Source organism: Fringilla coelebs (assembly GCF_963513975.1).
Source record: "Fringilla coelebs genome assembly, chromosome: 4".
NCBI classification, from domain to species: domain Eukaryota; kingdom Metazoa; phylum Chordata; class Aves; order Passeriformes; family Fringillidae; genus Fringilla; species Fringilla coelebs.
In genome coordinates this window covers 49,736,675-49,879,849 of record NC_140032.1, presented here as the reverse complement: position 1 = coordinate 49,879,849, position 143,175 = coordinate 49,736,675, and the positions used below count along the sequence as shown (strand labels likewise).

At 44.0% G+C, this 143,175-nt stretch overlaps 7 protein-coding genes across 9 annotated transcripts in view; 2 read left to right on the top strand and 5 right to left on the bottom strand.

The window, feature by feature from the left end:
- The window catches only part of TRMT10A (tRNA methyltransferase 10A), an 8,432-nt gene extending 4,782 nt beyond the window's left edge, over window positions 1–3,650 (bottom strand). For both annotated transcript variants that reach the window (XM_084204765.1, XM_084204766.1), the window contains exons 1-5: window positions 3,571–3,650; window positions 2,223–2,526; window positions 1,044–1,206; window positions 544–615; window positions 45–119 (exon numbers count right to left, since the gene is read on the bottom strand). In XM_084204765.1, the coding sequence (XP_084060891.1) occupies window positions 45–119; window positions 544–615; window positions 1,044–1,206; window positions 2,223–2,497 (585 nt within the window). In that variant the 5' untranslated portion in view covers window positions 2,498–2,526; window positions 3,571–3,650. The remainder of the gene's footprint in view (window positions 1–44; window positions 120–543; window positions 616–1,043; window positions 1,207–2,222; window positions 2,527–3,570) is intronic.
- Window positions 3,651–7,567: 3,917 nt separating this feature from the next.
- Window positions 7,568–34,241, top strand: MTTP (microsomal triglyceride transfer protein; the record flags this gene model as incomplete). Its single annotated transcript, XM_084204958.1, has 18 exons — window positions 7,568–7,628; window positions 11,902–12,089; window positions 12,655–12,798; window positions 14,805–14,912; window positions 15,678–15,794; window positions 16,822–16,961; window positions 17,820–17,970; window positions 21,282–21,439; window positions 22,309–22,477; window positions 23,057–23,164; window positions 24,050–24,262; window positions 25,279–25,490; window positions 26,099–26,196; window positions 26,298–26,419; window positions 27,182–27,409; window positions 31,174–31,298; window positions 31,652–31,822; window positions 32,709–34,241. 18 exons carry the CDS (start codon window positions 7,568–7,570, stop codon window positions 32,875–32,877), a joined length of 2,682 nt encoding a protein of 893 aa, XP_084061084.1. The 3' UTR covers window positions 32,878–34,241.
- Window positions 34,242–45,090: 10,849 nt separating this feature from the next.
- LOC311152821 (uncharacterized protein C4orf54 homolog) lies at window positions 45,091–49,527 on the bottom strand (the record flags this gene model as incomplete). The annotated part of the gene is made up of 1 exon (XM_084204226.1): window positions 45,091–49,527. One exon carries the CDS (start codon window positions 49,525–49,527, stop codon window positions 45,091–45,093), a length of 4,437 nt encoding a protein of 1,478 aa, XP_084060352.1.
- Window positions 49,528–82,015: 32,488 nt separating this feature from the next.
- On the top strand, window positions 82,016–101,929 carry DAPP1 (dual adaptor of phosphotyrosine and 3-phosphoinositides 1; the record flags this gene model as incomplete). Its single annotated transcript, XM_084204367.1, has 9 exons — window positions 82,016–82,077; window positions 90,366–90,488; window positions 93,655–93,788; window positions 96,481–96,611; window positions 97,894–97,941; window positions 98,175–98,237; window positions 100,121–100,206; window positions 100,741–100,828; window positions 101,790–101,929. The coding sequence occupies 9 exons, from the start codon at window positions 82,016–82,018 to the stop codon at window positions 101,838–101,840; spliced, it is 786 nt and encodes a 261-aa protein (XP_084060493.1). The 3' UTR covers window positions 101,841–101,929.
- A 1,994-nt stretch (window positions 101,930–103,923) lies between these two features.
- On the bottom strand, window positions 103,924–108,832 carry LAMTOR3 (late endosomal/lysosomal adaptor, MAPK and MTOR activator 3). Its single transcript, XM_084204214.1, has 7 exons — window positions 108,730–108,832; window positions 108,448–108,501; window positions 108,257–108,291; window positions 107,562–107,620; window positions 106,608–106,741; window positions 105,470–105,533; window positions 103,924–104,778 (listed from the first exon to the last, which is right to left on the bottom strand). Exons 2-7 carry the CDS (start codon window positions 108,454–108,456, stop codon window positions 104,705–104,707), a joined length of 375 nt encoding a protein of 124 aa, XP_084060340.1. The 5' UTR covers window positions 108,457–108,501; window positions 108,730–108,832; the 3' UTR covers window positions 103,924–104,704.
- Window positions 108,833–110,493: 1,661 nt separating this feature from the next.
- DNAJB14 (DnaJ heat shock protein family (Hsp40) member B14) lies at window positions 110,494–137,793 on the bottom strand. Its single transcript, XM_084204807.1, has 8 exons — window positions 137,463–137,793; window positions 131,732–131,906; window positions 122,600–122,745; window positions 119,410–119,595; window positions 118,966–119,060; window positions 118,205–118,314; window positions 116,856–117,028; window positions 110,494–115,180 (listed from the first exon to the last, which is right to left on the bottom strand). Exons 1-8 carry the CDS (start codon window positions 137,593–137,595, stop codon window positions 115,056–115,058), a joined length of 1,143 nt encoding a protein of 380 aa, XP_084060933.1. The 5' UTR covers window positions 137,596–137,793; the 3' UTR covers window positions 110,494–115,055.
- A 1,216-nt stretch (window positions 137,794–139,009) lies between these two features.
- On the bottom strand, window positions 139,010–141,183 carry H2AZ1 (H2A.Z variant histone 1; the record flags this gene model as incomplete). Of its 2 annotated transcripts, XM_084203988.1 has the most annotated exons (5): window positions 139,010–139,370; window positions 139,522–139,651; window positions 140,106–140,219; window positions 140,612–140,689; window positions 141,025–141,183. In XM_084203988.1, the coding sequence occupies 5 exons, from the start codon at window positions 141,025–141,027 to the stop codon at window positions 139,309–139,311; spliced, it is 387 nt and encodes a 128-aa protein (XP_084060114.1). In that variant the 3' UTR covers window positions 139,010–139,308. The 2 variants fall into 2 exon arrangements, with proteins under 2 accessions (XP_084060114.1, XP_084060113.1); XM_084203987.1 differs by lacking the exon at window positions 141,025–141,183 and having other exon boundaries at window positions 140,612–140,737.
- Window positions 141,184–143,175: the final 1,992 nt, after the last annotated feature.

Genomic DNA, 143,175 nt, shown 5'->3' with positions numbered 1-143,175 from the left:
ACAATCAAGACTTTAACTTTTTACAGAAATACTCAATTATTCACCTTCCAATTCACCCATCCTTTGTCATTTTCATTCATGTTGGTCTTCAACTGTCCCCCATGGCTGGTCAAGTAAAACTTCAAACAGAACAAACAAGAGGTGCAAAATACAGAAATGTCAATTTGCCTCAATCTGTTTCATCTCTTTCCATCCTTAACTGTTAGCTAAAACTCTTAATATTTTTTTTAGATGGAAGTGGTACTAGGACCATATTCATATAGTTAGTGATACGTTTTAAAGACAAATTCAGATTTATAGTGACTTTTAAAAAAATCTGCCACAGCTAAAACCCAGAGTATCAACAGCCTCTTACTGGCAGACCTCGATCTGGCACTTTTTATCTGCATGCACATACTGTTCCATATATAGGTGTATCCTTATAACATGTTACAATAGAAGTAATTTTCTTATGAAAGAGGCAGCTTAAATATTTTCCTTTCCTACTACAATTCTCATGTTTGGCACTTGGCAACAATCAGTGTTCAGTTTGTTCAGACTTACCTGCACAGGATGAAATGCCTTGCGGTTTTCTGCATAACATCTCTGAATCTGCTTGTGAAGCTTCTTAACATCCTGTACACAACACAGTTTGTTTTTATTTAATCCTTCATACAGACCATCACAAAATGCTTTATCATGAGCCAGTCAGAAGCTAAAGAGAGAAAAAGGAAGCTTTTAACTGGCTAAAGTGACTATTCAGAGAGTATGGGCATCAGATCCTGAGAGAAAAAAGGCCCATTGTGAGGGGATTATGCTGACAAGGAGACCCACAGATCTTCCACACAGGTGTACTTAGACACCTCTATGCACGTGCTTGATTTACATTATTCTAGGGAAAAAAAAATCACAGGGATTTAGTGAATATGCAGAATTCATCTGAGGAATTAAACAGGTTATCACTGTGACAACACTTGGTCTGTAACCCATGCAAAAATCCTGAGAACATGCAGTCTGTATTTAAGAAAATTAAATATACCTAGTTAATCTGAAGTTCCTTTTACCTTTAACACCATCAGGTCATCAAAGCTGCAGTCCACGATGAGGCGAAGTGTGCTAGGAACAACTTCCCTGCGCATGCACTTTCTGCCATTCCCCTCGCTACTGGAATCCAATTTTGACTGACGTTCTAGTTTTCTCTTCTGGCGTTTTTCTTTTCGTTTCTGCCTAAGTAAACAAACAAATCAATCCTCAAAAAGTGCTGCCAACTCTGCTGAGGTACTGTGTTACGCACACAAATGCAGACTTCTAGGACCAAAGCAGTAGCCTGTGACTGTGATAGTTTAAACTCGGCCTGTTGCCTACATTTGTGCCACACCTTGACCAGCACTAAACACTCCTCCCCCCACCCCGCCTTTGTGAAGTTCTGTAAATACCTAGAAAGACAGACGTCTTACACAAATTCAATTTACTCAATTAACTCAATACTGGGAGTCTCCTGGATTTAAAGGTGCTCTGAGTCAAGTCTTGTAATGGAACTAGCCAGAAAGTGGTTAATTTACACATGAACAGCAATCACAGTATCAGGATCAGAATAAGGAAGACAATTTACATCCAGTGTCACTGAACAGTTTTTCAAAAGGCTTCTGAAGAAATTGTTCCATCCTCCCTTCCTGACAGGAGCAGGCAGTTGGGAGATGAAATTTCAGAGACAGCAATAACCACTGTCTTGGGAAGGAGCACCTGGCAGTCAGTGGGATAAGAATAAACCACCATCAGTGCATTTGCAGATACACTTTCTCTCAACACAACAAAACAGAAGCTCTACATAAGTCAGCGTAACTTGCAGCACAGCACTTCACGTGTCAAATGTAGCTGCTTTTATTCAGCGTCTTTGTAAGAATTTCAAGTCTGACAGCACCAGGAAAAGAGGGACAAGGCCACACTTTCTGTCTCCCTCCTGACAAATGAACAACATGCACGTTTGAATCCCTCCTCACATCCTCTTGAAGCCGAGGAACAATTCTAGTATTGAGGAGGGGATGCTTACCTCTACAGCCTCTTCAAGTGCAGACGCCAAGTGCAGTAGCCTGGGGCTACTGCTTTAAACCTGGTGTGGGAGAAAACTGGTTCAACTGCCTTGATTTGATGAAGCAATTCACAAGCACATTCTGCTGACACATCGTTATTATTAGCACTAAATATTACATGGGAACCATGGGAAGCTGCTTTGCAAACCATACCTCCGCAGATCTTTCTGTTCTTCCCACTGCTTCTGCTTCAACAGCTTCTTCCTTTGCCTCTTGGACATGGACTCAAGGCATTCTTCCTTGCCTGAGCCTGCCTCCAGTCTCTCTACTGGATTGTCATTTGACTTCGCCTTTCCTTCCACATCAGGAACTTCGGGGAATGGGGTATTTTCCATTGGCACCTCTGGACTGTCTGTGGGTGTTTCAGACGACATTAGCTTTTGGCTGGGCTTTCTGACTTGATTCTCAGCACATGATGGATATTTCATTAAAAACAAATCTTCTGCTCACCAGTTCTCTAGGAAACAAAGTGATATAAGCATCATTAACAAGATGCTCAACTAGAACAAACACCACTCAACAGCTACTATAAGCCTGAATAAAGAGAAGGCCTTTTTTGTTTGTTTAAAGCCTCTGCAAATAGTAACACAGAACATTCTAGAAAGATTATAACCTATAATCTGAGAGTCCAAAATTTTGCCTGCTAGATCTGCAGGTAGTGAATAGTTTCTGATTAAAAACTTTGTAAAAGAACAACAGCATAAAATTAGGGAATCATACTGAATCAAACGTAATAGAAAAAATAGCAACAACAGCATGTTAGACAAATGTAATCTCAAAGTGACTAAAGCCATTTGGAGGGAAAAAAAAGAAGTGTGAACGAGCTGTACTCCTTCAAACTTAATTTTTATTTCTCCTGAAAACAGAAGACACTGGACAGTAACAAACACCGGGCACTGTCAGAAGACAAACACAGTAAGTAAAAGGATGAAGAATTGTTATTAAGCAAAACACTCTCGGTTCAAACCAATTACAATTATAACCACTCCTTTCCCATGGCTAGCACGATTTTTCCGCACTAGCAGCTCCTCTGTGCTAGACACCCACACAACTTCACCGGAGAACGCTGCATCCCCAGCAGGCAGGAAACAGCAACCCCCTGCTTCCTGCAGCGGCAGCAGAGACAGGAAACACACAGGACAGCAGAAATCCAGCGGAGGTTTTGCTGGCACATCCCGATTTCCCTGTCTGAGGGTGTTCACACACCGCGCCTTGCGCGCACACCTGCGTGCGTGCATACAGGCGCACAGACACACACACACACACACACATATATATATATATATATATATATATATATATATATATATATATACACATATACACACACGCAAGCACACGTGTATCCATACACGGACAGGCCCTACGCCCCTCATGACTGCAGAGGGCCGTGTCCTGCCCCGGCGGCTGGGCCGTGCCGGGCCGGGCGCGGTGCGGGGCCGCGCCGAGGGCCCCTGCGGGCCGCCATGCTCCCCCCCGCCCCCGAGGGGCCGCAACGTACCCTCGAGCCGCCCCGCGCGCGCCCGGCGTGGGAAGGGGCGGAGCCGCGCACGCGCAGGCGCGCGGGGGGAAAGCGGAGCGGCGGTCACGTGAGGCCGCCGGGCAGGGCGCCCCCCAGCGGCGGGTGGTGTCAGGGCGCGCGCCGCCCCACACACCCCCAGCCGTGGCTTTGGGGGCTCCGTGAGGGTAAAGGGCAGCGAAAAGGAAGAGAAAAGCTTATTTTTATCTGATGGTTTGATGGCCCCGCTGAGTTCACGCAGGGGCCAGCGAAGTATTTTTAGCCGGTGGCATTCCTCAGGGCAGATCTGTAGCTGCAGAGGTCCCCGGCGGTGCCGTGCTCCCTCCGCCCCCGCGAGAGAGGGACGCGCCTTCGTGCTTCCTATTTTTAAAGGGCACCGACAATCAGCTTTTTAAACGCCGGTGTCAATGCCCAGCGAAGGGCAGCGTTCTTTCGCCGCCAGATAACTTCACGGAAGAATGCTGCCCTGTTACAGGAGTCGGTTCTGGAGCCTGGGATGATATTCTATGGGAGCGATGTATTTTGGGCAGCCTGAGTATGCAGATGTCTGTTTGCCCCTGGCTAACGAGGCGCACGAAGTTAGCAAACACACGGGCGTGCGCTGCCATAATCCCCTTTCCGTGTGCACCAGTGTTTGTCTCGGCTTTCATGGGTGCCACATATACACACTCGGACGGTTTTAGTGCTGGTTTCAAGTTCACCACAGCTGTGTTGCACTCACAAAACTGCGTGGTGTCACTATAGTGAGACACTGACCTTTCAACTGCTGCTGGAATTTAATATTTGCTGTAGTATTTGATCTAATTTCTGATTCCTGTTCAGTGCATTACTTTAAAAATAGCTAGATTTGCATTTGCTGGGGTCTATTTAAAACCCCACTCATGTTACTATTAATATCTAGCTTGACATGCCAGCATCATAAAAGCCCAAATGCCCCAGTCTCCCTGTGGAGAATCCTTTGGTGTTTTTGAAAGGGAGCAGCCAAGTTATCAATAGGAGCCGTTTTTCTGAAAAAAGCAAAAGACATCTGACAAAGTCATGTAATACTCAGATGTGCTTTTTCCTAGAATGAAGAAACTGCTGACGCAGTTTGTTTTTCTCACAGTGCCCTCTGCAAAGCGTGAGTATTGCTCATCCAGCCCCCTGTGTCCTCAGACACCAACAGAGCGCCGTGCAACGTTTTCTAAAGTCTGCCAAGTGGTGACAAAGTGAAATGAATAACTGAGTGGTTGCAAATATTGAGAAAGAGCTGTCTATCTAAATTTAATTATTTTTATAGGGTCTTAACCTGACCTTTTCAAGATGCTGATCCCAATGGTGAGTCACCCTCCCCCCATCCCCAGCAACAGAAAGAACTAAATATTCCAGGGCTTAAAGCTGCAGCTCAAGAGGCAGACTATGGAGAAGAAAAAAGATACTCAGGGGTGGCTCAGGTGTGGACAACGTCATTACTCCCTGTGGGCTGGGTCTGACTGCAGCGCTCTTGAGGAAGGCTCAGGGTACAAACTGGCTTTGGCCAGTGACTTGGATGGGTATCTCTGACCCCTGTGGCAGAAACTGGGGGTCTTACTCACACAAAGCCTGGGAGCTGGGGGTACATGGGCAGCAGCTGATGGGCAAAGATGCACTGATACTTTGGTGCTCACACCTGAAGGTTTGAGTTGAAAAGTAAGATCTTTGTGCTGTTGCTTCAGAAGAGAAGGCAGAAAGAAACATTTTGTTGACCTCAGAACATGGGAGGAAATCTCATTAGTTTTATTAGGCTGTATAAAGATATAAGCCCTATTTGGACTCTGGAAAGTGTGCAACACAGGAATACTTTGACCCCAGTCCGGATGCCAGCATGGCGTGAGGCATCCATGAGGGGCTGAGCCCACAGCCTGTACGTGGTGTGGACTTTGGTGGGCACTGTTTTCACAGGTGTAATCTGACTGAAAGGAAGTCACTGCTGATTAACTCTGGCCATGACTGAGGTGAGGCTCAGGCCTCCTCTTTCTGAAGAGCACCCCAGCTCTGTGTTACAGGTATGCCTATGGGTGTATAAATGTGTGTGCACGTGGAAATGTATGTTCAAAATATCTCTACGTGGCAGTTACGCCCTTAGCTCTGTCATTGGCACAGCTACAGTGGAGTCCAAAGAGAGATGTGGATTTACATCAGCAGGGGATCTGGCCAGGGATATTCTAACAGAGGCCTTTAAGAAAAGATATTTTATTTGAAAAAAGAATTAAATTTCTGGTGTAAAACACAATTAGCATAGTGTTTTACCTTTTCAAGAGCATAGAAAGAGGACAATTTCTCTTCAGATTTCAGACCAACATCACCTCCTCCTTCTAAGTAAAATGTCAGTGCTGCTTTTCTAAAGCAAGATCCATATCTCTGGTCTTTCTCTAGATGGAGTTGGTTTTGCACCAAGATAGTGTCCTTATTTTTTTCAAAACAGCACAGAAAGCCTGGCAAGCTCCTTGTTTACTAAATGCAGCTAAAGGAGTCCTCTGCCTGAGCCCCTTGAATTTGGGAGCATGTCACAACCTGTGCTGACAAAGCAGCATAACCAACCACAAATGGGGAAGAAGCAACAGCAGACCCCTGAGGTTTCCTGATCCCCTCCCTCCCATGTGTGCACACAAACAAAGTACAGGAAGAGGCCCAGGGGGAACTTCCACAAGGTGCAGATGAGCATGGGGCAGAAGCAGTGTCATGGACCTCGTTTCCCACTGCTGGGCAATGATTGACATCCACAGTGTTTGCTCGACTTCTCTTTACCACAAAAAAAACAGAGGAGGCACTTACACCACTCAAGGTGAAGGCTGCTCTCACTTTACCATCCCTAACAGGGGATGGGACCCTTTGGGAGCATCTTATTGCAGCCTGGGGTGGCACTTGCTGGTTGGGGTGTGTGTAGATCTCAGTCACATGAAAGCAACCTGTGGAAGTCAGTGTTGATGGCTCACTTGTGTGTTTCCTTTGCTGGCAGGAGCAGATCCTGCCTCCTCACAGAGCTGGGAAGGCTTTGTGCGCTGAGGGAGAGGCATGCAGCCTCGCAGGGCATGCCAAGAAACACGGGGGGTTGGCCTGCTGCCCCACTGACACCTGACGGACAGCTGAAGGACATCCTTTAACCAGCCCTGTGGCCATGAGGTTAGCGTGAGAGGGCCTGGGATTTACTGTCTGAGGAAAAGAGAATCAGGTAGGTTAGTCAGGCAGGGCCTTTTCAAGGGAGGCGGTGAAGGAAGCACAAGAAAAAGGGAAAGGGCTTGGTTTGCCCTGCTCCCAGGCCTTGCCAAGCCGGTATCCTTCATGGAGATGGGACAAAATGTCTTGTTTTATCTCATCTTTCAGGCTCCAGCCTTTGTCACTACAATGATGTAAGATGGGGGCTGGGGATGCTGAAAGAAAGAACATTGATTTAGTATGCACTGTACAATGTACAGGCACTGACATCACATCTGAGTCTGTAATGAAGTAGGATCGGGTTTTGGGATGGCACTGATAAATCCCATGTACTTCTGCTTCCTGGAAGAAGTTAAAAAATCTCTGCTTCTGTGGTTGCTCAGAGATGATGACAGATGATGCAAGACAGTGGAAACAGTGGTCAGGATCTAGCCCCTGGCAGCAACAGACCAGATGGTCCTTTTGTTCAGAGAGAGGAGTGGTGGCAAGATCTCCTGGTTCTTCCAGCACTGGAGGTGGGCTCTGCAACTCAGAAATGGGTCTGTGAGGCCTCAGTATTCAAAAATGAAAGCCGAGGTGATGATAAAGTGGGGTAGAAACTGCCAGTTACCTTAGTTCTTAATAATTAACTGGAAGTCCTTTAATGAACTTAGTACCTGAGTGTGGAATTTGGAATCTGACCTTTACTACATCTAGATAAACAGTGTGGCCAAGCCTGTGGCTCTCTCTGCAAGCTCCACTCTCAGCTCACTTCTTGGAGGTTCTCACACTTCATGCTGCAGTCCGGAGCTCGGCAGAGTCCAGCATGATTCTTCTTACCGTGCTGTTCCTTTGCATCATTTCCACCTACTCAGCCTCTGTGAAAGGTAGGTCTGTAGTGGGCTTGGTTCAGCTTCTGCCTCAGCAGAGGCAAAGCCAGTGTGTGTATGCAGATCTCTGTTTTGCCTGAAAAATTATCAGCTTTACTCAGACATGCTTGAGTAATACAAGATGCATTTACTAGCTAGGTTTAAGTGCTTGTGGCATTCCTCTCAGCAGAGGTGATGGGGGAGATGATGTTTTCAAGTGCACAGGGCCAGTGGTGTGACCAGGAGATCAGAGATCTTGAACTTGCTTAATCAGGACGTACTGTGGGGGCACTGACTTCAAAGGGACTTTTCACACACTCAGAAGTTAAACACATGGAGTGCCCTGTGGAGCAGAGCCAGGAAGTGCTCAGGGCTGCCCAGGTTTCAGCTTCTGAGCAGTTGACTCAGCTACCACTGAAGTCAGTAAGAAGCATCCTGTTAATTTCATGAGAACATTGCTCTGTAGTAAGTCTTGAAAATCTGAATGTCTGCAGAAACCCTATGAGCAGAGCTTTACTCAGGTTTCCTGACAAAGTCAAGGGTATGAAGTCTTGGAGACTGTCTGCTTCAGCAGTGCTAATGTATGAAGCAATGAAAGGTGTCTGTACTAGTGACTCTTCATGTACTTCACATTAAATTTAGAGGAGCAGCAACCTTCTAACATAAGCTGAATTTTTAGTTTAATGAGGATGTCTTCATCATGAGGGGAAGCAGGGGGAACACGCCATCCTGGGCTAAGCTGTTAAAAAGGCTGTAGAGATGCTCTCATGGGTGCCACCTCCTGCTTCCTGCAGGGAATCCAGGACACTGTAAGCACAGAGCAGCAACCTTCCTTCTTCCCTGCCTCTATACACCCTCATGACAAGAGTTATAAAGGAGAGAAATTTGCAAGCAGTACCTTTACCTGTGAATTTATTTCATGAGACTGCCATATTCATTTTTTGGCTAGGTACCAATGTGCCATATGTCTGATCTTCCCAGCTTCCCCTTAATATCAATGAAGCAAAGCTTCTTGATGTGAAATAATATTTGTTTGTCACATTCCCCAGGATACTGAGCAAGCATTTTCCCTTTAATTAGTCATCCCTTCAGCTCTGCCAGATTTCCTCTCTCTCTTGTGCAGAGAAATTGAGAGCTAAAATACTGGCCCAAAGGCCACTTAGGGCCTCAGTGTGAGAACTGGGATTAGGATTAGTGTTTTACCTTTTCATCAGGCCATGCTGCCTTTTGGAAATATCAAAACATTAGTCTGTTCATAATTCAGGTAGGTCAGCACACGTAAAACTTTCCTACTGCAGTTCCACTTGAAAAATGTTTTCAAATAGGCGGATGGGTTTTGCTTTTTAAAGCTATCTGGTGTCAGAGATAGTGGCAAATATGATTTATGAAGGTAGAGCTAGCAAGTAGTTAGAGACACACATGCTGTGCATGCCATATGTATTAATAAAAGGCACAGGACTTGACAGCTGTCTCTACTCATGCAGTGTAACCTTCTGTATTATACAGTATCATGATTTAATTATAGACTTGGCATGTTACCCTTAATGACAGACACTTAACATTACTAGTCAAACTATGTGTTATGCACTCCACCTTGGAAGCAGCACTTCTGACCCCCAGAGAGTTTGGCTGGGCTGGTGGCAGTCTGTGTGTCCGTGTCTCCTCCCTTCTCAGGCAGTGGGACACTTGCCATCAGCTGAAATGTCAATGGCTGCACAGGCAGCAAGGATTCCAGTGCTGTGCTGAATACAAAGGAAGGAGCTTCTAAAAGAGTGACTTTCTATTAGGAAAAGTTTCTATCAGAAAGGTGTTGCCATATTCCTTTCAGAATAGTACTGGTGTTTTCTTCATGGAAGTTGGCATGAAAATTTAGTTGGGTTGTTTTGAGTACTGGTTCTGGTCAGTGACCCTGTGCCTCTGTCTGTCATCTGTCAAGATCCCCCTGTCTCTCAGCCTGACCACACTATTCAGTTGTCTCTCGGGTTCCCCATTTCCACAGGGATAAGTGCTAACTCTTTGGGACTGCTTTCAGTAGTGCCTCATCCCCGCTGGTTCTCTTATCATCATCCACTCTTGGCCTACCCTTTGCCAGTCTGGCAACTAAAGGTGTCTTCTGCCCTGGCTCCTGCAGTGTTTTCTATGTGTGAATTGGTGAAAGTTTTCAAAACCTCATGTTCTTCTACCTCCCAGGAATACTTTGCAATTATTCATTTCTTCCATGACTCTTGCAAGAAGCTGCTGCATCATTTGCTCATCTGTTTCCTTTAGGATGGAACAGCTCTATTGTATGTGGGGATAAGCAAATGCTAAAGGGAGGAGAAGGGAAGGAGCTCTTACAGAAGAAGAATAAAACCATGTATGTGTTCAGCTGTGGGGAAAGGAAGAGGGTAGGTGAAAGGTGCTTTTAACTGAGAATAGGGAGGGAGCAAAACCACAGCATGCACCTTAACTAATAAGAGACTTGTTTCTGAGCACCCAAATAATTTCTCTTGGATGTGCTATTCCCCTACTTTTTTCCTTTAGATGGGACTGTGTTTAGAATGCACCTTGTGGATGGTATTCCTAAAATCTCAGCCAATACTAGGTCCTTTGCACTGCAGTTTCTGCTGCAAATGAAGGACATTTTGAACCAGGAAGCAACGGGCTCCAAGGGATTGCAGGGAACTTGGGGTGTCCTGAAAGGCATAGCCACCTCTGAGCAGGCACTGAGCACCCTCTGCTCTCCAGGGTAAGGTAGCTTCGAAGCAGGGAACTGGGGAAGGAAATTGGCTAGGAGATTCACAATAAACCTCCAGGAAGGGTTGCATGCCTCTTGGTGACTTTGTTTTGAAACAGACGCATGCAAAATCACACGGGCCCCATTCTGCCAACACGAATCCTTCAACCTCCCTGGGAAAAAATCAATAGTTACAGCTTTGGCCTCTCACATGTGAACAGGCAGGGTCCACTGGGATCACCAGACTTGCTGCACCACATCCCCAGCTGGCATAAAGTCTGTTTAGTTCTGTAACTTTGCCAGTTTACACAATTTGCAGACTAAACTTGCTGGAGTGTCCATTTTGCTCAGGGAAAGTTTCTTTGATGCTCGCCTTAATCCACTGCCGTGGTATCTGAGTAATAGGGAAACAATGTGAGCAAAATCTTAATGAAGAAGGGGTTTTAGTCTCTTTAAGAAGTGCAGAATGTATCCATCCAGCCATGATGGAACTACCCTGTGCACCCACCTAAACGGGCTTTAAAATATTAAAGTGGAATAAGACTGATTTTCCTTTCCATCAATGCAGTGATTTGAAGTTTATTTAAGTGAGTCAGATAAAACAGAGGGGTATAACATAAATCAGGATGGCCTGATGAATCTCTGCAGGGGACTTTGAAGACACTGATTCCATTACAGCGTGCTTAAGAATTTTTCTGAGATGTTGTGAGAGATTTTTCTTCTTTCCTCTGCCCTTCCCTGCACTTGTCATAAGACTGATACACATCTCCCTGAGGACAGCACTTTGTGTTTCTTAGATTAACTCTGTTGTGAACTTGTTTCTGCTCTGTACCTCCTGAACTCCATGAAGAAATTTCCAGTGCATTCAGTGGTGCAGCATTTGGGCGTGTGAGGCTGGTGCTATGCTGCTTACAGATAGCACCTAAGGTCACTCTGTGTGTGTTTCCTTTGAGAATGTTAAGAGCACTTAGTGTACAGCCAGCTTATTTTCCCTTCTCTTCCCTTTAACATTCCTTAAAATATGTAAATTAACAGCAGAGACACAGCTATGGGAATAATTATGTAGTTAAAAGAACAAGAGCTTAATTATTTTATCTAAAAAATACATTCTTAATGTTTTCATCACATTCATGTCACCCTTGGGCAAGACTCTCCTTGGAAAGATTCCCAATAAATGTGCAAGAGATGCAGAGGATGATTTATGTTGGCGCCAACAAATCACATCAGTGCATTTCACATTGCTAAACACACAAATCGTGTGATTATTAACAGTATTTTGAGTTGCAAATGATTTTGGATTAATTTGCAATGCTAACAGAGCTGAAGAAAAGAATCTGACAGTCTTAAAGTAAAGACCTAGAAAAAAGGATTTTGTCACCATTCTTAAATATGTATGATCACAAAAAACCCAGCTGCTTCAGTGAGACAGCCTCTGTAATCGAGTAGCAGGATCAGTCCCATAAATATTTTGCTTATAATTAAATTGTTAATTTTTCTAAAGGTTTCTTAGAGAAAATGGTAGATTATGAGAGTTAGTAAATTCTAAAATGCTGTTTGTTTCTGCTTTCCAAACAGGGCACACTACTGGGCCAAGCCTAAATAATGACAAGCTATATAAGTTTGCTTACTCAGCTGAAGTCTATGTAGATCGGGTGAAAGCATCCCTGCAGAAAAGTGCAGGATATCGGATTTCTTCTGGTGTGGATGTCAACCTCTTATGGAGAAATCCTGACAATGATGATGACCAGCTGGTCAAAATCACGGTAATTATTGCCATCAGACAACTTAAAACATACCCAATCTTTTCTGCACTTGTCTAGCTGCTAATCTAATCTCAGAGAACTCACTTTCAGAACAAGACCTAAACCTTTTATTCTCCAGTCTCATCAACTAAACCCAGCTGCTTTGATGATCTACTTCCTATTGAATTAGATTTCACAAGTACCTATCTAACATCATAAGCCAGCACTTCAGAATATCTGATGTATTTAGAAATTGCTTCATACAGCACCTTTAGCTGCAAGCAACTGCTGTGCAAGCCCTTACCTGAGGGGCAATATGTTGTCCTCAGCTGTAGCTGCAAATATTTCTAAATAGAAACTGGGTTTGGTACTTAGCTTCCTGATGACATTTTCTGGGACTTATTTCCCCAGTGGAGAGCACTGGCTTCTTTTGTAAACTTTGACGTAGTAATCATGGAAGATTAATAATCAGAACCAGATATGCAGAAATGAAGAACATTTAATATGTGATTTAGTCTATCTAGTATAGTCTAGGCCAATTCTACACTACTCTCTACATTAATTTTCTCTGCTTTTGCTTTGCTAGATGAAAGATGTTCAGGTTGAAAATGTGAATGAACGTCCAGCTGATAAAAACATCTTCAAAGGAAAAAGCACAGAGAAGATCATCGGGAAAGAGTATCTGGAGGCTTTACAGAGGCCCGTAATTATTGAGCTAGTCCGTGGAAAGGTAAGAGCCTGTCTTTTAAAATTCAGTCCCTAAGGAAACAGGACACATACCTTTTGTAACAGACTTGAAGAATTTACCAGTTCACTATTCACTCAGTGTTTTTAACAAGCCATTGTGTCCTATCATTCTGTGTGAAATGCAGTAGTTTCGAACAGACTGTAATTTATCTTTTAGCCCAAGCCTAGAAGAACACCACACAATGGGGAAGTAAAGAGTAGATTGTCCACAAAGATAGGTACACAGGTGGATATATGCACAATTGCTGTGTGGGATTTGTGCTATTGACTTCAGTGAGGGCAGGATTTTGTCCAAGATCTGAAGGCAGAAAAGGAGATACAATTTGTCGTGAGAGATGTTCTACTGAGTCTGTGAGGAACAGTGTTAATCACTTTAAACCCTTATCAAGTATTTTACCAGGATTGCTTTTCCCAGCTCTTTGATTTTCTTATTTACTTCTGTGTCGCCTGCATTTTCAATGGTGCCAAGTTAATGAGCTTGATGCTGAAAGAGCTACAGCCTTACATGTTTTTCCCCTACTGTGAGACAGTCTCCAAAAATCAGAAGAGAAGGGTCAGAGAGCAGATGTGTCTCAACACGTGCCTGGGTTTTATACCCTGCCCTGAGAGAACACCAAAGCACTGTCACAGCACAGGAGCACCCATGTCCATTTGTAGCTCTCAGTGTCCCCATTTCTCTGACACACTTTCTCTGAGAAGGGGATTCAAGTACATCCATCCCACTCTCTTTTCCCCTGCAGAGCTGCTTATGAGAGCTGCCCTTGTACTCAGCCTACTCTTGTAGCCAGGGAGTGCTGAGGCCCAAGCCATGGCTGCTCCTGCCCCTGGTCCTTCACCCTCCTGTTGCTTGTGGCATTAGTCCAAGAGCCCCATTTTCCCCTCTGCAGCCCAAGCAACGCTCAGCAGGTGGGGCAGGAGGGGCTGTGAGAAAGGAGGAAGGTTGAAGGTCACACTCCCTTTTCCCGTCTGCAGAGCGCAGTGAGAGCTGTGACACTCTATCCCAGTGGGATCTTTACCTCCTGCTGTAAATAGGCACTGAGCACATACCCTGGCCACCAGCTCAGCCTGCTGAATTGCAGCTGCTATCAGACCTGCTCAGTAACTTTCAGACTCAGCCTTGTCATCAGTTTTACACAACATAAAAAGAAATAGGACAGCGCTGGCTGTGAACTGCACACATCCCTACATGAGAACAGAGGTACCAGAAGCACACAGTCAGAATGCATCTGCTCCTCATACATTGCACACTTTCCCATGCTAAGGCCAAGATGTAGTATTAAAAACTTGGGCTTTTTCTCAGGTAGTAGGGTCTATATGCTCCTTTTATGATTTCTTTGTGGTATGACAATTTCATCCCTGGCACAGTAATTTCACTTTTCAGGGTTACCCCAAGATAACACACTGATTGTACTCACAGTTCCAGATAAAGGGGCACTTTTAAAGCACCTTGAATGCAAAGTGGAGGTGCAAAGTCTTGTTACCAGAGGAGAGGCTCAAGCACAATAGTTGACCCATGAAGTACAAAGGTTGTGATATGTTTGACACGTCATTGAAGTCATTCTATCTGTGATTTATCTATGATTCATCCTGAGTTTTTGTAACCTGTGATTAAAGTGCAACAGATATTATGCCCCTGTGGGGAGCAATTACCTGAGGATTATGCAGAAAAATGAGTCTCCTGTGAAAGTATGAAAAGTTTCCCATTTCCCATCTAAATTCTCTCTAATTCCAGGAGGAGAGATGCTCACTGCACTGGAACTGTACTTAGGTTCAGCTGAAGGCCAAAATGTATTTGTACTGTTATTGTCAGGCCCTGCAGCCTCTGCAGGTTGCTCAAAATAAGCAAATAACAGATCCAAATTCAAAGTTAAGGTAGTTTTCCTGGAGTGGATCCTCACTATTCCTTTCTAATTTAACCAGATTTGTTATACACTTTTACACTTTTGAATGCTTTTTATATGTGTTTTTAAAATTTTTTTATTCCTACAGATCAAAACCTTCTACTCATATCAAAATGAACCTGGTTTTACTCAGAACATTAAGAGAGGTCTGGCTAGTCTTTTCCAGCTACAGCTGCACTCTGGCTCTTCCCATGAGGTATGGTGCTCTATCAGGCAAGATTATCATTGCCTGAGGAACAGGCAGAGCCTGATCTGCTCTGGAAGGCAGACCTGTGGCTCCTGCTGACTTCAGAAAGAGTGAACTGTGATAGAAATCAGTGCTTGGATAACATATGAGGTTAGGGACATAAAGACAGTCTTCTGAATATTTGGTGACACAAATCAAATTGCTGCAATTAGCACAAAGAAGTAGCACAATCCATTTGATTTAAAATGCCTTTATAAATTTAGCACAATTTGGTAATAAACCACCTTAAACCAGGTCACTATAAAAGTGATTATACTGCTGTTTAGAGTTGGTTGATTCCTAAATTCAATCAGTGGAGCCCCAGGTACCCACTAAAATTCTAAATCTGGGTACCCACACAAAGACAGCCCTGATTTAGCTGCATCCATTTAAGTTGCCTTCCATTGTTAAATTTCTAAACCTGTCCCATTGGACAAAGCTCAAATTTAACTCAAATTTGTGAGTATAGTGTGAGCTGCCTGGTATTTCCTAATTATTTTGTTTAAACAGCCATTGTTACTTTTCTTCCTAGCCATCTAATGAACAGTACCTCTGCCAACTCAAAGCAGGTAGTTAGAACCACTGACATCCTCAAAACTGTTAAATAAACCCAAGCAGTGCAGCATCTCAGGTACAGGATTCCAACAGTGGAGAAAATGCTTCATCTTTGGAAGGTGCTGGGAGGTCCCAAAAATAAATTCAAGAAATTGTTCTCATCTAACTCTCTTTTCCAAGGTGGACATATCTGGGAAATGTGATACTACTTACCACGTGCGGCAAGATCAAGTGACTAAAATAAAAGACCTGGACTCCTGTGAAATAGAAAAGAAAAGACTTACCAGCCATAACCGGGTATGGTTTCTTTAACAAAATAAAATCTATTCTTCCTATTTAAAATATATTCTTAGCAGCTACTACTCTTCTTCTCAGAAGTCCTTCTAGCATTAGAGGAAGCAAATTCTATATGTAAATTTTGGTAGTTTTACTAGCCCAAATGTCATATGTAGTTCCCAAGGAGAGAACAGGGAATGGATTCTCCTGTGGTGTAAACCACTTTTGCTCAGGTGATACAGATGCAGTCATAGTGATAATAGTAACCTTTTCCCCATCTGCTGTAAATGCCAGGCAAGGTGCTCACTTCTGAATGGACCCTGGTCAGGCTTGCCTGGAAGGTCAAAGGCTTCCCTAATGCACAGGTGTAATACAGGAGATGTGCCATAGAGGTAACTGAAGCCCTACTACAGCCCTAGTGGTGTTCCACTGTTAGTAAATGTCTTTCTAAGTTGTCACTGCTGAGAGCAGGCTGGACACCTGCTGAAAGCACTGGGATTCTCCACATCAGAAACTGACTTTTCTCAGCTCAGAGAAGTACAAAGACACCACACACTCCCTTAATAAACTGCCTTAACACTATGACTGGGTTCTCCATTTTCACACTTACCACAAAGACATCATCTTGTTTACAAAACAAGAAGCAAAGACAGCCACCTTTTTTGATATGAGTGTGAGCATGACAATCTCATTTACAAGACATTTCTCTGGAAAAGATTCTTGTCTTATTTAAAGCATATCTTAAACTAAATGTAGTACTGGGTCTTTTCTCCTGCTCCATAGCTTCCTGCCCTGCTCCTACTGTCTTTTACCCTGGTACATTTTGAATTTGAAGCACATGGTGTAGAAGTGAGTGGCTACTTACTGCAGAGGGAATACTTGAAAACCTGGTTAATAGGCTTAATTTGAGATGCCAGCCTATATGTACCTTCCTCATATGGCTCTACTTCATTACAAGTCTTGCCCTCATTTGGAACAGAGAGCTCTTTTCCTATTTTGTTGTTTGTTGAATAACCCCCTTTCTGTTTTATTTTTTAATTATTTTCAGATCTTGGATGTCAGTACAAAATCCACATCTGCTACAGTTTATGTGTTGGAAGACAGTTTCATTAAATCCGTTAAGGCAGAAGAAAATTTTGTTTTTGCTCTGAATTACCGACGAAAAACAGGTGCCAAAATAGTTTCAAAGTAAGTTGGGCAACTGGCCTGTCATTGATGGTAGCAGGACTAGTGGTTCAAGTCAGGTTACATGTGTAGGTCCTATAGAATTGAGATCTAAGGCTGTCAACTCTCCAGGTAAGGATTTATGTCTCTTTTTTAGCCTTATACAGGTCCAACTGCCAGGTACCAGGTCCAACTTTGATTAAGGGTTCTACCACACTGCAAATAATAAATAATGGCATTCATAAGAAGTTAACGGGAAACAGCAGGAATTGGCCAAACCCTTTTAATCTACCCCATTAGTGCTATAAGTGTTCTGTCTTCTCATTTCTCAAGAAATACTTCTGATGGATTTCCATTTCTAGCAAATTTTAGAAAATAAAATCTACTGCAGAGAAAGGAAACAACTGTGAAACCTAGATCTGTGTTAGAGTCCAGACTCCAAAGCACTGAAAGTGTGGAGATACTCATACAGGATAAATTATTCAGGCATCTCAGTAATAGTAAATATTTAAAAGAAAAAGTACATTCAAAAATTTAACTTTCCAGATCTATTCAGAAGAAATATACGAAGCATTTCAGAATGTATGTGAATACTGAAGGCTGTTTATCAAGTGTTACAAATCTGTGCTTTAGAAAGTCTCTCATACGGGTATTTTATTGCACATAACATAAACAGTAATTTTGCTGGTATCAGATAGTTCTGTTACCTTAAAAACCCCACAGGCTTGCCATGTTCTGAACATTTTAAAATAAGAGTTCAGTCAGTCTGTATTCTATACTTTTTTGTCTGTGGAGGGGTTTTTTGTTTCCTCTTGGTGTGATTTCTGCATCTGTGTGCTGATGGTTGGGCTCTAATGGTGTCCTCACTGTGTGGATGTACAGGCAGAGGCTGGAACTGAAGTCAGTCCAAGCTGGGATGGGACTGATTGCTGCAAAGCAAGTCGCTGGTGTGATCAAGACCTTGGACCCCAATTATGTTGCCATGCCCCTGGAAGCAGAGCCAGTGAAATCCGAATGCAAAAAGTGCCCTTCAGTAAGTAAACACAGGTTCATTGGACATCAGGCTGCTTAGCTGAGCAGGACAAGTGTGAAAGCAAATTTTCTGTCCGGGCAGAACTAGGTCAGGTCCAGCATAGCAATATAAAATGCACCCTGGAGTAGGGAGTACAGACGTGTTGCAATGGTGCTCACCCCACAAGAGTGTCATAAGATCTACCACTAAAAGTACCAACCTTTCTGCTCTCCTTTAAAGGCTGCAATATTTCTCAAGATCACTAGAAAATACAACACCCTGTTGTTTTATCTCACCTTGCCAGCCTTGAGCTGGCTTCACCTTATTTCCTCTGGGTGGAAAATTAATTTTAAGATTGCTGACTGGTGTTTGTAAACAGTTTTGTTGTGGAGGAGCTGAACTGCTCCTAGGAATTCAAGTTCATTAGCCATTCCTCGGGCAGGCTAAGCATTTGTTGCAGTATATTTAACCTCTTCTCACTACCTGACCCCGAGGAAGTCTTTTGTTTAAAGGATTTTATAGGTATTTTATAAGTATAGAATGGGGTTTTAGTATTCTTGGGAAGTCCACTAATGTTCTCATTTTTCCCTGGGAAAAGCATTGCCTTGTTTTTTTATATTTAAGACATGTGGAGGCTAAGATCATGGCACTGTAAATGCATCATCTTTTGTTTTACTAATGATGTTCATCATAAACTAAATAGATTACTACAGTGACTGTTAGCAAACAGTATTAATGCTATTACCATTGAGGAATGAATGGGAACATTAATTTAAGGATCATTATTCTCTTGTGTTGATAAGCAAGATATATTTTCTATTCAGCACACATAATTTTAGTCCTCCAGAGGTACTCCTTATGAGCACAAATATGTTCCTGTATTGGAACTTTTGCTACTTATTTGGAAGTAGCATTACACTGTTATAATTTTTCTTGTCTAATGCTTGTTGAGCCACGGGGAAGACCAAAACCATATATTTGGGGAATATAGAAATGATGCTGCACATGTGCTGGGGCAGTTCTGAGCAGGGAATATCAAGGCATCCTAAACAGAGTAGGGACAGGTGGTTTTTCCCTGACTCTGCCTGTCAGGGTTTGTGCTGACCAATTTGTCACTTGGGACTGAGTTTGTCATAACAGTTATAATTTTCAGCCCAAGATAACAAACACAGGGTATAATTCCAGAGCACTGCCTGGGACTAAGCTATGTCATTATAAACCTAGTGGCATGAGGAGAATGAAGTTTTGCTTTCTCACTGTATTTTTCAGTAACTGCTATGAAAAGATGGGCTCTATAAACAGAACACTGTATCCAAAGCAGCAACATAGCATATGGTACTTATATTTCATAGTATACATTAAAGCCTTGCTGACATGCTATGCCTTAGAGTTTTACATTCGCAAAGCCTTTTTTAAATTGTAACAGGTCTTATCTCCATTTTATGAATTTGATAAAATAATCATTGCTACCCTCATTTCCCAGATGGCAGCACTCACTTTTTTAAGGTTATGGCAAATGTTTGCACTTAAAATCAGGTCTAGATTTCTGTGTTTAGACAACATAAAGCATGAGCTTTTCAGAAAAGCTCATGTATCGTACACTCGTTTATGCTCATGGTTCCTATGGGGAAGGATTCTTGCCCCTTCTAAAGGTGAGGTGGGTTTGTTGTGTCTTGTGCAGCCACCCTTTATACATTGGTAAACAGCTGTCATGCACAGACATTCAAAACCAACTCCTGCTCAGTTTAGAACCTCTTGATTTGGCTGGAGTTTTCCTAGTTTGCCCACAAGACCTCTGTTCTGATCTCTCTGTCAGAGAAACACAGGTCCGTGTCCACGCTGAATTGCCGTGTGGAAGTGTGTGCATTTTGTGCCTGAATGTTTGGGTTATTAAATCCAAACTGCCTGACATTCACATCAGGAGAATGAGGGCCCTCAGAAAAGTCAACTCTGAATGGTGTTTTTAATCCATGGTCACTGCAGGAGATGGCAGCTGCTCCTGAGCACCCCCCCAAAAGGAAGGCTTGATCTCCACTCCCTTTTTCTTGATGCAAGCTCCAGCTTGCATCTCCCACCTTGCTTGTCTCTTAGGGTATGGGCCAAACTGACTAAGAGCAGCACACACAGCTGGGCTCTGCACAGGAGAAAATGTAGGAGTAATGAGGTTAGAGGTTTTTTTTTGCTGGACTGTGGTGCAACTTCAACAGGGGGAATAAAAAGTGACCTATATATTTATCCAATTTCAGTTATTAATAGCAACAGTGGCCTTGGTGCTAAGCACTAATTGCCAGTTGAGGTTAAAAGACCCATCTGTGCCTCAGAACATGAGCTCCTCCCAGCTGGTCATTAATCCTCAGGAAATATCCTATGTCTCAATCATTGTTGCCTAATTATTGTTTGTTACAGTCAATAGAAGTTGCACTCTGTACTGATGAATGATACTTCTAATTGCCAGCAGGTTCAAGTGCTATTGCCCAACACAAAATCCACAGAGGGGAACTCTTTTAGTGAAGGTCAAATGGGTACTACTGTTATTTCCCACTCAGGAAAACTGCAGTAAAGACTGCTGCAAAGAACAGCTGAGTTTTCACCAAGGAATGTTCTCGATAACTTGAGATAACAGAGGCAAAGGCAAGGGAGAGAAGAAAGGTCAAAATACTGGCACCAGTTTCTTATGGGAGTGTATCTGGAAGGACAGATATGGGTGCTTTGCTCCCATGTTGGCTTGTTCAGGTAAAAAATGTGATGTGGGAATAAATATAGCTGCCATCATCTTACATTTCATTTGTACAATAGCTACAAATCCCTTTGTATGAAACTTTATGAAAAAAAAAGGTAATAATTTCTTGGGCATTTAATCCTGTTCTATACTAACCCAAAATTACCATCTTCTCAAAAAACTTGATTAATTGATGAGTTGGGGATTGTGCATCTCCCTTTAAAAAAAAAAAATCTACTTAGGAGAAAATGGGAACATAAGGCAAACACCATTTTCACCAGAAAGCACAGTAAATTTGCAGGAGAAGAGAATTCACTTTATTCCAGTTACAGTACAAATAAATTTTATTGTTCCAAAAGAGATTGCAGTGAAGGTCATGTACAACATCAGGAAAATAATAAAGAGTTGGAAGAGAGACAGCTATAGAAAGATTTCTAAGCTATTTGTGCTGGGATATCCTAAATTACCTAATACTGAGCTAAAGGATCATCAGTCTGTTGGATTTCAGCTACTCTGGGCAACAGCTGGCCTACATATCAGCATTTATTTAGTCTGATTTTGAGAACTGAAGCTATAATCTGAAAGATTTGACATAATATGAATTGTTTTGCAGCTTTCTGAGCACTGGAAGAGCATCAGAGAACAAATGCATCCTGACAAACTTTCCAAACCTGCTGCAGCAAAAAGCTTTTTGTCCTTCATTCAGAACATCAGAAAAGCTACAAAGGAGGAGATACTGAAAATTCTTAAAAGTGAAAATAAAGAATTTCTGTAAGTTACCATGAACAAGCTTTTAAAAGATTTCAGTTACTGAAAAATGCAGAAGGGCAAATTGCATACAAAGAGATTGAGCTCTACTGGTGATGTCCTAGCAATGTAAACCTAGTGTTCAGTACTGTCTACAGGAAAAGGATTTTTTTTAAGTTATGTTCATTCTTGTATTATAATAAAGTTTCAACACACCCTTCAGCCACCAGGCTTGTATCTACAGTGCAAGTCCAACATGGTTTGTAGTTTAGCCAGAGGTTCTCAGACCAAATGGTTGTTCTGAAACAGCCTATAACTTGTTCTTGAATTCCCATTGGTTTCCTTCAATAGGAAATACAACAAAGAAGTATTCCCAGGCAACACTGATGCCTGGGAATTGTCCTAGTATTAGAGTTTGGTTGTGAATAGCATGCACACTGAAACTTGAGAGTAGAAAAGCATTTCTGAATCATATGGTTGGGATCTTTCAAATAAATTGTAGCAGTTGTTAGCAATGGAGATAAACCTGAGAGCCACTCAGGCAGCATAGAAGCCTTTTCTCTACGTGTCATTGCACATGCAGTACTAAAACACTTCTTTATAACTACAAATTTTTCCTGTAAACTTTAGTACACTTGTGATAGTTGGGTTGTTAAACATTTTTGGTCCCCTATTTGCATAAATTCTAATACCATCCATGGATATGAGCCTGTGTACTATTTTGAGGTGAAAGTTCAGGGACACTTTTTCCAATGAGAGTAAAAGATTCTCTTACTTGCAATGAAGACCTGTTTCAGTATATTAGCTTCTTTCTCTCAATATGCAACCAAGTCTTTTCAGTATTGACTTGCTCATTGCAAGGATCTGTTCATTTAATTTGCACTTCTTTGTAGTCCACAGGTAGTGGATGCTGTAACCTCGGCTCAGACCCCAGAATCACTGGAGGCTGTACTGGAGTTTCTTGACTTTAAGGATGCAAGCACTTTTATCCTGCAGGAGCGGTTCCTGTATGCCTGTGGATTTGCTTCTCACCCCACTGAAACGCTCCTGAAATCATTAACTGTAAGTCCAAGGACAAAACAAATACAACAGAGCTAATACTCTTATGCCTTGTCCCAGTCAAAGGGGAAGAGAAGAAGAAACAACTGTTGCTGTTTCTAATTTTCCTTTCTTTATGCCCTCCAGGTTTCCTATATGTGTGCTATTAATATAGAGCCTGCAAACAACAAACATTTCTATGTCCAGACTGAAAGTCTATTTACTTTGTAAAATATTACCAAAATCCATTACTTGAAAAAGAAACATAATACTGAATGTTAGCAAAATAATTTGAGGATTGTTTGATTGTTGCCTTATGAAAGTCCTGTAGTCAGAACTGTAAATCCCTTTTTTCCCCCCCAAATGAATCTACTTGAGACACTGAATGTAACTGAAGGTGAAAATGGCACTGAGTTATTCTGTGTAATATATATGTAATGATAGAGCAGTGCTGTGCTTTGCCTGAGCCCAGGCCATTGTGGTAATCACTGCCCTTGCATTGCATTCATGTTCACAGAGAATGAGGGAACCTGTTGAACCCACAGCAGTGTGGCTTGTCATGTTTACACTGAGACACTAAACAGTTTTGCTTTTACATGACAGGAGAAGTTCAAGGGGGATGTCGCCAGTCAAGAAATCAGAGAAACTCTTGTCATTGTCATGGGAGCACTCATTAGAAAGCTGTGTGACAAGGACGGCTGCAAGCTGCCAGTGAGTATCTGATGGTCACTGCTGCCCAAATTCTGGTCTGCAGCACACAGGACTGATCCCTGGTGACATTACTGGGGGAGCATGACAGACATGGGAAGCAGATTCTCCCGCTTAAAATAAGTCCATGAACTCCTGTGTTTGATAGAGGATTGTATTATTTTTTTTAATAATGACCTCTATTTTGTCAGATTTAGGCTTTAGTCTTGTCTTCCCATTTCTGTGACTGAACCTGTCAGCAGAAGCAGTACTTGTGCTGCCTTGTCCAAAAGCTTTGCATATCCTCAGAGAAACACTGGCAAACTCCGGATATGTTTATTATTTGCAATCACTTTAGATTATTTCACCTCTGTGAAGAAAATTCATTGATTCAAGTATTCAGCTGTACCCCAAACATGCATAGAAGGAGGAAGACCTTTGCTCTGTTCATGAACTGAGTAGATGCTGGTGTTAGAGGATGAGAATGATCAGACAAGGTTGCTGGATCTGTGTTGTTCAGCACTGCAGCACACTGCTGAAAAGATACAGAGCCCTTTTAACTACCTGAACAGGCCCTTTTAACCTCCCTTGCTAATTGCCAAGTAGTTTTATAACATTATGTTATGAGGCACAGAAGAATACTTCCCTTGCCTTTTTTGTGGGGACTTGTTGGTCCCACGAGGCAGACCTGTGAAGTCCCTGAATCAGGTCAGGAGCAGTTGGCAAGTGATAAAACTTTGGATCAGGTGTCCCTGTAGCTGCAGTCACTTTGGTTATGCTTGAAGGAAGCCATCAACGTACAAATGAAACTTTTGCTAACCCTGTGCCACCAGGCCTGCCCCTTCTATTCCTGCAAGGGGAAAAAGGGGGGTTTATGATCACCATTTAATGTGCTGTTGATTTTCTTAGGCTGTTGTAGAAGCCAAAAGGATGATTCTGAATAGACTGGAGAAGGCCAACAAAGGCGACAACGTGCAGATGTACCTGCTGGCACTGAAGAACGCGCTCCTTCCCGAAGCAATTCCAGTGCTCCTGAAGTATGCTGAGTCAGGAGAAGGGCCCATCAGCAGCCTTGCTGCCACTGCCTTGCAGAGATATGATCCTTCTTTTCTCACCAAAGAGGTAAGAAAATATACTGCCCAAGAAAAGAAGTGTAGGAGACTGTATTAAAGACAGAGGGTAAATTAACAGAGCTCATTTCTTGTCATCACCAACACGGACAGGGAGGTTGAGTACAATCTCAGTAAGTTTGCTGATGGCACCGAGCTGTGTGGTGCAGTCAGCATGCTGAAGGCAAGGAATGGACTGGTGAATACGTGCTAGTCAGCCCTCGGCTCCGGGGTCACACACAGCCACCGAAGGTGGCCTGCAGTCTGCGGGGAAAACCGGGCTCTGCTCGCCAGAGGGAGCACTTGGGCACCTGTGCAGTCCCTGTTCTCTCTCGTGCTTTCACACAGGGAGAGTGCACAAAGTAAGAGAAGGGTAAAAGAGCTGCATTTTACCCTGCAGCCTCTAAGAATAGGAAAAGACATAGAAAACAGTGGAACAAGAGGTCCTGCCTCTGCTGCATTACCTTGCATTCCATTTCATACCTGCTGCTGGCCATCAGGATTGAGGCTGTCAGGGTGCTACTCTGCAGTGAGCATGCGGGAGGCCATTCAGTGGGATTACATGGCTTTCCACGGATTCCCCTGCAACAAAGATGTGTCACAATCTTCTCAGGGACACACCACCACAGGCACTATCTAGAAAATTGAAATAATAAGATTCTTGGTTTTTAAAGTACACGTTTCCTTAACAGTCAAGAAAATCTCCGTCTTACCACTGCCACAGTTGTTCTTAGTGCTGCTACTTATTTACAGCCCTGCTTTGAAAACCAGTGTGTAAGGCTGTATTTGGTCTGTGGCTGAGAGAACATAACAGATGTCCCACTTGTCCTTGTGGTCACTGAGCTATACATGTCTCAACATTCCAAAAGGACCATGAAAAACATGATGCTGAAAATATATCCTTATGTATTAGCCTTAGCTATGGAGCTAACTAAGCTAACTTAAGCTGATATTATAAACGAGATTCCAACCTGTACTTTGCCCAGTCATCTGTATGAGCACTGAGTGAATAATGTGTTTCCTGACCAGGTGAAGGAAACAATGAACAGGATATACCACCAGACTCGCAAAATCCACGAAAAGACAGTGAGAACCACAGCAGCTGCCATCATCTTAAACAGTAACCCATCCCACATGGAAGTGAAAAACATCCTGCTCTCCATTGGGGAACTGCCAATGGAAATGAACAAGTACATGCTCTCCATGATCCAAGATATACTGCGCTTTGAAATGCCTTCAAGGTACATTAAGTTCAATGTAAATAAATACAGCCCTTCCTTACAGAGAACACGCAGGTTCTCTTGAATTACTAAAACCTAAGGAGAGTATAAAAGAATATCTTATTTTTATGGCCCTTGTATTGTTATTTCAGAATAAATCCCTTAATTTCAATGTAGTTATTGTAATAGCTATTCACATTTTCACAGGTACAAAAAATAATTGGGCATCTGACTTGCATTACTGTGAAAAATGTCTTCTGTTGATCTTACTTCTCTCAAATGGTCCCTTGCTTTTATATTTTTAAAACCAGTGATGTGGAAAAATTTTAAACATCACAGTATGAGAATGAAAATAATCAATATATATCTTCTTCTTAAAATCATTAATTTTCAAGCAAGATCTTTGCTTGCCTTTCTTCCTATGACTGCAGGGAGTACCTGAAATTGAAAGAGAGACTCTGGGTTAGGCAGATTTTTAGTGGGAAAAGGTAAGGGTTTTGAAGGCCCTCTTTCCTACTGGGAAATTCACCCTCTCTCAAATTTGATCTTTCTACCAAAAAGTAATACATTTGGTACTGTAGCATTTTTGTATCTCAGTGGTTTTGTTTGTTTGTTTTGAAATCCCACAGCAAAACAGTTCGGCAAGTTCTGAAGGACATGCGTGCCCATAACTACGATCGCTTCTCCAAGACGGGCTCTTCCTCTGCCTACACCGGATATATCACACGTATGTAACCATGAAACTGCCTTTGAACCCTCTTTGTATTCCCAAACATTTCATTAACCCACTAGTGCAGTCACAGGGACATTCTTTCTTTTTTAACTAAGGTGGTCCTGATGTGTCATCCACATACAGCCTCGACATCCTCTACTCCGGCTCTGGCATTTTACGGAGAAGTAATGTGAACATCCATGTTTTCGACAGAAGCACTGACCTTCATGCCATCCAGGTAACTGACACATTGTGCATAATAACTTAGCCAGTACGTGGTCCTTTTCTTACAGCTTCTAATCAATTCAGCAAATGCTTAAGACCATAAGGTTTGCTGCACTGGGCAGAGAACAAGCCAATAACAGGGGAAAACTCCATGTGGCATATGTTTGCCATAAACAAAGCAACAAGTGTTTTGTCCTTCATCATACATCGTGGTCTGTGTCTGTGTAAAGCCTATGCTGTTTATCTGATGCAATCAATAAAAGCTTTATGAGTTTGTAAAATCAGGTCCCAGTTCAGGTTGTGTTGCAGAATGGAAATTCAAGGAGTAGATCAAATGTACAAATCAAAGTGATTTTAATGTCTGTGTTTTAGACTTTTCTTGATATTGGCAAGAATCTTCAGTATTATAATTCTAAATTTATGCAGGAGATTGTGCAGTGGAACATCTCTGGGTTTTCCTCCCAACTGCCCCTGAAAAATAGTTATATGAATAAAAGAAATTGTGTTTGAAAGAAAACTAGTCTCAGGATAGTGATCTGCATGTGGGTAAATCCTGCTCAGCACCTGAAGGGCAAAAACATGGCATGAGATTATTTTATCTTCCATTTTTCTAAGTGCTCTTCCTAGTTGCATTAAGTCTTAACCTCATACCTTTTCCTCTACAACTACATAAATTAGAATTATGCATTTAGACATAAAGAAAATGTGTGGTGTTGTTAATAGTCTGAGTCAGGCAGGATTTTTTCAGTGATTCTGTATCACTATTCTTTTGTAGGTGGTCCTCGAAGCTCAGGGGCTGGAGTCCATAATAGCTGCAACTCCTGATGAAGGCGAGGAAAACCTGGACTCCTTTGCTGGCATGTCAGCCATTCTGTTTGGTTTCCAGCTCAGGCCAGTGACATTTTTCCAGGGGTATGGTGATTTAATGTCTAAAATGCTCTCGGCAACTGGAGAGCCCATGAATGTGGTGAAAGGACTTGTCCTCCTCACAGATTTCTTACAGGTACTAACAGCACACTGTTTGCTTCTTTTTCTGTCTCTTAAGCACAGATGTTCCTCCCCCACATTGCTACTGTAGGACACCTTATTTTCTTTATTCTCAATGCTGATAAACTTGACCTGTATTACACAGGTTGCCTTTACTAGGAGAGTAATAGAAAAGTCATGGGTATTAAAAACCATAATGAAATTACATGAAAAGCAACCTAGAACAAAGGTGAGAACAGATATTCTAGAAAATTAACCAGAAACTTAACAAAAGCAAATCCAACTGAGTTTCCTGTTGAAAAACTCATATTGCTGTCAGCTATGACCTCCCCTCCCACAGTTTCTTGTAATACAGTATTGTCCCATGTGACCACCTAAGTTTTCCTCTTCACAAGTTGTCCAGGGACCTTGTGTCCAGTTAGGCAATAATTGTCAGGTGAATGAATCAGATAACTATCCTTCAAAGAACAGTGCTAAGAGGTCCAAATTTCAACTGTTTATTTCTAGGCAAAACAAGGAATTAAAATGAGGATTACACAGTTTTTATGCAACTGTCAGTCCAAATGATTTTGTGCTTAAATAGATTCACATACAACTGGCTACATAATGTGTTATTGGAGGACTAAGAATCTAGACATCTCTCTCAAAGTGCAGGGTCTGCACTTGGTTTGATAGCTTTGCTCTTCCCAAGCTGGGATCTCCTTAGAACCTGTGGATTTAACAGCTGTACTCAGCTCACAAAACATCTGCAGTCTCAAACTTTACTTTTGGCTTTTCCCATGTAATTCTTGGCCAAAGAAAATGCCAGAAGTAGATGATGAGACAATCCACTCTGCTCAAAATTACACAGAAATACCCTCTGCATATGACAGTTTTCCCATCCAGAACCCAGCTCAGCTCCTTCTAATGGTATTTTAAGTCCGGAGGGCTTCCCAAGCAGTGCCCAAATTGGCTAACTAAAGCTCATTCCAGCAGTGCTTTACAGTTCACACGCAGATTATGGGCAAAAACTTTGCTGTGACCTATTTAACAAACAGACCGCAGAGGTGAGAAAGATAATCATGTCTAGTCCTGAGCACAGGGAGCATTTAGAGAACTAAATATTTCCAACTGCTGTGCATGCACGAAGCTCCAGACATACTCTGGCTGAATCAGCTGGCTGGGCACCCCTAGAGCTCTGTCCGCCAGCAAATTCTCCACTCCTTGCCTTTGGAGAGCCTCTCAAAAGTCTGGGGCAGCCAGGGCTGGGACTGTGTGCCATTTTTAACGATACCAGGGTGCAGGGTTTTCAGTCAGTCGTTGCCTTTTTGGAAGCCTTGGCAGCAGCGTCTTAACTCCACACCCCACAAGGGCAGGAATGGTTTAAAGCACTGTTGAACACAGCTTCAGGTGGAGCTGCCTTTTAAGCACAGCCCATCTTTCTAAGAATGGTCTTATAGCTACACTTCAGCTCAACAGGACACCAACGTGGTTTTGGCACTTCCACGTGGCCACAGTGTTGTTTCAGGGCTAAGAATAACCAGAAGTTATATTCCTGCTATGAAATAAACAGCTCTCATAAAACTGTTTTTGAGACTCCTAAGTCACCTGCATTAAAGTTCAGCAGTGTTAATAGTTCTCCTAGGCAACACACCTGCCAGAAGCCCAGAGAAATGAAATACTGTATTGATAGGTCAGAGAAGCCACTTGAAAGCCAGACCCCAGTGGAAGGTAGCCAGTTCCCAGAGAAGTGTTTGTTGCAGCCATCTCTGTGTTGCATTACAGTAAGATTGCATTACAGTGCAATACATAAAGACACTTTCTTATTGAAGCATAGCACATTTCAGCATTTTAAGCAGTAAAAAATGGCTGATTCTGATCTTTTGGGTCACATTTTCCACTGCAAATGAGACACAAAGCTTAAAATAGGAAAGCAAAGGAAAATACTTCTCCTTAGGAGGCTGGGTCCCTGTGATTTACACCTCCCATCAGCCTGGATTGGATTTGCACATGAGACGAGGGACAGGGCTGAGCTATAAATAAGGAAATAGATGAGCTAGTAAAACACAAGACAAGTGCTCTTTAACTTTTCTGCTGGTTTCAGTGACAAATACAGCTTAATTCTAGGTAGCATTTAAGTCTTGAACCATGCAGCCTTTGCAAATCCAGCCTACTTTAATATTCTTGGGTGCAATTTGACAATACATCTAAAAATATCTGCTCCTCTGGTTGTGTGTACATATCTCTGCCAGCATGTATACTGTTATCTCCTCACTAATTAGCAGCTACCCACCAATCCAGTACCAATTAAAAGCAAAGTAAAATGAAGTAAAACAAGCTTTATGTCCACACCTAAACAGATCAACAAGGGAAGTATTTTATGCCCCATATCAGTCAGTATAAAAACTCCCTTTGATTTCAGAAAGGTTTCAATTTCAATCCATGATTTTAACTTGGGTGAAAATAAGAAATCAGAGCATCATATGACCACACTTGCTGGGGTCATGCTGGATTTATAAGCCACAGCCAGCCCACTGCATTCTTTAAATCTCAAGCCCACTTTAGCAGCAACTGACTGCCAAGATGGCTCTGCCAAGCTGGTTCTGTCAAGGAAATAATTTCAAGGATAATTAACTTACCCTAAAAGGTGAAGTAACCATGTACAGCTACCATAATTATCCGAGTCTTCGATTACAGCCGGATAACTTTAATGTTCTGAACAAAAACCTTCCCTGATGTTGCTCCTTGCTATAGGGATTAGGAAACTAGACTGACTCTCTGCTTGCTTCTTTCTTAAATCTTGGGACAGCATTAGTTGAAGCCACTGGACTACTGAATAGATAAGAAGAGAATAGAGACTTCTAGGGTGCCCGGACATCAAAAAGGGGCAGGAAATTCATATTCCCACATGTCCTGCAACATTAAAGGTGCTGAGAATACCACAGGCACAGAAACCTAAGAGAAGGGAGAAACCATCTTTGAGACTGGAGGTGTCCTGTATGTGAGGCACATGATCAAAAAAGGCTTTTCCAAAATTAATATTTCTTTGAAAATGATGAATTAGTCCACTTGTTCTTAGGGAAACAGTACAGCTATCTAAAGAGAGATAGATTGCCAGGCTGGGTGAACCTTGAAATCTTGGCTGTGTGTCAAACCTTAAAAGGAATGAACTGCCATGACCCTGAGCTATATTACCACTTCCGAAATTGACTTTATGGATGTGTTTCCAGTCCAGCCTCACAGGTCTCATGAAGCCATGAGCACATTTGATATTTAATAGAAAATGCATTTAATGCGAATTAAGGGGCATTAGCTGATGGGTTTGGCCACCCAGCCACTGAAGACATAATTCCTGTCATATGGTGGGTTTGGAGCCACTGCACAAGTGGCAGCATCCTACTGCCAGTACAGGTCTGCTCAGGGGTGCTGGTCACACTGCACTGCACCTGTGCTGGGCTACCAGCAAGGAGTTTAATCTGATTTAGCTGGATGCTGTCACAATCTCCGTGGGGCTTGTGTGGTAGCTCTTGGAGACATGATGTTCCGTGCAGTGACACTCTGTGCAGAAATGATGCCAGCTGGCACACAGCGGAGAGGAGAAGGATGCAAGGTGCCTTGCTGTAGCTTCATCCCATTTCTGAGGGAAGGGGGTGCATCAGGATGTTTTGTCCATCCTTTCAGGAAATCCCCCAATTCCTTTTTGTTGCTGCAAAATGGCAAGTAGTGTGAGTGCAGGAGCAAAGGGAATAAGGAAACCTCTAAGGTCTGCAGTCAGTAACCTGTGCTTTGCCATGGCTCCAGGAAATCCAGCTGCAGTCTGGGCCCACAGCCAGTGCAGAGTTCCTGGGAGGGATGGCCATCGACATCTCCGGAGGGATGGAGTTCAGCCTGTGGTACCGGGAATCCAAAACCAACGTCAAGAACCGGTGAGATACCCCCAGCACACGCTGTAGCTGTAGACAGCTCAGGCTTCTGAGCCATGGTAGCACCAGTGACACAAATTTAAATATAAAAGGCCTTGCAGATGAGTTAGAATTAGAAAATAAATAAATATAATTAAATAGTTACGTGCATGGGAGAATGTCTGTACTTCTCTTTTCCTTTTTACATGGATAATACCAGTTCCCACTGGTCTCATGTGAATTTATGTACCTTTACGTGAAGAACAGGCTCTTTTGAGGGCAGTTTTTATGTATGTGTGGTAGGACTGTTTGTAATTCAATTTCCTCTTTTTAAATGTGTTTTGAAACAATTGTAATGCCTAATTTTTTTTTTGTAGGGTAGCCGTATTTGTAGCTGGTAACACTGAGGTGGATTCCTTCTTTGTAAAAACTGGTATGGATACCACTTTGGAAATGGAAACAGCTTTTGACTTCATCTCCACAGTGCAGTTTTCACAGTACCCATTTTTGGTCTGTATGCAGATGGATGGAGTGGACTCTCCATTCAGGTAAGAGCTAAGAGCACACACTTTCTGAAGGGTCTTTCCAGCCAGCTGCTGGAACTTTTGGTTTTCACAGACATGAGATTAACCACTGAGGCCAAATTCCAGCCTAACACGATGAGGTACAGTGCAGGCTGTTACACACACTGACCTCTCTGATAACCCATTCCTCCCTGTCCCTCACCCCTGAGATTCAGAAATAACCTTTCTGAAGATCACAACTGATCAGCTCTGAATGTGCACTTAAGTCCAATTATTAAATTTGATTTTGTAAGTGAACTAGCTTAAGTGGCAGGACAGTAGTGGCCTCGTGTGCAATCAGTTCTGATGGTGACCTCAGGCTTTGCCAGCAGTTCTCCATTACACTGTTGAGAAAGGAAGTGCAAAGCCATACATGAGCTGAAGTGGAAAGCTCTCTTCATCATCTGCTATTGACTCATGTCAACAAAAGTACCTGGTCTGGTGGTACTCCTGCAGCCATTGTGTTCTATCATACTTTATTAAGGCACCAGTTTTCCTGAAAACTAAGCAACTGCGCAATAAGGTTCAAAAGCTGCTCTTCAGTAGCCAAAGAATAGTAATTAAATTGGCTTTATTGGGTATACTGCTCTCTCCTAATCCCTCTTTGCTAAGACCTAAGGAAGACAACATTTGTAGAGCCTGTGCCAGATTTCCATTCAGGCTTTTCTTATCCAAAAGATGGTTAAAAACCTGAGAGGATTTAAAGACTTTGAGAATCTTCAGGAAATCCTAAGAAAACAGTGTCTGCTATTCTGCAGCTTCTAGAACACCTGCTGCTGATGTCTGCTCACTGTGCAAGGTGTTGGTGGCAGGGTGAATGCTGTGCACAGACCTGCTGACGGCAGAGCCCGCTGTGTGTCTTTCTTTGCAGGGCTGACATGACCAAGTACGAGAGCCTGCGCTCCGGCCGGCGCTACACGGCCCGCAGGGGGAAGGCAGCCACGCTGGCAGGGAATGAATACCCCCTGCACCAGGAGAACTCCAACATGTGCAAGAAGGTGTTCGGCACAAAGTCGGACTCTGCCGGCAGCTGGTTTTGAAGGCAGCACCCGGGCTCCTGCTTTCCTGCATCCCGCAATGACTTAGGCCTGCACACACCTTACCAGCGTGCAGCTTGACCCTGCACTGCTGCATTAATGGGAAATTTGCCATTGATTTCAACGGGCCAGGATCAAACTCTCAGTGTGTGCACAGTGTTTACATATTAACCTATATTTAAAACTTTTGTAAAAAAAAAACGCCCTAAGGCAAATAAAGACCAATTTGGTAGCGTTTCATGCACTCCCGTAAGGGTGGTGCTTGTTCTTCATTTTTACTTTTTTGTGCCAAAAGCAAAAGTAGTCCTTCATTTTTTTTTCTTGGGGAATACAGAAGTCTCTGTTTTTGATGTGTGGAAAGAACAACTATGATGTATAAAGAATGATTATTTATAAATGTATTTTAAAGTATTTTGGTGTTTTAGGCCTATGACCAATCCCCGTTCAAATATTCAAGTACAATTAACATCCAGATAGGACCAGGAGTTCCTGATTACTCAGTATTGCCTGTTTACAAAAAAAGCAGGTTTTATTTTACATGATTTTAAAGGATTTTGTGGTTTTTTTTAAAGCAGGCAGAACTTGATTATTATTATTTATCTTTTGTTTTTTTTTTTTTTTTATTAACTGCTGTAGTTAAATACAATTGATTAACAGTGTGGGGTTATGTTTCCAGAAGGAACTTACAGTTGCCTTAATTCTGTTCATATTGAAATCAATGGTGTAATTTCTGTAGCTACCAGAAGCAGGAGCAGAGTTAAGCCAATACTGGCAGCTCATCAAAGTTGCCTCCTAAAAATTTGTCTCCCTGTGTGTAATCAAGGCAGGTGCCTTTCAAAAAATGAGCATGCACTAAGGCAATTCTGAATTATGAAGAAGGAAAGGATCTTGAAAGAAATAGATTTTGGATGCACAGTCTAGCAAAGCCTGAACATTTTATTCTAGGTAAGTTAGGCTCGTATTTCAATGCAAAAAATAATCACTACTCAGACAAGTCCTCTGATTATAATTGCTTAGACACTTCAAGCAGTGTCTTCATAGGATCTGTGAAAAAATTTTTAAAAAGTTTTACTTTTACATCAGCATTGCAGATTAAGAAAGAATATACCTCATCCCAGCTCAGCTGATCTCTGATCCATCTGATTTAATTTTTATAGGACAAGGTGGGCAAGTGCTGTTCATAAAAAAAGTAAAATAAAAAGCCAAGAAGAATTGTTTATTTTTTAAAAACCCAAACCCAAAAGCACACAGGAAAAACTCATAAATTGTCATGAAAAAAAATATTATTACAAGATTAAGAAAAAAATCCAAACTCTTTTGTGTTGTAAAAAACCAAGAGTGGAAAAATCTGCAAAAATCAAACTGTCACTGGGATGAAATGGTCTGCTTGTTGTCTTTTCTGAAAATACTGGCACATTTCTAGTTAAAGCCTAAATAAAACAGGTAAAAATACAGTGTGAAGAAGTTTCCAGTCTTATTGTCTGTTTCCAGTCTTATTGTCTGTTCCTTTCTGGGTAGGGAGGGCCTCTCACTGGGGAAGGAATGCTGTTGATTGGGGTAAGAGGAACCATTTTACCCACCTTCACAATATGAAGCAGTAACTTAAACTGGCACTCACGTCCTGGGCTCCCTCTCTAATCAGGAGCCCTGATTAGATAAGGATGCACCATGGACTGGAGATGCCTGCCCAGACCCTCTGCCCAGAGGAGAGCTAAGACCCAGGTGCTCCTCCTCAGTGTCAATACAGCCCTCAGCATCCACTCACAGTCTGCTCCCTGTTGCAGACACTCTGACACCTCCACTGCCGTTTCAGGAACAAACCAAATGCAAGCTTTTGCATTTGTTATTATACTTGCTCTTTGTGTCACACAAAACAAAAATAAGAGCAGAGCTGCTTACTCACTCACCTGGCAAGAGCCAGTCTCCTCCTGCAGTGAGCTGACACCCTAAATACAGAAAGTGGACAATGAAATAGCTGCCATCACTCTTTTACTTGGAAAGAGTCGAGATACCAACAGATGACACCTCAGCCTCACTCTGCCAGGCTTGCCTATCAATTTACAACCCAAAATCAGAATAAAAAGGTTCTAGATAATGCAATTTGTATCTGTAAGATCTTTGTCTGATACCAACAATTCTTGCCCCTTACCAGCAAGGCTTACCCCTTCTCAATTGTGTCAAATTGGAGAGCCAGCCAGTGAAGGGCAGCTGTGGACCTCCCAGAGCTTTGACACTTAGAGCCCCTGGGACCCCCACTGCTCCTTCAGAAGGGATACATGTCTTCGTGGATACCCCCTGGCATGGCAGCAGATGCTTCTGAAGCTATCTGACCCCAACAGCTGGACATAATGGGGATTCCAGGAGAGGTTTAGTCCAGCAGCTGGGTAATGGAAGGCCATGGCTTCCTTACTTGGGCTCCATAGCTACGGAAACAACAAAAGTAACAAACTTCTAAAAATAAGGTGAAATGAATACATTGCTCGAGCCTGCATTTGAAGGGAAAACACATTTAGGGTTACAAACAAAGCAAATGCTCTGTTTATCCAATCAGTGGGGTTAATCAAGATGTAAAATACGTATTTAATAGTGGTATTACACGTACTTTTAGGTAATCAGCAGTGGTAGCAATTAAACAATAATTCATACATGAAGTTCAGAGAAGCAAACAAATGCTCAGTCTTTTCTAATTGGAAGCCACAGAAGAAACAGTGCAATGATAACCCAGCTAAGTCCAAAATGCAGCCCACTTGCAATTGAGACTTGGAAACTTTCCCCTTCCAGGAGTACTAATTTTTGAAGAGTGTTTTTCATCTACTCTTAAAAAAATATTCATATATATAGGGATGCAGTTTGGGTTTGGCAGGCAGATTACATGTTCTCAATAGCAACAAGCCTGGGGGTCAGCAATTCTAATACAGGTGCTTTTTTTTGGTTGGTTTTTTAAAATTTTTTTTTAGTGTTATGTTCTATGTTTGGATAACTTGTTTAGATCTGACATCAGATCTAAACAAGCTATCTGCTTCTCATTTTACTTTGTTTCTACTCCTTTTCACAATAGAGTTGCACTTTTACCATCATTCCTACCAGTGACTATGTAGAAACTTACAAGATTTTCTCCAACAAACCTTGAAAATCCCAGTCATGTTCCACCTTTCAGTTTATTTAAGGCATTGTAAGAAATCCTCATACTTTAATTTCAGTAGATTCATGTGGTGTGAGGCACTTTGTGTCTGGACAAACACTGGTTGCATTACTGGGCTTCTTAAGGAAAGGTTAAAGTTCATGTCTCTCAGTTTATTTACTTTTGACCTCTCTTTTGTGGAGGTTTCAGCTTCATTTTTCCATCTATTGTGAGAAACCAGCAGTGCTGTGAAAATCCCTGAAATCAGGCTCCAGGAGCTCTCCTTCAAGAAAAGCAGTGTTCCCAAATTTTCCAGTTGACAAGCCCAGGTCCCTTTGCAATTTCAGACTTCTCTGATTTTAATAAAGTGATCCAAGGCCTTTCTCTCTTCTCTATACACCCACTATTATTTTGTGTCTGTTTTGGTCACCCTTTATCTCCTGGTAACCCAACTTGCTTCTGTCTTCCTTTAAGCAAAAATGTTCTTTTAAACTGCAAAAGTAATATTTCAGTTTTCAAGTCTATTTTGGAATTTTCTGGTGTTTGGCTCATGCTTTTTTAAACACTTGGACTTAACAATAGAAACCTTTTCAGTCTCCATGAAGATAGAAGGAACACACTAAAGCAGCAAAAGATTTTTCCTAGTAATAGTTCAAGCAGTAATGCTATCCACTAATAAACTCATCTTATTTTGCTTGTATTGCAATATTAGGCAATGAAGATAACTTACACAGTGAGAAGAAAAAAGTTATTTACCCCACCAACTGCTCTCTCTGAACACATTGAAACAGTTCTTTGGATACCCAAACCCATTCACAGGTCAAAGTTAGTTCACTGAAACTGGGGAGTTCTTTCTTAAATTATACTTGGGTAAAAAAAACAAGCAATGCCAACTTCCCTTTGTAAGAGGAAAGAATAAAGAGAAATCAGGTCAGAGAGAGACTTTCAATACTGGGACAAACTCAGGGAGAATCTGAGTGCGGGGTTTTTGATCTGCTCTCTGGTATAATCCCTTCTTCTGTTGCTGTTTACATGTTGGACCAAGCAATGCCTCTGTTTTCGCTTGTTCTGCACAACAGCCAACGTAACTTTGCAAATATACAACCAAGCAGGACTGCAGGCTTACTTGCGGTGTGTCTTTTACTGAAAAATACATTTTATTTATCATAACATTCAAGAGAAAAAACAAAAACAAAAACAAACCCCAACATAATACAAATGCCAACTCATTCAATTACAAACTTTGGTACTTGGCAGTTTCAGACACTCTGTTCTCACATGGCTGTGGCGCTCCGAAGTGTTCCTGCTGTGCAATTCCCAGAGCGACGCTGCCGTCCTTCAATCCCAGGGCAGCCTGCAGTGGGATCACTCTGGGTTTCAGCTACAGGCTTGCCACAGTGTTGTCTCCATTGAGAGCAGCTCAAAGAGTCCATTTCTCTCCAGTTATACATCTTCTGTTTCTTAATTCTTCCTCCACAGGCAACAGTCATCAACACGATGCGTTCGCGGCGTTTTCCCCTTTGCCTTACAGCCCACCCCTCTCTCATCAGACATACCACCCACATCCTCTTAACAATCATTATCCTTACTTCACATTTGCACTTTTAAATATCTTTACACCAATAACTAACTCACCCCTTTAAAAGTGAGAGGAAAAAGAAAGAGGCGGGGGGGGGGGTGAGAAAAAAAAGAAGAAATAAAAAAAAAAGAAATAGGTGAAAAAAAGCACAAGCATTTTTGAAGTATGTGTTCTCAGGTAGCCACAAGTTAATGGCAATATATAAGCATAAGGAATGACACTTTGGCCATCAACACTAAAGAATAAAGGTAGCACTGAATACAGAATACAGACAAGGGGGAAAAACACCCCACACAACCCATAAATACATTTCAAATCATTCACCAGTTGATTCACCAAGGGCTAAATTTGATACTGAGTGAAACCAACCCTGTTGCAAAAGACCAGAACAACATTCTGATGCATCACTCCAGTCCCGCTCAAACTTTTAATTGGATCCTGACCTAAAATGCATGGACAGTTGGCTGGTGCAGCCCTCCAAACCCTGACAGCAGGGCTGGGAGGCAACTTGAGTGGTGCACAGGATTTTGCCCTGCTTTGCACATGGGGTGAATTTCAGCTGTAACATACTATGACTGCACCGTGAAACATATAATACTAGCAGCTTGTGAGCCCTGACATGGAGGGCTTGACTCTAATCCAAGATATGTGGTTACACATCACCCCATCCACTGGAGAAATTCACCACTGGGTATACATGGAAGAGCACCATATTACCAGAGCTTTTTTCTGGTGACCTTTTGTGGCATTATCTGCTGGGTTCGGCTTGACTCAAGCCCAGAGATCGGGTTCTGTAAAGTGAAGAACCTGGTGCTCAGGTCTGCAAGGCATTCAGCACTCTGGGATGAGTTCAGCAAAGCTTTGCATAGATGGGTGAAGGAAAAAATCCTTCCACTGAAGTCCCCAGGAATCTGCTTAAGTATCTGAAGTTGGAGATGTACGTGAAGGCTTTGCTGGGTTAGCAAAGCGAAGCACCTTGCAAAACTGACCCCTTGATGCAAACAAGAAGTCTTTTTAGTAATAGACAAAATCAAGTAAACACTGTTTGACAATAGGATTGACACATTCCACTGAAGTAAACTCCCCTGAGAAAACAAATAGCTGCTGGTATTCCCTCATTTCATTGCTTTCATCTCCACAGGCAGTGAAAGAAAAAAACCCTGCAAAATTTACCTCCAACAAATACAAGTTAAAATCCTGGGCAGTTGTTTTCCATGCATTTTTTTTTTTCCTTTCAAGTACACCGGGTGAAACTGTAAACCTGAGGCTGTGTGTGCAAACCTATATCTTGTAAACTGCAACGGGAAACTCCGCTCCGAGCACCGATACAGGAAAAGGTAGGACAGGACCATTGTGGAACAGGGATGCTAGTATTATACTGAACATTCTGCACATGTGTATGTCACAGGGAGCCAGCCACTCTGGTACCTGCACTGTCCTGCAGTCCCAAGTACTGTTCTGTTTAACACTGATGCTCTAATCACAACACCTATGGACCTATCAGTCATGAGAAAGGGGGAGAAGCATTCATCTCCTTTAAGAGGCAGTCAGCCCCAGTCCCAGAGGGAAGTTAAAGCTTGTCATGCAGACTGCACAGCTGAAGAGCACAGGGATTAGCCTTACACTATCTGTGCTCTTTAAAAAGGGTTAGAATATCCACTGGATTTCCACAATGATGAAAATGACTGAGAAGGCACATGAGAAATCACTCGCTATCTGCACCCTTGTGGTGCATTTCATCCTGAGAGCAATTACAATTTGTGCCTGTAAACAAATAAATTGCATTGAAATACAGTCTCACACATATGGTTAAAGACAGCTCTACCTGAGTTTTCTGTACCGCGTGACTTACTCAGGAAAATGAAAACCCAGGGCTTATTTTAAAAATGGGAAACACTCAAACTTTCCTGGCTGCAGGAAGCCTTGAGAACAGGTGGAGAAAAATCCTGCCTGTGGGCAAATGCTTAAATAAAGACTTTTGGGATTTGCATTTAGACTTTAAAATTCTAATCTGATACCTCAAGAAAGCTTTATGTTATATAATTTAGGTTTGGTCTTACATTTATTTGCTTCCCAAAGTGCTTCACTTAGCCAAGATTTTGTGCAGAGAACAGATTATTGAATTTATTTTTGGTGTCATAATAAAAATTCTCTTTTGCTAAGACAAACTAGTTGCTGGTAACGAAACAATCAGTTTGAGCAGAGTTGGACATATAAATCGCTGCACTGTCAGTAATCTTATTGCATATTTTTTTGATCAAAAGGTAAATATTTTCTTAGCAAATTGTAATTGTAGCCCTCAGATAAACCTGTCAAACAGCTAAAGAAAGAACTGCATAGTAATTTAAAAATTATTCTCACAGGGCAGTGATTGGATTGTGTTTTCAACAATAGACTGCAGTCTTAAAGGAAAATAAATGATGTTCTCTCCTTTAGAACAAGGATTTTAAAATATTACATTCAGTTTCTGGTTTCCCAGTATTTAACTGCTGTCCCAATTAAGGCAACTTGTGATATTCAACACAGTACAGAGGAGCAAACAAAAAATGAAAGCAATCAAATGTGTTTTCTGACAGTTTGTTTTGAACCATGGCAAAAAATAAACACTAAAGATAAATTTAACACTACAGCCCTCTTTGCAATTCCAAGTGAGAAGTAGAGAGTACAAAAAACCATCTGATTGCAAATTGTGATTAAAACCTATATGGAAGACCCTCATTTCCAGCAATAGGAGAGAGCTGAGGGCTTTGTTTCGTTTCTGAAGAGCTGCAGGGCTGCACTGGATCATCACAACACATTCCAGGGACCTGAATGAAGCTGTGTGGTGATCCACACTGAAACACTGCTGCATTTACACCCTGCAATTTACAAACAGCTGCAGTGGCATCACTGCCATTAGCTACCAGCACAGAGGCAATACCTAAAGCCTGCAGATCAGCTTCAGTACAAAAAGAACTTTGCACAAACTAATGCAGTAATTTAGTGCTGCTCACATAATTAAATGTAGGCATACTCCAAAACAGGGGGGCATTTAAGAGAAAACAAGAAACTTACATGCTTGTTTTGTATGATGAAGCAAAAAAATTGAGAAAACCGTAGAAGCAGTTTTTAGGATTAATGTTGAGGAGTTACCAAGTGTATTTCAAATTAAAGTAGCATAATTCTTCTTCCTTATCCCTGTGGAAAAACAAACAAACAAAACCAGAAAAGCATCATTAATATAGATTGTTAGAGAGCTGCCACAACAATCTGAACAACCTTTACTCCTCTAGAGAAGTGCATAAATTCCTCCTTTGTCACCACACTGCTCTTGCTCCTTATTTCCTAAGCCGCTGCCAAGAATCAGCCAAGGGCACCCAGGTTTTCAGACTGAGTCTGTTTTGGGCAGCCCTGGTGTTTTGAGCAGAACCCATCCTTGCTGCCCAAGGTGTGGAACGTGCTGTGCCTTCCCCACAGCTCCCAGCAGACAGGTCCTGGGGAGCCCCATGGACATAGATGGAAAGAGGCCAATGTGACCTGTGTGGGATTTCAGTGATCCATCTGCTCAGTTAAAGACTTGGGAGCTTTCCTTACCAACACAGCATCCAGCATGGAACACATCAGGAAAAGGGAAACCACCCACACCCAGTGCTCTAAGATTTGTGCAGTGAACACTTAAATACTGGCTCAGAAAATCATCCTGGGCAGGAGGAGTCATTAAGGCCACCATGAACTCTGACTGGTACCAAGGCTCAGCACTATTGAAAAGTTTCCTAAGTAGCCACAGTTTTGAACACAAGGTCACACTTATTTCCATTTGTTGACTGATTTACTTGATCAAATGTTAGAGCCTGTTTGGTTCTTGGAATATTCCAGTATTTCCCACTAAAATAATAAATTCTTTACTAAATTCTCAGCAAAGGCATCAGTGTAAGTCCTATGTACTGCATACTACACTGCAAGCTGACTTCTTAGTAATGTAGAACATACATCCTGCTGAACAGGGAACAACTAAAACAAAGTTGGTAAAAACACCAGTTTATGAGTCTTTAAAATCATTTTTATATACTATCCCCACAAAATTAATTTTTAAAGGAAAGCATATATTATGTGATAGAAGTTAGGAAGAAAACACAACTGATAAGTCTATTTGCATATGCATATGCAATTCCTGTACCTGTAAGGTGTTTATGCTCATGGTTTAAACAGAACAACGAAAAATACCCTTCTAATATTGGCAGTGCAATTTACTACAGTTACTTTCTACTTTGCCACCTGTTCTTTTCTCATTTATTTGCCAAACACAAGGCAGCAACTCCAGAGAGTAAAATATGGGACTAGATACAAAAGTTAAAAACACATTTTCATTTACTCATTCTGGGAATGAGCTCCTGTCAGGCAGTTCACCCTCTACAGGTTGGTTCTGTCGAGGTTTGGATGCAAGTTTATTTGAACTGAAAATTAGCATCAAGGAAGAAGTGCAGCGGGCAAGGATGATGTTGCTAAAGCTCCTCATTTATTGTGAGTGAAGAAGAGGAGGGAGAGAAGCAACCATAAGATATCACTCAGAAATATGCATATATTTTCCACTATTTTCTGCATATCAAAAATTTAGGAATAGTTCAGAAACGGCAGCTTGGATTTTGTCAGAACACAAACGGATGGGATCCATTTTACCCCAATGATTATTCAGGAAAAAGCACCAGATACAAAGAGAAGTGCTGGAAGAGCAGCAGATGTGCAGGGGATTTGATGTCAATCCACCACAGGCATCACACCATTAGCAAAACTTCAAGTCCCACTGACCTCCTACAGGTGACAGAGACCAAGATGGAGCAGTCCTTAACACAGTGATACAGTTTGTGAATGAAGATGTGAAAGAAATAGAGCAAAGGAAGGAAGAAGAGAGCATGTGCAGTGCAGAAAGGAATTCAGGGGTGGAGAAAAAGAGCATCCATTCAGCTCATTTTGCCTAGTAAAAAAAAAGGGACCTGAAAGGACAATACTTTATTCAAATCTTGCACTCACAGGATGAAATGGTTTCAAATCCATTTTAGGATCTGCACAGCATTGCTGCAATCAAAAAACCCTGGTCTGGTGGGAAGGCAACTAACTGGAATTAAAAAAGTTAACAACAGTTCACCCTTGGATTCGCATGAAACTATACTGATGTTCTTGTTAGGGGAAAAACACCACACTGAGCAAACAAAGGCTTTTCATTAGGAATGGAATGACAAAAGATAAAAGAAAATAATGGAAAACAAAATAGACATCAAAAGAGAGAAGAAGAGGAAAAATTATCCACAGGGGCATGAAAGTTATGTAGGTGAATGAAAATAACAGGAAGAAGAAGGCTACAGATGTGATTCCCCAGGGGCATATACCTAATTTTCCACTGAGAGATAAGACACAGGAATAACCAAAGTCTAATGACAAGTTAAACTCATCCTGCAGCATGCAGTTAAAATTATTTATTTTATGACTGTCAGAACAGGTCAAGAGAAAAAACTGCATCCATTGTCCAGCAGCAGGACACCTCCCTCAGCAGGTCTGAGACAGCCCAGAGGGGGCACCCCCGTCTGTATTAGACAACAAATGCCTTGGCATGATCAAAGATTGAAAGGATGGTAAAATGAAACTCAGGTCTGCACACTGCTGGATGACCTTCTGTACTGAGCATGCACCACCAGGGTTTTGGGGCAGCTTTCACACAGTTCTGCAGTGGTGGAGCTCTGCCACAGCACAGCAAAGCAGGGCTGCTGTTTTAACTTCACCAGGGAGAAAGAAAGAGCAATTTGGTGAGAGCATCACCTGCCTCACCAGGCACTGAAGGCAAGCTAAATACATGATAACAGGATAATCCTTTGGGAACTGAGGGGCAGGGCACACCAGGAAATATGATGTTTTTCACTTTTAAAGAGTGAAAAAGACAGAAGAAAAGCTGGAGGGTTTTATTTAGTTACTGTTACAAATACATCTACTATATACCCTACCTTTTCAAAAACATCACATTTCTAATCCGAAATCTTAACAAATTCCTTCTGCTAGCCATCTCAATTCAGCCTCCAGACCAAAGGGAAAATAATAAACTACTTTTTGCCATTTCATCTAGGTTCTATATTTCTCTGGCAAGATGAACTCAAGCAGCACAGCAGAGCTCAAGTTAAACTGGCATGTTGCCTGTCCTGAGTGACCCATAAGGGCCAATGAAAACAACTTCATCCACAGCCAGGATAAAAGAATGGAACATTCAAGATAATTACAAGCAGAGAAGTAAGTGTACAAATGACATTGATAAGGTTTCATTCAACAAATAATCCACTATGTAGTAGATGATGCAAACTAAAAAGAAAAAAAAATAAAGCAAAATAAATAACCCAAGTGCTGGAAGACAAAATTTACCCTCAAGCATGCAACTGGGCAAAGCTCAGCCCAAACTGGTGACAAACCCAAACTTCTGGCTGCTGCCACTCTTCCACTCTTTCTCTTTGCCTTTTCATATACACCAAAAAATTCTTGGTAAGCCACAGAAGATTTGGCAGTTCTGCCTAATATTGCACGTGATAAAGATGAGCCATGCATTCCAATGCAAGAGGCAGAAGGAGCAGTGACACCAGTCCTGAAGGCATTCTGTAATATTTCAGGTCATTTAACATGAAATGCCATCATTCCTTGGTTATTTTGCACAGGACATACTGCACCACACTGGTTTCAGTGCAGCCCAGTCCTGTGCCCTCCTCCGTGCTCCAGGACAGGTGCTCAGTGTCCCTGCATGTGCATCCCTGAATTTGGAGGCTGGCCCTGGGTTACAGCCCCAGGTAGCTGGGCACTGTCAGGACTCTGGCACTACAAACTCAGAGCTGCTGTGTCAAACTGCTTTTTTTTTTTGGAGCTCTCCTGCAGCACAGGCAGCTGTGGGCACCTCTGCCCCTGCCAGCAGCCCCATGGCTCCAGGAGAGCACACCTGGGACTGCTCCATGCATCCTGCTCCCTCACCCCACTAACAAGAAGGCCCCAAAATAAGGGTTTGCTTCCATTAGACCCCCTCTCCCACTCCTCTTGAGGTTGGGGAGAAACAGGCACAGGGGAAGGAGAGAGGTCTTCACCTCCCCTTGGGAGGAAGAGGTGAGAGGTGACACAAGAGGAGGATGTGGTTCCAAGGTGAAGGGGCTCTTTCATGGCTTGCAAGATGGGTCCAGATGATGGATCCAGAGATGCCCAACCACACTGTCATCCCCGGGAGCAATGGAAGGTGCCCCAGCCATGGAGCTGCACAAATACAGGTTGTGTGATGAGTGGCTGCGGTGTGCTTCTCTGAAACTGCCACAAAAAAAGAAGCTCCAAGTTATACCGAACTGCACCACGGGGTGTGCCTAACCTTTCTGTATTTCACACCCTAGTGAAGGCCCCTTTGTGGACCCTGTCTCCCCTGAGGAGAAGCTGTGGCACCGCTGTCATTCGGCCATTAACCCGCTCTGCCCTGACCATCACCGGTGACTGCCGCGCCCGACAGGCAGCACCCACTCACCCGCGCTCTTCACCGGTGCTCCACCACGAAGCGCATGGTGGTGCCGTCGAAGGAGGGCGGCGCGACGATCCGCGGGCCGGTGGCCGGCGCCGTGATGCTGATGACCGGCTTCGACTCGGCCGCCCCGTGCCGCGGCGGCGGCGGGCCCTTGCTGGTGGCCACGTAGTAGGGGCTCTCGGCAAAAGCTGCCTCTGGCGCGGCGGGGCTGGCAGGCTCTGCGGCGGCGCTGCCATCGCTGCCCGAGTGGGACAGCGGGCGCTGCAGGGCGCCGGCGGGCAGCACGGTGGCGGCGGGCAGGAGCCCGGGGTAGAGCATGTACGTGGCGCCATAGGCACCGGCGTTGAGGGCAAGGGGCGAGAGAGGCAACGGGACGGGAGCCACGGCGGGCTGCTGGGGCACCGGCACCTCCACGTACTGCCCGGTCTCGGGGTCGAAGAGGCGCCGCTTGAGGGGCTGCTGCACGGGCGTGTCCACCAGGTAGTACTGCCCGGTGCTCACGTCCAGCAGCACCTTGCGCTGCGTCTGCGGGAAGGGCTCGGCCGCTGTGGCCGCGGCGGGCACGGAGGGCGAGAAGCAGAGCAGCGGCGGCGGCGCGGCGCCGGGCAGGGCGGCGAAGGGAAGCGGCGGGCGGTACAGGGCGGCGGGCGGACCCTCTGCGGGCGGCGGGGCGGCGGCGGGGGGCTCCTCGGCGGGCGGTGGTCCGGGCGGCGGTCTGGGGCTGCCGGGGCGCTTGGCAGCGCTGAAGGGCTGCAGGCCGCACAGCGCCGCCGCCGCCGCTGACGCCGACACCGGGCTGGGGCGGACGCCGCCGCCCTCCGTGGCCCCCGCAGACGGGGGGGAGCCGGGCTCGGCGGCCGCCTTCAGCGGCAGCGACAGGTAATTCCCGCAGTCGGGGCCGCGCTCCGCATCGCCGCCGCCGCCGCCCGCGGGCAGCCGGGGGGAGCGCGGCGGTGCCGGGCCCCGCGGGCCGCCCTCGGGGGGGAGCTTGGCCGGCGCGGGGGCTGCGGCCCCGCCCGCTCCGCGCAGCGTGAGGAGGGCGCGGGGGGCGGCCGAGGGCTCGGCGCGGGGCGGCGGCGGGCCGCGCTGCCGCTGCCGGGCCAGGCTCTCGAAGGCGGCCGCCTTGGCCGAGACCTTGTCGGCGGCGCTGTTGGAGGGGCGACGGGGTAGCCGCTCGCTGCTCGGCCCCTTGCCCGACGGCTCCTCCGGCTTGTCCGCTGGCGGCGGTGGGGGCGGAGCGGCAGCGGCGGCGGGTCGGGACCCGGCGCCCCGCTCTTGGCTGGCGATAAGAGAAAGGACGTGGCTGTCGGTGATGGGCAGAGGGTCGCTCTTGCGCTTCCACTCGCGCTTGTTGAAGCTGTAGAGCTCCTCCATGCTCCGCACCGCCGCCGTCAGCTTCTCCAGAGCGTTCTGCACCGGCGCTGCCTTGCTCTCCTCCCGCGGGTCCTCCTCCGGTCCTCGGCCCCTGTCGGGGGGCGGCGGTGGCGGCGGCGGCTGGTGCCGCCAGGGCGCGGAGGATTTGGAAACGATCTTGAGCACAGCCGGCTGGCGAGCATCGCTCTTGTTGGGGGCGATGGTGGCCACTGGCAGCCTGCCCGAGGTGCGGTGCACCAGCACGGTGCCCTCCGGGGGGCAGGCGGGCGCCCTGCCCGCCGCCTTGGCTCCCGCCTCGGTGGGCTTGGTGCCGGTGTGGCCGACCGCCTGGCAGGTGATGACCACGGGGGAGAGCGACCGGGGCACACCGGCGATGACCAGCTGCTGCCGGGGCTTCTGCTCTGGGCCGCCTTGCTCGGAGGCGCCGCTGCCCTTGTCGCTGCTGTTATCTCCCGAGTCAGCGCTGTAGGAGCTTTTGATGAGCTTCCGCACGTCCCGCACCTGGTGGAGGATCCCCTGGGCTCTGTACTTGCTGTCCCTCACGTCGCGCACCAGGAACTGCGGCACTTTGTCGGTGCCGTCGCCGGCCTTGAGAGGCTTGAGCGCCTGCCCCCTGCCCTCCTCCGGCGGCCGGCCTGCGATCTGCGGCGTCAGCAGCTGGGCGATGCTGAAAGCGGCGTCCCGGGGCTGCTGCACGCTGCCCAGGCTGATCTTGATCTCGGGGGCTTTGGGCTTGGCGGCGGGGGGCGAGGTGGCGGCGGCGCCGGCCGAGGACACGGCGGCGGCCGCGGCGGAGCACTTGGTCGCCCTCTTGCCAGGATCCTTCTCCCGAGGGGTGTGCTGAATGGCGGGGACGAACAGGCGGGACATTTTGGTGGACTTGCCGGCAGAGATCTCACCCAGGTCGGCTCGCCAGTCGTTCTTGGGAGAAAGTTTCAGCTTGCCGACGGGCGCCCTCTCCTCCTTCTTTTCCGCCTCCCGCTCCTTCCAGGACCTGAAGGCGCTGTTCTGGCTGCGGAGGAAGGTGGCCTTGATGGCCTCCGAGGCGCTGCGCTTCACCTCGCACAGCTCCTCCGACAGCGCCCGGTCCAGGCTGCGGTTCCCCTCGCGGGGCGTTGACGCCTTGGAGGCCGGAGAGCGGCCCCCGCCGCCCTCGCCCGCATCCTCCGCCGGCGCCGCGGTGCAGTCCGAGCCGCCCTCCGAGTGCCGGGAGTTCTGCCGCTGCACGCCACCCTCCCGATGCCGCTCCCGGCCGGCGCTGCCACCGGTGGATTCAGACTCCCGGCCCGCGCCCGGCCCGGTGTAGGAGGTGTCGGTGATCTCGCCCCGCTCCATCTTGAACTCGTGCTCCAGCTGCATCTTCTTGGAGATGACGTTTTTGAGGAGGCTGGAAGCGAACCTGGACTTCTTGCTGGAGCCCTTCCCGCCGCCCTCCGCCGCCGGCGGCTCCCCGGCCTCGGCGGCATCGCCGAGGTCCAGCAGGGTTACTACCCGGGAGCCCGCCCGCAGCCGCCGCGGCGTTTCGACGTGGGCGATCTCCCCGTCGAGCTTGCTGACCACGAACTCCAGGGCTTTGGTCTGCGTGCGGCCGGAGCGCAGCAGGCTGGGCTCGGCTCTCGGCCCCAGACTGCCGCACTTGAGGTCCAGGTATGTGGACCAGCGGTTGATGCCCAGGGCATTGTCGGACAGGGAGGCGGAGGAGGCGCAGGAGCCGGGGCGCAGGGTGTCGAAATAGGGGTACGCCAGGCTGCGGAAAGCCCTGGCCGTAAGGTTTCGCACCTCTTTGTCGGCATCGTCCAGCTCGCTGACGGCGCTGGAAGCGCCGCTCGAGTGCTCCCCTGCCCTGGCGGCCCCGCACCGCGTCTGCAGCCGCGCGGGCACCGCGATGAACTTTTTCGCGTGGTCGCGGACCGCATCCTGTTTTAAACTCGCATTGCGGTCGGGAGCCGCGGCGACACGGAGACTCATGTCGCCTTCATGCTTGGCAGCGTAAACAGTGTTTTGCTTTCCGTGCACGTTGCTAGACTCATTTATAGCCCGGGAAGCGGCTTTGATTGATAGGAGAAGCTGGGCGCCCGGGCTCCCGCCGGGGCGGCCGGGCTGCTTGGACCGGCTTTCCCCCGAGCTGGCGCGCTTGTCCGCGCCGGGGGTGTCGTGTTCGGAGGTAAGGCTGACGATCTCGGTGCTGCTGGTGTTGTCGATGCTGTCCGTCTGGTTGTTGGGGTCGCTGGTGGTCGTGCTAAGGTAGCAGCTATTCTCCTCCTCCTCCGTCAGCGTGTCCCCCGGGGTCTCGTCGCTCCCGAAGGAGGCGTAGTCAACGAAGGAGTAGATCACGTTGTTATCCTCGAAGTCCCAGCGGGCGGCCAGCCCCGCGTCGAAGTCCATGTCGTGGTCCACCTCGCTGAGCTGGATCTCCTGCGTGCTGATATAGTGCGCCTCGTCGCGGCCGCCGCCGGGAGGGGAGCCCGGGGGGGCGCCGGGGGGAGTCGCCTTGCGCCCCGCGACCTCATCCTCCACTTCGCTTTCGTAGCCGAAGGACGACGAGGAGGTTTTGCCCTCCGTCGACACCGGGTCGCCCATTGCGGGAAAGTCGTCCGCCTTGGTCACGGGCGAAGGGCAGGAGGAAGAGGAGGAGGACTCCGGGCAGACCCCCGCCTCCGGCGTCCCGCCGCTCCCCGCCGCTTCCACGGAGCCGGGGCCGGTGTCAGCGCCGCATTCCGCCGCCGCCGGGGAAGGAGGGCGATCCCGCCCGTGGTCCAAGGATGCTGGCCCCGCTTCCTCCCCCGGGGGTCCGCCTCTCGCCGAGTCGCCATCCCCGGTTCCACCGGCTCCGCTGTCCGGTGCGGGAGCGGACGCTCCCTCCGCGCCGCCGGCCGGGGCCAGTTCGGGCTCCTGGCGGCTCTCCTCCGGCCCCTGCGGCGAGCGGCGGATCTCTACGTACGCCGCCTCCCTCTCCTCCTGGGTGGGCGCCTCCGGGCCGGGGTTCGGGCTCGGGTTTGTGCTCGGGTCCCGTTCCGCCGCCGCGCCCTCCGGGCCGGCTCGGGGGCTGGCGGGCCGCTGGCCGGGCGCGTCCATGCCGGGGCCGTCGGGGCGCGGCAGTGGCCCGCGGGGGCGGGCAGGCACGTGCCGGCGGGGACGGGGGGGCAGCGGCCGCCCACGCCCTGCCCTCCCCTCCCCTTCTTGCCCTCCCCTCCTCTCTCGTCCCCTCCTCCGCCCGGCGCGCCGGCTCCCGGCCCGGGCGGGCATCGCCGCCGGGGGGCGGAGGGGTCGGGTCGGGCCGGGCTCGGCTCCCCCCGCAGCCCCCCGCGGCACAGGGCAGCCGGTCCGGCCACCGCGGGGGAGCTGGCCCTGCACATCCCGGGACGGACCCATGTCCTACGGGTTTTCCGAGATGGTCTTCACTTGGACGGCCCCAGGCGCGGACTATACATAGAGCCGGCGTCACTTAGGCCGTCTGAAATCCTATTTTAAACATCTGTGTTTGCCGGAATAAAGGCGCCCGGACACCCCTTGGAAGCGGATAGCTGCCCATGCCTACAAAGATGCTGCCACTGCCCAGCGCCCCAGGGAGCCGGCGGCACCGACTGCAGGAGACAACTCCCAGGGCACTCGCTGAGCACGCAGCATGTCAACAGCAAGTGCACCCTCGTTTTACATGCAGCAGTGGCTAAACAGCTATTTTCTTCCCTAAACTATCCCCCTGCACCCTTTGTCCCCAATCGCAGGAGGCGTCGTTGCATAGGGACCCCCAATGGATGGCAGTCTGGCCCTGCACCTTTACAGCAGTCCAGATAGCCACCCGTCTCCAAGAAATATTTCTCTTTCCAAGCAATGCTGGTTTAGACACAACCAGCACCTAAGACCTATTAATAGGCATTTCTGTAGCATGCCTGACCTTTGGCAGCTGAGAGCTTCACTGAGCGGTCCCCAAGATGACAAACCAAAAATCAGTCCAGCACCGTGGAAGTTTTGAAAAGGCAAGGTGTTAAACACTAAAGAGGAGAAACAAAGGAAAGCAAGCAATATTAAGGAGCAGCCCACAGGCACACAATCCAGATAACATCCTAAATTTGCAGCTTAAAAAACAACATCACAAATTTACGGTACTTGAACACTAAGGTGAGCAAGCTGGCATTGGGCTGGTAACACTGAACTGAGGTGCAGGAGAGTTGTGGAAATCCCTACAGTGATTACCAGGATCCAGGACCTTCCAGCTGCATGCACTGGAATGGTGTGCAGCTCTGCCAGGGATGCCACAGGAGTAGAGGAGCCAAGATGCAAAGCTGATGCCATCCATGTCAAAACAAGGGTTTCCCGGTGCTCCCAGCTCCTCATCCCACCTCACAGCCAGGAGGCCCTGCTGCCATCCTCCCACTCTTCTGCTGCCTCCAGGAAAAATGACCTGCCTTCTTTACTGAACCCAAGTGGAGTCTTGCGAGGCTCCCTGCAGCAAGGGCTTGTTCATAGCCTGTTTTAGATAAGGGCCTCTGCTGCCTGGAGGAAAACAAGTGAGGTGGCTCCAGCTTTTAGTACTCTACACAGAGACATGATCATTTCTTAGGCTGTAGATTGACAGGATGGAAAATATTACTGGAGCACCACATGATATTTTAACAGAAAGACACATCCTCCAAACCTGGAGGTTTGGAGCAAGTCACGTGCAGTGAGGCTCTCCCCAGGCAGCAAGGATAACTGATTCCCATCCTTACAGAGTCTGTCCTGCCCACAGTGTGCTGTTAATGAGAAGCTGGACACCAGCTTTTATGGGCACTAGGCTTCCTCAGCCTCAATCTTAGCCTGGGTTTATGTAGCTTTAACTCCCCTGGTGCACACAGTGACTGCAGTTCTCCACAGAGCCGTGGTAAGTGGCATCCTCATCTCATCCCCAAACAACTTCACTGGGTTTGTGTCCCATCCATACATATTACAGGCTTGCCCCTCTGTCTCAAGCAGCACAATGACATAACTAGAGAAAGACAATATTTTAGCACATTATTAAGAGACATCTTAGTTCCAATTGATGATGGGCTAAGAGTAGATCCTCAAATACAGTCCTTTCCAAATGCCTGGGATGCCAAGGAATGCATTTCAAACCCTGATCATTCATTGTACTTGGGTGACTGCTGGCAGCTGTAGCAGCCTGGCCTTCTGCTCTGCCTTCTGCCAGATGCCTCCTCTCAAGCAAGGTCTCCACCCCAAGTTCTCAGTGCCCCACACTCTGATCTCCCTAACCAGGGTCTCAGGTGTCAGTCTCTCACACTTCACTCTCCTCTCTACTGTTTGGTTTTCCTGCATTAAGAGTACACAATGAATCAGATCTTTGCTCCCCAAACCTGCACAACTGAGAGTGGTGGTATTTTTTTTGATTAACAGTTGTTCATATGTTCCTACCAAAAGGAGCATCGAAACTTGACTCTTTATTTATCTATTTTCACAGTCCAGTTTCTAGCTATGGTCCTGAGATGGTTTTCTCTGACCTTTTCCTTTGGTGGTATCTTGAACTTAATCTACTCAATCTTACAAACCGGGGCAATGACTCTCCCAGCTGAGGCAGAAACCACAATGGAGCACTCATACATGTATGTTTATAACATACTGATGTCTCCAGCACAGGGAATTTATGCCCCTGGTGACAAAAATACATACTTAAATCCACACCTGTTCCTCTCCACTTTCAGTTCGGGCTAGTCCTGGAGGCCTGCATGCCTTAGGCTGTCAGATCAGGGTATTTCCCATGGCACTAAGACATTGCTACAGGGTATAGATCCACACAAATCCTAATGTCATTTGTAAAAAGTGAGTTTCTGACACCCAGCTTAAGTGCTCTAATCACTGTATTGTGTTAGGAGAGTGGGGGAAAATGAGAAGGATTTCCTCCTCTCTTTTTTGTATCACAGATTTCTGCTCTGATGCGGTGCCAGCTCCTCAGAGATGTTTTGCTGCAAGTCTGGCCTCGAGCAAAGCGTAAAATTCCATGGGGTTTAGGCTTAATGCCTTCTCCCCAGCCTTTCCTCTTAGCTACCATAGTGTCAGCTTTTGTAAAGCCTGTTTTGGAGGTGTCTAATAACCTCCATGCATCGCATCCAAAGCTTGGGTGCACAGCTTGGACCCAGTGCTGGCTCCCCAGGACTGCTCCCCTGTGGCACTGCCTCACAAGGGATCAGAGTGCTTCAACAGCTTTGCAAAGGGGTAGATGATTTTGAGTTTATGTTTTTTTCTGTATCTATTACAGTTGTCAGAAAAACTCTCCAGCAAGCAAAGTGTTAGACCTGTTTGGTCACAGTCAAAAGTGCACAGGAAAACTGCAGCTCCATCCCGTCTTCTCGCAAATAGCAATTTCTTGCTTTGTGCTGGCATGACATCTCCACTGATTAACAATCAGATCAATGTGATTTGGTTAATAATGTGGGATATAAGTAACTAAAATATCATCCTTATGATTCTAGCAATACTCAGCTGAGGCATGCATCAGCATCAATTATTCCCTTGTGGTTTCCACCTTTAAATATCTCTTGATCACTAAAGGTACCAAAGCCTAAGATTTCTGCATCCAAATCTGCCATGAAGAGTTACTGGACCTGTCCTCACAATCACAGAAAACCTGTGTGTTTAGTGCCTTTTGTAACACAGTAGGTGCTCCACTTTTAAACTTTCTGGTAAAAACAACAACATACACTCTTTAACCACGTTCTGTCTTTTGCTCATAGAGGTTAGGTCAGACAGGTAAAGGTGGTGGGGAAAATGTAGAGAGGCTGAATGAGCTCTGCACCTTAAAATACATTACTCATGGAAGTAGCAGGGAAGTGGGATTTAAAAGGGATTTGAGAAGAGGCACTTAAAAGCAGAATCAAGAGGTGAAGAATGAGGGAGACTGTAACTATACAGTTACATAGGAGACCATACAGAGGAAGCCATAGGGTTTTTTCCACTTTTACTGAGACAGACAGGGAAGTGAACAACTGGTGGGGGAGTATTTAGTTGAGCTTTCTCTGACTAGGGAAAGGTAAAATATTAATTTGTTAATTTAACCTTAGGAAACTTTAATACTGCTTTACATATATTAGTTATGATGGTGTTAAGTCATCACAAAGGAGTTATAAAAATCAGACTCATACAGAAGAAAAATCAAAATATTATTTTCATGGAGAAAACAAACACTGTTCCAGTAACTAAGATGGTCTGCAGGACAAGTTATGCATCTTGCATGGAAAGCGATGTCTTTCACAAAAAAATAAGGAAACAGCACAAGGATTCTGTTGAATTCTGTGCACACAGCAAAAAACAGCTCGCTATAGGTTCAGAGAGGTGAAGAATGATAGAGTCATAGGGAGAAGCTTTAATTTTTGGCTGATTATTCTCTTGGATTAGTATTTGAATACTGCTGGATTAAATTTTTCTCTCAGTAGTTTTCTGGTAACGTTGCACATTGTCAGGGTGAGCTCTGTGGTAATCTTTGAAATCAAAGCAAAAAAAAATACATTAGTGGAATTTAGATGTATTTTTCTGTGTGTGTGTTAAGGAGTGAAAACAGCACCCTGATTTTCTCTCAGGACTAGTACCAAGAAGGAGGGAGCAAACTCCCCTTTGGAATGGGAGAGGTGGATTTGTGGCTTAGCAATAAACAGTGCAGCCCAGCACACATTATACATCTCCAAGTGCTACCAGATATACTGAGAGGAAATACAATACCCGCACATGTGTGTTGGTATGGAAGCTTTCTAGCAAAACCAAGTAGAAATAAAATGAGATTTTTGTAGCTTGCACTAAAATGGTATTTCTTACAGCATTTAGCAAGGATCTGACTGAAAACGTACTAAGCAAAAACTAAGTGAAAACCAACACCTGGATGGCTCAGTCCTTCCTCTCACAGAGACTATGCTAGTCAAGGGGATCTTTCTTTCCTTTTCTATCCGAGCCTGTAGAAGAGATTGAGGGGCTCTTCTTAGCACTCAACCTGCAAATGGAAACCAAATGTGCACTTCTTCCTGGCAGACCTCTCCCTCTCAGTGAGTGTCAGACCTTTCTAAAGAAACTCCAGAGCTGGGTGGATTTCAAGAGCCTAACCCTGAGTGCTTGAGCTTGTGTGATGCAAAGACCTTGGCGCGGCTCTCCGCATGGGAGGCCGCTTTTCCTCCTAGGATGGGACAGGATGGAGTTCCGGGCGCTGCCCTGCGCTGTGCCTGCATTCCCGTGTGACTGAGCCCTGCCAGCCGGTGGAGCCGCAGCCCCCGCCCTGCCCGCAGCTCCCTCCGGCCCCTGCTATCAGCAGCTCCTGCCGGGTGCCTTACAAGGGCTGCAGCAGATATATTTGCTTTTAAACCAGATCCTCCCCCTTGCTACCCATCCCTCTCTTCCAGACCCCAAAATCTCATGCCAAAACAAACAGGCAGGAACATAATCCCAGCACGAGTTTAGATTTCAGCCGTACTTTTCAGTAGTGCTGCAAATACAGTCTAAATATGTGTTCATGTATTTATATGGGGTGTCTGCCCCTCAGACAAAATAAATCAAATACTTGCTGAATTTTGTGCATGACAGATTAAACTGCGTCTACAATGTCAGTGACACAAGAGAATGTTCTGGTGGCTATTACATGTAGACAGTAATAGCACATGCAAACTGTGGGAATCTGTTGAATAAGACTAATTATAAACACTTTATTGCTTTCACAAACATCCTGGCAGGTGCCTGCCAAGCCTGCACTGACAAACTTCTGCTTGCAGACGCTTCATGGCTTCCCCAGGCCGATTCCCTGGTACCTGATTGTCCATATACCATCAGAAAAATGGTCTTCAGGTCCATCTGGCTTCTCCTTGCTATCATTCCATTATTTCTGCCATGGGTGGAGGAAGAAGATGCTTCCCACTCTGTGCTACAGGGTTTTTCATAACTAATGGTGACCAGTGTGCTTTCTTCAATCTCCAGCTTTCCCCAGGCCTGGGTTCCCTTTATCTTTACCCATGGGACATACCAGCTGCATCTCCCATCCCTGCTCTTCAGGTGTCCTTTAGCCCATCTGTAGGGGCAGTCAGAAGTGGTGCCTACAAGATACCAGGTGGAGCCTCCCCCACAGTGAGAAGAATACTTTTGTGTCCTGCTCACCCATCCCTGAGCAACATCCGTTGTTTTCATGTTGGCATGACTGTGTCCTTCAGCCTGGGCCCTATCCTGAGCATGCTTTCCATTCTTCTGCCAGGTACTAATGAAAATACTGAACAAACACAATGATGTTGACCCCCCTAAGTTCACTATTAACACAAATGATGCAGTATTTGTAATTTATCTTCAAGCACAATCAAAACAGGCTTTTCTCACCTCATAATTTCACCATCACAGTGCTTCCCTACCTGGCTAACAAAGAGAATCACGCCCTGGGAAAGGCAAACACCATTTCTACTCTCTCTGAAAAGCCCATTGCCCCATTTTAGAGGAACTTACCAAGAACAAATCCCATCAAACTCGCATTATTTATCTGTTCTTTACGTTTCTCTCTCTTTGCCTACAGAGAGTGCAGGATTAAGCCAACACTTCTCCAGGAACTGAAGTGACACTGACTGATTTCAACTTTGCTGCTCCTTCCCCCAGGTCTCTCAAAGTCCCTTTCCACAGGAGCAACTCTCCCAGGTGGCTGGGTCTGTTCAAATTTCCAGTCATGGACCTGCTTTGGAAATGAACTTTCCTCAATGACCCTATTCTTTGTACAGTATTATTGGGTAACCTGAGAACCGCAGATGTATCTGATTATTGGAACTGTGGAGATGATTGCCAAAAAACCTGAAACCATGACCTTTCCTTGAGTTGTTATCAGCCAAGCTGGTGGGGGGAAAGAGAGATGATTTATGACCATTCATTAAAACTACACAAAACTGATTATAGAAATAGATTTCAGCTGTAAAGTTCAGGCTAAAAACCAGCCTGCAAAGTTCAGGGTATGTGGACATGAGAAAACAAGGCATTATCTCTTGAAGCAATGTGGATTATATTTTTATGATGTTTTGTGTTATACTTTAAAATACATCTTATTTATATTCAAGGTATCTTTCTAATTTTCTCATGGTTTGTTAATTTCTTGTTTTTATGACTAGATTTTGTTAAATCTAGTTTTATTGTTTTAATCTTTTAAAAAGTCCATCTTTTAACTGGCCAGGGGCCATCGCACGAAAACATAAAGCGGTACCAATTTTTTTCCCACTTACTTTAGAATTAAAAATGCAAGCACTCAGTCTGGCTTTTATATGGGATCATACCATTGCTTGATGCAACCAACTGCTTTGCAGAGGGGTTCTGAACTCTGGCAACAATTTGTTGACAAAGAAGAGCTCCCACAGAGGAATGTGCGCTCCAGCAGTCAATTGCCAATCTGCTCCGAGACTGTAACATGAAATTGCCATGCTTTGGAGAGCAGCCAGCGTGGGGTTGGGATTGATTTGCTCCCAGTGTTCAATAAATAATGTCGGGAGGGCCCGTGGAAAGCGATCCCTGCTGGTTTTGCACAGCTCCTGCCACGGGGCTATGTTTGGTCACCGGCTGGCTGCGTGCAGCCGCTGTGCCCAGGCATTTCTCACTGGGCTTACAGCAGAGGGCAGCTGAAGTGCCTCCCACCCCTGGCACTGACAAGGGGGATCAAGCAGCCCCCAGGGCAAAGCTCCCTCGGGATGGAGGGGCTAAATATAGGGCAGCTCAATAAACACCATTATGATCCGCCTGCCCGGAATTAAGGTCACATCCACGCTTTTGTGTGCGCTTCTCCCCTGGCTCCCTTGGCTTACAAATTAAAGAACTGCAGGTGAGGAGCTGGCTGCCTAATGGGGACTTATAAATCCAGCCAGTTTTCATCTGACAAAACCTTTTAGTCAGTACATGAGGCAACTGCCGAGCACAGCAAGAATAAGATTTTTAAATCCATGTGTAAAATCCATTGTAAAGGTCAGGTTTATAAGGAGACCATCCCAAAATGCTAATGACATGACAGTTTTATGAGACTGGAAAATGATAGCTTGGCAGAAGCTGAGTAATACTAGAGCTAGGGATTTATTTAAATTGGACTACTTCTTTAAATTTTTTTTTAAATTTTTTCCTTGATCCTTCCAGATCTCACAGGGATGAAAAATGTGTAAATAGCTCCCTACATTCAGCTGACAAGTGAGGTAAGAAAAGGTTATTTATGTGAGGCATTATTCTGTAATTTTACTCTCCAAAGGTTTTGTGTATTCTTCTGCAGAATATGTTATTGAAAGTTACACAAATTTTAATGCCTATGCTTTGCAAAAAATACATAAAACATCAACTCTTAGTAGCTAGCCTCAGAAAACAAAAATAGTAAGAGTTTCTACAGGAACTTCAACACAGTTTTAACTTAGAGAAACTGCATTTCTCCATAGAACAGGAGAACAACCTATCCAGAAGAGCTTGTAGTCAAATATATACATTTAACAGAGGTGCATGTGCATCCTAAGAGTAAAGAGTAAGCCTTTGTGTATCTAACCAGAGCAAAAGTACTTTTTAATTTGCAGTACAAAAATCTCTCATCTTAATACTGTTTCTCCTAAAAGCAGTATCAATGCCTAGTGTGGATTTGTTGGCTTTTTTTTAACCTTGTGCAATGAGTTAATTCACCATCTAGAAGACTGCAAGCACCTGAACACATCCTTCATCAACTGAGCAGTTCTTGTCATGCTGAAGCTTAATGCAATTTTCATTAAACTGCAGTTTCAAGTTTTGCCTCAACACATACAATATCTCTCAAACAAAACATAGCTATAGATATGCTATAGCATATTATCTATAGTCACACAAAACAGACCTTATCTATCTATAGCTGTGCTAGATATTTTCTTATCCACCACAGTGTTTCCCACAATTCCTTTAATCAACAATAAAAAATAGGAATATTTTTTAAAAATAGGAAAAATAGGAATACTTTAAGCACAAAAATGGTGCACTCTCTATTCTGCAAGGAGGCTGAGGCTCTCTCTCCAGGTCTGCTACTTTCCTTTGCCATAGCATTTTGAGAACACAGATGGTGTCTCGGCACCCAGGGCTGTGGGGTTTAGTAGGGTGCTCTGCACAGAGCGTGCAGGCCTGATCCTGGGAGGTGTTGAGTGCTTCCCAGGAAGCGATGAGCCCTCTGAAATCCTTGTGACTTACATCCCCAGGCTGGGCAGACACTGAGCGCATCTACCCCGACAGCCTCCTGGGAATTCTCCTCTCCGCAGCAGCACCAACCTCCTCCTCAAGTGTCGCCTCTGTGGAGGCTCTCCATTAATCAATTGATTATCCTGCTAATGAGGCAGGGTGAATCTTGGGCAAATACTGGCTGCTGTGGAGTTCATTCTGCCAAAATACAGAAGAATTTGTCCACTTTGTGACTCAAGTCTGTAGCTGCTCAGCAATGAGGGCTGGTGTGCAAACCCTCTGGGGCGATGGGCTCCCCGTAGAGCCCAGCTGGATGCTGCAGGTCACTCCTCTCCCCTCAGCCCCAGAGCCCAGGGCCAAACCAACCCCCATGGGGCAGCATTCCTCCTCCAAAGAAGCCAAGTGGCTTCTCATCCCTCCCCCTGCACCAGCACATCATGGCTGGGGGATCATGGAACTGAACATGGATCGTATTCTGCTTGTATAACTCACCAGGCTGAGGAAAATAAGAAGGAAAGCCTTCCCCTTCCTGTCTCTGGATGGTTTCCAAACCTCTCTATGCATCAAGTTTGGGAAAATAAAGAAAAAAACCCTCTCTGTTTCAGAAAATTTGAGCACTTAACAATTCTTTCTCCTCTTATGAACCATTTGCTGAACTTAACCCAAATTAACAGATAGGTCTGAAGTGTTCAGTTAGTGAAGTGACCAGCTGGAAATTGTATTTGGCTGCACTCTGGTAATTGTTATCTGTTACTAGCAGTGCAAGCCTAGATGGCACAGAAGGTTGCTAGCCAGTGACACAAGTAACAACTGTATTAGCTGTTGGCTGCAGGGCAGCACCAGCACAGAGATTCCTGAGATAGCTTTAAATTGGCTAGCTGGGGTGCTGGCCATTTGTTCACCTGCAAAAGCAGAGCAGTTAGGTTGGGGCATCTCATCTCTGCATATCTTTATGTGAGCATTTTCCCCTCATCATCACAACACAGTCCCTTCTGCAACAGTGAAGACCCTTCAAGGGCCAAACTTGAGAATGTGCTACTTGTCAGAGAGATTTGTTTGTTTTAGCATTTGTGGTGGGAAAGGGATTAAAAATAATTTTAAAAGAAGAGCAAGCCTAGATTTATTTTTTTTCCCCCAAAAACTATTTCACACCTGCTACTCTGTACTTTAGAAGACAGGAAAACTACAGCTTTAGCTGAGTTTTATCCCTTTACTTTACATATTTCCATTCCTATGTCCTGACCCTGCCAAGACTAAGCCCAGAAAGGAGAAAAGGCTTCAAGAGTTAAACTTTTCCCCAAAACTTTAAGAACAACCGGCAAAGGGAGAGTTCAACCCACCTAAAGTCCCTGCTGGTCTGTCATTAGCAGACAGTAATTAACTTTTTACTTCAGATGAGTCACTTTGGTGCATAAAGGCATGTGTTGTATATATAATTATGTATACTGTGAGGTCTCAATAAAAAGATCTCTCAGATGGATTGTTCTGTCCAAGCTGGGATCAGTGATCTGGCTGAGCCTATGTAGTTAAAGGGAAAGCAAATGAAATCTACTCTGTGCCTTGTGCTGTTTTATTGAATGGTATAAACCCATATGAGTGGGTCTGCATGGAAAAAATGTAGTTATATATAAGCTTCGTGCCTGATACCTTGACAGCACTGCAGGGATATTTTTAGCTTGAATGAACTCCTGAGCCCTGGTTGAAATGCATTCAACTAGGGCATGTTCCTCTCCATGCTGGAAAAAGAGGAGTCCATTAAGGTCTTATTCTGGTGCACCAGCAGTTCAAGCCACTTAACTTTCCATGCAGTAAGTCACATGAATTGAATATATAAAGCAAGCAGAGAACACAGCGTAATGATTTTTTATCCCTGGCTGATGAAAGGAAGCACATGCTGATCTTTTTGGACAAATCACTGCTCTCTGCTGAAACCTCCATTCCTCCTCCTGTGGATATGTTGAAGAGGATGGGCACTTAAAGTGGTTGGGCAAAAATCCAGCATCACTTGACAACAAAGCCTTACTTAACGCGTATCCTGTTGCGGCCGTACAGTTGTTTTAGCCATCAGATAGAGCCAAAAGCAGTTACAGGGATGTGATGGCAACCTGAGAAGAGCTGTGCAGCAATGGAGAGAGTAGAGGCCATAGAGTGAGCCCTGCAGACCCAGGCTGATCTCTACTGTACGTGGCCAGGCTCTCAGGTTACACGACTGAGGCCATCGCTTACCGGGCGTGATAGAACTGATCACGTAGGTTTGGGGCAAAGGCACGATTTATCAGATCCTAATCCACAGGTTCATGTTCTCTCCCTTTACCCAGAAATCATGGTCATCCAAGGTTATGGGAGAAGTCGCTGGGAGATCAGCAGCAGCTCTCCTGGCAGCTGCCTTCGTCTGTTAGGCAGCTCTGCCACCCCGCAGCACACGCTTTGCAGCTGGCACGAGAGCCAAGCAGACAAGGCACAGGCACACGTACAAAACCTTCCTGCCCACACATGCATTAATGCCCTCTGAAGATGGGCCACACTGGGCTTTCACAGAGAGCTCCCTGGGTACCAGTGTGGAAGAAAGTCATGACATTCTCGTTTTTAACAAAGTAGTTTGGTTCCTAAGCTTGGTTACTCAGGAGATGGTTGGGGAGCTGAATATTCCAGTCTGTCACAGTATGCTGCTGCAAGAGGTGAAGACGTGCTTGTCCTTTATCACATTCTGCTCTATCTTATTTTCAGATGTCATATTTATAAAGTTAAGTACTAGAAGTAGTGAAAAAAATACTTAGAACATATTAAAAATGCACCTGTGTTAAAAGAATATCTCAAAAAGAAAACCACTAAAAGTTTAAAAAATAGTTTTTCCTACTGTGCTTGTCAGAGGATGATAAAACCTGTGACTGAAGCAAAAAACTGTGCCTTTATTTTGGGAGGACACCATCCCCCTCCTCCATTAGCAATCAGAAAAGTCAGCAGAGCTATTAGTATTCCTTGTAATGCCCTGATTCACAGATGCATGGAAAATTCTGAGCTGGAAGGAACCCACAATGATCATTGAGTCCACAGTTGTCTGGAATTCTATAACCTTGCTGCTCTTTTTGAACAGGGTGTAAATGAGTATCATTTACAGAAGTAAAACGCAACGTCCCTTTAACAAAAAAGTTTATCCCATTTTTTGTATTTGCAAACTAGAGATACAAAACTATATCCTGGGGTCAGATCTGGGTACTTTCCATTGATCAGGTGCCCCTGAATGTGAACCTTCTCCCATTTTGACCAGGGCAACAGCTGTTCTGTTGGATTTACAGCACATCTCCAGATTTACACCAGCATGAAAGCACAACTGAATGCTCGCTCCACCTGCTGAATAGCCTGCAGCACTGGCTGCTCCAGCACTTTCACCAGGCACCAGATGGAGATTTCCACCCAGCTGGACATTACCTGGCCTAAGTTTCTAAACAAAAGAACGTGGCACTGTACCATGTTGGATTTGTACTGATCAGGCAGCATTTTAGCAGCTCTACTCAGTCTAATTTTAAATGCAGTGTACCATAGCAAGAATCCCCATTATCTCCTTTGTGCTGGGCAGGATCAAAGTATATCTCAGTAGAAGACAAGAAAAATAATAAGAAGTGAGACATACGAAACTTTTTGCCTTAAGAACCTGGTATTGTCCACAGAAATTTTTTTTTTTTGGTCACATTAATGTGGTTTTGTCACCCAAGTGTTGAGGCGGGGATGCAATAGCTGCACTAGCTATTTATAGACACTGTATAAAGATCAACAGATGTTTTCAGCACAGTCCTGTACTGGAAAGGTTACTAGCAAAGTCAGGGCATTAGAAAAATCCTTAATTCATAAATTCACAATAAAAGCCCTGAATTGTTGATGTTTTCTAGAGGACCCACCAGTTGTTAGGCTAATTGCTGTTCTAGTCCGACTGTTGGGGGCTATTTCCATTTTGATCAATATTGGTTTAAAATAATGTTAAAGGGAAAAATGTGGAAAAGCAGGCCAAAATTTTATTCCATAAAACTTTGGAAGTGTGGAAAAAGCAAGCAAAGTTTGTGAAGCTGTCAATAATCACAGCAACACCGCAGACAAAGTACATGTTAAATTCTTGGCTCTTGATTAGAAGTTAATTTTTTTGCCAATCCCAAACATTTAAAATTGAAAATTAATCAGATTTTTTTAAAACAGCTAGATGTACTGGTCTGGAGCACCCATTGACCATGGTCAAATTCTACTATTAAATCACAGGTAAGTTTTTAATGAGAGCTGATGCTGAAAACCAACTTACATACCAGAACACAACACCAATTCTACCTCGTCATGGCAAAGTTGCAGTGCAGCTGTGGGTTTCTGCTAAAATCATACCGTAAGTACAAAATATCCCTTTCAAAATCCAGCACATTTTGGTGACAGACTGATTGCAGAATGCTTCCAAGGCAAGTTTCAGCTAAGTCACCACAAACATATAATTATTGGTTTTCTATTGGAAAACCTCTTTCTCTTTGGGTTTACTTTACCCAGATTTGTTTCGTGCTAAAGACTCTTGCCAAATTTGCAGGGTGAACTGTCTAAACAGTGAGTTATTTCAGAGTGCTTTAATCTGCAGGGTAAGTAAATGCACCATGGCTGCACAATAGCGTAGGTGGTGCAGGCTGAGCAGCCCTCAGGCATCCCCATGGTCAAGGCTTTTTTATAGGCACTGGGAGCTAAGTGTAAAAATGATCATCATTATCACTGTTAATGAAGGATGAAGAGCTCAAGCCAACCATGTGGTAGAGCCATCAGGAAGGATGTCAGAAATTGGCTAATAAAATTTAGTAAGTGTGAAGTTCGTTTGACCTTTCCATATGGAAAGTGAGCTCTCCATACAGAGTGCGCTCTCAGAGCTGCCAGATGGGAGGAAATATCTGCCACAATCCCTTCCCTGCTCTCACTTTAGCCTGTTGAGCAGAACAGAGCCTGTGCTTTCACACATCTCTCGTTACATCTGACCAGCAGCATGGATAACCATCAGGGAGAATACTCTGACCTTCATTAGACATTCACAGAGCCCTGAGCCACAAGCAGCCAACTTCACCAGCATCCTGATAAAATTCACCTCCTGTTCTTGAAGGCAGCCCAGGACAAAGCTGTTCTTGGGTCCTTTGTCTGGCCTGTGCAGTGGGGCAGAGGAGAGGCAATGAAAAGTTTCTGTCCAGAAGGTCCCAGTGAGGCTTCAGTAGCCTTCATCAGGTGGTCACTGTCCTTCTGCTGTGCTGGGCCTAAATTACAGTCCTTGTTGCCTTGAAGTGTTCCAAATGGTACAAAGAGACAGAAGGCACAGCTTCCCTCTGAGGGATTAGAATGCTTGACTACTTTTGCCTAGAATGAGGCAAAGCTGAGCTGCTTTTGCTTTTGCAGGGTAGGGATGGGAAACTTGATTTATTTGAACTTTTTCAAACTGATCTGACAGTCTCATGGAAAGTCCCAGAAAAATCCAGGTTGCTGTGGATTTTTCCAACATCTTCTTGCCTCCCAGCTGTAATTTATGGCTTATGTTCTGTTCATATGTTTGCCTCTTACAGGCAAATTATTGCAATACTGCATGATGCAACCACATTTTAAACAAGCTAACACCTGGCATTCTCCTGGATGGGGCCGGTGTCTGCAGGGACCTTGCAGAGTCCCCTGCTAAGCAGCAGCGTGGGAGATGCATGTAGGGGCACCTAAGGGGCAGATTGGCACCTGTGGAACAGAAGAGACATCTGTTGTGCCCATATTTTAGCAGCTCTAATCCAGGTCAGGAAGAGCAGGTTCAAAGCCCTCAGGGGCTAAGTCAATCATACTGAAATGCTGTGGGTGGTAGACGGTCTAATCAAGCTCTGCAGGGGTCATGTTCATTCAGGGCAGGAGACATTTGGGAATTTTAAGGAAAGCGAAACCCTTGCCAGCCGTGCCTGGCTGAAGTAGGTGGCAAAGGGGAAGAGGGATCAGTTGCAGCTGTCTTGTCTTAGTGCAGGAGCGTGGGGGGAGCTGAGCAGCTCTCAGGAGCTATTTGAGAGGTTCTGGCACACGGGAGCGGTGTGCATGGCAAGAGATACCCAAGGACACCCAGAACGATCCCGCTCCGTGCTGGGCGGCTCAGGATGAGTGTGTCCCCCATCCTTACACATTCCTGCACCTCCCGACCCTGCTGTGCAGCAGCACAGACCCCAAGGACAGGGACTGTATCCCACTGCCACCACGTGCATTCAGCCAAGGCAGCTTGCACACAGGGCTTGGTGTGGTGCCTACACTGCTGCTGGCTCCAGAGCCAGCTCACCTGATGCTAACTTTGGCACCCTGACACCCTGCTCCCTTGCACGTGTGCTCTTCACTCACTGGAAACTGAATTTACTGCCACTGCTAACAGCCTCAGTCGGGCTCACAGAGACATGGAGCTCATGCAGCTTTCCTCCCTGTGGGCTGGGAAACCATGCCACACGACGATTTGCCTTCCACTCCCTTTTCTAAGGGACCAATCTATTTCTTAGCATGCCCCTCAGTGTTCAGCAGGGCAGCCTAGCTGAGTAAATGCTGCTATTATAGCACCCTGTGCCCACTGCACTGCGCTGTTACTATCCAAGGGCATTTAAAAGTGTCGAGTTTCTGCAGCTCTGAGGTAGAGACACTTATGATCCTTGTATCTCTAGGTTGTAAATAATTTCTGAATATGGCAAAAGGCTTGCAGAAATAACTGAAGAGATTATGGCTATAAAGACACTTGGGGAAGAACAGCAAGCTTGGGGAAGAACATAACACACAAAAGTGTTATATATAACAGACCAGCTTTGACCCCATTTTTGATGAGAAAAGCTTACATGTCTTTGTGCAGAAAGGTCCTTTTCCCTGCTCCTATAACTTGTGGATGTGATCGCATTTCATTCATTTCCTCTACAGGCCACAGGGTGGCAAAGATTGCTTGGTGCTTGGCCTCTGCACAGTCAGATGACAATCTGGAAACTGAGGTCCTCAGCACATGGATTGGTAGAGCCAAAGGGAGCTGCCACTGCCCTGGAGTCACCAGAAACTGCAGCCACAGCGGCTTGAGCTCCATCGTTTGGATATACAGGTTACAGGCCCTTCCCACAGGAGGGACACAGGACAAGGAACAAAAGAAGGATTCAGATGCCTCAGCAGAAGATGGGCTTCCAGGTGGAGTCCATAAAAGGCCAGGTCTTCATGTGTTCCAGGTCTTCAGAGCCTAAAATGGACTGATGGCACTTCAAGGCCCCGCTGATGATTCATGCTGCAAATAAACTTCAGGAGGCAGCAGGTGCCAGCACTCATCAGAGGGTGAAGTGCAATTGTTTTCTAGTCAACAGAGTAATTTGAAAACTATTTGTGCCATCTTGCTAAAAACACAAACTGTGTCACATTTATTTTTAGGAGCAGATATCCGTCCAGGAAGAAACCACAGCCAGTTATGTCACACATCAATAAGAGCTACCTGCTGACACGTCACAGTGTAACTATGGTGCTATTTTAAGTGGCCAGCTACCCAGATCCAAGGTTATGGTTTTCCATAACCTTGGAAATCTAAACTTTAATTTACATCTCAAATGACCTGCTTTCTCAGGAAGTAAAATACTCCCTGGAATGGAGGTGTTGGGCAGGGAATAAAGACTATGGGGAGCAGGGTTGCAGCTCTCTACTCCTATCCCACACTTCTGTCCTTTTAATTATAAAATTATCCCACACTTCTTTAAATCATAAAAACCTCCAAACAACTCCTATATCATCAACAAAGCTTGTGCTACAGAGCAGACACATGAGTCTTAGAGAAGGGTGTGTGAATCTACTTGTATAGGAATGAGGAGAATTGTGTCAAAAGAAGGAACTTTCTGAAAGACTTCCTTAAAATGTTCTTTTTCTTCTTGTGTCGTACAGTATTACAGTACCAGTACAATGGTTATCCATTGTCTCACAATTCCAGTCCAAAAGGCTGTTTAACCCTCGGTTCTTTCTGAAAATAACCATACCATTCATGGTGCAAGAAATTATACTTTCACTGTTGTCACCAGAAATTAGCCTTTTTCTACATCCTCTTCACTTTTCTGAAAATTAGGTCAGCAAACCCAGTGTGAGCAAGCACTACTTAATTCACTAAGGCCATATGTTTTCTGACTACATAAATAATTTTGAATACATAACTTATTTTGAATACTTAACCAAAAGACCAGATGCAAAACCCACACATATCAGTGGGTAACATTCCAGATTCCTAGCTGTGGTTTAACTCTGATGTTAATGCCGGGGGATTAAGAGTTAAGAGCTCTGATGTAATTTTGTCTTCTTTGTCCTCTGAATTTTTATCATCATCCTCACTTTTATGGCTACATAAGGAGATAATTATGATGCAATTACTGCACTGACCAAAACTGTTTTTAAAAACTCATATAAGTGCCCTTGATAGGTGCACAGAGAGTGGGCAACAGACTTATAGATAGAAGTTGGACTGGAGAAACTCCACAGGGTGCTCTGACTTTAATTTTCCCCTGATATTTTTATATGCTTGTTTATATGCCAACATTTAGCAACATTACCCTTCTGTACATCAGTTCACCCAAACAGAAATACCCCCACAGGGCAGACAGGACCTGGAGGCTGACACTGCTCCCCTCATCAGCCCAAGCTCTGAGGAAAGGCACTGTGCTGTTCTCTAAGTACCACAGGGGCCACATCCCTGGGGACCCAGCAGCCATGGTACCCGGGAGGTGGGCACACAGACCTGGCAGCTATTGGCATGAAAAGACCTGCAGAGAGAGCCAGCTCCTCCGGACACCAAGCCTTTCTCTCTCCTTGCAGGGCAAGGCTGAGGTGCTGTTGTGCATCATCACATGCCCTAGGAAGAAATTCTCCAGCATGGGGGGTGCTCGGGCTGAGGAGCGCTGAGCAGGGTCTCCCCAGCTTGTCCCCTGCCATCATGCACCTCTTGTCTTCTACCTGTGTCTCTGTCCCTTCACAGCTCTCAGGGGGCCTCCTGAGCCTGCTTCTGGTGGAGTCTCACATTCCTGAAATCCCGTGTCCTTTCAGTCCAGCCCATAAAACAATGGGGAAATGCCATTAGTGCTTTGACACCGAGAAAAGCAAGAGTTCCCTTCCCTCTGACTGTTCTCCCAAATAGGCTCTTCTGCAGCATGATATGGAGAACGGTGGCACTGTGTCCAGCAAATGCCATCCCTGTCCTGCTTCCCAACAGTACAAGCAATGTATAGTTCCTCTGTTTTCCAAAGCACACTCCACACAAAACTATACACCCAGCAAATTCTCCTGTTCCAAATATCCATCAGCTTACCACCTGCCCAGCAAGTGCATTTTACAGGAAGGCTGGCACTCCTGCTTCTGTCTCAGACAGCTTTCTCCAGCTCCTGCCTGCTGGTGCTTCCCTCCTCCTGGGTACACACACGCATCAATGCATCGTAGGGACTTTTTTATACTGCATCATTTTGGGAGCTACAGATTGCAATGGAACCTCATTTTCTCTACCACAGATTGTATATGATCCAAAGACACTTAGTGTTAAAGAATTTTATAATTTTAATTAAGCCAAAGATTAAGATTTGAATTCTCATTCTAATTAAAATACCCTATCACCCCACCCACCATTCTTGAAACTAATACTATTCCCTGCTTAAACCCAGGAGCAAATCTGTCAGATATTCTTAACCTGTAGGTTGCATTAGGATCCCTGAGACTGACATGTGTTTGCAAATTCCCTTTTTTATTTCTCCTCAATGATATTAGCTTTGAGGAGGAGCAGCTGTTTACACCACAACCCGCAGGTACTGTAAGCTATTTAAATGCAGTCTGCAAAAAGTAATTGCTAGGACTACAACCACAACCAACAATGAGGCTCTGGGCTTTCTCTTTTATTACCTGCCTCTCACCTCTCCACTCCAGGTTGTTTCTTTCTTCCATCTTTCCTTCTTCATTACTTCTTCCCTGTAGATAATTCCTATCTACCCTGTCATTACTCTTTTATATCTTCTCTGGCTCCCTGAACATTTGCCTACAAGTTTGATGGTGCATGTCCTGTGCTGCAAGAAAACATTTGAGCTTTCCTTTGCTCTCATGTTTCCCAAGAGTTCACAAACTGCTTTCAGCACCCAAGCCCCCAGGTGTGTTATTATGCTGCTTCAGTTCCTGGGGCTACTCTCATCCATCTTTCCTCTGCTGGCATTATGGAAACACTTGCCCATCATTTCCACCCCTCAACACAGAAAGTGATTTAAAGGCTCTTTCTCCATGTGGTATATCAAAGGATTTTTTTCCCCAGTGGTATCTCAAAGCATATATCAAATGCACATAATTTTCTTACCCAATAGTTCAAAATTAGATGTATTTTATCTACTCTAAAGTAACTAGGAACAAAAGACTGTTCTGATGCTTAGTTTTATAAAAGGTATGAGATTGCCTGCATTTTTCTTTTGGTAACAACTTTTTCTCCTTCACTGCTGCTTTAGTGCAAGTGGTAAAAGCACTTAGAATACCACGAGCTTGTTGGTTATGAAGTTTAAATGGTAGGAAAAAGAAGTGTGCTTGGAAGACAGTTTTCTACCCTCATAACTTCTGCACTCCTTTACATCCTCTCATAGTATTATTCTTTTCCTAGTGTCACACAAATGCTCAAAGTCTTTGATTTTGATGAATGACTTAATGGTGGCTTGACCTGAAAGGCAATTTTTATTCTGTCTTCATTGAGAAGGTAGGGGTACAGCCTGGTGCAAAGAGGCAAACCAGAAGTCCCTGGCTAATCCCCAAGACATGGATGTGACCTTCTGAACCTCTCACTCTTCGCTCTGACCTCCCATGGCCCAAGGCAAGGCAGCCTGGAAGTCTAGGTGCAAAGTAAGAGCAGCATCAGCCACGTTACATTTGTTTGGTCTGCAAAGTTTGCATCTTTTATTCTCTGCTCCCGCTGGGATGAGGCAAGGATGCTGTGATATGACAACTACACAAAGATTACATCTACCTGAAATCCTGTGTTTGTCTCCTCATTAAAGCATAAAACAAACAACCAGTACCCTGACTAGGTGATAGTCAACTCTGTAGCTGTCGGACAAAGTCTGACAAATCTGCCAAGAAGGAAAATTCCATTTTTCCACCCCCCTGGCTTCAGACTTTACATTGCAGAAATTTCACCCTGATCTTTAAATTTAGGTGACAAGCCACCTTTATGGCTTCCTGGGACAGCTGCAACTCTGTCCCAAGTGGAAGGGGAGGAGTTCAGGGCTATCATTTAGTAGTGATTGATGAACCCCTAGGTATTGCCTCAAAGAGTTTCAGGATGCTCATACCCCTCAGAAACTGCAAACTGTCATTGCTGTCTCTACTCTCTGTTCACACCCTTTACACTTTATTTCATATGACTATATTAAAAGTATATTCAGGATTGCTCACAAAATAGCAAGTGCCTTCATTCATTCAGAGAGCATTTCCCTTTCTGATTAATGCTCCCCAAAAAGGATCTCTGAGAGCTCCTGATCATCACCACCACTACCACCATCACATCTCCAGAAGCCTGTGACCACTCTCCAGGGGTGCCTGTGACTGGTTTCCCTGCTCAGGTGCCTGTTTGCAAAAGCAGAGGTGGGTGAAGCATGACTGCCTCAAAGCTCTGCTCTGTACCACTTGGAGAGGAGCCAGTTCTGCCCAAAATAAACAGCATGTTAGCAGGCCCATCAAGATTTATACTCTCCTTCACTGCTATAGGAGCAGCAAGCCTTACAGCCCATGTCTATCACGGCACAGCTCAAAACAATACTGGCAGCAACAAAAGAAGTTTGTCCCAGGGCTGTCCCAGCTTCCCTCACTGTACATGCAGGCACTGAATCCCAAGGTGGGAGCTCAGCAGTGGGAGAATTCATGGTGTCAGAAAGCAGCTCAAAATTCTCCCAGCACAGAAACCATTGCTAGCCCATATTAGTGCCATCCTGGGGCCTGTCAGGACAGTGACAGCAGTGACAGACTGCTGTCTGGCAGTATTTATACCACAGCCACCACTGCAGTATCTGGGGAGTGCAGTATAAATACAGAGCCAGCAATAGCCAGGGGAGCCCAAAGGCTGGGCGAGGAGGGTGAGTGGCCAAGGCAGCTGAGAGACGTGTTGATGACGTGCATCCCCCCCAGCTGTCCTCAGCACCAGGTTGCCATGGATTAGAAGTTGGGAAGATTGAAAGAACTGATCTTTCTTTATTCCCCTCCCCTTCAACACCTCTTTCTCACTCTTTACATGAGCCCCTAAGGTTCTTCATTTGAGTCTCCAACCACAGCGCTTAGCGTTACTGCGTAAAGTAAACATGTTACTATTTCTTCTTAAGAGATGATTTGGCTCATGCCTGCCAGCTTGCAGCACTCAAAAGATGAGGTCAGAGTTGTTATCCCTGCCTTACAGATGGGGAAATCCATGCAGAGGGAAAGTACAGAAAGCACCTTCCCTCAGAAGGGCTGTAGCTCTGCTCTAAGGAAAGAGGTTCATGTTCTCACTCAAAAATCCAATCACAGGGCTTTTAAGACAACAGCTAGAAACGGGTTGAAATGCAGGGGGGAAAAGGAAATGGTTGTTCAAGAAGAACTTCTGGATGTGCATCTCTCTGTCACATGTTTAGTTCCCTCCCAACACATATTAAAGGCAAGTATTTTCAACTGTCTGAACAGCTGACTTTCAGCAGTAAAATCAGTGAGAATTTGAAATGTGAGCTTTGCATGTTGATTTCTTTCTTCTCTATAAATAAATCACAATTCTCTATTCTCAAAGGAAACCTTTGAAATAAAACATAGGTGGGAAGAATCCCTCACACCAACAAGGGATTTGCCACAGGTGTTTGCAAGCACGTAGCTGGCATATGGGAGCCCATCCACTCTAACAATCCTTGAGTACATCTCCTGCTAGAGAAGGAAGGGCACTTTGCTCTATTTTTTCCACTCAGGATACTGCATTTTCTTCTGAAGGAATGTGACTGCCACAGAAGCCTAGCTACTTGCTGCAATTCCCACAAGAAGGGTTTCTTTTTGGACTCAGCTGCTCTGCAGGGAGCTGGACTTGTCAGCAACACCCTGGTGCACAGATTAAATGATTAGCAACTACTTTTTGTCACGCCTTCAGAGCCTCCTGTACTGCAGGAAAGGAAAGGCTAGAATGAAGTGTTCTTGAGAGTAAGATCCAATTGGGTGAGTGAGATCAGATTTGGAAACCCCTCTCCACCTGCAGCAGCGGAAATTGGGGAGTGCATGGACTGCGCTTACAGTGCAAAACTCACCTATGGCTTATGGAATTATTACCATTTGACTAGTTTGAGCTATTTCAGCCCTTGCAAAAGAAATGTTCTACTTTGATGTTGCTGGAAAACACTAAAATTACTACTCACCTCTTTGCATTCAGAAGGGCACATGGACATTACCTCTTGTGAACAGCATTTTTACATCTCTCCTGGCTTGAGTCACTTAAAAGCCTGGCTAAGGACTCTCTCTCTCCCTGGTAACTTGACACTCCAAGCTCTTTAATAGACCAAGGTAGTCCAAACCAAGCCCAGCTTTATGTGAGACCCTTGCTTCTCTGAGTACAATCACTGGGAGGGCTTATGGGAAGAGCTCTCTGACGGATACCTTCTTAGCCCACTTCTCTGAGTAAGGTGCCACAGCGCCAGCTTGCTTTGCCTTGGCTTGATTGCAATGCATGCTCAATAATATTTTGCAAGCACAGGATATCCTTCCAAAATATCTCAGTCCTAGACATCTTTTCCCCAGTTTTGCAGCAGGCTTCAGAGGTAATTTCCACAATGACATTACTGTGGATGCTGCTTTTTTTGCAAGACAAAAGACCTATTTATCAGCCTGACAGTAGGAGGGCTCCCTGAAGCCACAGGGTTTGATCATGGAAGATCTCCTGCAGCCTTTATTTCCTTGCAGCATGTGCTCCTGTAGATAACCATGTGCTCCTGTAGATAACCATCTGCTCCTGTACCAGTCTGAAGGGCCTGACAGGTCCACAGTACCAGTTATGTGCTAGCTCCTTCTGGATAAGATTTCCTCTTTCCTCCCCTGCTGCTGCTGTAACTCACCAGTGTAATTGCGTGTTTATGCTTGGACACCATGAAACAGCTCTGCTTCAATGTATTGTATTTCTATACATTTCAAATGTTAAAGCAAAATAGGAGGACAGAAAAATAAAGGGTTTTCTGGTGGCAAGCTGTTTAACTTGCAAGGAGGATCGTTTACACTCCCTGTATTTAGATCCTAAAGGAAGCATAGAGTACTTAACTACATGCTGGTGGCAGAGAGCAGCCAGCTGAACCTTCCCACAATGTGAAGCAGGCCAGAAATGTGAGCAGAACCTGCCACTTAAAAATCCAAAAAGCAGTTTTCACCTTGAATCCCAAACAAGCAAAAGCTCGTTTTTCAAAGTGCTAATGGGGGCTGCTGCTGCCTAGGTTATTTCTTGTAACCATGATAGCAGATGAAGAATCAAAGTGACATTTTACTTCTTGGCATCAACCAGACTCCCCCCACCTTCACCCTCACACCTGACTCCACAGTTTGGTTTTTTTTTTTCTGGAGATGCTGATTAAGATCCCTATTTGTGCGCTGGTGAGACATCTCCAAGGTATGCTGGATGTGCAGCTCCCCTTTGACGAACACCATTATGAACATGCACCTGTTATTTATATGGATTTTTATCACTTGCAAAATATGCCACAGAATAACTGCTGTTCAGCTTCTTGGAGCTGTGTTACATCCAGATCAATTGGCATAGAGTCATTGTCTGCAGCTTTGCCAGAAACACTCTGACACGACTTGGACTGATACAGAAGTCAAAATAATGTTCACTAACTCAAGCAGATAAACATTTTGCTATATTCTGAGATTTCTACGTTGAAACAGCATTTTTTATACTGAGCGGTTTTGTTCAATGAACTTTTCATTTACAGAGTTTCAGTTTATTTTCGTCAGCCTCAGGACTGCTAATAAACCTGCACTAAACCAACTTTGCATTTCAGCAGCATTTCCCAAACAACTGAACTTCATTCTAGCAGCTTAAAAATAATTTCAATTTCATCATTGCTTTTCTGTGCCATGCCATTTCCATCCCAGAAGACAATGACTTTCAAACTTTCATTAGTGATTCAGAAAGGGATTTGTTTGTAAAAGCACCTGTGCTCTGCTCCTGGCAGTGGTACAGGTTGCTTGGCTTTACTGAGCCATGCAGCCCACCTGGGCTTCTGCTAAGTATCTCCAATACTTGGTGCTGTTCTGTGACCAGTTTGGAGCCATGCCAGGAGCACAAAAGCTGACAGATCTCTGTCTGACACGGGCACATGCTGTGAAACCCTCGGGTGGCGCAGTTCTGTGTGTTTCAATAAAAACTGCAGCATACGTGTGGTGAGGTGCTGCAGGAGCCTGCAGCTCTGCAGTAAAGCCTCTTTGCTTTGGGGGATGTTTAGAGTGTGACTTTTACCTGGTCCTCAGGACTGTGAGGATGATTCCTACGGCAGATCCTATGACCCCTGCAAAAATATGACAGGGAAGCCTGATTTATACATGAAGCTCTTGTGCTTTTTGTATTTGTGCAATATTTAATTTTTATACCAGTTAGTAAAAGGCTTTCTGTGGGCATAGCATATATACTTTGGCCAGCACTATGTTTTTTTAAGGCTGTAAAGATCTGGGTTATTATAGACAAGAAATGTAGTTTCAGTAACTGAAATTTCCTGGATGTAAGTTGGGGGCTTTGACCCTTGTGCATAATTACATTTCCTAATAGATTACAGACCATGGAGTTTTGATTTTATTCCAGCTCTTACTATTCAGACTCCTGGACTATCAAATACTTTCAAAGAAGGAAAGAAATTAATTAAATTTTAATGTTCATAAAAGTAATGATGTAAAGAGCTAGCACCTTATGAATTTCATGTTTCAAACTTAGGATTTCCTGTGAGCTCACTCATAGCCCAGTTCCCCTCCAACCCATGACATGCCCTAAATGTAAAAACAGGAGAAATGTCAAGAAATAAAGGTGGCCTACAAGAGGTCCCAAATTCTGGTTCCAGGTATTAAAAGTTACAGTCCGTCAGAACTGAGAAAGAAAGCTGATTCATACACTGAATAAACATGCATTTCTGAGTTCAAAGAGGACATTCCTAACTCCCTGAAACCAAATCAGGCCACAATAACAATAAAAGCCCCATGTTTCTAAGAGTCTCCTCCACTTTCTTTACAGTATCAAGTTTGTGTCTCAAACTGCAATTTCCTTAATTCTTCATCTTAACCCAGAAGAATCCCCACTGGTTCATTCTTGGGTCATCCAAAAATTCTCTCTTTGTTCAATTACAGCTTGCATTTCAGGCACCTGTACTGCAGGATACAACTGTCCTTTGATTAGTTTCGCCTATCTGCAGTGAAATTAGATCAGTGGCTGGACTTGGAGCACACCCACAGTGTTGACAAGGCCTGAGCTATATCAGCTTTACAGCAGTTCAACATGAGTGCACCCTGCTCTGCTCTAAGGTAATGGAACCGAAGACCACTACCTGAAAGCTGTATTTCATTCAAACCAGAGCCCGCCCACTCTGCCAAAATCACGGCGACAAGGACACATCTGAGCAAACTCCCCAGCCCCTCACTACTTTACTTGTTTATGTCAATCAGTTTGGAGATTTTTCACGTTTGAGTTATGTTTATCTGAACTGGTTTTCAAGGTCTAATTATAACAGTGAGGTGGGGTGAGATGGCTGCTATGAAAGTCGCAGTATAAATAAGAGGGCTTGACTGAAATGCTGGCACAGGCCAGACCTGTGTGTCACGTGGCTGTCCAGAGCAGCTGTTGTGCTCCATGGTACAATAAATAGCTATAGGGAAGGGAAGCAGCATGGTCAGGCAGGATTTTTTAATACCCCCTACTGTGCTACTTGGCCAAATGCACTTGCCTTGGGGAAAGGAAAAAAAAAAAGACAATATCTGCAGTTTAAATACAAAACAAGCTACAGTCCTGGCGCTTTTTGAAGGCTCTGCAGGAAAGCTTGGCATGGCTGCCTGCATCCACTGCTCTCTCCTCTTTTTTGCACAATCCTGCATAGATGACCCCAGCTCGGCTTTCCCCTCACCAAAACCAGCTGAGGACATGCTCTCGTCCCCTTGAGCAGGGAGAATGTGCTGGGCACAGCAACGTGCACAGCCTCTCCCACTATTGCAGGGGAGATCTGCTGCAGTCGTCCCGAAATGGGCATGCAGAGATCATGCCTGCAAGCACGGCCAGATGGACATCTCAGGTAAGGAAGACCAAGCTTCTGGAGAGGATCTCTATTTAAAACCTGGACCCTGCAAGGAGACTGCTCTTAGGTGTTAATGTGACAGAGAGCTGGTTTTTAAAGTCACTGAAGTGCCTGAACATGGAACGGAATGGAAGATGAAGCTGCTGGCTTGCAAATGGTCATTGATGCCATGTGCTGGTAGGAGAAGCAGCCAACCATACCAGGCATTTGCAGTGCATTGAACACCCATTAGATCAATTAGGGTCCACAAAACATTAGTTATCAAGCTCCTCCATCCTTCCTAAGGCTAGGCTCTTACTCATTTTAGAAAAAAATTGACCTGTCACAAGGCATATACATCTTTAAATTAGCAACTGGCAGTGAACTGTGCTCTTGACGAGGCACTGAAAAATGCCTGGCATCTGTAATTCCAGCAAGATGTCTTCTGGGATAACCCTAACATATTATGCTCATGTAATGTTAACATATTAACCCATGCTCCCAGTGCAAGGAAAAGGCACTATAATTGCAATCATTGCTCTCAGAAAGCAAGCTGCATCCCCATTTCCATCCAGATTCTCAGCATCCTGCTTTATGCATCAGCAGTGCCATAAAATGCAAAATGATGCAACATTCAAATGTTTTCAGAGCTACTGACATAACAGAATTTTATTTGGGTAAAATAATTTCTTCTTCTGAGCTTCTTTCTACTCAGGTCTTGGTACTACTCCTAAAGCTTGTCCCTGTATCCATAAACAGTTGCATAAGGTGACAGGGCTATCAAGTTTGATAGTGCACAGATATATTTGTATATTAGTATTAGTATTAATAATAATAATAATTTTATATGTTCTTTATAATATATATAATTTGACATTTATTTTATGTTATTCAAACGTAAACTTTAAAGCTGCAAAAACCAAAAATGAAAAAAATCCCAATTTATGAGCTGTAATAAGAGTGCACAACAAACAGATTTACAAAGCAGCAAGTAAGACTGTTCTCAGCCTTTTTCCCCTTACCCCATCTTCAGTTTAAACAGTTTCATTTTGTATTTTATGACACTTTTACCTAAGCCTAGCTTTTCATGAGACTTTTACCAAAGCCTAAACTCATATGGTGTCTCTCCATCGCTTTTTGTGTATGGTGGACACCGGTGTGTGGGGTTGGTCCTGCTCTGGGTGCAGTCTGTGCCTTGGGCTCGACCATGGGTACTGTAATGCTGTCTGTGAGGAGCTGGGAGCCAGAGCAGAGGTGGAGCTGGCACCCTGGGCTCTGCTTCAGGACACAGCGATGGGGACATCCAGGTCTCCAGCCCTGAAGGTGCTCCCCACCTGGAGCACCTCCCCACCTGCAGTCTGGAGAGGCTCCTCCCCTCTACAGCTTTAAATACTGGGTTATCTCGGAGCACAGACTTGCCAGCCAGGTCTGGTTCCTCTTGGAAAGAGGCTGAACCAGCAGCAGGTCACTTGGCTCAAGGCATCACGTGGGCCACAAGAGGAGCTGCCTGTCTCCAGCCTTGCCCCTCGCCCTGGCCTTTGGCAACAAGAGCTGCTCTCCCCCACCTCCTCACGTGGGCTGCCACTAACAGCCACTGAAACCCCCATTTTCTAACTTAAAAATAATTTCTAGGTGTTTGAATTTATTTCTTGGGGTTTGGCTGGACAGGAAAAACATTTGCACAACATCTATTCAGAGAGCATGACACTGCTCTAATGTAGGAAGTTTTAAAGAGACTTTAAAGGGCTGTGGCTAAGAGGACATGAAGAATATGTTGAAGGCTTCAAGCACACATGCACATTAAAAAGTGGAATGACAAAGTTCCTAGAAAGCTTTCCTTGTAGGACTGAAAGTGGAAACACATAATCTTCACATCATTATCCACATTATTGAAACTGTGAAAACCAAACCACGTGCAATAACACAGCTGTTCTAGCTAGAGGCATTTAATCTCCCACCATCATCTCAAAATATACATGCTCCAGCTCCTGGTTATGCACACAGCAATCAAGGGCTAGAAAAAAATTTAATAAGCATCAAGGAAAACTTCCTGTACTTATTTCTGTGTCCCTGTTTAAGTTCAGAAACCAGAAAAAAAAAATCCTCCTGCACTTAGCCCTAGAGGAGTAGCTGAATTTCCTAGAGCAAACCAGAGGAGAAAGTACATGATGTTAGAAATTATAACTATGTTTGGTCCCATAAGTCACATTGTGAAGAGAATGAAGAATGCTAGCTTTTTTTTAACTAGGGGCAGAGTTAAGAGACTTATAAAGCTGAATTGTTAAATTAAAATCTCTGGGATCCCATACATAATCATGTTCCTTTGTGACATGGCTGGGCCTATCCTACTTGGCAGGAAACTCCAAAAGCCTTGGGAGGCCATGGCTGTTGCACCTCTTGCTGTGCCTAGGTGGAGACGTGTTCCTAATCCAAGTCTGGGGAATGAACACTGACAGCACCACAACTACTGCGATCTTTAGCTACAGAAGCCCTGCCCCACCCAAACTGAGGAGAAAATGGGGCAAGAACACCCCTTCCTTTTGCACAATCTGTCTTCAAGCCATTTTCCCCTAGGAACTTGGGTAATTGCAAATTCCTTTTCTCACCACTGTTCTGTGTTTCCTATATGAACAGGTTGCAGCCACAACAGGGCTAGCTGGCATGTTCTGGAAATGTGCTGACTGTGGACATTAGAATAAACATGCCCTAGGTGCCTCAAAATCCACAAAATAAACTCATCACTATGCTGATATCCAGTATCTGAAGTGTTTTCCAGCATAACAATTGTTTCCAATAAACAATCTGTGCCATATTCAGAAGGGAAGAATCAGGTTAATTGCAGAAGATGATGTTAGTGTGCATCTTGTGTTTGAACATGGTGGAAAGATTTCTGTAGCTGCTTTAGAGTTTCACAGAATCCCATGGGGTCATACCTGAGGGTAATAGGGATTAGATGTCTTGGGCACTGCAAAATTATCAGATGCAGTCACCTTAAAAGGAATAAATCAATGGCCAGCTCTCTGTTGTTTAGGAAACCCTGTGCTCTGCAGTTACCCACTGTGCTCCATCCCAACCTGCCCCTCATCCCAATCAGGTTAACAATGGCTTTGTGATATTTCTGGGGTTTTTTTTTTTTCTTTCATTTGGGTGAAATGAAAGAAAACTGTCTTTGTGACACAAAGACAGTGACACACTGTCTTTGTGACTGACCGTCTTTGCTTGGATGGTTCACAGCTATCTGTAATCTATTCAGGTTATTAGAAGGTGGAATTGTAAAAGGAAAAAAAAATTCAATTATTTCCTGCCATGCTCTGTCAAGTAACTGGAGTTATTTAATTATGCTTTTGCAGCAATCATATGTATTTATTAGTCACATGCCTATCTAAGCCAAATTCTCCTTTAATAATTTAGTATCTCTTAAAGTACAAAATTACAGCTACCTGAAAAAAAAAAATTAAACCTTTCAAACAGTTTGAAACAATGGCTGCATAAAAACTCAAAAACCTGGAAGAACCACCATGATGCTGGGACCTGACCACTTGCAGGACATGTGATACAAGCTCACCTAGCAATCCCACAATTTCTGCCCAAACAGAACACACATTCTCCAAAAACTCTATCATAAAAGCAAACAGCTGCTGGACAGAAAGACCTGGTGGCTGCACTGTAAAGCATTCACTGGGTTTTGAAGTCTGCTGGTAAATATGGCATTCTGGAATAACCCTAGTGTGACACAACACAAGGAGTAATTGCCCATGCATTGATCTTTATTGACGCTGCCCATTTTGACAGTAGTTTTTCTGTTTTTCACGGCCTAAATTTCAAACAATAGGGGTTTGGTGTTTGTTTCCTGTGAGATGGAGCAGTTACTCAAGAAAGACTGGAAGAGATTGGTTTTTTCAATTGAATCCCACTTTGGTTTTTAGCTGAGAGCTGTGAGGGGATGAGCAGAGAGCCAAACTGTCTTTTGGGGGTGCTGTGTGGCCAGCAGCACTCGGGCTGAGCTGCAAGCACCAGAGCACTGCTGCTACCTACAGGTCTGCTCTGCACAGCGCTCACCCTGCACACGGAACCGCTCCTCCAGCAGGGATGCCCGTGCTTGGGAACGGGACCAAAACACAGACACTGAAGTGTTCTGGCTTTGGGGAAGTGCAAGCTGGCAATCTGCAGCCTCTCTGTCCAGTGGCTAACCTGTGCCAAAACCCCAAAATCAAGTGGACTTCATTAAAGGGAAGGACCGTCTCTGCTGCATTAGAGTACAATTTCTACCTTTTTTTTTTTTTTAAATTTTTAGATTTTTTTTTTCCTACAAATGAAGAGGAAACATTGCACTCTCAGGTGCAGAGTAGGAGGAAGTGTCTGCTCCCAGATGGGAACCCCCTCCCACCGCAACACAGTGGTGCACAAAACACAATGGTGCGCACAAGGCTGGAAACCACCTTTGAGCCTGCATTGCTGAACTTTCAAGATCATTTGTGATACAAGTAGAATTTATTAAAATTTAGGTGTGGCTCTTTGTTGCTTGGAATTTAATTAATTTTTCCTTCTGTGCCTTTTCCTCTGTAACCCAGAAATTTTCATAGGTGCTTTTCTGCCTCTATCAGTAGAACAGACGAGACAACCTGGAATGGGTTCATCAGTGATAATCAAACACAAAACAGGAGAACAAAAATAAATAAATCTATCCAGCAAATACAAGCAAACCATGGACACATCAAAGCATCTATCTAACAGATGTTGTGGATTTGAGAGTCAAGTTACCAAAGAGAGTATCAGATCACAAGCTTTCAACAAGCAATAGAGGAAGGGGAAAACTCAGAAAAAGGAAAAAGGTATTTTTCCCCACTAAAAAAAATTATGTTTTCCTAGTAAAGAAAAAAACCCCAGCTCATTTACAGAATCTTTATCTACAACTGAATGTCTGCCTGTTGACATGAACAGGTTAAGTACAGAAGCAGAGCACCTTGCAGTCACAATTAGAAACTCAAACAAAGGACAGTCTGATCTGACACATGGAACCTCTCTGAAGATTTTCCCATTTGGGAGTCTAGAAAAGCGCTTTCAAAACTGATTCCCCAAGACCAGCAGGATCTGCTAGAAATGACATATTCCAAATGACTCTTAGCTGCACACTGAGCATGCAGTTCATAGGACTGCTTGTGGGAAAATAAGTAGTCCCACCCTCTCTAAATACCAGTTTTTTCAGAAACAGATGACTTTTAGTCCTGGATAGTTGGTGAAAATTTCACTATGACTGGAAAGGAGGATTCTGTCATGTTCTTCTCTTTTTTTTTTTTTTTTTTTTTTTTTTTTTTTTTGGTGGAGTCCTGTCCTTTTGTCAAAAAAGCAAAAAAGTTTAGTGAGGAATCTGCCACACCTATAATAATTACTGTCCATGAAGTATCAGGGAATCCAAATAACCTCTAATATTGTAGGAGATTGGAAAGAACAGACACCAGATAATGCACAGAAATTTCTCCTCCACAGAGCTCAGTCCTCTTGATACTTCCAGAGAGGGAATGAAGCTGTAAATTTCTAGCGGTTTATGTTCCTATTCCTGTTTCATAATGACAGCCTGACCCCTTTCAAAGCCTGCACGGAGGATCACCACGGAAATCAGCGGGGCCGGGGGCCGGGGCAGACCCCGGGCAAGCAGCATCCCCCTTCCCTGGCCATCCAGCGGCAGGGCCATGGAAAGCTGTAAGGCACAGCCGCCCTGGGCTCTGGGGACTGGCTGGGGACAGAACTGAGCACCTGGCACTTACAGGATAATCCACAAATTTCACCTCCACAGATTTCCTCGGTGAGCACTTCGGCGGACACAGAAGAGGCGAGGGGCATTCTCGGGTTGATTGCAGGAGAAAAACGAGCTGACAACGAAACGCTTTGGAATACGAACTTCTGGGAGGGACAGGTTAAAGCAGCGGCAGGTATGAATTATTCTGGCGATAAACCAAGGCGTGTTAGCAGCATGGGAGCCACGCCGGGCACCGCTGGGAGCCGGGGGGCTCTGGCTGCTGCTGCCGGGGGCGGGGGTCTCCCCGTCGGGCCGGGGTGCTCCGGGCCGGGCCGGGAGGGGCCGGGAGGGGCCGGGCCGCGCCCGGGGAGGTGCCGGCCCGCACTTCCTGAGCCCCGCGGAGGCGGCGGAGCAGCCGCGGAGCATGGCCCAGCGCCGGGAGCCGCGTCCCGCCGCGCCGCTGGAGCGGGAGCTGCTGGCGCTCGGGTAAGGGCACAGCGGGGCCCTCGGGGACGGCCCTGGGCGTGCCGGGACACCCGAGGGGCCGGCGGGGTGGGAGCTGCTGGCTCCGGCTGCCGGCTGTCGTGGTGAAGCGAGGCACGGGGAGGTGACGGCGGGTCAGCCTGAGCGAGGCCGCCGAGGCGCTGCGGTGCTGTGGGCCCGCGGTGAAGCCCAGCGCCTCGTCCCCTGAGGGATGGGGGTGAGGGGCTGGCACAGGGGACCGGGAGAAATAAAGAATAGTTAGAAAACCGAGAGCGCAGGCACACGGTTCGAATGTGGTGGGGAGCTGGGGGCAGGGGTGCACCTTCCCTCGGAGAACCTCCGTGGCCTTGAAGCCATCGCCAGCGGATAGAGCCCGGGGTGGGCCGTGCCACTTCCCTGCCTTCCCAGGGAGCACCAAACCCACACCCGCTGTCCTCAGATCCCTGCCATCCCTGTGCCATCCCTGTGCCATCCCTTCAGCTGCCTCCTTGCAGCTGGGCCTGCGCTCTGCCCTGCAGAGCTGCTGTCCTTGCTGGGCCCGGGAGGCAGCAGGATTCCCAAAGGAGGCAGCAGGATTCCCAAAGGTGCCCGGGGCTTCAGGAGGGACAGCAGCGGACAATTCACAGCCACTGCGAGGAGGACATCACGCTCACCGAAAAGCAAAAGCCCAGGAGCAAAAAGGAGGGCTGAAGGTTGCAACAGACCTTGTTCCCTGTCTTATGTGACTCGCCCGTTTTTTCTGCCAGTTAGTTTTGGTTTTTACAGGAGGAAGGCTTGGGTCACTTTGTCACCAGCAGCATTGCCGTGGGCAAAGAGAAACACAGGCTGGAGGAGCAGCATGGGTGGGTACAGACAGGGTTGCAACGCAAAGGGGAGGCAAAGCAGAGGAAAGGCCAGTGATCATTCTGACAAAGCAAAAAGGCTCTGGTGTCAGCTCTGCATTCAAAAAGAACTGATGAAAAAAGTACAGGTGTTTTGCTTCCCGAGTATTATTTGTGGATTCGGACCAATTCATTGCTTATTTTTGCGATTCATTCACTCAGTGAACAAATTGGAGTGCAACAAAATAGCTTGGAATACTATCTCCACACTGGTGCTACTTTCCCATATTTAAAAGAACTTTTAATGAAATGCCTGATAACTGAAGCACCTAACAGGCACAAAATTCAGTAAAGTCACTTTGCAGTGGTACCCAGAGTAGCCATTTTATACTTTTTCTTTATATCTGTAAGATTACGCTCATCCTAAAGCAGAGTCTACAGGGAAGAAGGAAAGAAAAATTAGTTGCAGCTGTTGTGGGAAGCATGATTCCCAATTAGCAGACTTTTACTGATTTCCACAATGTGGTCTGAGTTTAGGCATATGCCAGAAACATATGCCTATAAACAGCAAGGGGTTCATCCTCATAGATAGTCTTGTAGAAATACAGCTTGATGTGGTATCCATAAGAAGGAAAGAATACAAACTAGAGGGCTACAAAGATGCATTTTTAAAGCTGTTCCTTCTTTATTTTACTTCCACTTCAATGGAAAACCTAAACTTTTCACCCTTCCACAGAATACTCAGCATCTCCTTCATGGAAGTGTGTTGAGTTAAATGCTTTAAAGTTGAATAAGCAATGCCAGGTAAAGAATCCCTTCAAATTATTAAACAAGGGTCTTTCTTTTCACCGAGTACTAAAGCCACTTTTCTTCTCCTTCTCCTTTTTTTTTTTTTTTTTTTTTTGCCTAAAGATGCAAAAGGAGCCCTCATGCAGCAGACATTCTTGTAGCACAATCTGAAGGATCTCTTAATGTAAATACTTTTTCAGCTGTGACAAGTAGGTGTATCACTCTCCAGACCATACAATTAAATTCTCAGTCATCACAAGGGTTTTCTATCCTAAACTTAGTCCCCTACTCTCACAGTGCAGAGTTCCCCTGGCAGCTGGTGCAATATCCGGCACAACTGAGACCCAGTTCTGGTGAGGAGTGTGTGTCCAACAGAGACAATGGTCATTCAAATGAGAAGCAACTTCAACATCCACATACCTTTGGGGGGGAATTTGAAGCAGCTTATTTTAAAGCTTCTGCTTTCTGGTACAAAAATCAAAGAAGTTGGATAAGGTTTAAAGAAGTGTGAAATGGGAAGAACTTTACTCTTAAGAGAAAAGGCTGAGTACCAGGATATGCTCATAGTTTACCAGGCTAGCTGCTCAACAGAATGGAAACTTGTCAGCAATGTAGGGAAAATTCAGATTACAGTCAGCTTCGTTGTATTGACGTGTATATAGGTGGACCTAATGCTCAGTGAGAAGGAAGATCAAAAGCAGAACACGTTGTTAAAAACTCGTTGCCTCACCCATTAGCTTTGTCCCTAAAACTGCCAAAATATTTAAAAGGGAACACTGAAGTTTGCCAAAAGAGACATAAGCACCTTGGCTTAAAAGGAAAAGGAAACTGACAATGGAATTCTTCTCTGAAGGCCTCTTTGGTTATTGCTGGAGTCGATCCCTTTTCCAGTGGCCTTTGTTGCTGTTAGAGCTGAAGCGCAGCCAGAAAACAGCAGCGCGGAGCTCCTGCGGCTGAGCACGCACTGCGGGCTGGGGAATTCCGCTGTGCAGTTACTTGCGCAAGAGGTGAGAATGTGGAGTATCCCGTCATCCCGGTAATTACAGGCGGCTCTGGTAGCACAGTTCCCATCCCAATACGGCTTAGTCTGGGTGACACTTTGTTTGTCAAAAGTGAAAGGCACAGGGCAAGAGAAAACAATTTTTTGTAGCCTTTTTCCCCTTCTACAGTCCAAACTTTCTTTGTCAGCCCTTGCAGCAGAACTTTTATGCCCTTTCAGGTCTGACAATACCTTGACAGATGATATTTGTAGGGCTGGACAATGCATTCCATGCTTAGTTTTAGTAACAGAAGATAAATTAAGCCACAGGCCTAGATCAGGTGATAATAAAATTGTGAAACTGAGGAACATGTTAGACTGGAACAGGGTAATGGTCATAAGAATTTTTTTCATCTCTATTTTCTAATTTAAGGAAGATAAAAATTAAAGATAAAAAAGAAAGTGGGCCAAATAATGGGTGAAAATCACAATGAAGGCAGTTGTAAGAAGGGGGAGAGAAAATGGAAGTGAAAAGCAGAAGATGAACTAGTGAAAGTCTACAGTTAGAAGACAAACCTTAAGACTGGAGACAATGATGTTATTTCCTCTTATTTCTATTTTAAAATTATTTTCCCCCATATAATGGCTTCTTTATATTCCAGCAAAGTACTTTACACAGCTTTGTGAATTTCAGTGTAACACATTGAAAGGATGTCTAATAAACACCAATTTGGTTGCCTGACGTCTGTAACTTCTGTCTTAGCATTCTTGCCCTTTTGGAGATTCTCTAGGCCTCTGTCAACTCACTGCACCATTAATAACATGGCCAAAACTTCACTTTTAGTGATGTGAGGTACAGAGAACCCTTTTGTAGTTTTCAGATGATGGGCAATGTTTCTAGGGTGTGATATTAGGAAAAAAAACCCTTAAAAATCCAAACTACTAAACTTGACAGATAAGAGTTGGAAGTTGCTGAAATACAGAGTGCCAAAAATAGAGAACTAGTGAGTCAGTTTTACAGTCATTTTTGGAGCACAGGCGTGTGAAGAGCATTGCATCCAGCCAGAGGAGATAAGTCAGTGCTTCCCCGTGCACTCCATCAGGCAGTACCAGGGACTACTGCCTTAACCTAAGAGTGGGAACACATCTTTGAGGCTAGAATATAATTTCAAAGTGTAAGCAAATTCAACTCCTTGTAGTAGAAGATATATTTAATTTTTAATAAAAGCCCAAAACAACAAAACACAAAACTTGCCAACATCCACCACCACAAAAAAGTCCCCACAAACAAGCAATAAAAAAATCCAGTCAACCAACTGAAGGTAAATAACTGCTGTGAGTATTACTGGACTGAAGTCCTACTGGGAGCACATGTGGCTCATCTTCCCAGTAACCTGGGTCATTGTTACCTTTCAGAGGTGGACAAGAGATCAATTAGACTTGCTGTGTTCCTGCTTGGCTCCTGCATCTCAGAGAGCCAAAGTGCTTTCCACCCACCCATGGCACCAGCACTACTGCTCCTGCTGCAGCAGGGGAGGGACCTTCTGGGAAGAGAGCACAGCTCACCCAGCTGAACAGCAAGAATCTCCTTCTTGCTTCACAGAAGGAAGTTTGAATTGCCTGACTTTTCCACAAAAGCAAGACAACTATGCACATGGTTTCTAGTTCTATCCAGGCTACACCTGTCTGAGAACATCTGATAAGGACACAAAAATCTAGTGTGACCTCTGCCTACTGCATTTATCTGGTAGCTGGGCATACTGCAGAGTTATCACTCCAAACACTTGCACCAAATAGCAGCCAGAACTTCCAGCTGTGCTCTCTTTTGGTGCTACTAACTTTCATTTTTGTGAGGAAGAAAAGCAAGTGTTTCTACTGGATGTTACACAGTTTGCACATAAAAACGGCTCAGAAGAGAGTTATGCAAGTCACTCAGCATTCATCCTTTCATGGATGAGTGTTTGTGTTCCTTGTGTATTCTGTTATTGTTAAAAAGTTCCCCCACCTGATGCCAGTTACAAGTTTATTCAGGAGCCCCTATTTACAGAGGTAGAATTTTTTTGCAAAATATCCACATGCTTTCTTTGAAAATAGCATTATCAGGAATGACAGATGCCATACCTAAGGGTGCTCATCTGCAGGGGACACAGAAATGAAGTTTCATTAACATTTTTCATTGGAACAGTTTGGGTTGCTAAAGAGCGAATGAACATTTTGAGGATGATGTTCTAACCTGAACAAAGAGTTTCCCACCCCTGACTTTGCTGTAACATATTCCTGATCTTCACCATGGTGTAGGTAGCTCTCCTTGCTGCATTAACTACAGAGAGATCTTCCTAAGAAGAGATTTTAACATGAGTGCATCCTGTTCTGGAGGTGTGATGGTTAGCGCAGCTGCAGAGGCACAGCTGGCCAGCACAGTCACAGCTTGTACTACAGCAGCCACCAGCTTATTCCATGGGGAAACCCCACTGGTCACTGGAGGGACAGATCTTCAGGGCAAGGCTGTGTGCTCTGATGGGTTTGGGCATTCTGGGACACTCATTTCCTTCTCCTTCCTGTAAAAGCTGTCAGTGAAGTCCTTCCTCTATGCCATCACCAATGCAGTGTGGCATAACCAATAGGCTGATGTCTGAAAATACTTTCTTTTTCAAGGAGTGGCAAAAGTGATCTCACTGGCTGTGCTCGCCCATCCTAAGAAATGCCTTCACTGGCCATTGCAAAGAGCAGGAAGGATGGCATGGCCATTCAAGAAGACACACAGTGACAACACAAGCATGCTTACATGGATGGGATAAAAAGATTTATGTCATTTAGGATGAAGTTAAAGTAACAAGAATGGATAAATGACAGCAGCTATAAACTCTGAGCCTGAGATTGCTAATCAAATTGTAGAAAGGGAAACCCAAAAAGTTAACTACACTTTTTCTTTTTAATAGAAAAAATTAAATAATTAGAAAAGAGAAACCTCCCAGAAGTATGTATTCCTATCAGGAGGGTGTACAAGGCCAAGGGCAGCCAGAAGAAGTGGGTTTGAAGCAAGGAAAGAATTTAATCTATCTTTCTTCTTAGTTTTCTCAGAGAAATCTCAATCAAAAACCTCAGGCAATTTTTACACTACTGATGGTTTCGAGTCTGAAAGGTGTCAAAGTACAGAGCAGATTTCTGGATATGTTTTGTAGTGAATACAAGACTCGACAAAGATGAATTTTGGAGGGATCTTCAGAAACATCCCAATTATCCAGCATTATCCACCATGTTCAAACCCAAAGATTTAAGACAATTCACCTGATGAAGGACTTTCGAGGGGCTTCAAAGAGATGGGTGTTTGTAAAGCATTTAAATTTCCTTAATGTCTTGTTTTAAGACAGCATGAAGGTAGATGCAGTATTGTGTTTTGTATCAACTGTTTCCTGCCCCAGTGTAACTCAGAAGACAACCTAAACTTCATCTCAGGCTTGATTGTGAGAGCAGACTGTATGGGTGTGTATTTGCTTACCTTCCTGGTGGTCTGTGATGCAAATTCCAAATTTTCTTCAGCATTTTAATATTTTACTTGTGTTTATGCAATTGGAACAAAGTTTGTGCGACCATTTTCACAGTGGAATATCAAAGCAACCTGGTCAAACCATCTGTCACAGTCAGGCAGAGAAAAACCCCAAAACAACGTGTAACAGTCCCTTTGACACCAAGATCTGCATTACTGTCTCACATCCACTTCTATGTTTTGAGCTGAACAAGAGGAACATAGTAACATTTGAGGGATTTTTGTCTGAGACAGCATATTTGGGCAAGAAACTGGTACAGCCTTGTCAGCAAAGTTTTAAAAGTGTGCTTTCAAACAACATTCTTTTCCCAATTAAGGGGTTTGTTGTTGGTTTCTGGTTGGTTTATCTGTTTTTTTTTTTTTGCACGGTAGTAACATTTCATTAGTCCACTGGTCTTTTATGTGTAATGAGAGTGTGAATTTAAACATAGCATTTTTTAAACTTAAGTGACTTCTCTTTCAAAAGTTTACTAAAAGTATGTTTTTGGAAATAAGGTAACAACACAGTTATGAGCAACCTCAAACTAAGTCTGCCTCCTTCCCGACAATGACCACTCACAGATTTTCTCAACATCTGCTTCTTTCACACAGAAGTGAGCCAAACAGTGTTACGAAATCCCACCCAAATCTCAGTGCTACGTTCTCAGCTGCAGGTCTGGCCATGCTACCATCCTGCTCCCATCAGGAATGATCTGACCTTTGCCCGTTCCTTACTTGGGCAGTTAATCCCAAAGCGGATTTTGGCTAACAGGTGTTCCGGAGGATGACACTTTGACTCTTTAAATATTCATTATTTTATTCTACTGTGTAGATGGACCACATTCTAGAGCCAAAACAGCAATGCCCTGTCTGTATTGAGTTTCACATGGATCTTCTCTTCCTCTGGGTTAACAGTCTGGAGCCTCTCATAAAGCAATTCATCAGCCAGCTGGCCTTTCAAATAGGCAGCCATCCAAATCCAGAGTTAAAGCTTTGTGTGAGGTGCCAAGTTTGGTGGAAACTTGGGATGAACAGCTAGGGAGAAAGAGGATACAATTACACCTGGTTTCATTTCTAAGACTGCCATGCTGCAAGTTGTGGAAAGTGCTGCCATGGCACTTCTGCTTTCAGTGGAACTGTGTTTCTTTGGCTGAAGCAGTGACAGGCTTTGCTCCCAATGCTACAGGCATTTAAAAGGAAGGGAAAGGTGACCTGGCACCACTCCACATACAGAAAAGGGAAGCTTGCTCCCCACCGAGCCTTGGGTGTAGTTTCCCTCCCTCCTCTGCTCCAGAGCCTCATGTGTGTGTGCATGGCTATGGTTATTATCACATGCCTTGCAGGATTTCAGCTCCAACCTTTTACAGCTCCAGCTTTTTGTGTTCAGTCTCGAGCTCATTTCTAGGGAGACCCTTGTCTCTTGTAAAAAATTGGGTGTTTCCATTGTGGAACATTCTGAATGGAAACAAACCCATAAACTACACTTCCTGGACTTCTTTGCAGGGTTTTCTCCCTGTGAAGTCCTTGCAAAAGTTTTTATGAAAAATGAAGTTAATTTTTACTGAAGATAAATTGAAACAGTGTTTAGATGTTTTCCTTTGTTAGTCAGATCACACCTGGCCAAGAGCCAACAGCCGCAAGATATCTTAATTTTCACTGAAATTTTATCACTTGATTTTGTTTTCTTTAATTCTAAGCTTAGGCAAATATGTTTAATTGCAGTTCTTGGCAGTGAAGATACATTGAGGGAAATTCAGAGTTTATGAGGAATTTAAGCGCTGCCTGTTTGCCCAGAAGAGGATGTGTACCGAAGAACATACATATGTCAGGAAGTGCAGCTTCTGAAAATAGACAAAGGATTCTCTATACCCCCCAAAGCTGCTTTCATCTTATCAGCACAGATTTGGGTAATTTGTTGCTCATGCAAGCAGAATTTGCAGAGCTTTTAGATCCAACTAAACATTCAGCTGTTTGTACACAACTTTGTGCTAAGGAAAAATAGTTTTTTGACCGTATCAAAAGGTGGCCACTGCAAGGGACACAGATCTGTGTAATCTGTGAGTGAGGAGGGTGGTAACTCAAAACTGTAGAGGAAGGACTGCAACTAGCACTGCTTTTTCTGCTCCAAAAAGCAGCATGGGAGTGAAGGATGCTTTAACCCCTTGTGTCTCCCCAGGTGGTACCATGACAATCTCACCCGACACGCAGCTGAAGCGCTGCTGCTCTCCAACGGGCAGGATGGGAGCTATCTTTTGAGGAAGAGTAATGAAAGGGAAGATTTGTACTCCCTCTCTGTAAGGTAGGCTATGGACAGGGTGAACTAATCTAATGCTGCACTTACATCTGTGTTTGAATGTCACATGCACTACAGGTTTTTCTTTTTCCCTAAGGCTTAAGTTATTTTGAAATATATTCCTATTAGTGTAATCCCACTGAATGACATTTTGCTAGAGGAAAAAAAAAGTTGGATTGGATATGACAACTGCTCTCATTTTTCCAAATTATGACTTAATCTTACTGGTAGAAAACATAATTCTATAGAATGGCTGTAAATTTTCAGTCTGCACAATAAAAATCTGCATGTCAGTTAAAAGAGTTTAAGAAACAGCTGGTGAGAGTAGGAAAGTTTTATGATGAGGAGAGCAGCAAAGATTTAACAGGTGCTAATCTTACTAATTTCTGAATCCCTGTACAGGAACCATCACCTCTGAAGGATGATCCAGTGTTTGGCTGGTTTTACTCCTCTGTTCTATGCTAAGGTTCAGTCTTAGACAGGTCTGTGTGACTAAATTGAATAGCACCTTGTAAGTTATCAATGCCAGGGCCTTGAAGTCAATTGCAGCAATTTAGGACACAACTCTTCAGGATACAGCCAATACAGAGCAGGGCAAGCCTGGCCTGGTTACTTCACTATGGAATCACATTTAAAGAATCTGCCAGAAGGAGAGAAGCCACAACATTCCAGTGAGGCAACCTAAGGACACATTAGACGCACATGCATTAGACACACAGGGTACTCCCTGCATGTGGGCTGAGTGGAGGTAACCAGCCCTAAAATAGTTGTAACCTTTGGTAACGGTGTGATAAAAGCAGCCTCTAGACCAAAATTTTAAACTGGTGCATGCAAGCTCATTGCTGCTGCAAACTGAGCCTCTGAACAATTTGTGACCACAACTCAGCTGAATCACAGTAACTTTCTAAAGTCACTTTGATCTGTGGATGCTGCTGGTTATTTCCACCCCTGACAGGAGCACAGCATATGCCCTTGAGATTGTGACTCTGCATATTCAGTACCAGGAGCTGTTACAATTTGGAAGAGCAGTTGCTTGAGAACTGAGGAAAGTCTGACTCGCACATACCCTGTTCCCCAGGAAAGGCAACAATGAGGTCTCTGACCCCCTTCTGACAGAAGATCTAGGAGCAAGTGTGCCTATACACACACTGTTGAAATTATTACCACTATGGGCAGCCATTTACACAAAGCCATTTATGCCCAACAGATCTGAAGGTGATGTTACAAAATGCGTATTCAGAGTAGCAATGACTGAATTCAGTGCAAGTGTTGCCGAAGAGAATAGTGGCATTTATAAGCAATAGCTTTCCTTAAAAAAAAAAAGGAAAAAGAATTTTAAGTGAATAATTGTTTTTCTGGTTACTTTTTTTTTACTTTAAATTGTTAAGCATTATTTGAGATAACTACCTCAGCCAATTAAAAATATATATATGTATCTTGAAGGTAGTTTTAAAGGGCTTTCAGGAAACAACTTATTGTATTAAACCAAAATTTAAATAGTTCTTTTATAGGAAACAGAAGTGCTAATTAATGAAAATAAATTTGCTGCTTGAATACATTCTAGCCTTAGAAGACCTTCAAAATTCTATTTTGGGCCCATTCCAATCTCTTGTTCAGCTCTTCATGTAGTGAGAATTACTCACTGCATTACCACATGAACCAAATGGCCCAGTCTGAAGTTTGGTCTTTTATTCTGTTCTGCTAGTTTCTGTTGTTACATCTCCTTTGAATACTGATTTTGATTTTGAAATGTTTTTCAATTTTTCTGCTGGTTAATGTTATGTTTTCTTTCCGTTTTTTGACTAATATTAAAGCTTAATAGTAGAATAAGTAATTCAGCGTTGTTCTGATACATTTCTGTAGAAAGATAACTTCAGCAATTCTAGCTGTCATTTTTCTTCTGTCCTGAAATATCTTCTGTAGCTTTTACTTTGTTTTCTGCCTCAGCCTCACAAGAAACTTTGGTCATGATTATAGTTTGGGCTTTTTCAAGGAAAAACTGCTTAGCCATCCCTTGAGGTTTTCGTTGACAGCTGTAGGAAGAGAGATCGAGTATTGCCTGAAATCCCCTCCCCCAGCTACGTTAGCCAGTTTGAAAGGGAAGTAGGAAGCAGAGTAGAATTTGCTCTCATTGCAACATTGTCTTGAGAAATTAAACAAAAATATGGAAACCCCTGTAACTGCAGCAGAGTCACAGCAGCTCTTCCCTGGTGTTGAGTATTTGCACTTGGCTTGCTGTGCCCCAGCTGACTGTAGCACAAAACAGGGGGAGGCCCACAGAGGCCTTCTTCTTAGTTCAAAGGTAAATCTTTAAATACTAGTTTGAAACCATAATCTTCTTTGGAAGTGCAATAAACAATGAAAGAGATGCTATAATTCATTTTCTTGACCACACTTTTCCAGTATATTTTCTGTGTAAGTTTTTCCTCAGACGGCTTGTTTTGGGCGGTAGTAACATTTACAAAAGTAACTTTTTCACTGAAGAAATACTTGCAATAAGTGCTTCACTGTTTTTTGAAGTCAAAATAATTGCCTACCCAGGAAGTGAGACCTTGCACACTTCTCTAAATGCCATCAGGTTTCATAAACAAATCTGTCACTTCCCTTACAGAACAAGGACCCTGGTTCATGTTTGTCAGTGCCTATCCTAGTGGAACCAATCATCCAAATACAGAGACAAAGCAAACAAATGCTAAAGCCCTAGGTATTTAAAATTGGGTTATTAAACCTGTTTGGGTGCAAAACAGAGACAGCCTATTTTTCAAAGGGAAACCGAAGACATTTTTAGTGAGATTGGGATGCTGCTTGAAAAGCATGACACATACTGAGTACACCCTCAAGGCTGAAGTCCAGTAAATGAAAGAATTTCATCCTATTTAGGCAAAAGGCTTGAAATCTCTTTTGTGAGTCTTTTTGTTGATGCAAGAGTTAAATTAACCAACTTGGCCTTTCTAGGCTTTCATCATCTCATACCTGTAAGTCAGCAATTAAAATCTGATTTTCAGCTGTGTTGAGTATTAGTGAGGGATAGTAATGGCAGTAGTATTACTACTAGGACAGTGATTGACAGCCTGTGATCTGGGGCCCTGCAGTGAAAGATGCTATTTAAGGATTGTATCTGCAAAATGCCTTTGGCATTTACATCTTGACAAATCTTCCTCTTTTATTTTAGGGGTAAAGATTCTGTGAAACACTTCCATGTCGAGCACACAGGAACTTCATTCAAGTTTGGATTCAATGAATTTTCTAGCTTGAAAGAATTGGTCATGCACTTTGCAAACCAGCCTTTAATTGGAAGTGAAACAGGTAAGGAGAGCCATATTGTGTGTGTGAACGCATTTGTAGCCATGCTTCACAAAGATCTAACTAAAAGGAGCTTCTCTTGGGCTGGCAAATAGATCTTCTGCTAAAGTGTTCATAAATTCACATTTGTATTTGTATCTAAATAAATTCCACTTCAAAAAATCTTTCAAGTTCTTTGAAGATAAACCACAAAAAACTTATTGGGCTTTTGCTAACCAGGGCTGTGAACTCCTTTCAATTTCTCAGAGGAAGAAGGATTTCAAAATACCAGGAGGATTAGAACATTCTCAAAACCAGCAAAACCAAAGCACAGTGCTAGTGAGGAAATAAATATTCATCTATGAAGCTGAAAAATCCCCCACAAGAATAAATGGAAAAGTGTCTTGAAATTGTTTCATCTCACTATTCTTTGTCCAAGGAAGGAGTCTAGAATGTTATGCTTCTCTTTCCTGTAGGGAATGTGTTTTTTACCAGCTCTCCTGTTCTGCCTACAATGCCATCACCCTGCTGATGCCATCTGCCATCACAGTGATTTTTCTTGCTTTTAAGAGGAGAGAGAAAAGCACAAGTTTCTCCAACAACCAATGTGCTGCCTGAATTAAAGGGTCAAAATATTAAACTCAATTCCTACAAATGAATTGAACACCATCAGGCTAGAATCCCTGGAGAAACAAACTGGATATTATCATGGCAATGTCAGTTTTACGTTTAGCTTTGAGTGTAAGAGTTGAAGACATGTCAGTACAAGTTAATGCCAAAACTTCAGTGTCCTCTGTGGCAAGTGTATGTGAATAACTCAGAGCAGTACTAACTGTGTATGCAAGAGCCCAGTTAAATGATAGTTGGCACATGCAATAACTGTAACTTGTCACACACGCTGAATTTGCACCAGTACTCTGCTAACCCAAACATTAAATTCAAGGGCTCCTTTGCCAATTTCTTCCCCCTTGAAAAATGCAGTTGCACACTCAATATGGCACTTGTATCTTTCAAAACACTCTCTTTTTAAATTGCTTTCAAGAGTGGTTCAAACACAGAGCTCCCACGTGTATGCTCTGTGCCAGTGAGCTATTTTTCCTGGGAAATCAGGCATGCACCCACAGGCCTAGCCCTGTAAAGATTTCAGATGACATAAAACTTGTATTTCCCCATTCCTCACTCCTTCACTGCATGTGTTACAGACACTAATAAGCAAGACATTGGTTTTATCTGATGTCTATGGACGAGAGCAACACTTGCCACCTTAAGGTTTCCTAATCAGATTCTACTGGCTCTGTGAAACCTCTAAGTCAGATGTACTACAAAATAAAAAAAAAAAAATTGAATATCATATCAAGAAATCTTCCACTTTACCATACCATGGAAAACAGTAGAGGGGAAGATAGAAGTAACACTCAGACAATATTTCTTCAGATACAGGTGTCAAATTTCTCCTGGGTCATAGCCATGTTTTGTCAAAAATGAGGTAGAGGCTCATCAGAGTCACCTCCAATCCAAGTATCAGCAGATATGGCAGAATAATCTTGCTACAGTGCAGCTTTTGCTAGATCTTGTGTGTAATTACCAGATTATTCTGTACAATTGTCTTTGTGAAGGCAAAAAAAAGAATCCACAGAGAAAACAAATACTGTATAAAATTTTGTATTAGTCCTTCCATTTCTGCAATGGAGCTTTTTATCATGGTGTACAGATGATGATACCCTGATTCTATCCAACAGCTCAGGAGTAGTTTCTCTGGAATGTGATGGAGCTGTTCTCAATTTTATTTCAAATGGTAAAGCATAATTTTTCTGCAAGGACAGATAGAAAAAAAACCAATATTGACTTTCCACCTACAGCAAGTGTAATAGATCACATTTGCATACACCCCCTGTGCCTGCAAACAGATTTCAGCTGGTTACTTCAAATACAATTTTTCCACTTCTCTTTTTAACCCTTCCCATTACAGAATACTTTTAAATTACTTATACATCTGTAGGTTTCAAATCCAAGTTGCTACCAGTTCTAGTATCCCTCCTCTTTAAGAGCTGCAATATCAGCATAAAATGCAAATGGAGCAGCATTTGGCATGCTGTGACATTGTTTTTAAAGAATGGAGTTAGGCCGTGGAGCAGTTACTATTTCAAGGATGTTCTTGAAAACTACAATAGTACCATTGTACTAAAAGTACAAAAGAACTGTTTTGAAAAGTACAATACATTCGCTATCGAGAATGCAGGTTTTTTTTCAGGGAACATGCAATAAACATGACCTTACTTGGAGAAAAAGAAGAATGGCTATAATGAAAAGTTTAACTGGGAGGAGCTGTGGTAAAAACAGTTGAGGGTGATGGTAATGTGGCTTTACTGTTAGGAAGCCTGTAGCCAAAGCTCTGACAGATGAGGTGATTTAAGCACCAGCTAGTGGCATGTTGGCAAACCCCATGACTCTTATGCCTCCTATCTAGTTTAGCATCCTGCCTACCCTCCAAGCCAGCCTCTTGGGCAGGAAAGCAATTTAATAAGTCAAGAGATTTCATGCAAGCATTTGCAAGGGTAAAGGTTTTGGAAAGGTACCATCTATTTACAGTTTTCACAGCTGCCTTTTTAATTTTAGGAAAAGGTGAAATTAACCATTCTTCAGAGATGCAGCTACTGACAAGTTATTTTCTAAGCTGGACTTGCCAGATGACTTACTTCTGCTCTTTTTTCTCCAGGAACTTTAATTGTATTGAAGTATCCCTACCCACGGCAAGTGGAGGAACCTTCCATTTATGAGTCTGTCCGAGTTCACACTGCAATGCAGACAGGAAGGACAGAAAGTGACCTTGTCCCAAATGCTCCCTCAGTAAGTTGTGTTCTGGTGGGAGGGGTGCTTCTGGCCTGAGCCTAGCAAGATTGTTGGAGTGATCTATGGAGTAAGACTGGTTATTAATCCCTCTATGGGTTTGTAAATACAGGAAGTCTCTGCCAAACAAGGCAAAACAAATACAGACTTGCTCAGTACAGGCCCATGCAAATAAAAGCTTTTACACTTCTTTGTCACTTCAATGCTGTCCCTGGAAAAATACTGTCTGCAGCTGACCTGGGTGAGTCTGACTATCCAAACAAAGAATATGTGAAAGACTTTCATTGTCATGTTATCTTTTAGAATAATTTATCATTATTAAACTTATCATGAATTTAAAAAAATGCATATACAAAAGAATTCATTATATACATTTGGGCTACTTATTCTGACATTGGAAACTCACTTGAACAGCAGTTAGAGTCTCTAAATCCCTTGTAACTCATGTCTAAGTGAGACAGGTGGTTTCTCCAGAGCAGTTTGCTCTGAAGAGAGAGGAAAGTATTTTAATTATATACTGCATTTTGGGGAGGAAAGAGGAAGAGTTGTATTAATATAGTTAATGAAGTTGCAAGAAGAACCACTTCTGAGTGTCTCACAACCAACCCTTCATCACCAAGTTACACTTTAACCTCCAAAGAAGCTTGACTTACACACACCACCAATAAAAAGGTAACATTTTTTCAAGAACAAGCAGTAACTTGGTAAGATTTTGATTTTCAGAGGTCTCACAGCCGGTCAGTATCTAAGAAGTCATAAGGTCCATGTGTCACTCACGATGCCAGAGAAACAGTTCAAACCCCAATTTTTCAAAAAGCACATTGAACGTAGCAGGTTTTTCCTGTCCAGCCTGGGCTTGGTTGAGAGAAGAGAACAGCTCAGTCAAACAGCACTTTCCCTGGTTGCATTTGAGAAGCCTTTTCTGGGGATAACTCCACTGTCAGTTAAACCCCATGTGCTCCTGGTCACAACACCTACCGGAACAGCCATCCAGCCTTCCTAAATGAAGTGTAACTGCAGCCATTTTGGTGTGTTTGGCTAAGAAGGGGCAGGGCAGGAGCTCCCTGGGGGAGGCACAGCCTGGGGGCTGCCTCCAGAGCCAGCACTGCTCCATGTTCACCCTAAGGTGGCTGCACCTGCCCAGGGGGAGCACTGAAGTGAGTGCAAGTGGCTCTGGGGAGTTTCCCAAAGAACTGATCCGTTTTCCCAATGTAGGCAAAGAGGGGGGATGTGGGACATTGAAGCAGAGCTCAGCCTCTCACCACAATCTCTTTCTTTACAGCTTGGTACCAAAGAAGGATATTTGATAAAACAAGGCAAAATAGTCAAGGTAAGGAAAACTTGTTGCTTCCACTCTATGATCACCCACAGAAGCTAAAGACAACATGGAGCTGAAATTGCTCCGCCTGTATTTCCCTGCAGAGAGGAATAATTTGTGTTTTGAGCAACAACAAAGCACAACTCTAAACCTGAGCAAGTCAGCGGCTTTGATAGTTTATCTTTCCTAAGAAGTCTTAGACTGAACTCTCCCAAAGCAGTTACCACTCATTCTTGATCTTTCAGAACTGGAAAACCAGGTGGTTTACACTGCATAGGAATGAACTGAAGTACTTCAAAGACCAGACAGTAAGTAGCAGGCACCAATTCTACCTTTTAATCTGCACAGGCAGCTGCAGCCTCCTTGTGTCTCTGGCTTCTCACATCTGTATCACAGCTTTCCAAGCTAAAGCTTCCCAAACTGTCAGAGGGTCAAAACTGTCAAGTAAAGTCAGTTTTGCTGATGACTTCAACAAGAGGAAGTAAGTTTTAAATTTACTGTGCTCTGCCAGTCTTAGCTACTGGATAGTGTTTACAGGGATTTTTTACACCAAATCACAGAATTGTTAGGGTTGGAAGTGACCTCAAAGATCTTCTTCTTCCAAGCCCTTCACCACAGGCAGAGACAACTTCCACTAGACCAGGCTGCTCCAAGCCCTGCCCAGCCTGCCCTAGAATACATTTCTGTTTTGCTTTGTTAAGTGGATTTTAAGCTACCAGCACAACACTGCCTTTATTGTAGCTCAGACACAACATGACAGAGAGCATGCTGCTAAAATGGTTCTAAAAATACTGGTGGTATCCTTTGCATTCTTTGATTTCATCCTTTTGTTTTCAGCAGTCTCACAGGATACATGGAAAACCGTTCATTTAAAAATTCCTGCTGACAAAGATTAATCCACAGCATCCTTACAGTTGCTGCTCCATTTCTATCCTGATGTGACTAAAGATAAGAAACACAGCCAAACTGCTCACCTCTGCCAAGCCCTATTTCAAGCCTCTAACAGATTTTGATACAAGAGCAGACACAAGAGCCTTCTCTCACCAAACATTACCATTTCTAAACAGTTATGTTTTTGCAGGGCTTTCCACCAGTTTTCATTTCAGACAAGACAACTTGAATTAAGTTTGCAGGATAGCATTTCAAAGAGCAGCACTCCATTAGTGACTTACCAGGCAAGAAGAACTCCCGTGTTTGTCAGGACTATGACCTCCTTCCAGGCAGCAGCTCCAGTGTCTCCTGGCACTCCTGTTGTTGCTGCGGGGCTGCAGGTACCTACAGGTGGGCAGCCTGCAGCTAACCCTGGGTTAGCATTTGGAATCACACCACAGCCCAAGGGGATTTCTTCTAATATAGGGTATTACTAACAGCCACTGAGCCAGCAAAAAAAAAAAAAAAAAAAAAAAAAAAAAAATTCCCATCTTTAAGGGAAGATGAGAAAGCAACAGACACCTCCATACACCTGATGAAGGACCATGGAAACAGCTAAGGGTGTTTGGGCAGAAAGCAATTAAGCTGCCTCTTCTGAGGCCTTAACAATGTGAGGCTGAAACAGACAGAGGAAGAGCTCTCACACCTAGGGAGAATGAAACTCCTGAGGGAGATGGGTTGCTGTTATACACAATCTAGGTCCCTGCACCTGAGCTTGTCCAAAGAAACTTTTATGCATATATATATATATACATCTGTGTGTTTGTGCACACATGCTTCTCAGGCAGCCAAACCTATCACTTCCGCTGCAAGCACTACCTTGGCTTTAAGTCTACACTTCTCCTTACCCAGCTTCATCCTTTTAAGGCACTTAGGAACTAATTAAATCCCCAACAGCTGGCTGGTCTGATAGGACCTATACCCATGCCTTTGTCTTTGTAAACCTTAGCTGAAAGTGGTACCAGGTTTGCTGCTGTGTCAGTCACGTTACGTGGCATCAGCCAAACCCTCAGCAGCCTCCATGTAGCTCAAACATTCCTGCAGTAGAGATCTCCTCTGTTGTTTATCCAGAACTGTCCTGCATTTTTCATATTAAGCTCACTTTGTATCATACCACTGGTTTTATGCTTGCCAGTTTGTGCTTATAGTGTTACAGCCATTCTAACTGTGCCTGCAAATGTCTAGATGCACTGAAGATGAACTGAGATAACCTTATCTTCTGTTTTCATGTGTCCACATTTTAAAACATTTTCTCTTCAAGGCTACGGAACCAATTCGAGCACTTGACTTAACTGAATGCTCAGCTGTGCAATTTGACTATTCCCAGGAAAGAGTCAATTGTTTCTGGTAGGTTGCAGGATTTTCTCCACATTTCTGGGAAGTTCAAAATACAAAGGGAATTTTGAAATATAAACAATGTGTGCTTCTGAAAGGTCCTTTGGTGGTTGCGAGCCTGCTCATCCTCTAACTCACAAGTCTGTTTCTGTCAGCCAGTCTCTGTCAGTCCTGCATGGCTTTGCCAAATTACTCCTGGCAAAAGGTGGGCCCATGTGTAGTGGACATTTCTAATTCTGTAACCATCCATAATCATCACCTAGACTCATGGATCTTGGGGTCAGACACTGATGCAGGTCACACGGTAACCTCTTCTGTGCCCAGACGTGGGTCTTTTATCCTTAGAAGGGTCCCTGTCCTTAAGGACCCTGGGCTGTAAAAGGCTGTCACCCGTTCTTGGTTAGCCTCCCTCCTGGTGCCTTAAGGAGAGCTCAGCCTCCCTGTCCTGCTCTGTCTCAGCAACTGCTGGCACAGGCCACCTGGGCTCAGTTTTAGGGAGAATTGCCAGTTATTCTAGCAACTTAAGAAAGCTTTGTTTACTTACAGTTTAGTGTTCCCACTACGGACATACTACCTGTGCGCAAAAACGGGGATAGAAGCTGACGAGTGGATTAAAATCCTGCGGTGGAAGCTGGTAAGGTGATGTGTGCTGCTGCAGGGCATCCCAGGCAGCAGCACCTGCTACTGCCAGCACAGCCCCCCAGGACTGGGGCACCCACGGGCTACAGTTCTCAGCACCTCCAATAAGCGAGAACTTGCTCTGGCTGCCAGGCCAGCTAGACTGGAATATGCAGTTTTCACATAGTCACAGAATCAATTAGGTTGGAAAGGACCTCTGAGGTCATCAAGTCCAACCTTTGATCAGTCACAACCTTGTCAACTAGACCATGGCAATGAGTGTCACAGCCACACCCTGTCTTTTCTTAAGCACCTCTAGGGATGGTGACTCCACCACCTTCCTGGGCAGCTCATTCCAATGTCTAACAACCCCTTCTGTGAAGAAATTCCTCCTGATGTCCAGTCTAAACCTCCCCTGGCACAGCTTGAGGCTGTCACTGGCTGTCTGGGAGAAAAGACCAACCCCCAGCTGGCTACCCCTCCTTTCAGGGAGTGAATAAGATCACCCCAGAACCTCCTCTTCCCCAGGCTAAACACCCCCAGCTCCATCAGCTGCTCCTCACAGGACTTACGATCTAGCCCCTTCCCTCCACTACCCTTTTCTGGAATCAGGCACCTTCCTGAACTGAGGGGCCCAAAACTGGACACACAGTCGAGGTATGGCCTCATCAGTGCCATGCACAGGAGCATAATGTATCTGCCTGCAAACCCACTTCAGCATTTTTGGGATGCACTTTTACAGGCACACTCACTAGTAAAAGAAAATCACTTCCATCTCTAAGGATGTCATTACATGTGCTTGGTAAACAATATGGATCCTCAGCCCAGACCGCATGTCCTGGGTCATGATGGCAGGAATGAGGAGACAATGTAAAGGCTTGAAAGCACAAATTCCTAAAATAATACCAGGAGTTGGGTGGGTTATACTCCCCCGCATGCAGGCAGCCAAGCAGTAATGGACTGTCCTTCTGTTCCAGTCACAGATACGGAAGCAGCTGGAGGAGCGCAACGCCACCCTCAGTTCCTAGCGGTGTGCCAGCGCTCCTGCTCCACGGGCAGGAATTGCCTCTCTCCAAGGGGAACGCATTGCTTACCAGAGGACAGCCTCAGGTCTCCAGTGCTGTCTGTGCCCCCTCACAAAGGTCACCCAGCTCTGCACACACGGGATCCTGTGGCTCTGGGGCTGCCGAGTCACACGTGGGGATGGTTGCAGAACCAGAATGTGGGCTTGATACGAGTGGTGTGTGGGTTTGATATGTGTAGTGAATGCCTGTAATTCAAACACCTGCCCCCTAATCACAGAAGTGGTCACTCTTCAGAATTTTTGGGATTATTCAGAGCACTCATTATTACAAGCTGCATCACAACTAAGCATTGGTATCATATTCTGTAACCTTGAACCTTTTATTTAAAACAGGTCCTTTCTAGAAACATTAAGTATCTTTTTATTACCTGTTTAGGCTTTAAACCAAAAGAAAAATGACAGAATTACATTTTGTAAATAGTATCTATATTGCAATCTAGAAAGTAGTATTTCAAGGCCCTTTTCAAAGTGACAGACGCATAACAAATTTTTATATGGTTTAGCTTTATACCACAGTGATGTCTACAAGGGAATGTTTGTTTCAACCAGCATCTGTAGGTAATAGTGAGCAGCATCACGTAGGCACACTTGTACACAAACCAGGGTTTTGAGAAACCATAGGACACACACTTAGCAGCGTTGTGGCTCACTAGAGACAAGAAGTGGATCCCCATGATGTTGGTGCTATACTCTAAATAGGTGTTACATTTTGGAAGCAAAGTTTGACACATTGGAGAGGCTCAAGACCAGACTGACCCAGCTGCAAGATCCCCTGAGCAATCCTGTGCCTCCTCGAGGGCTGGCAAAGAGGAGGGACCCTTTCTCCCTGCATAGCAATCAAATTCATGCTGAAACAGCCTCTGCCAACCTCTCCTGCTATGCCACACTGCAGTCTGTGTTTGGTATTGATCATGCAGAAGGTGTTTGGAAATTGCCTTTACTGAGAGAAGAGTGCAGAAGAGGAAGGCAAAAGCACATTGGAAGAAGAAAGAAAATCTAGATTTGGACATATAAATAGCATTTTATTTCAACTTAGAAATTCAAAGTATTTGTAAATATTTTTATACAGACTGTTTTCTGAATAAAATGTCATTATAAAACTACACAGGTCCTTTATATTCCTGCACTGTATTGCTAAAGCTTTGTCCTCCTTTTTCTCTTAATGAAGCTTTAACAAACTGGCATCTCCTATTCAGTTAAAAACCTTTGTTGAGTTTGTGTGAGAGAGGCAACATAAGGGGAAGAGAGAGATTCTATTCTCCAACAGCATCACTGTCCTGTGAACATGGCTTGGAAATGCAGCTTGTGGGGAAACCACAAATGTTGCCTTCCCTTTTTCACAGCAACAAGCTGCTTCACAAAACACTGGAAACAAGTTCAGCACATGGTGTCACAAACTGAAGCCAGTGAAAGAAACTGCACTTGGGTGGCCCTGGAAGCCTTCACAGACAGATGGGTAGAGCAGAAGCAAACAGCAAGGGTTTGCTGGAACACAAACACATTTTGCCAGAAATACACACACCTTCAAGCTGCCTCTGTAATGACCAGCAACCAAAGTCCCATTCCAGCTTAGTTTAAATGGAAAAGGGTTGACTGACAAGCTGTAATCTCTTTTTGAGCCAAGAACTCCCAGCTGTCATTTCCACTGTTTGCCCCCACCGTGCCTGATGCACCACAGGTCGATGAGCTGTGACACAGGGCCATGGCATCCCCTTTCCCAGCCTGGAGCACAGGCCTGCCCAGAGCTGTCCCCCACACCTGCAGTGCTTGGCAGGTGTCACAGGGGAACGTGGAAGGGAACAAGGGTAGGGCTAGGAGCACAGGCTTGAACCCCAGCAACAGGACCTCAGCACTGCCCTGGGACTTGGTATCCTTACTGCCCAACAGAAAGAGACACACTGGTTAGTTTTCAGTGTATAAGTTCATGGCTTTTGGACATTTACAAACAATTAAGAGACCCGCTCTCTCTAGAGACAAGCAGATGTGCTGTGGGGTATTACAGTGCAACAGAAGAGTGGACCAGGCTCTGTCATTTAAAAATACTGTATTTTATTTATATTTATTTACTTAAGAAAACCTAAGGGTAAATAAGCTGAGAGTGTCACCAGTGATGAACCCACACAAAGACTATGAGACATGAGATCTTCACAACCATATTACACAAGAAACCCCATGAAGAAGTGAGACATTGTTTGGGTGCTTTTAGCTAGGCATCATGAAAATCCCTACAGCAATAGCTTCCATAGAAACAGCTTCCTTCCTAGTGGAAGCAGGATGCAGCTAGCATCCAGATTAGTAGCACTCCCTTGCCAAAGTGCCCCCGTGTAAGGAAGCTGGGACACTGATTGTACTGACACATCACTGCTATCACACTTGCCCTCACAATGCCTCCAAGCACGTCTCTGCTCACTCCCTCCACCTGATGTGCCTTCCCACAGGCAGTGGTGGCTGGCCTGAGGACACCCCTGCCATGTGCCTGATGCCCTGTGAAGCAAGAGATCTGGGGGTCGCTCCTTTGAGCCAAGGGCATCGTGCTGACCTGGCTCAGCTGGCTGAGCTAAACTCCATGGGAGCTATTTTGGTGGGCTCTCCAGTACTGCACAATACAAGAAGCATGGCCTAAAGTAACATCCACCTACAACACACTAGTAGATCATTTCAGATTCAGTACTATGTACAATTTACTCTTACTTAGTATACTAAGGAGCTGTGGTATTTCTTCTGAGACGTGTTATTTGACTGATGATTATTGAATCTTTCTGTCCACTGGGCTGCAGAGGAATGCTGCACTCTGGCTATACCATTGGGTTAAGAAACTTCAACAACCTGCCTCAGTTCTTCAAACAGGGGCGTGAGCTCCTTCTCCAAACTTACAATCAGCCCTGGAAAGACAGAAGATACACAATGCTCCATCAAACAACATCACTGAGAATCCTCTCTCCAAAGCCCACAGCTCCCTCCCCCTCCCAAGTCAAAGGCAGTGTTTTTCAAAGCCTGAAATGTCTCATGTGAGCTACTCCCTTTCCTGTGAATCGTGGGCAGCACCCCCAGGCAGGGTGTCCACAGTCCCTGGCACTAAAAGAGGCACCCTGTGCAGCACAACTCCCCCCACTACTGCCTTGCCACTTCCATAGCTACTGGGGCCCAAGAAGCTGAACCAGAATTAAATCCCTTCTGCTCATATTCATTAGCCAAGGTCCTCACCAGCAAGGCTAGGGGCTGGCTGAAGGACTTCCCCACCCCACAGAACTGAAGACAAATCTGCACATGTTCCTGCAGAATTTTAACTTGACTGACAGAAAGAGACCCAACAGCTGGCTTATACAGCACAGTACTGCCCGTGCAGCATGGGCAGGGTTAATCACAGGAGAAATATGCTTCTAGAAGAATAACAACGCCAGCAAGACATCTAAAATCTGTGAATTTTTACTCACACCTTTTCTTTCTCACCTTTCACAATACACTGAAAAAATTCACAGCAGGAACAAAGTTAACACAGCTTGCAGTGAATTTGGGAAATTTATTTTCAATTATTAAAATACTGCAATCTTTAAAACAAATGTGTAGACATACCTGTATTGGCATTGCTGCTTGCAATGAAACTCACTACCAAAGGTAAGCGATTGAACTGCACCACCTGCAAGGAGAGAGAAGTGCTCAGCCAGCAGCTAACACACTGTGCATGTCAGGGCTCTGATGAATTCTTTCTGCAACAAGCAGCCTCCTCAGTTTAAAGGACAAGCAGGAGCAAGAGCCACAGAGGTGACTTTTCAATGTACCTGTTTCTCAAGATTCATGGCTAAAAACACCAACAGAACTTACACTACAGTACAGGGAGCTGCACATGGAAACCCTGGCATTTCCCTCCCTTCTGCAGTGTGCTGTCCAGCAGAATCCTACCTCAGCTGCAGACCCTGCAGATTACACTGTGGAGACCACACCCTCCACAGGAAACAGGAGGGCAGAGGGGTTTATTGTTTTACAATACTGTTCCCTGTACAGGAGTATCTGTTCTTCCATTACCAGGGAAACGGCGCCGTGGGCACGACAGTAAGCTAGCAGCATCAAGACAGTCAAAGCAATGTACTAACTCACTCACCCACTTAATTTCCAAACAAAGCTTGACACATTGTAGGCTAAACAGCTGGTCAATTTACTGCAGCCATCATTAAAAGCTCTCAGGACCACCAGAACTCGTGAAGGAGCAGAAATGTAGTAGATGATGGACTTTTGGACATAAAAAATCAATTTATTTGTGAAAAATGTGAGTGGTATTTCAAAGCATTCTTATCTCAAAGTCATCTTTGAGATAAGAATGCTGACAATCTGGCAGCAAGATTAGCTATGAAGCAGGCTGCATGTACTTTAATTGATGTTAGGTGTCAATAATTATAAACATTGTTTATAAAAGGAACATAAACCCTTCATGAAAGATTCAGAAGACCCTATGAGCAACATCTGGAAAATCAGAATTACTACACTTTCCCGTTGTCAACAAATAAATCTCAAGTCTTGAGAAATGTAACAGAAGTTTAAAAAATACTGTGAAATTTTGGCCTAACTACTTAAGCTGTGTAAGAAATAAATCAAAATTACTTCAATAGCAGCCTAGTGAAAACCTACCAGAGCTTAAACAACCTCCTTTCTCTTGCTCAGTGTAATGCAGGAGCAGCTCAAGTTGCTGAGGACAGGGCACACTGAGGTTACTCACCTGGTAGGTGTTGTAATAGCAGATGATACTTTTGTTTTTAGAGAGTCCTAATTTACTGCCCTGATCTGTGGCAAGAGCAAAGGTGGACAAAAAGCCAGGTCGCAGCGCATGTTCTGGAGCATTATCATTGGCAACTAGAACAAAACAAGAAAATCCTTATCTTTACATGCTGTCTCTGACTGCATCCCAAACCCTCATCCAGCTCAGGGCTCTGCCAAAAGCAGAGAAACGCGCAAGACCTCTGAGGTGCTCCCACAGGAACACCAAACACTTTAAACAAGCTGTACATCATTTAATGCTCTCTGTGTCATCAAAGCTCGTTATACCAGCATCCTTCCTAGCACACCTAAGAAATTTTTAATCCTTTTCCTTTAGGATGCCTGTGCTGATGTCCCTCTGGTTCCATGGGCCATTGCACCCATTCCAGCCTTTGAACAGATTACTGGCACACAGTCACTTGACTGCAGACAGGTGAAGATGTCCAAGTTCTGCTGGGTGTTTGAATACTCTGGGGCATTGAACAAAATAAATCTGCAATACCTGAATCTTTGTATCCTTAAACTATTCTACTCACAAGCCAAGAACATCTGAAACAAAGACTGCAGAACATAAACACTACAGTACCAAAAAGGCCAGCAAAACACTGCTAAGCTCCCTCTACTACTTAGTATCAATCAGCCTGTGAGGGACTTGAAGATACAAGGACCTTACAGCACTCCAATCCCTGTCACGGAGGAAATCTTCCATGGACTACAATTACTGAGGGCACAAACAAAAGGATATATTTGAAGAGGTACATAATCAACTACTGAACTTTTACTTAAAATCCAGTTTAATTCTACCACTTGGGATATTTGGGTATTTGGCATAAACAGAAGACTTTTCTGTACTTCTCCACCCCCTGCTGTTCAATCAGGATTTCAGCTGCAGAGCACAGCAAGAAGCTGAAGTTACCTTTGATAACAGGCACACCATCTCTATCTGAGACTACAATAGCATGAAGACCTTCGACGCTGAAAAAAAAAAAAGTAAGACGAGACACCATTTAAAAACACAGTAATTAGTAAGAAAGGGTTTTTTTGTGTGAACAAATGCGCAAGAAAGGGGAAAACTTAAAAAAAACGTGATGCCTTCATTAATTTACTATTTGTTCTGTTTAGTACTTGTCTGGTGGCCCCAATAATAAGAAGGACATGGAACTGCTGGAGCAAGTCCAGAGGAAGCCATGAAGCTGATAAGAGGGCTGGAGCACCTCCCCCACAAAGACAGGCTGAGGAAGTCGGGGAAGGGAAGGTTGGGCGCAGACCTCACAGCAACCTTCTGGAATCTGAAGAGGATTTACAGGGAAGCTGGAGAGGGACCCTTCATCAGGAACTGCAGCGACAGGACAAGGAGTATAGGATAAACATTGAAAACCGGGAAATTCAGGTTAGATATTCGGAAGAAATTCTTTACTGTGCGGGTGGTGAGATACTGGAATAGGTTGCTCGGGGCGGCTGTGGATACCGCACCCTGTTAGTACTCATGGCCAGGCTGGATGGGGCTCCCAGCAAGCCGGTCCAGCGGGAAGCGTCCCTGCCCGTGGCAGAGGGATGGCACCGGATGGGCCTGGCCGCCCGCCCCGCACAGCCCCCACGGCCCCGCGTTACCTCGGCAGCTTCTTGTACAGGAACCGCTTCAGGTCCTGCGGGCAGAGACGGGCGGCGCGTTACTCACGGCGCTCGCAGCACCTCCGGAGCTTCCCTCCCCGCCCCGGCCCGGCCCGGCCCGGCATCCCCCGGCCCCACCCCCGCCAGCAGCCACCGCCCGCGTCCCGTCCGCCCTGCGGAGCCGCACTCACGTCGGCCATGGCTGGGGCCCGCCCGGTGCCGCCGCCGCCGCCACCTCCGCGGGCCTGCGAGACAAGACGAGAGGCCGCCCCGTCACCGCGGGCGCGGCCGCCGCCTCCGAGGAGGGGAGCGGCCGGAGGGAGGGTGCGCTCCGTCCCCGAGGCCCGGCCGGCCGCCACCCCCCGCCCCGTCGCCGTGGTACAGCCGCGCCGGGAAGGGCGCTCGGCCGGGCCGAGACCACCGCGCACCGGGAGGGGAGTGCGGGGGGGCGCTCCCTGCCCGCCCCGCCGTACCTGTCCGCGCCCCCGGCGCGCCCCGCACGGCTCCGCCGCCGCTTCCCCTCGGAGCCGCTGTCACATGAGCCGCGGCACCGCCCTCCCGGCCCCGGAACCGCTTCCCCGCCGCCTCCGCCCCGCTCCGCCCCGGCAGCAAAACGAACCAAAACCAAAACAAACCATGGGGTTTCAGTTAAAGATCAAAACCGAGAGCAATCGTGTTTTTATGCCCGGTAGTTACTGCCACTCTTCCACTGTTGCCTATTTCCCCTACTTTTGGATCTAGTCCATCAAACCATGGACCTGCAGGCTAATTTAGCAGCTAATGTGAAAAAAATAAATAGATTAATTTAGTAGATGCCTACAGGGTAACAATGGTAGCTGCATATCTTTAAAGTTTTCTATCAGAATGCAGGACCCTCATGGTAGATCTAAAAAAGCCCCAAGCCTGCTCAGCACATATCAATGCTTTTTCTCTAAATAAAAAAGAAAGAAAAAAATAAATAACTACTACAGGCCTATAGTCCAAGCACAGAATCACAGAATAAATTTGGTTGGAAAAGACGTCCCAGATCATCGAGTCCAAACTATGACTGAACACCACCACGTTAACCAGACCCTCAGTGCCACATCCAGTCTTTCCTCAAACACCTCCAGCAGCAGTGATCACCTTACAGCGCAGCCCATTTCAGTACTAGTCACCTTTTCTGTGAAGAATTTCATGCTAACATCCAACCTGAATCTCTCCTGGCCCAGCTTGAGGTAATTTCCTCTCATCCTGTCGCTGGCTGCATGCCAGAAGAGGCCGAGCCCCACCTGGCTACGCCCTCCTGTCAGGGAGTTGCAGAGCAGTAAGGTGCCCCCTGAGCTGCCTCTTCTCCAGGCTGAACACCCCCTGCTCCCTCAGCCACTCCTCACAGCACTTGTGCTCCAGACCCTTCCCCAGCTCCGCTGCCCTTCTCTGGACACGCTCCAGCCCCTCCATGTCCTTCTTGCAGTGAGGGCCAGAACTGGACACAGCTCTTGAGCCGTGGCCTCACCAGTGCCCAGTACAGGGGGACAATCCCTGCCCTGCTCCTGGCTGGCCACACCACTGCTGACACAGGCCAGGATGCCCTTGGCCTTCCTGGCCCCCTGGGCACACCCTGGCTCATGTTCAGCCACTGTTGACCAGCACCCCCAGGTCCTTTTCCCCTGGGCTGCTCCCAGCCACTCTGTCCCCTGCCTGTGGCACTGGCTGGGGCTGCTGTGACCCAGGGGCAGGACTCAGCACCTGGCCTTGCTGAACCTCATTCTGTTGGTCTCAGCCCATTGATCCAGCCAGTCCAGATCCCCTGCAGAGACTTCCTGCTCTCCAGCAGATCAACACTGCCACCCAACTTGGTATCACCTGTGTTTACTGAGAGTAGCCTCAATTCCCTCATCCAGATGGTCAGTAAAGATACTGAACAGGACTGGGCCCAATACTGAGCCCAGGGGACACCACCAGTGACTAGACCATTGTTGATACCTGAAGATTTTGCTTAGATGCCAGTACCAAATTAAAATTTTTAAAAGCGTCAATTAATTAAAAAACAAACAAACAACAACAACAAAAAAAATCACTTGCTAGTGTTTCTGGACTTCCAGCAAAGTTTCCAAAAAGCCTGAAACAGAGATAAGCCACTTTTTTCAAGTAACAGAGGAAAAGGTCATTCAAAAGAACAAATTTATTTGAATACTGAGAATCCATACCTCCTTCTTAATCCAAGCCATGCACACACAGCAATTTGATAAGGACTTGGTCATATTAGAGAGATACTTAAAAGAGAACCCCATAAAATCATCATGTGAACTTCTGGTAGTATTTTGAAAATGCTACCTGGGACAACCTTGGTCTTCTCATTATTAAAATATTCCCTACTATACACTAAAAATGTTTAAAAATGCAACTTTTTTTATTATTTGCAGCCATGATGCTCAGTAATAAATTTTACTTATTTCCCTGTCACATTTTCAATAAAAGCTATGCAAAAGCATCTATGAGATGGCTCCTGTATTGCTATTAATGGGAATTTATTCTCCCATCCCAACAACAGTCATTCTGCACATGGAATAAACCAGTACTGAAGGGAGAAGTGTATTCTGCATGAAGGATAACATCATAACTAAACAGTGCATTTTAATATTACTTCTAAAAATGTGGAGAAGCCCAATACTCAAACTTAATTCCTGCCAGACTGGGCAGTATGGGAAGTATAGTTTATAATGGCGTCCTGCTTTCAGCTGGGATAGGGGAGCTCCTTTTCTTCCTAGCAGCTGGTCAGTGCTGTGCTTTGGATTCACTATGGGAATAATGTTGGTAACACACTGATACTTGGGCTGCTGCTGAGCAGCGCTTACCCTAAATCCAGGATTTTTCAGTTTCCCACGCTCTGGCAGTGAGCAGGTGCACAAGAAGCTGGGAGGGAGCACGGCCAGGGCAGCAAACCTGAATGTGCCAAAGGGATATTCCATCCCGTGGAGCATCTCATGGTCCGTGTATAAACTGGGGGGGTTGGTCAGGAGCTGCTGACTGCTCATCAGGGACAGGCTGGGCATGGGTCAGAGTGTGGTGAGCAATTGTGCTGGGCATCACTTCTGTTTCTTGGGGTTTATTCCTCTCTCCCTTGCCGTCTCCCTTTTCATTGCTGTTGATCATTGATATCTGATTTTGTTTCGCTGACTAAACCGCTGCCATCTCCGCGCACAGGTTTTACCTGAGCTCGGCTCTCCTCCCGTCGTGCTGTGGGGGTGGGAGCAGCTGGCTGCACGGTGCTGGGGTCATGGCCGAGGCCAAACCACAACAAATGGCCTAGCTCTTTCCTCTATGTATTACATTATATGTAAGTTACAGCTTCAGAAATTTATTAATATTACCTGCTTTTTTAAAAAAATGCTTTTCCTATTGCACTTTCCTTCTATTTGACAAACAGAGCTACAAGAAGTCAGAATAACAACTGCTTAAGGGTGAATGAAATTTATGAACAAACAACCTTAAAAAATATTCTTGCCCTCCCATTTTAATCCTTTTACAGCATTTGTTACAAAATTATATTAAAACTATTTATTATTTAAAGTTGTCTCTGCTGTCTATTTAAACGTATCTGTTACATTTTTAGTGCTGTAATGTTCTACCATTTCTTGGAAACTTGTAAAACTAAAAAGACTGTTAAAAAAAAGGTAAAAAATTCCAATTTAGCCTTGTTTTATCCAAACAGAGAACTCGTAGGGAAATGTTCATCAGATGTGAACACTGAACTCACTTGTGACTCAGGATGCTCCATAAATAGAACACATATTGATGTTATATTTCAGCAGATGCAAATCACCTCCTTTTTTCATTAGGCTATGTCAGAGTCATGCCAAGATTTTTCTCTTTTTGCAGGGCTTGTCTGCCTGCCCTTTTAAAGGATAAAACCAAGAACCCATGCCTGTGCTATCTTTAACTCTAGATTAAATGAAAGGTAATGACTAAATAAAAACAGTAAGGAGCAGGAAGCTAAAATGTTAAGGGATTTTTTAGTCAGGCTGTTAAAAACCAGTTTTGATTTCCCCCTGTTTTTCCAATATCTTATTTTAATGGGAACTTTGCCTTCTGAAGAAAGGTGATCTGAAAAGATTTAAGTACTCCACCCTCTTCAATTTGCATTCTGCTCATGAGAAAATGAATTCTGAACTTTCCAGCAGATTCCCTCAACAAATCCAGGGAAGATATTTACATTTCTGAAGAAAAAAACCCTTCAGAGTTGAGGGAAAAAAGCAACAATCATGAGGAGAAAAACACCCACTTGAAATATTAAAAGAAATTTTGCAGGCCATATTTAGAGCAGCTTAATCTTTATGCCACAGGAAATCACAGCATCCTTTTGCACATCACTACATATTTCAAAGTGTGCAACTATTTAATCTGTTAAATGCTAAGCAGCATACTTCCACCAGTATAAACATATTATTTCCTTTTCAGAAAGTGCTAATTGCAATAGGTAGTCAAATGAAATGTTGCAGTCTAGTCTCACTTTTAACCTTCTGGGATGTCTGTGTTGCCATAGGGCACAGCCAGCACATCATTCCAGTTTGCAGAGGAACTGAGAGCAATGGGACCAAGCTGACACTGCTCAGCATCCATCCTTTTCCCCACTTCTCACCTGCACCAGAAGTGGCTGCAGGGCAGACAGCCCATAGGATTATTATAGGCAGCTTTGCTAAGACCATCTGTTCACTCTGACTTCACAGTTCCAATATTTGATAAATGTGTTATATATCCTTTTTCCTGTTAACTAAAAGATCACTTGCAAGCTCAGACTCATTTGTAAACAGGAAGGCCCAAGTACTTGTTAAAGCCTTTGGAACAACTTTCTTCTTTTAAGAAGACACAGGAGTACCAGGATGTACTTTGATAGTTTGTTTTCATTAATATAATTACAATACATTCTGGACTGTTACAAAATCTGGGGAATCTGGTTTTCTCCATAGATTTTGATTGCATATTTCAAACAACTGGATGCCTTTCCATTACATCTGAACCCTTTTACTGTAGTCTTAGCAAGGACATTCAGTACAGCAACCTTTTTTTTTTGTTGTTTCAGCAACTTTTAGTTCTGTTTTGTGCCCCAGGCTTTTATGTCCACCTTGAATGCTGGTTTAGCTGCTTAGTTAAAAGCCTGCAGCCAGTCTCATGTTACACCAATCTAAAAGAAGACATTTTCACTGGGACAATTTTGAAAAGAGATATATGCAAAATGTTTTCTGGGTCACTTGGAGTAATAGCATTTAGTGTATTTGTAAATTGTTATCCTGCTTTAGAACAGAAGGAATTGCAATGAAGTCAGACAAAGTATTTAAATTTTCAGTTTAGGAGAAATATTTGGGTCTACATGAACTGACAGCATTGTTCAAAGATAGCAGTTTTTTCAAACAAAATATATTGCCCATAATACAAGCTATCTGGCATTCTCAAATACAAGAAACATTCCCCTGCATAACACTGTTAAAATGTAAAAAACATCAGCTACTGAACCTAAAAACATTTTCAACATACTTTGATAAACTTTAAGTACATTGTACTTAGCTGCTTCAGAACACCTCTTTGCATCAGCAGGTGTGGCTACATATAGTTTCCATTTCCAGGTCACTGAGTTACATGATCTTCTATGTAGGAGCCAAACAGGAGGCTTGCTCATTTCTACAAAGTCAGTCCAGCTACATTCTGGTCCCAAAAAAACCATACCCTACCTCTTCTGACAAGTGATAGGGCTCTGACCATAGGAGCACACTGCAAAGCAGCAAAGCATTTAAATAGTTGGCAAAAGGGTTGAAAGGCACATAGCTTGTCCTTAGCAAAATTTCCCTGTTCCACTTGCGGTGCCCATTGAGGAATCAGTACTGGGACCTAGCTTGAAATAAAAAAGTAGTAAGAAAATGGAAGCCTGCCAAGAAAAAAAAAAATTAGATTGCCTTTTTATTTTAGTGTTAAAATTTTAGTGTTGCATGTTTTCCTCTACCTTTCCAGTGAAAATTAAGGAAGCTATGGATGTATGTTAACCGTACATATGGACTTACTACTACTGGAATACCAAATGGTAGAGCTGCTGTAAACTGTTGCAAGTACTAAAAGCAATGTCTATAATGGTCTGTACAGCATCTGCAAATATTTACTTTGAAAAGAGATTAGTGTAGTTCTTATTTTTCTCAGCATTGCTTAGAAATGCTAAAAAACTACAACAGCTAAACTGCTACTCTACACCAGATCAATTTACCCCAACAGATATTTAGGAATATATGCCATTATATTTAAAAATACCAAGTTCCTCTAAGTGGTAAACCTAGAAGATTTTACATAGAGTTAGAGATAAAATATTAAAAATTATTGTTTCAACTCCACACACTTGACATCTGAATAGGAGTGATGTAATCATATTATTTATTCCATCAGTGAGACAAAATGTAGTATGGAACTAAATTTCTGAGATTTTTAAATAGAAAGTCATTTAACTCATATATACACAAAGAGTTCTTTCCACAGATATTTACATGGCAAATATGTTAGAGGAGAACCACTATGACTAAGTCTCTACAAGTATAGCATCCTTTCTGAGCTATTCTCTCTGCTGAAAGAATTCACAGAAGCTTTGAAGTAAAATCTAAACAATTAAAGTTACCTATATTTCACAGTAGGTAAAGAAGCCGTTAAATGATATTTCAGCATAAGGTTTCTGGAAACAGCTACACATCCACCCTCTTTTCCAGCATCCATGGTGAAACTAAATCTCTTCTCAGTTTCAGGAGAGATAACAGCATAGGTAAGATGTGTGTGTAACTGTAGCTCATCCTCCTCGGTAGAGGCTGGTCAGCCGTTCTAGTTCTTTGCAGTTCTCCATGGACATGGACTCTGCTTTCTTTCGGAGGCGGTCGTCTCGATAAACTTTTGCTGCATAAAGTAAGTCTGTTTCTTTAAGGAGAAAAGAGAAAAGATTTTTTTGGTTACAGACTGAATACTTGGCACATGACAGAGGTTTACAAAACACCTCAGGTTTTAACCCTTGCCCTTTTTTCCTTCTCTCTGTTCTAACTTCCCACAAACACCACTGAAACAGCACTGCTACTGTTTCACTTTGCTGGATCTTTGTAACAATTCCATCTTTTTGAGCAGGTAAAGCTGTATCAGCCTTCTAGCTTCCTCAGAGTTCATGCAGAAGTATCTGATTAACAAGAAAAAAACCACATCCTACAAAACCCCCACAACAAAACAACAGAAGATCCCCTACTACTTCTGTCAGACCTCATTAAACATTACAAATACAGGCCACTCTCAGTGATCCTGCATTGTTATTGATACCTCTAGCATCTTGTCTGCGCCCCAAAAAATCCAATCTTAATGTTAGGCCCTTTAATTCAACTGATGCTGATTCAGACTGTCAGTGTTCAGAGCTATTAATAATTAGGAACTCTCTGTATTATACTGGAGATAACAGCTTGACGTTGCTGAGCATTGTAATTCTGTCGAATTTTTTTTGTCACTTCAACTCAAAATGCAAGACATTCTTAAATATCAATTAACCCTGGGTAGATTTTAACTGTCAAGGAGATTTAACACACAACAGGTATTTTAAATCCATAAAACCACAAAATCAGCTGTTTCTATACTCAGAAAGCAAGAAGAAACACCATTAGGAGCGTCTTACTCAAAATCAGTTTGGGCAGTTTTCACAACCTGATAAATTACAAGAACCAAACAACTGGACCGCAGAGACTAAAGCTGGACAGGAACATGTGATCTGACTCAGAGAATTACATTCTATTTGCTTCCAGTCAGTTTAGTGACAGCTCATGAATGAATTATTTTTGCAGTTTTCTATGACTGAAGCACACCACCTGAAAAGTTAAAACCATCTGGTTTCAACACTGATGTAATTTTAGCAGTGCAGTTCCCACAGAGCTCACAAAATGGTCACAGATAACAGAATAACTGGTTAAAATTGATGCTGATTTAGACAAGGCTGGTGGTGCTCTTCAGTATTCTTATGCTTTAACACTGAATTCTAGGTTTCTGAAAAGAAGTAACTCATTGTATAATACTAGACTGGAGAAACAGATGGGAAACTAAACCCCCTTGTTTTACAGGATGTGCTGCCTGTCCTTGGTTGCCTGGAAAAGCAGTGTTTGTATGTACCGTGGTCCAAGGCAGATTATTTTTTCATTTCTCTGGAAACACCTACGTAAGCTTCTGGTTTATTTATTTACCTGTACAAAAGCACCTAGGGAAATGAGCTATTGCCATGATAAAGTAATGTGGAAGACATGAGAATTCTTAGAAATCGCAGTGAGTTAAGGACAAATTGTCATTATCAATCTAGTGTAGTCTTTAATTTTCTGAGAAATGGTCACAGCTAATAAAGCAGCAGGTTAAAATTGCTGATAATTTGCAAATGGTTGTTAGATCACTGAGTAAAATTCAAAAACTAAGTGACACTGGGGACAGTTTTAAAGTGAGAAACAGCAGGGGACCTTACACTTACTTTTGCATTGAGATATTGCAATAATACAAGCACTTCCTTCTTGCCTCAGGCAATTTATTTTTATAGTAGTGCATGACTTCATGAAATTACACATATTACCAAACTTACTTTGTTGCCTCTCTTTCCAACAGTTATTACGAATGTTGGATACATAATCTTCTTCCACGCTCTTTTCCACTTTCTGTAACGACACTCCTTTGTATTCATTTCTAAAGTCCTTATTGACATAATAAATGACACCCAAATTTTCTGTCTGCATTTTTATGGTCTGCCCTGTACTTCTGCAAAAAAGGAGGCAGGGGAGAGAGAAAGAGTAAATATTAATTCGATTATTGTTTTTACATCACTAACAGAGTTTAAAAAAATATTGCCCTTACAGAATAATACCAAATTTGCCATTTCAGGATGAATAATTAAAAGAATGGCTCTATAACCTGCTAGAGAATAAAATTATTGTATTTACCTAAACATTAAACTTCTGCTGCTTAAACACTTGATCTCAAAAAAAATCCACTTTACTAAGACACTTATTTCATACCTTGTTAGCCAAATTTAAGTTTTAATAATAGAAAATTACATTCAAACTCAACAGAAACAGGTCACTATTCTGTAGCAACCTAGTGCAGCATCTCCATTCTGAAATGTCTGCTGCCAGCCCTGATAAATTCATTTTCCTGCTGGCATTCTGTAGATTAAAAATCAAAGACCGGATTGCAAATATTTTGGCAGAAAAGCTTTTCTAAGCATTACAACAGCTTAGTTGCAGAAGGGAAAAACATCCTACTCCAGAAATAGAGAACTTTGAAAAACAGGAGAAAAGAAACCTTTCTGCTGTGGGGCTCTGCAAGGAACTAAGGCCCTTTAAAACCAGTGTGGTGAGTGGGCTATTTCTACCAGCTAGCTGCACACTTGATTCAAGTCCCTTATTTTTCACAAGAAAAAAAGGTTTAAATATCCTACTGTAGAAAACAGGTAAGTTTCACAAGTAGAAAAAGAAGATTTTACCATCACCTAGAATGAAGCAAAGAACAGACAATCTTCCCAGCCATCATCTGTTTAACACTTAAATGAGGATGAGAAAGTTGCTATCAAGTTCTTCACCTTCTAGAAACACAGATTGCCCCCAAAAGAGTAATGAGCCTTAGATTTCAGGTTTTGATTAACTACGTTGGAGACGCAAACACCTTTGCAACATATCATGCTGATGGACCCACTGCCTTGTACTAGACCTCCTGAACTCCAGGTACTGCTGACCTCTTTTCTCCATTATATTCTCATAGCATGTTCTTTGCACCTAAATTTTCTGTTCTGCTTCATCTACACCTCCCCTCCCTTTCTGCACTGTGGGAAATCAAAGATCAACTAATGGAAGACTCTCCACAATGCTTCTAAGTGGGAGAGGGTGATTATAATACCTTCCCCTCTGCTTTAAGGTGATGTAATTAAGCGTTACTTACGATCTTGGGTATAAGGCGTAAGGAGGGTTAGATACCATCAACTGGCTCAACAAGGAGACAAAGATCAACACAATAATAGGCATCAGCTGAATGACCATAGAGAAACCTCCCTAAGGAAAAAAACAGATTCAGGTATTTCATAATTCATCCAGCAAACAGGTAATTCTGACAATACTTAATGCTAAGTGTGACTTTTTGCTTTAAGCCTCAAAAGCTGCTAGGAAAACAGTAACTGCAAACACTGTGGTATTATCTGAACTTTCAAATGCATACACAATATTCACACAGTGCTCAAGCTGCAGGAGTTCATGGGTTAGCACGTAACATAAGCAACTACCACATACAAGCTGGATTCAGCTGCATTGTATGCCATGATTTGGTCTCATCTATACAGTGATATGTAATTATACAGGCCTAGACATAATTCAGGTAGGTGAATATTGAGCCATAAGTTCAATTCTTACCTCAGCCCAAATAAATTTTTCAATGCATACAAGGATTAGTGGCCACAATTAGTGGCATATATAGATTAATAATACCAGTCACCAGTAAGAGAGTGACATACAACATCAGGTTTACAAAACCAGCCTATTACCTTCTCAAATTTACATGCCTATTTACCAGTCAGTAAGCGAACCACCCACCGAAGTTTAAAATACCCAAGTGGCAGGTACAAATCCTCCTCTACAGTACAGAGCTCCTGTACAATCACAATACTGAAAGCAAATTTATAGTTTAAAGCCAATGGTGCTTAAACTTACATCACCCCTCTCTTCCTCCCTCTCGTGCCCACTCTGACGGTGCTGGTTTGGATGGCTGTAGCCAGCACGACCATTAGAAAATGAGTGTACACTACCTGAGGAAGGAATATCCACATTTAAATCATGTACAAAAACACTATTTAGAGGTCAGTACAGAAACAACATAAAGCACTTTACATTACAGCACAACAGCACATAAAATGACGTTAAAGTATCCTGAAATTTCAAAGTTGCTTAAAGTAAGTATTTTAAGCTATATGATAGTAACCCCAAAGAACTGACATTTTTGGGATTTAGCAACACTTGAGGGAAAAATAAACTGATGCAGATTGTAGAGTTGGGGATCAAGGCTGATTGGAATTATTCTACTATTGTATAACATCATAAACACTAATGCCACTCAGGGCAGTATGTCTCGACAATTATGCTGATATACACAAATACCTGTTGGAAAGGCCCCTCCAAAAAACATGTTGAACAGATCCTCTGGAGTAATATCTGCCTCACAACCTCTATGGAAGTTGAATCTGCCATTGCTGGGGTGATTGCAAGTTTGTTCTTCACTGCCTGTAAGGTCATACTGCTTTCGTTTCTCTGGATTACTCAGCACAGCATATGCATTGCCGATTTCTGAAGCAAGGAATAAAACACAACTCCCATAAATGCATGATAAAAGCTATTCCAGCATGAAAATTGCAAATTCAAAGTCAAAATTGCAAAGTCAAAAACGCAGCAAACGATGCAATTTAGTGTACGTTACAAAACAGCTACAGTAGAACAAGGTTCAGAAACATCTCCGCTTTTCTTAGAATAGCTTCCACAAAGTTTCCCACCACCTCTATCCAAAGGCCTTTTATCCTGTTAAACAAGGCAGAAGGCAGGAGAGCTTTCTTTCCTTTTCTAGGGGAACACCTACCCTTGTGGAAATGTTCTCTCTCACCACAGTTACAAAAAAAGCATCAAGCATTACAATGAGACTCTGAAGCTGAGTAACTGCAGTTTGCTCTAGCAGCTAGCTTAAAAAACCTTCATGGACTCAGCAGGTTTTCTGTGGTTTCATTTGGTAAGTGGGCATTTCTTGAAATGCACCACCTTCAGTGCTACAAGAGTGTGAATGTATTTTTCTTCATGCTTCTGAAGGTATTTGTGGGTTACAGTAATAACACAAAGTTCTGCATGATGTAACCTGAGGAGTAGAACATGCATGCGTGACAGGAATGTGTGTGCTCCTCGGGTGGTCAATATGACCTCAGTGTTTGGAGGGCCTGGCCTGGATGCTTGTCCCTGTTTATGCTATGGTATCACAAATGAACAGCTTCCATTTTGGCAGTAGAAAGGAAAAAACCTCACTTAGGTAAGCATGGAAAATACCAGCAAGAAAACCCACATATACTGCTGACTTCAGAAGTTTTTTTCTTGCTGTGCACAGACATAATGATCTTGCAGATTGATGGAAACTTTGTGTTGCCACTTGATGAACAATCTTCACACAGTCATATCTTCATTAAACCCTTTCTGCCTTTCTCTCTACTCTCTCCTCCAGGCCTCTCCAACAAAAGAGTTCTTTTGCAGCCAACAACCCAAGGCACAGGGATTATGATTTGAAGTGTTGAAAAGCCTTCAGTCATCAAAAGTTCGTGAAAGGTGCAACATTATAACCTCAACACAGGCAAATAAGACTGTGGCTTTATAATTAATGTTTTAAATGTTATCCAATCTAAGCAAAAGTTAATGAGTTTAAGCTACATGTCTTTTGAGATGCCCTTAGGAAAAAACCTAAGCAATTCCTTTAAGTGGAGGAGAAAACACAAAGAAATGAAGCCTGGTATTTTGAACCGCAGCATGATACAAACTGACAACAAATATTGCTCTGTTGCTCAGTACAAGGATAAAACTGGTAGTAAAAATTTAGATTTTCCCAGAATTAAAAACTAAGAGAGATAAATCAGGTGACTGCACATAAAGTGAAGTTACCTTACTGTCACAATATGCCTGTTTGTTACTTGCTCTTGATTATCTGGTGCTAATTCACAACACATTTGATTCCAATATAATTTTCTTTTCAAAAAGGACATAAAAATTTAAAAAAAGCGCCACTTCTCAAAAGTTTCAAAGGAAGATTTTTCATTAAATTGATAAAAGATGGCAGAAGTTATTACATTTGCACAAACTTTTTGATTTAAAATCCACTTCAGTAAGACTGCTCAGTACAATACAAGAGTGGGTACTAGGTTGGTCAAGATCTAAGTACCTTACCTATCATGAAATGCAATTCTGTTTTATAATGTGACCTTTCCTTAAAATAAAGCATTATTATGAAATAAAAACTATTGTTATAAACTCCTTTTCTCAGATGGATGCCAAAAACTGATCAGGTATCTTTAAAGGAAAACTAAACCATAAATTTACTCAGCCATACAAAAGCATTATGATAATTTCAATGCAAGAAAATGCTAGTTGTCATTAAATATTTTTTGGTCAATGAGATTCCCCTATAAAATTTTCTGTTCATTTACTCATCTAGTTAAAAATCAGAAAGTGAAATTCAGCTGAAGAAATTAGACTTGTAAAAAGTGCTCACATTAAATAAAATATTAAGAAGCTGATTTTTAACATTTTAAAGATGATTTATTTGAAATGCTATTAACAAGGAAGAATTATTTTAAGCCCAGGGCCTGAGACAATTTTATAGGAACAGTATCTTTTAGATAAGGACATCACATAGCTGTATTAAATGAATCAATAGCAATCAACTTTCCTGCTCTGCTGTATCTACTTTTCATCTGGAATTGTTAATATATTATTATAATTACCTCTTAAAGTCTGTATCAGAAGTCTTGCTCAGGACTTTTTTTTTCTTTTTTTCCCTCCCCAATTTAAGTGTTTTATCCGAATGATTTTTTCAAATGTCTGCATGTAAACCTCACACAGGAAAAAAATAAAAAGATGTACCACGATCAGATTGCTTATGCATTATCATTTCTTACAGATTCACATTTTTCTTCATCTGAGATGAAATTGTAGTTTTCTTTAAAAGGTCTTTCTTCAGTAACTTCCTTTGTGTAGGGCTAAGCTGGGCAGCCTTAAATAAGGTCAAGTCAGACTGTAAATTTTACCTTAAAAATGGTCAAAGGTAACTACTAGTAAGGCCATGATTGAACTCAGGTGTTTGTATGCAGAAAAAGTAGTAAAACTACACACATACAAGAAATTCCAAGGAAGAGGCAACTTAGTGTGGCACGTGATTCAGAAAAAACTGCATTTTGCTATCAAGGATTGCATTCTTTTTTTTCTAGCTCAAGTACAGTAAAGATCCAAGGCAATAAAATTCAATGACTGCATTAAGTCAACAACAGTAAAAAAGTACAATTGGGTTTCACAGATCAAGTATTTGCTCCCTATACTGACTATTACAGTCAATTTTCTGAAACCAAGCCCTACTGCCAAAGTCCATGTTATTTATCTATATTCTAATATAACAAAGGTCAAATATTTTCTTGAATAAAAATGTCAGTCCAACAACAGCTAAAAACCACATTTACATTTGTAAAAATACAAGCAATCAATGCAGATAAATATGGATTTGGATGAAGTTTAATCATAAAAGAAATTTAAAGCAAAAATGGTGTTTTACTTTTAAAAGCCTCTGTTGCTCCAGGTGCGTGGTTTTTGTCTGGGTGGAATTTCAAAGCAAGTTTTCTATAAGCCTTCTTTAGGTCTTCTTCACCTGCATCCTTTGACACTCCGAGGACTTCGTAATAATTTTTACATTTCTTTATACTGCAAAAGAAAATGATGTAAAATATTGCAAGCACAAAGATGTAAAAGTAATGGGTTAACACACAGCTGTGAATGATGTCATATGCTACACTGGTGCATTATATTACATCTTTTGCTTTCAATATAAATTATTTTTAAAATATCCACTCTAGAAACAAAGAATGTCATTTTTTCATAATAAACTTACTATTGAACTTATTATGTAAATTTATTTTACTTCTACTGTAGAACTACCACAGTTGTAAGTAAGGGTTTTAGTTTGCAACGACAGCAGCATTTCCTCATCCACAATTACATTATTATTGCTGTTAATAATGCATAAAAAGAAGATTCCAAATTTACTTTGCACAACTAGCAGGTAGGAAAATGTGTTTTGACTGTAAACAGCAAATGCATTTCAGTATGAAGGATATAAACAAAGCAAACAATTCTTCCCTTTCTGCAAACAAAGTCACATCATACCATCACTCAAGCATTCACTTTTCAGGGAAACATGTGAGAATACTTCTGCAGCTGGGAATGCACCTGGATCTTAACAATCTTTCTGTAAGTGTTTATGTATATTCAAAATCACACTATCAGCTCCAGCAATTACATATTTAGCTTATCTCATATAATCAAGTGTAGCATTCTTTAAAACTCAAACCTCAGAAATATTCTTTTTGTAGGCTGTCTAACCCAGACAGGAAAAGCAAAATCTGGAAATCATGTAATGATTTAGTCTACCTCACAAAAGCCCAGAAGAAAGAAAGAGCACTTAGAGGAAAAGTGAGAACATTAATTCTTTGTGGGCAGAAGAACTGATCAAACCAGTAAATACAGCTTAACAATCAGACCAAGTTACTTGGGTAAAAATTCAGAAAGAAAAGGCTGAATCCCAAACTTGCACTGCAAAAATGAGGCACACTGACACGGGGTGCATGCCATAAAAAATGGGCTGGTCTGAGCAACAAATAGAAATTACATCCAAAAATACTTTAAAAGCTTCATGTGAGTCTTTCATACAGCTGTAATTGTATCTGCATTCTCTTACATGCACAAAGGTCTACATAAAATTGGGTTTAATGTTTCCAAGACTATACACAGGGCAACCCTGTGGAAAACAAGGGGGCAAGCAAGCCTTTGGCATTCTCATGGAATAAGAATCCTGTAATTAAGGGAATGTGAGCATCACAAGTACAACCACACCATCATGTGTGGTCCATCCTGCTTCAGAGATTGATCAAATCAAGTTTCATTTGAGGGATCCTCTTTCCTGTGTTCAAATACAGAAGCTTTTATGGAAGCCTCAGTGTAATGCTCACAAGAGCACTGAACTGAATGTATGCAGGAAGCTGCCAACACAAACATCCTGTGAAATAAATATAGCTCATTATATTGAAGTAACATTTAATAAGCTCCAATTAGGAAGCTGATAGAGCTAACTAAAAAGAACACAGTGAATCCATCAAGAAAGGATGGAAAGAAAATACATTAAATTATACTCTTGAGTACTGGAAACTTTTTTTTTTTTGGTAATCTGTACAAGCAGAAAGAAGTGTGGTAGTATACAGATCGCTTAATCCATAGCCTCAATGCCAAAATGACTTATGAACTGTACAGGTAGCTTTATTTAAATGTCTAACAGTATCAAATTAAGCTTTTATTTCATGAAATTGCTATCTCAGCATCCAATCTAAGTTCTCTTCAACAATTGCTTCTGAGCTATCTGTTTGTGGGCCAGATTCCTCAGAACTTTGGTTGATATAAAATTACATAGCAAGCCGTCAATGTTTAGTGAATTTGTTATTGTTTTAGCATTAAAACTCCAGTGTTAAACATTCATTCATGCCTTTTTAAGCACTGTGCATCCCCAACAACTCTCTTGCTTTAGCATTAAAACTCTGGTGTTAAATATTCATTCATGTGTTTTTAAGCACTGTGCATCCTCAGCAACTGTCTCCCTCAACAGCATATTGTCATTTTTCACGAAAAAAAAAAAGGAAGTTTATTTATTTGCAATATACATTCATTTTACAACTTTAGGATGCCAAAAGGAAAAATATTGGGGGAAAAAAAAAAAAAGAACAATGCAACAGATGCCAACCTGTATTTCTAACTCCCCAAAACCCACTTGAGAGTTCCCTCCTGTTCACAACTAGTGGATGTTCCACAGTGGATGACGCTCAAAGGAGAAGCAGCAATGGTGGGTATCTACCAAAAGATCTAAAGGATTAATGCAATCACCTCCATGCAACAGCTATCCTGAACCTGGCCCACAAATGAGGTATTGTTATTATTAAGAAACATGTTCAGATGAGGTATAACATGTTTCTCTTTTTTCTTTCCAAGTTTTTCCTAGTGGTAAATGAAAAATTCTACAAACACAAATGTGGAACATGCATATACATATGGAAATTTTGCAGTTTAGCAGGACTTTGGATTAGGCAGATCAAGCTTTAAAGCTAAAAACCATTAAATGATCTTACAAATGCACAGGGGCCAAAAACCATACCTAAGCCTGGAATTTTCAGCAGTGACCTTATGCTATGAAGCCCTTGCCACACTCTGCCATTAGCCAACAGTTTTACAGCACTGCTTGGCCACCACAAGGCAAAAACCTCCTGGACTTTAAGTTGCCAGCATCTGGTTAATGCAGTTTCCTCCTGGGAAGGAGTCAGTGACTTTTTCCAGGAGGTTCCTGATGGAGCAAAATTCAGGGCAATCGTAACAGGATAACACCTCTTTTTTCCCCCCTCAGCTGAGTTCATGTGAGTTCTGCACCAAAACTTGCACTGGGGATGATGGGACAAGCAAAGATGATTAGAAGGTGCTTTCCAGTTAAACAAAGTTATCAGTGTTTGTGATGTGCTCCTGAGAAACAAAACTTTAATGCTTCACAAACGGAAGCTGGTAAGTCAGTTTATCACAGGACAAACTGTGGGGTCACCAGGACCCAGGTCACACACGGCTGGGCAGCCACAAGGCTTCTGTAACACTGCTGGTCCACACAGCCCACCCTCAGATGCCCCATCCCTTCTCATCCTTTAAGAGATGCTCCAAGTCTTCTTCCCCCAAAACTCCACTCTCCTGATGAGAAATTTCTCTCCAGCTGCTGGAAGCTGTTGGAAGCCATGGCCAGCTTGATCCTTGCCCCTCAGAAGATGCAGACATTTTTGGACATATTCCTCACCTCTTTACTTTAGTAGACTGACCTCTGACAATCCTCACTCAGCCAGAAACGCTCACCTGCACCACTGAATTAATCTGTGGAGACTTGTCATGGGAAGGCAGGTGGCACTTTTCTCTTACTACAGGGCACAAAAATCAGCCAGTAAAGGCAGGGAAAATTTGAGGATAAAATCATGGAGGTTCTGGAAAAGCTCCATCACTGATGTTACTGTTGGCTTTTAACTGCATCTGAAATCCCTGCAACACTCTCAGCATGAACAACTTTCTGAATGCTGCATTTCAAATTGTTGTTTGTTTGGTCTTGCTGCCCTTAAGGCACTGCAGTTCCTACTGCTACTTTTCTTGCATACATAAAACTCCACGCAGACATTTCTTTTTAAAATTCTAATGTACACATCACTTGCTTACTAACTGCCCATTTTGTATTGAATGGGTTAGTTATTTTTGTTGTTCTTTATTTCTGGCTTATTTGAAGTTTGGTGTGTTCACTGATACTTTGCTTGGGATTTTAGTTTTTTGTGAATTGCTTTTCTTGTACTTTTCATTTCTGGTTGGATCACTTCTGTATCTGAATTACTATCAAATTATTTCTGTTATTTCTCTCCTTGTTGAATTGTTAGTCCCCTGCCAACACCCTGGCACTGTCCTCCTGATTAACAGATTTGCTGGCTGTTCCTGAAATAACACCTGACTTTTACAGAATAGACTTCCCAAACTGCAGGGGAGCAAGTGATGGCCTACATTCATGCCCAATCTGTTGACAGAGGTATCTCATCACAACTTGCAAAGCTCCACTATCCCAGCTTGCAGCTGACAAGGCACCTGCAGTAGAACTGGTCAGCCAGCTTCAAACTGCAGCACCAACAACTCTGCTGGACGCTGGGCTCCTCCCCATGCTCGGATGGCTGACAGCAGAGGAAGCCCTTCAGGTCCTGAAATGTCTCTTATCACCTGCAGAAGCCCTAGGGCTGCCACCACTGGTTCTCCTGTGACTACAAAATGATGTGATCCTAATGCTGTGCTTGACAGATCACTTTTCCAATCTACAATTCAGATTAGGTCAGCACTGCCAGCTTTTATCAGATTAACAAAACCTATCAGAGATGCTTGCCTTACTGTATCAAATACCTGCAGCAATGCACAATCATGAAATTTGGAGTATGATGAGGTATTTCAAAGGGTCTTCCAAAGCCTCACAGGAACAGCCCAAAAGACAAATACTTCAACCAGAAGCATGTCAAGGGAGCCACAATTATTTCTCCCAATGGTAAACTGAACTGAATAGCAGTGAGCAGCAATGTGAATGTTAGTGACAAAGAATCCCGCAAGAGGAAGCTATACTGACTTCAGATCCTAGAGTTGAGTAGAAAAACACAGCAAAATGCAGACCAAAATCTATACAGGTCAAATTTCAAATTATGCCAGAGAGCCTGATGCAAATGGTATCTTGCAGCTGAGCTGGGAATGTGTCAGTCACAGTTTGGGTGACAAACATGGGCTGAAAGAAGTGCTCTAGATTGGGAAGAGAAGGTCACAGCATTGTCAAGGAACTCACGCTGGTACCAGCATATCCCAAGTTTCTGAAACAAATGCAGCAGAACTCTCAGACTTCTGTTGCACTGATAGATTCAGCAACACATTAGGGTGCTTGTTGTACCACCTTGCTCTTGAATATACCTGATCAGTTTGTTTCTACTGTGTGTATTATATGAAACAGTCAAGGCTGTGTTTACATCAGCCTACTTTTCTCCAGATTTTATATAATATTTTATTTTAGTTATGAGCTTTCTGACAAAGTCCATAATTTTTTCTCTGCCACTTTTCTGTGACAGGCTCTGTGACTATGATTTCCACCTTAATTTCTCAACCATTCAACTGGATATGTCAAAAATTCATGGCATTTCTACAGCCTAATTAAAGACATGCCCTGATTTTTTTCCTTTGGTGGTTTGGTTTTTTTTTAACACATACTGATTGCTCTTATTAATCCATTTCCAATTAATTATCTTCTTGACTCTATGCTAGAAAAGAACCAATATCTCTCTTTTTGCTGGATTTGTGAAAGTGTCAGCAGAATGCTTGGAAAAAGTCAGTCACACAACGTATACTCCTACTTTGATCCATGAAGTGTGTAGAGACAATTTTTTGGTTCATTACATGAATTCAAATCAAGCTACTGATTATTCCTGACCACTACTTGATGACACTTAATCCTGCCTTGCAAGGTTTCTACAGAACTCATGCCTCTCTTCTTTTGGTTAGATTCTGTCCAAAAATCTAAATACAAAACTTGATTATTGTGCTTTCTTCCAAGAAGCAGGCACTGGCAAGGCAGGAAAAGCAGTATTCTACCACAGTTTTCACAAGACAACAATGCAAATTTAGCATACGACTAGTAATGGCAGTTTTCTTTCAGATGTCAAAAAGGCAATATGGAATTCATGCTATGGCTTATTGACTAAAAAACAAGAGACCAAAGAGGTCAAACACCATGTGCATTTTATGATCATTTAAAGAGACCCTGTATAAAACATACAACATTAAAATGCCTCATTTTTTATTGTGCACGTGATTCTCACACATTTGTCTTAAGTTGACAATGCTTGTGTAGCTTTCAGCTGCCTAGAGACTTCTAGGGCACTTGCTCTAAGAAGGCATTAAGTCTACTGTGGGTCCTAGCATATTTCTGCTAGTCTCCTGTCAATATCTCCCACATGCAGGTCACCTAAGGGTGTTAAGGCAACTTGATCCAGTTCTCAGTGACAAGGTAAGAATCATTAAGAAAAAGATGCAGATGCATCTGCAGGAAAAATCCCTACAGGTGGGATTTTTCAAAGCATTTCCACTTAAAAGCAACAAAGTGCTGCGGTATCTCTCAACCTTCAAACTGTCACACTGAAATAGCAAGCACAGCTCCCACAAAGAGCAGCATTACCCAGCACTTATGCAATCAAAGGAAATATGTTACATCTTATGCTTCTCCCTGTTGAGCAGCTTGCAAGCTCACGTAATACTCTACAGAACTGTTATGGTAACTTGCTAGTGATCAGTGTCCCCTGTGTATGTGGAAAAAATGAAGCCAGCACAGAGGTGCTTGTTTGTACTCATAGCTACTCACATTACTAGAGTAACCCTGATGAAAATTAATGCAGCTAAATTAGTTACATTGCTTCAAGCATATCCTCACTGTGCTTCTTAAATCTGCTGTCACAAGCAAATTCAAGATAGCTGTACAATTCCAGGAACTTTAATCACTGATCCAAGCCAGGGAGCTCAGAGGCAGTCGCCCTGACAGGTCAGTAAAGCTTGCAAGAAAAGCACTGGATGTGGCGTGGAAGTGCAGCTGAAAGCGGAAGCACTTTCCCTATGTCTACATTCAGTTACTGAACCAAGAACTCCTAAAGGGAAGAATATTTGAGGATAACGACTTTTCCAATCATGCACATGCAAACCACTCTGTTTGTCTAATGTCCATGCTGAGTGTCAGAATTCATTGAAGTTTGGAGGTTTTGCTACCTTGCTATCTATAAACTTCTTCCCTTACAGAAAAAAAAGACAACTACTGGGCATGAAACACTGTTTAAAACCACCTCTTTTCACACACAATTTCTTTAACCAATTCAAACATCTGAAAACCATTCCACTGTGGTACAGCAGAAGAATATGGTGGTGACAAACTCTATTCTCTAAAGAATATCCTCCCCAAAGGGGCATGTTTCATTTAATTGGAAAAATCTGGGGCCTGACTGAAGCAATATCATATGCTGTCAAGTTTCCAACTAGAAAGCTCATTCTCACTGTGGTTTAAACATGAACTTTCTCTCAGTTATCATCGCTGAATGTGTTATATTTTTCCATTTAGTTTTAGGCCATTGCTTGTGTTTAATTCTGTTCTCCTTGGCAAGGCACACAGGTTTTTTAATTCTTAACCACAAATTTTTTAAGTGGTTTATGTCACTAAATAATAACATGAGAAACATTTCAAAACTTACAACATGAATTCAAAACTTGCTCTGTTGATCACTGCACAAATCTAAATAAAAAATTCATCTCTCTCTAAAGGTTCATGAACTGCTGTATTAAAGGACGGCAGTGTTCCCCCAGCAAAGGCGATGACATTGTTTTAACACATGATTTTAAGTGATATGTTAAACAAACAAGCATGGGTTGTTCTGTAAGGTATTACAATCACTTATTTTGCAAAGATCTTGGTAGGTTTTAAAACTCTGTATTCAACATTCAATATTCTTGAATCAACGTTGCATCAAGATTATTCTCAATGTGCAATTCTTGAACACCCCTAACTCTGGTCCTGATCTCAACAAACTGGATTAAGCTTATATAGCATCTAACAAATCCCTTCAAGAATGCAATACCCAATACCACAAAAGCCTACCAGAGAAAAAAGCTAGCTCTACAACACCATTTCAGTCAAGACAAAGTAAGTAACATACCTGCTGCTAAAACAAACAAACAGACTGATCTTGCAGGGAACCTGATGTTGAAGCAGACTGCAGCTCAGAATGGCCCGTCACAGGTGAGTGACTATTGGCACCAAGACAGCCCTCCTTGCAGCAGCTTTTTGGGAGTATGTGACATGTCTTATTTTGACCTAAGCCACATTTACAAAGGACTTCTTTCTGGATATCTTGTCTCACACATGTGTGTACAAGCACACATTCTACAATCATTTTAACAAAAACATACAAGCATATTCAGGTTTTACTTTAGATGTATCACAAAAGGTAATAACATTAATTAAGCAGAGATGATGGTAAATGAAAAGCACTAGTAAATAACACCAAGAGGATAAACATGTGAGAGCTGCTGCTGTCTTCCTGCTTGAATGCAGAGCTTCTGTATCGACAAAGAAAAAACTACTTCTTTCCTTACTGTTAGCACAGCTGAACAGATTACTGAAATTCAGGAAGATCCAAGATTGTATCAACAGTAACATACACTTCACAGATGCACACAAACTGCCCCCCCCAATTTCTGTTATGCACAACATCCAATACACACAAACTAGGAGACAGGGACCTCTTGATTTCCCTTCAAGCTCCCTTGAAAATATTTGGGCTAGGCTTATGTGAAAATACTGGGGTTTGAGCTGTGCAATTTCCTTGCTATATCCATATTTCTTTAGCAGAAACCCAGGCACATATAAAACAATATTTTTCTTGCTCCTACAGCCAGCAAGTATGCAATAATAACATGACTTGAGACTTACTTGCCTCAGAAGGGCATTTTTATTGACCTTTGTTTCTTTTCCCACATCCTTTCCTGACGTCACCTCATCTTAATACTATCAAGCTCCACTAAGCAGAGTTTATACTGCAACTCAAACAATGTATTCCAGTGCTTCTCAGACACCTTTACATTCAAACCAAAACAATTTAAACATTTGTCTAAGACCAGCCTGTAAAGCAAGATTAGCCTGAAAATAAACTTCAGGAGTGACCATGCATCTTCAGTATAAAAATATTGAACAGAAACACTGTCCTGCAAGCTGTACAACAGAATTTTCATAACTTTTTCCATTTATCATGAGATCTACTCAATAACTATTTTGAGTATTATTTTTCCATAAGGTAGCCTTAATAGTATGAAGAAAGGAGTAGCATCTTACTTGCAAAAAGTGACAGTGTCTCATTTGGTGTTTAAAACCAGTAAAACTCCTCCTTCCAGTCAAAGTTCAGTACAAGTAACCCCTCTGAGCTAACCTCAAACTTCCTGTGGCTCCTTTAGATGACAGAGTTGAAAGGGTAAGTAGATAATACACAAAATGAAAAGCAGTGACATATTTAAGCCATACCTTAATACTCCTTCCATTTGGTCTTTGCTGTAGCCTTTTCCACTTTCACCTGCAGCAGATGCATTGCTCTCCTTTGTGCTGTTGGGCTTACTTTGATCACTGTTACCGGCTGGTTTTCGGCAGTAAGCGCCTCCCCCAGCAGTACTTCCATTCTTCATAATAGCTTCCAACAAAACTATAAAAACAACAGTATACCATAGTATCATTACAGGTATTAGTGAATAAGTAGGGCTCTCAAGTATCTCAGAGGAGAGCATCACATGACAAGACTAGCTGCTACACCCTCCTTCCTTATTGATCACCACTTTGTGTCACAAATGTTACTGCAGTCAGTCTAACAATTCCTTTTCATGGCAAAACTATGAAAAAGTGTTTCAAAACTAGTGACCAGACTCCTCCCAACCATCTCTGCCAAGGTAATGTAACAGTGGAGAGAATTTGTCCAGGTGCTTCATTTCTACATGTTTTTTAGTGGCACTGAACCTGTGCCTTGGGGTGAAAACATCTGAACACCTGAACAAGCAACTGCAAATTGAAGAGGAACTAACCTTACACTCTATAGAAAGTGAAATTATTCCACACAGACATCAATCCCATCTCCAGCACATTTCAGTTCCTACAGTACATACCTATCTGTAACCTGAGTCATTACTGCCACAAACTGATGCTCGATTCCTTCCAGGCAATATCAGCTGAAATTCAAACCACTGTTAAAATGCCACAACCAGCCAAGGACCAGCCAAGCGCACCCAGCTCAAGACCTGAATCTTGAAAACCAGTTGGCTTCTGCTAGTTCTTGAAATGCTCTTTCATTCCATGTTCCAGCAGATCTCAAATTTAGCAGTTTTAATCAACATTATACAAAAAGTCTGGTTTCTCTTTCTGTATATAAGCCTGTATTTTGGGGGTATCTGTCTTAGCAATGAATCAGAAACAATACCATTCTAACACAAGGAACTGCACACAAAGTTTAATATAGATCAAAGATTAGTAAACAGTCCACCTTTCCTGAAAACAGATTCCTTCAGAGCAACATGGCAAACTACGTCGGCTAAATTTGTTTCATAAAGAAAATGAGTTACTATCTGCATTAAAAATGCACTAATAAAAATTGCTAAGGAAAAATGTCCCACACACTGTGAAAGCATAGCACTTTCTTCTAGAAAGCCAGTGGGAAGAATCCTTAAGAATTTTCTCTTAAACTTAAAAAAAAAATTCTGCTCTGCTTAGCACGGTCTTTCTTAGAGCAGCAGAAAACTGGGATCCTACACATCATAGCTTGTGTATCACAGGAAGAAAAGAAAGTGGAGCTTTGTTGAGAAGGAGAGCCACCACTTCTTAAAAGCTCCTCAATATTTACTTTTACATTCACTTATTAGTGAATAGCTACACTCAGCCTGAACAAGAAAGTCAGCTGACTTCAGAGCCAGTCCTGCCCTCCACCGGTCTCAGCAAGCCTCATGGATTGATCAGATCAGGCTCTTTACAGCAGATATAATTATGGAAACAACTAAGCTTTAGATGTCTAGTTGTAAATGAGGGCATGCTCTCACTACAAATGAAATCTGGAGCTTGAAAACAGGAGAGCTACAGTTGCATTATGGACTATAACTGAAGGACATATTCAGTATTTGCAATACTTTATTCTAATATCCTCTGCTGTGGCATATGAAGTTCTGAGGTAAATGAAGTAGTAACAACTCCAACAAAGTGACCAGATCTGCAGATTAAGAGCTAATCAAGAACTGAGCTTTGAACAGACAGTGCCCTGGGAATGAAGGATTTCAGTCTGAATGTGCTCCAAAGAAGGGCAACCAGAAAACAAAGCAAAAAAATAATTATCTTTCTATCCAGTGAGTATGACATTTAACAATGGCATCGCATAGAATCCTGTGGCCTTCCTGAAAAGATGCTTACTCAAAGTTTTGCAGTTCGTCCTTTTATATTGGTATTGATCTAGAAATTTCTCATCCCTGCCCCAACATTTCTGCAGAACTTGTGGGAGCAGAAATGGCAGAAACGCAGGCATGGGCGACAGTTTGCATTTTTAACATCCAGTGTTTCTTCACAGCAAGCGTGGCTCTATGTATCTTAATGAATAGGTTTGGTTGCAGTATACTTTAAAGATCACCATTTCCTAATCCCCTTCTAAGACCTCATAATGGAGCTGCATTGCTGAGAATACAATGCAGGATGCTTAAAAAATAAAATTCAAATATATCAGTGTGAACTTCTTAAAATAGCAGGACACAGCGTACACAACCATGCTATTGTCCTACACTGAAAACGAAAACCACACAAAGGGTATGGGGCCATTGTTTCCTTCAAATAGAAGATACAGTTTAGATATTCAGAAAATACTCTGACTCTTCCATGAACTGGTGGTAAAACCAGCTGTTAGAATGTAATACTAACACTGCATTTAAGAAAACTTTCACTGTGCATCTAGTATTTGAAAATACAGCATATGGGGAACTAAAGACGTATTTTGTTAGCAGGTAAGACAACGAGTCTTATCTCTGAGTGTGTCTGAAACCTCTCTTGTGTGTACTATTACCTGCTGTTGAATGAAAGATCCTTGGACTACATTTGATTCCATTATGCATTGAACATGACCCCCCTCCCCCCCCACTTTCACTAATGGAAGAATTCTGTTTAATTCAGAATTTGCCCTAATGCAACAGCCTAAAACTAAACTGACATGATCCCAAAAAATTTCTTTTGAAGGCAGCATCAGAAATGGGGAAAAAAATTCTTAAGAAGCACTAAAAAATTAATTTTTCCTTAACATTGTTTTCTGCCTTCAAACAGAATGGCACCTAAGTTTGATAGGGACATTTTGTCCTTGTTATCTTTAAGCTCACTCTAAAAAAATCTTTTCCAGACAAGCAGTTAGGTTCTGTTCAGTTGCAAGATGAATCATTAGTAAAAACCAAAATCAAACAATTTTCTAGCAAAGAATGACATCAATGTGGACACTGCAACTATGAAGTCATTAGCTCAGTATCATTAAATAAGCACTGACCTTACATTTCACACTAGTAAAGCCTTAAAATAGCACTGCTGCAGTCAGCGTATTTCAGGCAGCCTTTGTTTAGCAAAACTAAACTTCACTGATGACTGAACTAGTGCTGAATGCCCTTTAAATGTAAATGTTGCCAAAAGCAGATCACACATAGCATTGTTTTAGAGACAATAGTTAAAACCTATTCTCTGCCCTTTTGTAATCCACTACAACATCAGGAGGAGGAAGCTCCCACCAGTAAAAATTCAGCATTACCATTCCCATTGCTTTTATGACTGACAACTTTGTTTGTGAAATGGTGGGCAATTGTTCTCAAAACAATACTAAAGGTACAGCATATGAACAATCTGCAACTTCAGTGAGAAATTAGTTCAAGTACCTTCTAACCCACACTCCAGAGAAAAATAAGTGAGCAGAGAGGCAACTGGAGCTGCACCACATTGTCCTAGCACCATAAAAACCCAACACACTATGACTGTAAAATGAAAATTTGTGTTAGAACTAAATGGGCCCAGAAAACCTTAACTGCTTCTTTCTCTCTGGTATGTGCTATGACACATTTTTGACTACATGAATTATGAATTACAGGTTAGGTTTTTTTCTTCAAGTGGACCCCCAACTAAAAGATGCCAATGAAAGCAATTTAATTTGTTCTTAGTGTAAAATGCTACTTGTAAATTATTGCAGCCCTTCCAGAATCTGTCCCAAAAAAGAGACAGTCTGTATCCTTGCACTTTACTGCACTTTTAAGAGGGCCATTTAAGTGCCTCAAACTTTAAAACCAAAATAAATTCAGTAAGTTTTGGGAGGAAATGCGATGACTTTAAAAGACTTAACAACCTCCACAGATAGAAAACTGAAGCACAGAGATATCAGAAGTTTACAGAGTCCCCTGATTTCTAAGTACCTAGTTCAAATCAGGCCTAGGGCCTGAACTTTTTCAGTGGTATTAGGGCATCTGCAATTCCCTTTAGCTTCAGATGGAGCTTTAACTGCCCACCAGTTCCACAAATCAGGCCCTTGTTTCAAGCTGAATACCTGAAAAACGAAGCACAAACAATTAGCTGGTCACTAATGGAAACGGTGTGAATTTATTTAACATAGCACAGAAATTCTGTGAAGCTTTTCGTTTAAGAAGACATTCCCCAGATTACAGCCCACTACCAAAAGGCCAAATTCTTTTCCCCAGGTTTGTACCTCATTTGTGATTGACTTTGCTAATTTCCACAGTGACTAAAACAAGTGTCCTACAGACAATAGCCTAATTAGCCATCTATTTCTTGCACTGAATACTTCATAATGGTGGTTATGTAGTGGCAGTCCTACTTAAAAAAAAAAACAAACCAAACGCTCAAAACAAGTCAGATTTTTTCCTGAAAGCTACTTTAACTCTTTGAGATAAGACGACAACAAGCTGTGTGAAGCTATTTCCTCTCCTTGGTGAACGAAGCTGAATTTAAATCCTCTGCCTTCCTGCCTCCTTACCAACACAGATTTCAAGAAGCTCCAAGTATTTTCATGCATGTCATGTTCTCAAGCCACAGAAATTTAGGGGAATATGGCAACATCCATGCTGTCTTGCAGGAGAAAAAACAAACACTTGAAAAAATTAAACACTAATTAAAAAAGAAAAGCACCAGTGAAATCTTCATTTATTGTTTGCATATAAGAAGTCAGGAGATAAGAGGCCCAAAAATGTTCACTGCATCTCCTCACAGCAACTTCCAGTCAAGATTTGGCCTGACTTCCACGGCAGAAATGGCAAATGCTGAGGCCTTTTAAGTGTTACAGGGCACTGAAGCTGTTCCTACTCCTTGCACAGCACAGACCACGTAAGTGAGAACCAGAGGAACGCAACAAGTCCCTGCTGCATCCAAAGGTGTCTTGAGCTGACTTCTGGCACTGTGTGACAGAAAATCTCCAAGACAGGTAACAGTTCTACATACACTGAAACCTTACTACTGCTCCTTTGAAACAATTATTTCTAAACAATTTTTGCTAAAAGGTTGCTAAATATTGTTTGGTTTTAGTATGGAATAGTCAGGGGAGCTAATTAGTTCTTGGGGGTGCCACATATTCTATTTTCTTTAGCAAAGGTAAACCCGTGTACAATTCCTATGCGGCTGCTGTACAACCAAAGGGAACCAAACCCAAGAAAACCCAAACCACACGTGTATTAGAGAATGAGGACACGGTCCACTCTGGAGCTGCAGCTCTCATTGCAAGCTGTTGGAGAGGGGTGATTCACAGTGACAGAAAAGAAGCCAACCCAGCCTGTCTCGGCCTGGGGCCTGAGATGTCCTGATGTTAATCGGGGCTAAGCCTCGTCTGTATGGCTGCGCTTTTACTGATGGCTGTAGGGAGAAGAGGGAATGCAGGCGAGGAGCTGGGTCGGCCCTGGGAGATCCCCGCTGGCACCGGGGGAGGTAAACCCACTCCTCCGCAGCGCCTGACGCCAGAGTCATGCACGGGCGGGGGAAGGCACCTGCCCCGAGCGCTGCCCCTGGGCACACACTGCGGCCTCCTCTCCCAGCCGAGCCGCGCACCCCGCCAGAGCCCCAGGGCTGCCTCTGGGGCCGGGTCCCGCTGGCCTCGGCCTGCACGGCCCCCCCGGGGGAGGGCCCCCTGCGCCCGCCCTCCTGCGGGCCCCGCGGTCGGTGCGGGCTCGTCCCGGGCAGCGGGAGCGGGGAGGGGGCCGGGCTTCACCTCGGGCCGTCTCGGTCGGGTAGAGCTTCTGCGCCTTGTTCAGGAAGCGGAGGGCGCGGTCGCGGTTCCCGGCCTCCAGCGCCTCCCGCGCGATCCCGATGCACTTCTCGGCCTCGTCCCGGTTCCCCTCCATGGGCTTCTCCTTCCGCCGCCTCCGCCCGCCGCAGCGCAGAGAGAAGGGGCCCGAAGCCAGAGCGGAGGCGGGCGGGGCGGAGGCGCCGAGAGCGGCGCGGGGCGTCAGGCGGGGCTGCGCTCACTCCGCAGGGCTCATCCCGCCGCTGCCCCGGCGCTGCCGCAGCCCCAGCGCGGCGCTCGCACCGGCGCCAGCCCGGCCGCCCCTTCCGGGCCCCGCCGCGCATGCGCCGCCCCGCCCGCCCGGGGCTCCGCCGCTGCGCGGCCTGGAGCGCTGGGATCGTCCCGGCCGCGAGCGCAGCCGCCCTCACGGCCGGCCCCGCGGGGGAGCCGGCTGCGATGGAAAAGTACCGTGCGCGCTGCCGCAGCACTGCGCCCCGCACGGCGGTGAGAGCAGTCCGCGCGGGGCTGCCGCTTCCCGTGCCCGCCTCTGCCTGACGGTACTGAGCAGCTCGCACCGGCTCGCTGTAGTCAGGGACAGCAGTTACAGCCCGCAAGGAGTGCTGCACCGCCAAGGAAGCGCTCGGCTGCTGGTCCAGGGAGCAGCGCAGAGCCAGAGGAGTGCAGCTAGCACAGGTCTCACCAGCGTCTCCGATCTAGGTCACCGCCTCCCAGCCACAGTGCTGCAGCAGAGATTATTGCCTCCAAGAGCTTAGGGAAACACAAGAGCCTGTTCTCAGCAGAAGCAAGTCTATTTGCAGTATTTCACTGCTGACTCCAGTTCTGGAAGGCAGGGAGCTTGTTACCCCCAGCCACACGCACTAACCGTTTCCCTCTGCCTTAACAAAAGGAGGTTTTCCCTTACCACAACAGGCAGGGCTTTGCTATACAAGATGAACTAGCAGAGTGGAGGAGACCTGAAGGTGTGCCCAGACCCCCCTGTAATCCACTACCAGTAAGGACTGTACTGTATGGCACAATTTAAAGGCTGCTGCAGTAGTCCCTGCTTTCATGGATGTCCGTCCAAAGCTTTTGCAAGCTGAAACAGTAAGAGGGGCCAGGCCCTAACACAAAATTATGTGAAGCATGGAATTTCAACATCCCTTCAGCTTATCTTCCCCTCCTCCATGACAGAAACTCTTCCTCAATGAAGGCTGACACTGAGTAAAGCTGGCCTTAAATAACATCAGCCTTTTACATGCCCTGCAAAAGACAAATTCAGCACACGACACAGCAGGTTCAGTTAGAAAGAGTCTAACTTTACAGGACAAAGCTCTGTGCCCTTTCACGACATGGTATTTACTGACTGCAGTATTCTCAGGCTGTATTTCAAGATACCCCAAGCCCAGCAGGAAGGTTTGTCAGTTATATGCTCTTGGAACAACTTCAAGAGCTGCATAGTGGAGACCAGATTTTCCAGTTAATGAAAGAAGACACATCAGTCTTGACATAACATTTATTGAGTATTTCCACTCTAGTAGATGAAAAGTCTGTACAAAACCAAACATTTCCTTTACTTAAACCAATCTAAAAACAGTCAGCTCAATTACAACCCACTACAAACACAATAGCTTCTTTGAAGCCATGGTAACACTTAAATATGGTTAAGACTTCAACGCAGAAATTTGGTTTGTTAGAAAGCTCAAGGGAGCTTCAGCTTCTCAAAGTTAAAAAAAGGCAAAATTGTGTTTCACAGATACAGTCCACTGGAATCACCAACACTGGACAAATTAAGTACTTCGAGTCCTGAGATAACAAGGAATCCTGGTATCCTTTAGACAGTCTTCTGCTGTCCTTTCTTGCCAATGAGGGACTTGTGGATATGCGGTATTACACCTAAAAAAGAACAACAGTTAAGACTATGCTATTTCTCTTCAACAACTTTCCTAAACTTCATGCTTCAAGTAAAATGACAACACTAACAAACTTCCAAATCTGTTGCAGCCCATGCCACCCAAGCACCCATAGACAGCAAGCAGTGACATACCACCACCAGCAATTGTTGCCTTGATCAGAGAATCCAGCTCTTCATCTCCTCTAATGGCAAGCTGCAGGTGACGGGGAGTGATACGTTTCACCTTCAAGTCTTTGGATGCATTTCCTGCCAGCTCAAGGACCTGAGACAAGACCATATTTCAACAGTTACACAATTAAGTGAGACCAACAGCACAGTCTTAGCTGTTTAATTCTCTGTTCCTAATACAGTGTCACTGCTAGTGACAACAGGACAGCAAACAATGCCTCTTTTCAAGGGGTTCCTACTTTGAAGCTCTACATTTAGTTTTCCCAATGACAGAGTAAGTGTTCTACAGCAGATAGGACATGCTGTAAATGGCCCATTCTCAAAGTTATTTCACACACTGCATTTTTCCTACAAGGCACACTGCAGGATTTGCATGAAATGCAGAGGAGTGATATTTCATAGTTTTTTTGCTCTTTGAGACACTTTAAAAGTGTCTCAAAGGACACAAAGAATTCACAACCCAGTCTAAACTGTCAAATACAGTAGGTGCTGGTCATTAGGCTTTTGGGGGTCGACCAACTTGCTGGCACCCCTTGCAGGCATTTTACCTCAGCTGTCAGGTACTCCAGGATTGCAGCACTATACACAGCAGCTGTGGCTCCTACACGCCCATGGCTGGTTGTCCTGGACTTCAGGTGCCGATGGATGCGGCCAACAGGGAACTGGAAAATAACAGAAGTACAAACAGGCTGTGACAACAGCAAGGCTCTGCACAAAACCACATTGTGGGCAGCAGAATCCCAGTGGCAGAAGCACGGGCTGCATTTCAGAACTTGAGAATCCAGTTAAGACATTGCATGCCAAACTCACATCAGCAATCTTCACGATTCTCAGCACAAGCTGTAGCAATGGCCACAAGGGAATTACTTTCCTCCTTGCACAGATATGCAAAGGTCTAAAACCGGCCGGGTGTGCTAATGTCCGATTTATGATCTTCACATCACTCCAGACAACAGCCAGATAGCAGAGTGTGAAGGTTTCACACTGCACAAACAAACCAACAGATGGAAGGCCAGCCTGACTTTCACTCATGCACACCTCAGCCCCTGCTCACCTGCAATCCAGCCCGTTGGGAACGGGACACTGCTTTGGTCTTGGTCTTCCCGGAGTCCTTCCCAGCTTTCCCACCAGCCTGGCAATGCCAAGACAAGAGCACACGCTGACGTCTCCCACCGCGCATGCGCCCCGCCCCTCCACCACCTCCCTCCCCGCGCCGAGCCACCCGCGCGGCTGCGAGGCGCGTGCGCGCCGCCCGCCGCACCGCGCGGCACAGGCCGCTCCCCGCGCGCATGCGCGGCCCCCGCTCCCCGTTCCCGGGGCGCCAATGCGCGTGCGACCGCCCCCCCCACCCGCCCCCGCCCTCCCCCCACCGAGCCCGCGCGCGTTCCCCCCCACCATCAGCAGTACGGAACCGGTCCGGCCCCAGCCGCCGCCGCCCGCCCCCCGAGAGCCCCCGCGGTTCCTCACCATAGCGAACCGGAGCGCAGTGCCGCGCAGGGGAAGGCTGAAGCAGAGAGCGTCCCGCACGCACCGAACCCGGACGGCAACACCGACCTGTCCCGACCCGCCGCGATTCAAACTGCGCCCACTCCCGCCTTCCCCCGGCCCTTTATATCCGCACCGCGCGGCCGCATCCGGGAACCCCGGCCTCGCCGCCAGCCAATGGCCGCGGGCGGGGCGGCCGCTCTGCCCCAGCGACAACCAATGGCGAGGTGGGGCGGGGCCGGGCGCGCTCCGCGGGGGGCGGGAGAGGCTCCGCCTCCACGGGCAGAGACGGGGCGGGGGGATGGCGGGGGCGGTGTCTCGGTCGTGGCGCCCGCGGTGTGGGGCTCCCTTCGGCCCGGCGCCGGCGGCCTGCTCTGGGGTTGGGGCTTCGGGAGATCACCGGAGGGACAGACCCTGCCTAGGGTCACTACGCTCATTTTCGCGGGGTTCTGTATCGCCAGGTCCCGCTCCGAGCCTCGCCTATGTACTCAGATGGCTCCAGAGCCGCCGCACTGCCGGCGAAGCTTTCTTTCCACAATGGAGTTAATTGGCTTTGTGTGCAAAGCGCCTCAGGGGCAGCCTGGAGGGGATTATGTGCGGGTTCGGGGTGAGGAGCTATTACGCTGTGTTAGCCAGGACACGAGGCTGCTCAGGGGCGTCGAATAAAGCTCACATCAACTGCTCAAGATTGCGGGCTGGAGAAGTGCCAACAACTACACACGTGCTCTGATTTTTATTTTTTACCTCTACTGTAATACCTAGGACCACCCAGCCTCAGGCCCCTTTGTGTCACTGGGTATCTCAGAAACTGCAGTTAAAAGCAGTTTATCATTAATTCTGTTCCAAGTGTAACAATTAACACAGTGCAAATTTCCTCACCTTGGGCACATCCAATCCTTGCCTGTGTTTCCCTAAAATGAAGCCATAACCCGCTTGTTTTTTCAGGGTGCCATTTTCAGTGTGTTACCATTTAACATCAGAGCTCAGCTGAGGGTATTCTTGGTTAATCCTATATTTTCAGCTTCAAAAAAGTAACAATTCGCTGTGCTCTTCCAGAACACTGTAAGTCTGTGTTATCTGGGAGATTTGCTGTTCATCTGTGAGCATGCAATGAGCTCGGGGAGAAACCTTGGCCTTTAGATGGCTGAATAGCTCTTTAGAGGGAAGACGAGCTGGATCTGTCACGAACTTTACCAACCCAATCACAAACCCACCACTTGGGTAGGTGTAGCTTGTAGTTCCTCTACCTTGATATTGAAGGGTCCTGAGCACAATGAACGCTCTTACAGCCAGACATTAAATTGGAGGTAGAGCTGACAGCACAAAGTTCTCATGAGGATGCTTTCCACACCATAACTTTTCCTCTTTATTCAGGTCTACAACAACCAAAGTACTCAGAGCTCTCAGACAGGAGGATATGCCCTGATTCCCAGAGCTTCACTTAAAGGTCTTTCGAGCTGTTCACACAAGTAGTAAAGATTTAAAACTTTGTGGCTCTTCTTCTCCAATGTCTGACTGCAAATAATTGGTCCCCTGCTTGGATTGCTACACAGCCCAAGGCCACATCATCAATGCCTGCAGTCCCCTGTTTCAGTTCGGGCTTCTAGTCCCAGCTGCTGTCGCCTCCGGCTGGGGAGACCTACTTCCAGGCACAGTCACAGAGAGGCAGGACTGAATTGAGAGCAGACACTCCTACATGCAGGGATCTGGCAGTTTGTTTTTATGTAACTGTCTGGTGCTTCTGTCTATTTGAAGCATCAGTTGTTTATACTTTCCTTCAGCAAGAAAAAAAGATAAGAGGGTTTGAAGGATTTTGGGAGGGGGGGTTTTAAGTTTAAAAACAAACCTCAAGGTTTTACAGAAGCCTCCAGAACTTGAGATTTCATTCAACATGCCGTTTAAGAACTATTTGTGTTCAAAATCAAGGATCCATGTGCCCTTTACCTTGCAGGGAAAGAGAACCAAGTTGCAGGCCATAATACCCCTGTGGAACACCATTGAGAATGTAGGAAAAAACAACAAAAATTTTTTTCTCTGGTTCCTGTCCACAGAAGTGCTAGGAAGAGGAACAAAAAGGCCTCTTATCACATGGAGATATCCCTGCCACAGACATTCCCTGTTTCACACACACAA

Excerpts from the sequence above, each read along its gene's own strand:
- LAMTOR3 (XM_084204214.1), bottom strand. Across the intron at positions 106,742-107,561 it reads TGGTGTGCCTGTTATCAAAG|TTGCCAATGATAATGCTCCA; the intron begins GTAACTTCAGCT and ends GTTTTGTTCTAG. Across the intron at positions 105,534-106,607 it reads GCTATTACAACACCTACCAG|GTGGTGCAGTTCAATCGCTT; the intron begins GTGAGTAACCTC and ends CTCTCCTTGCAG.
- DNAJB14 (XM_084204807.1), bottom strand. The coding sequence starts at position 137,595 with ATGGAGGGGAACCGGGACGAGGCCGAGAAGTGCATCGGGATCGCGCGG. Across the intron at positions 131,907-137,462 it reads CCCGACCGAGACGGCCCGAG|TTTTGTTGGAAGCTATTATG; the intron begins GTGAAGCCCGGC and ends TTGTTTTTATAG. Across the intron at positions 119,061-119,409 it reads TGGAGGGGCCTTTCCAACAG|GTAGTGTACACTCATTTTCT; the intron begins GTATTTGTGTAT and ends TTCCTTCCTCAG.